The following is a 144,179-nucleotide window of genomic DNA, read 5'->3' as shown; positions in this document are numbered from 1 at the left end:
ATGAAGAGGCCGCGGATGCACAAGATATGGCAGACGGTGGTTGGCCCGGCCGGCTAGGCCGCATTGTAGCACACTGAGCTTCCCACTGCAACTTATGCTTCATGTCCATGTGCCGGTTCATGCATGAAGTACTCAAACTATGTATTTTTTGGCCTCTACTTAGCTTTTGCTGACAAATGTTACAGATAACACGAGTTGGGTCATCTTTATCGATCTGAAAAAATGCCCAGGCTATGCAAGGCTTAGCACCCATGCGACCTGAAGAGCCACCACGACTTGTGGTGAGAGGCAGAGTTGTGTTTGAGGATGCAGTTGTTGACGTGCTTCCAGTACTACGTCTCTGTCCAGGAAGGCGCAACCTGACCTCGTCGTCACTAGCATCTTCTTCCACCTCCTCTGCTGACCTCATCTCTTGGCTGACTGTGGGTTGACAGTAAGTGGGATCTCCAACCTCATCATCATCACCCTGTGCGTTATCACACCCGTCGTCCTCAGAGCCAACCTGTTCCTGCCCTGACAAAAAACTAAAGTTGTCGCTCCAATCAGGTATTTGAGTCTTATCATCGTCTTCCTCATTGTCTCCACCAACAGGAGTTACAGTTTGGGAATGAGGGTCTACATTATGGTCAGAACCTTCTGCGTCTGGTCCTGGATCCGACTCATAAAGATTCTGGGCATCAGTGCAGATCATTTCCTCGTCTGGATTCACAGAAGCGCTGGAGTCGACCTCTGATTCCCAGGCTATAGTATGAGTAAACAGCTCTGCAGACTCAACCATCTGTTCTACCTCATACTCAGACGGGCAGCTGGAGATTTGGGAGCTGTGAGGAAGCAAGTGCGATTGGGGTGACACCTTTGAGGACTGGAGTATTTGTGATGTTGAAGTTGATGTGGAGGAGAGCCCACTTAAAGGAGCACTTGATATCCGTTGAAGCACCTGCTGTTTTTGTGCCTCATCTGGAATTTGTAGCGATTGGCGTGGCCGTAAGAAAGGGATCTTATCACATTGTCCGCTAAAAGAAGTAGACATTTTAGTTTGGCTGGAAGATGGTCTTTCTTCTGCAGATGTTACTGTTGCTTTAACACCTACCCCACGGACACAACCTTTTTTCCCCTTCCCAACACGCCTATTCCCCTTTCCACCAGCAGCAGGCCTTTTTCCACTCATTTTGGTGGTTAACTAATTCACAACTCTGGAGTTGTTTGCACAAAAAAACAATGGATGGGAACCGAGCAGAGCTGAGTGGCCAAACTGTGGTATTAGGCCAAAACTATTGGCTGGGTTAGATGCAGAAAAAAATTATATTCAATTTGCAACCTGATGGAGGTCTGTATAGATGGACTAATACAACAAGTCCCACACACAGCTAGAAGCCCAATATTTTTTCAGAGGTAGATGCAGAAAAAAATATATTCAGTTTGCAACCTGATGGAGGTCTGTATAGATGGATTAATAGAACAAGTCCCACACACAGCTAGAAGCCCAATATTTTTTCAGAGGTAGATGCAGAAATAAATTATATTCAGTTTGCAACCTTATGGAGGTCAGTATAGATGGACTAAAAGAACAAGTCCCACACACAGCTAGAAGGCCAAATATTTTTTCAGAGGTAGATGCAGAAAAAAATTATATTCAGTTTGCAACCTTATGGAGGTCAGTATAGATGGACTAATAGAACAAGTCCCACACACAGCTAGAAGGCCAAATATTTTTTCAGAGGTAGATGCAGAAAAAAATTATATTCAGTTTGCAACCTTATGGAGGTCAGTATAGATGGACTAATAGAACAAATCCCACACACAGCTAGAAGGCCAAATATTTTTTCAGAGGTAGATGCAGAAAAAAATTATATTCAGTTTGCAACCTTACGGAGGTCAGTATAGATGGACTAATAGAACAAGTCCCACACACAGCTAGAAGGCCAAATATTTTTTCAGAGGTAGATGCAGAAAAAAATTATATTCAGTTTGCAACCTTATGGAGGTCAGTATAGATGGACTAATAGAACAAGTCCCACACACAGCTAGAAGGCCAAATATTTTGTCAGAGGTAGATGCAGAAAAAAATTATATTCAGTTTGCAACCTTATGGAGGTCAGTATAGATGGACTAATACAACAAGTCCCACACACAGCTAGAAGCCCAATATTTTTTCAGAGGTAGATGCAGAAAAAAATATATTCAGTTTGCAACCTGATGGAGGTCTGTATAGATGGATTAATAGAACAAGTCCCACACACAGCTAGAAGCCCAATATTTTTTCAGAGGTAGATGCAGAAAAAAATATATTCAGTTTGCAACCTGATGGAGGTCTGTATAGATGGATTAATAGAACAAGTCCCAAACACAGCTAGAAGCCCAATATTTTTTCAGAGGTAGATGAAGAAAAAAATATATGCAGTTTGCAACCTTATGGAGGTCAGTATACATGGACTAATACAACAAGTCCCACACACAGCTAGAAGCCCAATATTTTTTCAGAGGTAGATGCAGAAAAAAATATATTCAGTTTGCAACCTGATGGAGGTCTGTATAGATGGATTAATAGAACAAGTCCCACACACAGCTAGAAGCCCAATATTTTTTCAGAGGTAGATGCAGAAAAAAATATATTCAGTTTGCAACCTGATGGAGGTCTGTATAGATGGATTAATAGAACAAGTCCCAAACACAGCTAGAAGCCCAATATTTTTTCAGAGGTAGATGAAGAAAAAAATATATGCAGTTTGCAACCTGATGGAGGTCAGTATAGATGGACTAGTACAACAAGTCCCACACACAGCTAGAAGCCCAATATTTTTTCAGAGCTAGATGCAGAAAAAAATTATATTCAATTTGCAACCTGATGGAGGTCAGTATAGATGGACTAATAGAACAAGTCCCACAAACAGCTAGAAGGCCAAATATTTTTTCAGAGGTAGATGCAGAAAAAAATTATATTCAGTTTGCGACCTTATGGAGGTCAGTATAGATGGACTAATAGAACAAGTCCCACACACAGCTAGAAGGCCAAATATTTTTTCAGAGGTAGATGCAGAAAAAAATTATATTCAGTTTGCAACCTTATGGAGGTCAGTATAGATGGACTAATAGAACAAGTCCCACACACAGCTAGAAGGCCAAATATTTTTTCAGAGGTAGATGCAGAAAAAAATTATTTTCAGTTTGCAACCTTATGGAGGTCAGTATAGATGGACTAATAGAACAAGTCCCACACACAGCTAGAAGGCCAAATATTTTTTCAGAGGTAGATGCAGAAAAAAATTATATTCAGTTTGCAAACTTATGGAGGTCAGTATAGATGGACTAATAGAACAAGTCCCACACACAGCTAGAAGGCCAAATATTTTTTCAGAGGTAGATGCAGAAAAAAATTATATTCAGTTTGCAACCTTATGGAGGTCAGTATAGATGGACTAATAGAACAAGTCCCACACACAGCTAGAAGGCCAAATATTTTTTCAGAGGTAGATGCAGAAAAAAATATATTCAGTTTGCAACCTGATGGAGGTCTGTATAGATGGATTAATAGAACAAGTCCCACACACAGCTAGAAGCCCAATATTTTTTCAGAGGTAGATGAAGAAAAAAATATATGCAGTTTGCAACCTGATGGAGGTCAGTATAGATGGACTAGTACAACAAGTCCCACACACAGCTAGAAGCCCAATATTTTTTCAGAGCTAGATGCAGAAAAAAATTATATTCAATTTGCAACCTGATGGAGGTCAGTATAGATGGACTAATAGAATGATGCTATGCCCAAAATATTTTACTTCACTAGGTGCAGTAAAAAAATTGGTATTCTATACACAGGTGGTATATCTTGCAACATAGATAGGCTACTCCACTGACTAACACACTCTGCAATAGGCCAAAAAGGATTAGCTTTGCTAGATTCAGCCAATGCTGTGAAAAAAACTTGCACAGCACTGGCACAGACCTGCCTGGCAAAAACTGATAGGAACTGATGTAACCTAGTCCTGAAAAGGACTCCAATTACAATTAGTCTTTACTCCCACAATCTATCTATTTAAGAGCACAGACCTGCCTGATAAAAGTCGTAGGAAATGCTGTAACCTAGTCCTTAAACGGACTGCAATCACAACTATTACCTACTCCCAAGCTATCTGTATATTTGTGCGAAAATTGGCTTGAAATTAACAAGGTATAGCGCACACAGCAACAGCGGTGCCGTCTAACACGCAGCTGCAGCAGTGAGAAAATGGTGGCGACGGGGAAAATGGCTTGGTCTTATAGGGCAAGGACATGTGACATACACTGCCAATGACACATGCCCTTGCTTGTGTGAAAAAAAGCACTTCGCTCCGTGTGTGCGCTGCTGATAGGCTGACAGATTGCACCTCCCCACTGCAAATGCGGGAAAGAGAAAAAAAAATGGAGATCTTCATTGTTCCTGCAGAGATCCATCCGCTGCCCCTCCCCCCACCACGCTGTACACTCAAACTGCGTATTAACATTAATTTTCATCATTACTGAGAAAAAATCCAGTTATGATTTTGGTGCACGAACAGTTATCGAACATAACCTCGAACAGCCGAATTTTTCTCAAATTGTTCGTGTTCGCCGAACGGCTCGAACACCGCCCAAAACAGCTCGAATTTGAGATTGGCGAACAGTTCGAGTAGAACAACGCTCATCTCTAATAAGAACACACCTAATTCAGCCATTTCTGGCCTCCATTTAAATTTTGTTACAGTGTGTCAGTGAAGTTATTGACACCAGGTCGCTGTGAAATATAGTAACCTACACTCCAGCTATTTAAAACTGTGGTTTTCCGTCACACATATCACATATAAGTGCGCTCCAAATTCAGCCATTTCTGGCCTCCATTTAAATTTTGTTGCAGTGTGTCAGTGAAGTTATTGACACGAGGACGCTGTGAAAAATAGTAACCTACAGGCCAGCTATTTAAAACTGTAGTTTTCCTTCCGTCACACGTATCACATATAAGTGCGCTCCAAATTCAGCCATTTCTGGCCTCCATTTAAATTTTGTTGCAGTGTGTCAGTGAAGTTATTGACACGAGGTTGCTGTGAAATATAGTAACCTACAGGCCAGCTATTTAAAACTGTAGTTTTCCTTCCGTCACACGTCTCACATATAAGTGCGCTCCAAATTCAGCCATTTCTGGCCTCCATTTAAATTTTGTTGCAGTGTGTCAGTGAAGTTATTGACACGAGGTCTCTGTGAAAAATAGTAACCTGCAGGCCAGCTATTTGAAACTGTGGCTTTCCGTCACACATATCACATATAAGTGCACTCCAAATTCAGCAATTTCTGGCCTCCATTTAAATTTTGTTGCAATGTGTCAGTGAAGTTATTGACACGAGGTCTCTGTGAAAAATAGTAACCTACAGGATAGCTATTTAAAACTGTGGTTTTCCGTCACATGTATCACATATAAGTGCACTCCAAATTCAGCCATTTCTGGCCTCCATTTAAATTTTGTTGCAGTGTGTCCGTGAAGTTATTGACACGAGGTCGCTGTGAAAAATAGTAACCTACACGCCAGCTATTTAAAACTGTGGTTTTCCGTCACACATATCACATATAAGTGCGCTCTAAATTCAGCCATTTCTGGCCTCCATTTATATGTTGTTGCAGTGTGTTAGTGAAGTTATTGACATGAGGTCTCTGTGAAAAATAGTAACCTACAGGCCAGCTATTTAAAACTGTGGTTTTCCGTCACATGTATCACACATAAGTGCGCTCCAAATTCAGCCATTTCTGGCCTCCATTTAAATTATGTTGCAGTGTGTCAGTGAATTTATTGGCACAAGGTCGCTATGAAAAATAGTAACCTACAGGCCAGATATTTAAAACTGTGGTTTTCCGTCACACGTATCACATATAAGTGCGCTCCAAATTCAGCCATTTCTGGCCTCCATTTAAATTTTGTTGCAGTGTGTCAGTGAAGTTATTGACACGAGGTCGCTGTGAAAAATAGTAACCTACAGGCCAGCTATTTAAAACTGTGGTTTTCCGTCACACATATCACATATAAGTGCGCTCCAAATTCAGCCATTTCTGGCCTCCATTTAAAACTGTGGTTTTCCGTCACACATATCACACATAAGTGCACTCCAAATTCAGCCATTTCTGGCCTCCATTTAAATTTTGTTGCAGTGTGTCAGTGAATTTATTGGCACAAGGTCGCTATGAAAAATAGTAACCTACAGGCCAGATATTTAAAACTGTGGTTTTCCGTCACACGTATCACATATAAGTGCGCTCCAAATTCAGCCATTTCTGGCCTCCATTTAAATTTTGTTGCAGTGTGTCAGTGAAGTTATTGACATAAGGTCGCTGTGAAATATAGTAACCTACAGGCCAGCTATTTAAAACTGTGGTTTTCCGTCACACGTATCACATGTAAGTGTGCTCCAAATTCAGCCATTTCTGGCCTACATTTAAATTTTGTTGCAGTGTGTCAGTGAAGTTATTGACATAAGGTCGCTGTGAAATATAGTAACCTACATGCCAGCTATTTAAAACTGTGGTTTTCCGTCACACGTATCACATATAAGAACACACCAAATTCAGCCATTTCTGGCCTCCATTTAAATTTTGTTGCAGTGTGTCAGTGAACTTATTGACATAAGGTCGCTGTGAAATATAGTAACCTACACGCCAGCTATTTAAAACTGTGGTTTTCCGTCACACGTATCACATATAAGTACACACCAAATTCAGCCATTTCTGGCCTCCATTTAAATTTTGTTGCAGTGTGTCAGTGAAGTTATTGACACGAGGTCGCTGTGAAAAATAGTAACCTACACGCTAGCTATTTAAAACTGTGGTTTTCCGTCACACGTATCACATATAAGTGCACTCCAAATTCAGCCATTTCTGGCCTCGATTTAAATTTTGTTGCAGTGTGTCAGTGAAGTTATTGACACGAGGTCACTGTGAAAAATAGTAACCTACACGCCAGCTATTTAAAACTGTGGTTTTCCGTCACACGTATCACATATAAGTGCACTCCAAATTCAGCAGTTTCTGGCCTCCAATTAAATTTTGTTGCAGCGTGTCAGTGAAGTTATTGATAGTGTTGAGCCACCCCCGTAGTGTTCGAGTTCGGTTCGTCGAACACCCGTGTGTTCGCCGAACTGTTCGTCGAACTGTTCGTCGAACACCTTCGAACACCGTTAAAACCAATGGCAGGCAAACAAAAACACATAGAAACACATAGAAAACACCTTCAAAGGTGTCCAAAAGCTGACAAACTGCTCAGAAGACATAACTAACACATGGAAAAGTGACAAGTACATATAGTCATGCGAAAATAAAAGAGGTGGAGGAGTAAAAGGAGGGGGAGACACAGATATAGGCATGTCATGCCCTTCTAAAATCCAAAAAGTGAGAAGCCGACACGGCCAGTCCGCTCCTGCCCGTGCCACCTCCGTGTCGCTGGGTTTGTGCCAGAGCCGCGGTGAACCCTGACGGCCAGCCCCCCTCTCCCAATACTGGTGCCTGTCCGCTGGTGGGTTGAGCGAGCCCCCCTGTGGTGGAGGCAGCTCTAAGCTTTTTAATTTAAATTGTCTCTCTAATTTGAATGAATACACTTTAAATCCATTTACAAGGATCTATTGGAGGTCAAGTCTCATGCCAGCAGCCGCGGTAATTCCAGCTCCAGTAGCGTCCACTAAAGCTGCTGCAGTTAAAAAGCTTTTATAAGGATCGAGCTCGGCTGTCCACCGCAAGGCATCCTACTGCCAGTCCCAGCCCCTATGCCTTGGGGTGCCTCCTGATGCTCTTCACTAAGTGTCCCATGGTCCCGAAGCATTTCCTTTGAAAAAATTAAGTGTCTAAACTACAGGTGGTGTAGCTTGCTTAACAGCCGGGATAATCCGCTGACTAGCAGACACTGCTACTAGGCACAAAGTATTTCCTGGGCTAGATGCAGTTAAAAATTTGTAATTAGATACTCTCATTGGATGCTGAGAAAGCATTCCATAGAGTCTCCTGGCACGCCATATATGATTCTCTTAAAAAGCTTGGGGTAGGGGTCTAGGGGACCCTTTTATAGCCAAAATCACGGCCCTGTATCGCAATACGTCACCTAGGCTGAAGATAAATGGAACTGTAGCACCCTGAGGGCTCGGTTGCTACAGACGTATTGCACCTCACCCAGAGGTGTGATATCTCACTCTCAGTTAAGGATGGAGTGTGGATCAGGACCCGACACCTGCATGCATTACACCACATTGCCGTGGGGCAGGGCGACCAATATGCCCCTGAGATGGGCACGACAGTCCCTGTCCCTGGCTGGAGTGGGGGGAGGGAACACTGAGGAAGGGGAACCCTGTAGTGCAGGAGCAGGGAGGAAGCAGTTCCTGGGTGCATTGAGAAGGGAGTATAAAAGGTGGGCACCATCTTAGTTCAGTGCAGAGAAGTCTGAGCAGAAGTGGCAGGGAGCAGGGGCTCTGCATGAGCTCTGCTCCGGAGGCGGGCCTAGTAACAGAGGCCCAGGCCTGGAAGAGGGAGAAGGAAGGAAGAGGAGCGGAGAAGGCTCCAGGAACGAGGAATGAAGGGATCCCAGGGGTGCGGACGGGCGAGTCGCCACCGCACGCCCGAATCCACCTGCGTGGAGGGGTCAGGCCAAAGGGGGAGACCGGTCCCCGAACTACTGGAGGCAGGAAACGACCCTCAGCTAGAAACCGGAGGCTCTGACATTTTATGTGGCGCAGCCCCTCGCTACACCCGCTAGGAAGGCACCACATAGGGTCAGGGAAACTGGCACCAAGTTTACCAAGAGGAGGCCCGAGGCAGCCGGACAGAAGTGTTGGTAAGAAAGGCCAGACAAAGGACACACAAAGGGGGTCCTGTGAAGTGCTCCAAAGTTATCTGGGAGTTGTCTGAGCCCCTCACCTGGTGAGCACAGTACGACGTGGGCAGCCGTTACCTGCAGACGTGGTCTGGATAATAAGAACTGTGAGTAAAGGCCCTGGACTGCATCACTGACTCCGTGTCGTTACTGCTGCTGCCCTGCACCATCACCCCCATCCTCCGCATACACTGCCCTGAGGCTATACTCCTCCCGTGGGGAGTTATGCTACGCTCTGCTGCACCCACAACACCAGCCTCAGCGGTCTGCCCTGTAGCGGCGGTTCACTCTGACCGCAATCCACGGGTGGCGTAGTCGGACATTTAAACATCAAAACCACATAAATAGTTCCGCCACTGGTTTGACCGCCCTGAGCCACGGAACCGGGTCGCCGCCACGAAGACTACAACCACCAGCATCCACCAAAAAGGGTCCGGCTCCGGGTGTCCCAAGGCCCAGGGGGTGCGTCAGAACATTTTCATCACCTTTCACAATCACCAATGGGACAAGGCAGGGATGTCCTCTGTCCCCTCTCTTATACATCCTAGTGACGGAGCACCTGCTCTCATCAATTCGCCATAACCCCAATATTAGGTGGATTGAGGTGGGAGGCACCGAGTACAAGTGCTCTCTATTTGCTGATGATGTCCTAGTATATATCACTCAATCACATATATCCATCCCTGCTGTTATGGCTGAAATAGATCACTTTGTTACATGGTAAAATTTAAAAATCAATGCAGCGAAGTCTGAGGCCCTCGATGTCTCCCTTCCCAAATCCATATAGGATTCCATCCAGTCCAACTTTCCCTTTGCCTGGCCCTCACAGGGTATCAAATACTTAGGAATTCCTATTCATAGAGACCTCTCCCATCTATGTTATCTTAATTTTGGGCCCTTTATTGAACAATTCCATACAGACCACGGTTGGCAAGTTAGAACTGTAAGATTCACTACGTGAACCACTGGTGTTTTGTGGAAAAGCACATGTACACTGCGTTCCAAATTATTATGCAAAAAGTGTTTAGGAGTGATAAGGGAAGAATTTGTTTGTTTGTCAGTTAAACTCATTGATGGTGATGTGTGTCAGGGCTCTTTATATCACTGTAAGCAATTGCAGACACCTGTGCTAATTAGTTTGGCAGGTGTGTCCAATGAAAGGCAAGACTACTTAAGAAGGCTCTCTCACATTATTAAGCAGCCTACATTTTCTGCCAAAATGGGAAAGAAAAAGGATGTGTCGGCTGCTGAGAAGCAACAAATTGTGGAGTGTTTAGGTCAAGGCATGACTACAATCAACATTGTGCGATGATCAGGATGAAGTGTCTTGGCAATCAAGAAGTATGTAGCTGATTCACAGTACACACGTGTGCGTGCTGATAAGGGCAAATTGAGGACTCTTTCCTACAGGCAATTACGTCAGGTTAAAAGAGCAGCGGCAAGAAAGCCTTGTCATAGCAGCAGACAAGTTTTTGAAGCTGCTGGTGCCTCCAACGTCCCCCGAACAACAAGATGCAGGGTCCTTCAGAGGTTTGCAGCTGTGCATACGCCATCCTGTCGACCTCCTCTATCCAGTTCACACAAGCAGAAACGGCTCCAGTGGGCCAAACATTACATGAAGACTGATTTCAAAACTGTTTTGTTCACGGATGAGTGCCGTGCAGCGCTCGATGGTCCAGATGGATGGAGTGGAGGATGGCTGGTTGATGGACACCCCACGCAAACACGGCTACAGCGCCAACAAGGAGGAGGTGGAGTAATGTTTTGGGCTGGAATCATGGGGAGAGAGATTGTCGGCCCCTTTAGGATCCCTGAAGGCGCTAAAGATGAACTCAAACAGCACTTCCTGCCATGGTTCAAGAAGAAGAACCATGTATTTCACAGCAAGATCATTTTTCTGCATGATAATGCACCATCTCATGCTGCACATAAAACATCTGCATCTCTGGCTGATATGGGCATCAAAGAGGACAAACCTATGGTGTGACCCCCATGCTCCCCTGACCTCTACCCCATTCAGAACCTTTGGAGCATCATTAAAAGGAGTGTCTATGATGGCGGGAGGCAGTTCACATCTAAGCAACAGCTCTGGGAGGGTATTCTGTCCTCATGCAAAACAATTGAAGCAGAAACCATCCAAAACCTGACAAATTCAATGGACGAGAGAGTTCAGAAGCTCCTTTCGAACAAGGGGTCCTATGTGAAAATGTAACATCACCTACAATAAAGTTTTGAGTTGAAAACTGTTTGATTTCAGTTTCTAACAACCTGCTAATGCTTATAATTTCAAAAATGACCATTTTTTTGGTCTTTATTAAAATGAAAAGGTTGATCGAAAAGTTTGGGGGATCTAAGAGTGTGGCAACCCAGTAGTCATGATTACTTCGAATTCTGACAATATGAGGGTCATGCTGCAGGTAGTGCAGCAAGAAGGCACTTATGTGTCTTGCGCATCTCGGAGCCCCAAAATTATTTTCCGGGCTAGATGCAGCTAAAAATTATTTTTAATTTTAAATCTGGTGGAGCTTATTATAGATGGCCTAATAGGATCAGTGCTGCACACTGCTACAAAGCCCAAATTATTTTCCAGTCAAGATACAGATAAACATGATTAGTAATTTGAAAGCTTAAAACGGTTGGTAGGGTGATTTTAACCAATCATCAAGCTTTTACTCTCCCCAGGATGACACAGGGGTAGAAAAGTCGTTTCGGATCCATGATTTGTTCATCTTTATGAACGTGAGTCTGTCTACATTATCAGTGGAGAGCCGCGTGCGCTTATCTGTCAGCACACCACCAGCAGCGCTGAACACACGTTCAGACAGAACGCTGGCTGCGGGGCATGACAAGATCTCCAAGGCGTAAGTGGCTAGCTCCGGCCATTTATCCAGATTGGAAGCCCAAAAAGAGCAAGGGTCCAGTGACACAGTCGTGGCTTCAATGTTTACTTGGAGATACTCCTGTACCATCGTCTCTAGGCGTTGACTATGTGTCAGACTTCTTGTCTCCTGTGGCCTTGCAAAGGATGGGCTAAAAAAGTGGTGAAATGATTCCGCAAAATTGAGGTTACCAGCAGATACTGTGGTTCTGTTACGGTTTGAGTGCTGAACACTTGACGGTCCCACGGTTGGCAAGTTGGAACTGTGAGATTCACTACGTGCACCACTGGTATTTTGTGGAAAAGCACATGTAAGATTCTGCAACAGTCTCTGCTGATACTCCTGCATGCGTGCATCCCTTTCTATGGCAGGAATAATTTCTGCAAATTTACTTTTGTACCGGGGATCTAACAGTGTGGCAACCCTGTAGTCAGGATTATTTCTAATTCTCACAATTCGAGGGTCATGTTGCAGGTAGTGCAGCAAGAAGGCACTCATGTGTGTTGCGCATCCAGAAGCACCAAGTCCCTGTTGTGTTGGTGGCGAGGTAACAATCATGCTTCCTTCCTCTGTCCTCTCCCCCCAACCTCGCACAACAGAAATGTGATCAAGGTCTCCCTCATCTGATGAGTCTTCCATCAGTTCGTCCTCCACTTCTTCCTGGGCTCCTGCACCTTCCTCACTAGTTTGGCTGCTACCATGCGCCCTGGTAAAACCATCTCCCCCACCCTCACATGCCTGCCGCCTTGGTGCTGCCGACCGTCTGGACCTTGCAGATGTTAGCCCTTCCGCATACAACTCCTCCTCCTCTACTTCCTCCACCTCCTCTTGTGCCACCACCTGACTCCGAATTCTGTTTAACATGTGCTCCAGCATGTAAATCACCGGAATAGTCATGCTGATAATGGAATCGTCAGCACTAAACATCTTCGTCGCCATTTCAAAACTGTGCAGAAGGGTGCATAGGTCCCTGATCTGAGACCACTCCTCCAGCGTGATTTGCCCCACCTCTGAATCTCGTTGGCCCAGGCTATACGTCAGAACGTATTGCACCAGGGCTTGTCGGTGCTGCCACAGTCGCTGCAACATGTGCAGAGTTGAATTCCACCGGGTAGGCACATCGCATTTTAGCCGGTGAAGTGGCAGGCCCAACGACTTCTGTAGAGATGTAAGTCGCTGAGCTGCGGGATGCGAACGGCGGAAGTGAGCACACAGCGACCGTGCCCTCTGCAGAAGGCCATCTAGTCTGGGATAGTGGGCTAAAAATTGCTGGACAACCAGGTTCAACACGTGAGCCATACAAGGCACGTGTGTGACATTGCCCCGGCGAAGGGCCGCACCCAGGTTTGCAGCATTGTCGCACACGGCCTTCCCTGGTTTCAGGTCCAGTGGAGACAACCATTCATGAAATTGGTTCTCCAGAGCTGACCACAACTCCTCAGCTGTGTGACTCACATTTCCCAGACATTTCAAAGTAAAAACCGCCTGATGACGTTGAGCCCTACTGCCAGCATAGTAAGGAGGTGTGCAGGATCCCTTCTGCGCAGTTAGAAAGCTTGTGGCATGACCAGACAGGCTTTGGGTGCAGGTGGAAGACCGAGAGGAGGTTGAGGAGGCAGAAGCAGTGGAGGAACTTTGACATAAAGAGGATTGACGCACAACTTGTGGGGACGGCAAGACTTGGACAGCAGCCCCTTGTCCTGCTGTCACCATAGTTACCCAGTGCCCAGTCAGCGACATGTAACGCCCCTGTCCATGCCTACTCGTCCAAGTGTCTGTGGTGAAATGCACCCTGTCACACACAGAGTTTCTCAAAGAAGCGGTGATGTTGTGTGCGACATGCTGGTGGAGAACAGGCACACCTTTCTTTGAGAAGTAGTGCCGACTGGGCATCTGTTACTGGGGCACTGCGACGGACATAAGGTCTCGAAAATCCTCTGTGTCCACCAGGCGGAAAGGCAGCATTTCTGTAGCCAAGAGCTTGCAGATGGTGAAATTCAACCTCTTAGCTTTCTCATGGCTAGGAGGAAATGGTCTTTTACTTGTCCACATCTGAGGGACCGAGGGCTGGCTATTGTGCTTAGACGGGGTTGATAAGGGTGTCCCCGGCAAACTGCCGGTCTGTGAGGAAGATGCAGGCGGACATGTTAGGTTGCCTTGATCCAAAGGTGGTGCTATCGATGTCGGACAGCGCTCAACACCAGCTGGTGTTACCACCTCCAAAGAAAATGATGACCTGCCAATCACGCTGGCTGTTGCGGGTAAAGAGGTGGCAGGTCTGCGCCCCAAAACAGGTGTGACTGCTGTCCCCCCAGTCACAGAGGATGAAGAGGCCGCGGATGCACAAGATATGGCAGACGGTGGTTGGCCCGGCCGGCTAGGCTGCATTGTAGCACACTGAGCTTCCCACTGCAACTTATGCTTCATGTCCATGTGCCGGTTCATGCATGAAGTACTCAAACTATGTATTTTTTGGCCTCTACTTAGCTTTTGCTGACAAATGTTACAGATAACACGAGTTGGGTCATCTTTATCGATCTGAAAAAATGCCCAGGCTATGCAAGGCTTAGCACCCATGCGACCTGAAGAGCCACCACGACTTGTGGTGAGAGGCAGAGTTGTGTTTGAGGATGCAGTTGTTGACGTGCTTCCAGTACTACGTCTCTGTCCAGGAAGGCGCAACCTGACCTCGTCGTCACTAGCATCTTCCTCCACCTCCTCTGCTGACCTCATCTCTTGGCTGACTGTGGGTTGACAGTAAGTGGGATCTCCAACCTCATCATCATCACCCTGTGTGTTATCACACCCGTCGTCCTCAGAGCCAACCTGTTCCTGCCCTGACAAAAAACTAAAGTTGTCGCTCCAATCAGGTATTTGAGTCTTATAATCGTCTTCCTCATTGTCTCCACCAACAGGAGTTACAGTTTGGGAATGAGGGTCTACATTATGGTCAGAACCTTCTGCGTCTGGTCCTGGATCCGACTCATAAAGATTCTGGGCATCAGTGCAGATCATTTCCTCGTCTGGATTCACAGAAGCGCTGGAGTCGACCTCTGATTCCCAGGCTATAGTATGAGTAAACAGGTCTGCAGACTCAACCATCTGTTCTACCTCATACTCAGACGGGCAGCTGGAGATTTGGGAGCTGTGAGGAAGCAAGTGCGATTTGGGTGACACCTTTGAGGACTGGAGTATTTGTGATGTTGAAGTTGATGTGGAGGAGAGCCCACTTAAAGGAGCACTTCATATCCGTTGAAGCACCTGCTGTTTTTGTGCCTCATCTGGAATTTGTAGCGATTGGCGTGGCCGTAAGAAAGGGATCTTATCACATTGTCCGCTAAAAGAAGTAGACATTTTAGTTTGGCTGGAAGATGGTCTTTCTTCTGCAGATGTTACTGTTGCTTTAACACCTACCCCACGGACACAACCTTTTTTCCCCTTCCCAACACGCCTATTCCCCATTCCACCAGCAGAAGGCCTTTTTCCACTCATTTTGGTGGTTAACTAATTCACAACTCTGGAGTTGTTTGCACAAAAAAACAATGGATGGTAACCGAGCAGAGCTGAGTGGCCAAACTGTGGTATTAGGCCAAAACTATTGGCTGGGTTAGATGCAGAAAAAAATTATATTCAATTTGCAACCTGATGGAGGTCAGTATAGATGGACTAATAGAGAAAGTCCGACACACTGCTAGAAGGCCAAATATTTTTTCAGAGCTAGATGCAGAAAAAAATTATATTCAGTTTGCAACCTGATGGAGGTCAGTATAGATGGACTAATACAACAAGTCCCACACACAGCTAGAAGCCCAAATATTTTTTCAGAGGTACTGTAGATGCAGATAAAAATTATTTTGAATTTGCAACCTCATGGAGGTCAGTATAGATGGACTAATAGAGAAAGTCCGACACACTGCTAGAAGGCCAAATATTTTTTCAGAGGTACTGTAGATGCAGATAAAAATTATTTTTAATTTGCAACCTGATGGAGGTCAGTATAGATTGACTAATAGAGAAAGTCCGACACACTACTAGAAGGCCAAATATTTTTTCAGAGCTAGATGCAGAAAAAAATTATATTCAGTTTGCAACCTGATGGAGGTCAGTATAGATGGACTAATACAACAAGTCCCACACACAGCTAGAAGCCCAATATTTTTTCAGAGGTAGATGCAGAAAAAAATATATTCAGTTTGCAACCTGATGGAGGTCAGTATAGATGGACTAATACAACAAGTCCCACACACAGCTAGAAGCCCAATATTTTTTCAGAGGTAGATGCAGAAAAAAATTATATTCAGTTTGCAACCTGATAGAGGTCTGTATAGATGGATTAATAGAACAAGACCCACACACAGCTAGAAGCCCAATATTTTTTCAGAGGTAGATGCAGAAAAAAATATATTCAGTTTGCAACCTGATGGAGGTCAGTATAGATGGACTAATACAACAAGTCCCACACACAGCTAGAAGGCCAAATATTTTTTCAGAGGTACTGTAGATGCAGATAAAAATTATTTTGAATTTGCAACCTGATGGAGGTCAGTATAGATGGACTAATAGAGAAAGTCCGACACACTGCTAGAAGGCCAAATATTTTTTCAGAGGTACTGTAGATGCAGATAAAAATTATTTTTAATTTGCAACCTGATGGAGGTCAGTATAGATGGACTAATAGAGAAAGTCCGACACACTACTAGAAGGCCAAATATTTTTTCAGAGCTAGATGCAGAAAAAAATTATATTCAGTTTGCAACCTGATGGAGGTCAGTATAGATGGACTAATACAACAAGTCCCACACACAGCTAGAAGCCCAATATTTTTTCAGAGGTAGATGCAGAAAAAAATATATTCAGTTTGCAACCTGATGGAGGTCAGTATAGATGGACTAATACAACAAGTCCCACACACAGCTAGAAGCCCAATATTTTTTCAGAGGTAGATGCAGAAAAAAATATATTCAGTTTGCAACCTGATGGAGGTCAGTATAGATGGACTAATACAACAAGTCCCACACACAGCTAGAAGCCCAAATATTTTTTCAGAGGTACTGTAGATGCAGATAAAAATTATTTTGAATTTGCAACCTGATGGAGGTCAGTATAGATGGACTAATAGAGAAAGTCCGACACACTGCTAGAAGGCCAAATATTTTTTCAGAGCTAGATGCAGAAAAAAATTATATTCAGTTTGCAACCTGATGGAGGTCAGTATAGATGGACTAATAGAATGATGCTATGCCCAAAAGATTTTACTTCACTAGGTGCAGTAAAAAAATTGGTATTCTATACACAGGTGGTATATCTTGCAACATAGATAGGCTACTCCACTGACTAACACACTCTGCAATAGGCCAAAAAGGATTAGCTTTGCTAGATTCAGCCAAATGCTGTGAAAAAAACTTGCACAGCACTGGCACAGACCTGCCTGGCAAAAACTGATAAGAACTGATGTAACCTAGTCCTGAAAAGGACTCCAATTACAATTAGTCTTTACTCCCACAACCTATCTATTTAAGAGCACAGACCTGCCTGATAAAAGTCGTAGGAAATGCTGTAACCTAGTCCTTAAAAGGACTGCAATCACAACTATTCCCTACTCCCAAGCTATCTGTATATTTGTGCGAAAATTGGCTTGAAATTAACAAGGTATAGCGCACACAGCAACAGCGGTGCCATCTAACACGCAGCTGCAGCAGTGAGAAAATGGTGGCGACGGGGAAAATGGCTTGGTCTTATAGGGCAAGGACATGTGACATACACTGCCAATGACACATGCCCTTGCTTGTGTGAAAAAAAGCACTTCGCTCCGTGTGTGCGCTGCTGATAGGCTGACAGATTGCACCTCCCCACTGTAAATGCGGGAAAGAGAAAAAAAAATGGAGATCTTCATTGTTCCTGCAGAGATCCATCCCCTGCCCCTCCCCCCACCCCGCTGTACACTCAAACTGCGTATTAACATTAATTTTCATCATTACTGAGAAAAAATCCAGTTATGATTTTGGTGCACGAACAGGTATCGAACATAACCTCGAACAGCCGAATTTTTCTCAAATTGTTCGTGTTCGCCGAACGGCTCGAACACCGCCCAAAACAGCTCGAATTTGAGATTGGCGAACAGTTCGAGTAGAACAACGCTCATCTCTAGTTATTGACATGAGGTTGCTGTGAAATATAGTAACCTACAGGCCAGCTATTTAAAACTGTGGTTTTCCATCACACGTATCACATATCACTGCTGTTCAAATCCAGACATTACTAATGTCCTCCGTTTAAAATGGGCAAGGCGCGTGGCAAAGGATGGGGAAGTGGACGTGATGGTGATGGTGCATGAAGAGGATGAGGACAGGGCCGTGGGCAAGCTGAAATCGTGCCACAACAAACACCCAAATCTTGTCACTAGACCTTCCTGTCCCAATTAATAGGGGACCGCAGAACACCACTATTGAACACAGAGCAGTGTCAAAAGGTTATTGTTTGGATAGCAGATAATGCTTCCAGTCACTTAGCCACCACCACCACCACCCTGTCTTCCACGCGGTCAAGTCTCAGTAGCCATGAGTCTGGACTGCATATTTCTCACCCTGATCCTTCTTCCTCCCACCATGCCAAGTGCCCAGAGCCAACTGATCCAACACTTGGATACTCCAAAGAGCTGTTCACTTTTCCATTTATAGATTCGGGCCTCTAGCCCGGTCCACCTGAAGCGGGGCAAGAGGAGATCGCATGTAGCGATGCCCAAATATATGAGCAGCCACGGTCACACGAAGGCGACGTTGGGAAACTGTCACAAGAGGTGGATGATGATGAGACACAATTGCTAGAAAGTCAGGAGGAGGACCAGGGTGCGGAAGTGGAAGATGACCTGGTAGACGATGAAGTCACTGACCCAACCTGGCAAGGTGACATGCAGAGCAAGGTCAGCAGCACACAGGGGGATAGAGGCGTAGCACCACAACAGGCAAGAACAAGCAGTGTGGTAGCCGCAGACAGAAGGCGGGCAACTGTTCCCACAATCAACACAATGGAAGTTACCAATACAACTGTTAGGTCTTCCCGAGTTGTTTTTTAAAGACTCTGCTGATAACCACAAAAAGGCCATTTGCACCACTTGCCAGGCCAGCATCAGCAGCGGTAGCATAACTAGCAGCCTGACCACCACCAGCATGATCAGGCACATGGCAGCAAAGCACACGACTAAGTGGGCCGAACTCCAGGGTCCAGCAACAGTGTCTGCGGATGACACCACTGCCTGTTCTGCTGTTATGCGTGCACACCAATCCCCTGTCCATGGCGCATGCCAAGATGCCTCCTGCCCTGCACCTGTCGTTGAACACTCTCAACTAGCACCATCAGCAAGCACGTCCACGTCCTTGTCCAAGTGCAGCGTTCAGTTGTCCCTACCCCTGTCCTTGGAACGCAAGAGCAAATATGCAGCTAACACCCCACAGGCCACACTACTAAATTCAAACATTTCGCGAATGCTTGCGCTCGACATGTTGCCTTTTAGGCTCGTGGAGATGGAAGCTTTCCACAACCTGATGGCGGCGGCCGTCTCTAGGTATTCGGTCACCAGCCGCCACTATTTCTCTATTCACATCAGTCATAAGCTGGAAGCACTGCAGCACTGCCTCAGCCAAGTGGCAACAGGCTGTGCTGAAGCTAATATGCTTAGGTGACAAACCGCACAATGCTGAAAAGTTGTGGACAGCTCTAAAAGAGCAGGCAGATCTGTGGCTGACACCGCTGAACCTACAGCCAGGCATGGTCATGTGTGACAATGGCCAGAACCTGGTGGCGGCTCTGAGGTGAGGCGAGCTCACACACGTACCATGCCTAGCACATGTGCTTAACCTCGTGGTTCAGCGGTTTCTCAAAACCTACCCAGATCTGCTGGGTCTGCTTGTCAAAGTACGCCGCCTGTGTGCCCATTTTAAAAAGTCAGCTACAGCTTCCGCTGCCCTTGCCATGCTTCAGCAGCATTTGCAGCTTATGGCTCACCGACTGGTGTGTGATGTCCCAATGCGTTGGAACTCTACATTGCAGATGTTGGGAAGGAGGGCAGTTATTGACTACTAGCCTCAAAAAGGCCATTGGTATTCAGGTCAGACTCCACACATAAGACCTCATGAGTGCACATGGATGTCAGACATCTGAGCCATCCTCCAAAACTTTGAGGACTCCACCAAGATAGTGAGCGGCGATGACGCCATAATTAGCACCACCATTCTGCTTCTGTCTTCTGAAAGTTCTCTGCTCTAAATTAAAGAGGATGCATTGCAGGCGGAGCAGGATGAGACGAAGCAAGGAATCATACAGGATGATTACACACATTTTTGGCAGACGTTGCTTCAATGCATAGGCAAACAGTTTGGGAGACACACTTCCTAATATTGGGAGCATTTTCTGCAGGAAGCCCTCCGACATCCACATCTCTTACAAGGGGCATTGGAGTTCCTCCAAATTTTTGGCAGTCGTTGCTTCAATGCATAGGCAAACAGTATGGGAGACACACTTCCTAGTAATAGGAGCATTTTTTTGCAGGAGACCCTCCGACCTTTACGTCTCTTACAAGGGGCATTGGAGTTCCTCCACATTTTAGGCAGCCGTTGCTTTACTGCATAGGCAAACAGTATCTGAGACCCACTTCCTAATAATGGGAACATTGTTTTCAGGAGGCCCTCCGACCTCTACGTCTGTTGCAAGGGGCATTGGAGTGTCTCCAAATTTTTCACAGCCATTGCAGTCACTGCATATGCAAACAGTATGGGAGACCTGCTCCTTTCTAATGGGAATATGTTGTTACTGTGGCCCTGCTCTTTGTGTCTTAAATTGTTAGTGGGGTTTTTCCTAAATTTTGACAGCCGTTGGACTCACTGCATACCCTGTAACTGAATAGCAGACCCTCTCCTTTCTAATGGGAACATGTCGTATTCGTTACTGTGGCCCTGCTCTATGTGTCTTTAAATTGTTAGTGGGGTTTTTCCTAAATTTTGGCAGCCGTTGGACTCACTGAATACCCTACAACTGTGTAGCAGACCCTCTCCTTTCTAATGGGAACATGTCGTTACTGTGGCCCAGCTCTATGTGTCTTTAAATTGTCAGTGGGGTTTTTCCAAAATTTTGGCAGCCCTTGCAGTCACAGCATGGGCATTACCACTATAGGAGACATGCTCCTTTATAATGGGAACATTTTTTTACTGAGACCCTCATCTATGTCTCTTCAAAGGGGTATTGGGATGCGTCCAAATTTTTGGCAGCCCTTGCAGTCACTTCATACGCAATAATAGTATAGGAGACCCACTTGTTAATAATGGGAACAAGAAAGAATAGCCGGCTGATGTCTCTAACAATAGCGAGGGCCGACTGCTGACCCTTTAAAAATAGTAAGGGCCTCCTGATGACCCTATAAAAATAGGCTTTGTGACTTTCAAAGTCTCTCCATCATAAATGAAACAGGATGTGTCTGATGATGTGTCACATACCACATGGCAAGATAAGGTTGTAAAATGTTAAAATGACATTTCCCGGTGAATGCATTTGTCTTAAAAAAAAAAGTAAAAAAAATAAAAACACAGTAGGATATTTGTTTAGTATAAAAAACAGACTTGCCAATATAACCTCAATGTAATCACATTGTTCAGCTCCTGCACCTCCTCCTCCAACTCTGAAATGTCCACATCAGTCACAAGCTGACAGCACTGCAGCACTGCCTTGGCCAAGCAGCAACAGGCTGTGCTGAAGATAACATGTTTAATGCTTAGGTGACAAACCACCCAGCGCTGCAGAGTTGCTGAAAGTTGCTACACAGCAGCTTGATCTGTGGCTCTCACTGCTGAACATACAGCCAGGCATGGTCGTGTGTGACAATGGGCAGAACCTGGCGATGGAGAAATGACAGCCGTAGTAGATACGGTTTCCCTCTATGCCAGTCCTTTCACCGAGCTAAAGAATATGGCTGTGGTGAAATACAGCTCCCACTGAGAAGCAGTTTCAAACTGAAAAACATTGGGCCCACCAGAGGATTTGATTCTGAGCTGACACCTTTCTCCCCCACTCAAGAGCCCCTTAGCAGCTGCAAAGTTAGCACTATCATGAACTCTTCTCATGTAGAAGCCAGAGCACACCAGAGGATTCTCTGGTTGGACCGTCCAACTCTGCCAAGAAGCAGTCCTGGCTAAGAAAAGTGTGTGGGAATTTCCCGGAATCTCTATGGCTGCTTTTTTTTTATGTGAATTGAACGTGCTTAATTGCATGTTATTTCTGAAACCGCATTGCAGATCAGGCCATTGCCCAACTCTGTAATCATTAAATTAAAGGGCAAACAAAAATGTTTGTGTGTCGAAGCACCACCGACAAGTGCGATCTGATGTTTGACGGGCTGCTATATACCAAGTTGCATTAGAGGACTTCCTGGGAGAAATGACAGCAGGAGTAGATACGGGTTCCCAAGTCAGTCCATTCGCCAAGTTAAAAAATATGGCTGTGGTGAAATATAACTCTCGCAAAACTGGCTCCGTACCGTCCCTGGCCACATTCACTTGTCCACGTGTGTGTGGTTAGGTGGTCCTTCCCAGTAAGTGCACTGGGGAGGACATGGGTAATGTTGTAGGACTGATTTTTGTGGAAGGCGGAGACGACACCGGGAGAAATAGGGGCGGCAGGGGATCGCGTATGGACACCCGGCCCTACAGCCATAAGGTTGTGGACAGCTTCCTCCTCCACGAGCCTAAATGGCCACATTTCAAGTGCAAGCAGCTGTCAAAAATTTGGCAGTATAGTATTGCAGCCTGTGGGTGGGTGTGTGGCTGGCTGCATACTTGCACTTGCATTCCAAGAAATGGGGTAGGGAAAACTGAACGCTGTGCTGGGACAAGGACGTGGACGGTGATTGTTGCAAGTCTGCAACGACAGGTGCATGGCGGGAGGCATCTTCGCATGTGCTAAGGATCACTTATGATGGCCAGACTTTTAGACAGCGACCTGGGAGTCAGAAATGCTTCCAGAGGTTTTCCCCATGCTGTTCCCATGTCTTTTCAGCACTGTATGCATGTGTCTGATGATGTGTCACACAGCACATGGCCAGATAAGGTTGTAAAATGTTAAAATGACATTTTCCAGTGAATGGATTTGTCTTGGTTGAAAGAAATGCAAAAGTGCAATAGAGGAGCATTTTTGGTTTTGGTTATTTATTTTGCCTTATATACAAGTCATTACCCTGGAAAGGATGTTCCTTAACCTATTTCCCAGTAAAATCCATTTTGGTTTCGCTTTTGTATGTTTTATTGTGAATCCGTAAAAGTGGTGTAATACTCTGACCATGTTTCTGACAGCAGTGATCTGGGAGTCAGAAATGCTTCCAGGGGTCTTCCCCATGCTGTTCCCGTGTAATTTGAGCACTTTTGGGCAATTTTTAGGCCCTCCGCAGACTGCCGGGGGGCGCCTCCTGAAAAATGCTTGAGTTTCCCATAGACTTACATTGGGCTCGTTGCTTGGACCGAGCACTCGAGCATTCTAATTTGCTCGACTCGAACAATGAGTACCCAAGCATTTTAGTGCTCGCTCATCACTAAGAAAAACCAACTGCTATCTCCTATCTCAGTAATGGGAATGCCTGTATTCAGACAGATTTAAGCCAGGAATTTAAAATTTTAAGAAAATCAATCCAGGAGGAGAAAGAAGATTTCACTGATATCTTACAAAGTTGCATATTTTCGTGTGCACTTTCACTTCTGAAATAAAAATTATAACAGCGGTTGCTCTTTGAGTCTCATCATCACACACCACACGACTTCACACTTCGTCTTCCTTTGCCTTTCACTCGCTTCATCAAACTTCACCCACAGCAAAAGATCCTCAGAAACAAGAAGCATATATATTTTCCAGCAAACCACTGTCTCTTGACTTTGTAGTCTTCATGCCCACATGGCACTGTAGAACAAACTTGTTTTAGTTTCATTATTTTGCATTCACCTTTTTGTGACTATACAACTTGTTTCTATTAATTTAAATGTGCAGGTTTTGCCTGCTTTTTGCACTTACCTTTTCAGTCATCCACATCATCTTATACCCCAGTTTTTGTGCATTACAAGGCCTTTCACAACTGCATACAGTAGTGTTCAAAATAATAGCAGTGTGTTCAAAAACATGAGTTAAGCACAAAATCTTCATATTAGTTTTTATTTCCCTGCATTGGGAACACTGCACACAGTTTTCTAATTCAAAACATGAAGAGAAATGTATATAATTTTTAACTACTTTACAGAAAATAACAAAAAATGAACATTGGGCTATTCTAAAAAATAGCAGTGTCTGCATTTGTCTTTTGTTATGCACACGCCCGGACTGACTGGCGTGTGCGGGTGTTGTGGTTCCACTGGACCATGAACCGGAGAGTGCCTGGAGGGGCGTGACTAAGTATCTGGCCGATCCGACCAAGGTGGCACGACGGCATACGACGCCAGTGCACCAGGGAGAAACCGGGCAGAGGGACCAGGTGCTACTCCAGGTCAAACTCCGGACACGGGGGTTGACCCACACAGGGATTACTGGAACAGGCTGGTTAGGCTGGCGCACAGACTGGAGGGTATAGGCAGGCACGACTGGTATGCAGGCAGGCGGGTAAAGGCATGCGCAGCTAGAGTGCAGACAGGGAGGCACTAGCAGGTAGGAACACAGGCGGGATAGGACCCAGTACACACTGGGACTCAGGAACAATACAGGCAGAGGGGTACAGGCAAGCACAGCTAGAGTGCAGACAGGGAGGCACTAGCAGGTAGGAACACAGGCGGGATAGGACCCAGTACACACTGGGACTCAGGAACAGGCAGGTTAGGCTGGCACAGACTGGTGGATGTAAGCAAACACGGCAGGTATGCAGATGGGTGGATACAGGCGAGTATGCAGGCAGGGAGGTACTGGCCGAAAGGACGGGCTGGAGCACAGAAAGGTTAAGACCCAGTACAGACTGGGTCACAGAACCGCAGATGCGGTAGACAACCACAGCAGAGAGGGAACGCCTGAAGCGGTGGGCAAGAACAGAGCAGGACGGGGCTGCAGGAGCAGCGAGCACAAGCAGGGCAGGACAGGACTGCCGGAGCAGCGGGCAGAAGCAGGGCAGGACAGGACTGCCGGAGCAGCGGGCAGGGCAGGACAGGACTGCCGGAGCAGCGGGCAGAAGCAGGGCAGGACAGGACTGCCGGAGCAGCGGGCAGAAGCAGGGCAGGACAGGACTGCCGGAGCAGCGGGCAAGGAGTCAGAGCAGGCTAGAACCGCCGGAGCGGTAAGCAAAGGAGTCAGAGCAGGCTAGAACCGCCGGAGCGGTGAGCAAAGGAGTCAGAGCAGGCTAGAACCGCCGGAGCGGTGAGCAAAGGAGTCAGAGCAGGCTAGAACCGCCGGAGCGGTGAGCAAAGGAGTCAGAGCAGGCTAGGCTGAGTAGGGGGGACAGGGCTCTGTTCACACGGAACAGACAGGAAGGGAAAGGCAGAGCCAGACACCCACAGGGTACTAGCAGAGAAGTAGCGAGTGGACCACAAACTCACAAACGGGAGTACAGAGACAACAAGCAGGAGTTAGGTACGAGTTCAGACTCTGCAGAAAAAGGAAGGGAACGGACATAGAGGCAAAACAGGTAAAGGATAGGAGAGAGTTCAGACTGGAACTGAGTGTACGGAGGAGACCGACACTGCAGCGGAATACAGGAGCGGGTCTGGGAATACGGCCCCCAGAGAGGCAGGACGAACAGGCAAGGAGCGTGTTCAGACAGGACAGACAAGATACAGGAGCGGGTCTAGGAAATCAGCCCCTAGAAGGCGGGAGGAACAGGCTAGGAGCGTGTTCAGACAGGTCAGACAAGATACAGGAACGGGTCTAGGTAATCGGCCCCTAGAAGGCAGGAGGAACAGGCTAGGAGCGTGTTCAGACAGGCCTGGAAATACAGCCTCCAGGATAGGCAGACAAGAGAACACAGAACGGGACCTGGCACCTACAGAGTGCAAGCACACACTGAATGAAACACTATGCTCAGGCAGGAATAGATGGGAGCAGCTGAGCTATATACCAGGTGACAGACAGCAATAGGCTGAGGACGCACAAGGGGTGTGACCCACAGCAGGTACAAAAAGCAGGAAGTGATCGGGCGCCGCCCTTAAGCAGCAGAAACAGACACAAACAGACAGCATGGAGGGAAGCCAGAGAGACATTCTGGACTGGAGATCAAGTGCGCGCTCTTGCACAGTGGGAGATGGACCACCATGCAAGGACGCCGCCAGGTATGTTACATCTTTACATACTCACAATATGTACTCTTTATTTTGAGGATTTAGCATTCCTGTGAATCACTAACCTAATATTTAGTTGTATACCCACAGTTTTTTAGAACTGCTTCACATCTATGTTGCATAGAGTCAACCAACTTCTGTCAACTGTTATTCCAGCCCAGGATGCTTTAACTACTTGTACATCCCACAATTTTTGGGCATTTGTTGGCTTTGCCTCAGAAATGGAATTTTTGATGTCACCCCACAAGTATTCTATCGGATTAAGGTCCGAAGATTGGGCTGGCCACTCTATAACCTGAATTTTGTTGGACTGGAACCAAGATTTTGCTCGTTTACTGGTGTGTTTAGGCTCGTTGTCTTGTTGAAACAACCATTTCAAGGGCATATCCTCTTCAGCGTAAGGCAACATGACCTCTTCAAGTATTTTAATATATGCAAACTGGTCCATGATCTCTAATATGCGGTAAATAGATTTGGCTCCATAGTAAGAGAAACATGCCTATATCATGATGCTTGCACCACCATGCTTCACTGTCTTCAGAGTGTATTGTGGCTTGAATGCAGAGTTTGGGGGTTGTCTGACGAACTGTCTGCGGCCCTTGACCCAAAAAGAAATATTTTACTTTCATCAGTCCACAAAATGTTTCTCCATTTCTCTTTAGGCTAGTTTATGTGTTCTTTTGCAAACTGTATCCGCTTCAGTACATGTCTTTTTTTAACAGTGGGACATTGCGGGGACTTCTTGCTAAGAGATTAGCTTCACACAGGTGTCTTCTAACTGTCACAGTACTCACAGGTAACTTGAGACAGTCTTTGATCATCCTGGAGCTGATAATTGGCGGAGCCTTTGCTATTCTGGCTATTTTTCGATCCAATTGAATTGTAGTCTTCCGTTTTTTTCCACGTCTCTCTGGTTTTGCTTTCCATTTTAAAGCATTGTGTTACGGATCCAGATGGTGGAACCTCTGTGCTGCGGTGCAAGGAGGGGCCAGAGGGGCGTGACTAAGTATCAACTCAGTCTGACCAAGGTCGCACGGCGGCTCAGTCAACTCCGTGAACCAGGGAGGAACCGAGCAGAGGGACCAGGTGCCACTCTGGGACCGACCTTGTATGAGAGCAGGTGACTCCCATGGGTCAGAAGGCAGAAACTGACTGGTACAGCGGATGAGCTTTGGCTGGCAGGCTGACGGGTGGTCCGGGTAGACAAGCAGGCTGATTAGGCAGATAGTCAGGCAAGTGTTCTGGGCAGGCAAGCTGGCGGCACAACAGGTAGCTGGCAGGTGCTTCCAGGTAAGCTGGCAGGCAGGCACGGCAGGTAACAGGCAGGTGCTTCCAGGTAAGCAGGCGGGCAGAGCCCATAGACAGACTGGCGGGCTGGACTGTAGACAGACTGGTGGACTGGAGAGTAGTCAGGCTGGCGGACTGGACTGAAGATCAGACTGGCGGACAGGACTGACTTGCAGAGGACCTGGGGGCTGAAGCAAAGTAAGAATCACAAAGCAACAACCTTGCACGGGTACCTCCATATTGGAGGAGGTGCCTTTTATAGGGGAAGTCATCCGGACATTAACCGGGGACTTTTTAGGATGGCACGCGCGGCCCCTTTAAGAGGGAGGGAGCGCGCGCGCACGCGCCCTAAGCACAGAGCCAGGGAAGCTGCGTGCACAAGCAGCAGCTGCAGGGAGGCCGGAAGACACCGGAGCAGGGCCACGAGGGTAAGGGGGACGGCGTCTCTGCCGGGCAGGGGGCAGAGATGCCGATGCTACATTACCCCCTACATGCCCCCTCTTTTTCAGACCAGCAAGAAATTCTTTAAGGAGAAGAGGGGCATGAATGTTCTCCCTGGGTTCCCAAGACCTCTCTTCTGGGCCAAACCCCTTCCAATCCACCAGAAAAAAGGTTTTTCCTCTTACCCTTTTGGTGGCCAAAATGTTCTCTACCTGATAGACGTCCTCAGCGGAGACTGGAGCTGGAGTGGTACCTGAATCGTCAGAAAAAGAGTTAAGAACAACTGGTTTGAGGAGAGATACGTGGAAGGAGTTGGGAATCCATAAGATGGCCGGGAGTTTCAGCTTGTAAGCCACGGGATTGATTCGCTTGAGAACCTCAAATGGGCCGATGAACTGTGATATTTTGAGCCGAACATGTTTGGAGGAGAGCCAGACCCTGTCTCCCGGACGTAATTGCGGCGGATCTAGACGTCTCTTATCGGCATGTCTCTTCATCCGCTCAGAGGACAGAAGAAGTGTGGATCTAGTGTCTTCCCAAATAGTAGAAAATTCGCTGACCAGAGACTCCGCGGCAGGACTGCCCACAGAAGCGGAGTCGGGAAACGAAATCCGGAGGTGTTGTCCGTAGACCACGAAGAACGGGGATTTGGAAGAAGACTCATTCTCATGGTTGTTATAAGAGAACTCGGCTCATGATAGGAGCTCAACCAAGTCGTTATGGAGAGCATTGACGAAATGCCGGAGAAAGCTGGTAAGGACCTGGTTGATACGTTCCACTTGACCATTGGACTGACGATGATAAGCAGAGGAGAAATCCAGGGTGACATCCAGCAGTTTACACGTTGCTCTCCAGAAGCGCGATCAGACACAATGTGGAGGGGTAGGCCGTGGAGACGAAAGATGTGATGAATGAAGTCCTTAGCCAGCACAGATGCGGATGGGAGACCAGGCAGAGGGATGTAGTGTGCCATCTTAGAAAAGCGGTCAGTGACCACCCAAATGACAGTACAACCGGCAGAAACAGGGAGCTCCGTAATAAAGTCCATAGCAATGTGTTGCCACGGAGCGGAAGATACGGGTAGAGGCAGGAGACGGCCGGGGGAAAGATGCCTGGGAACTTTGTTATGGGCACAGGAGGAACAAGCCGTGACGAATTCCGCAACGTCCTTGCGTAGAGAAGACCACCAGTAATGCCGGGCGATGAGCAGGGAGGTCTTCCTCTGGCCTGCATGGCCGGCTAGTTTGGACGAATGACCCCAGAGAAGAACCTTCTTACGATCCGGAACAGCTACAAAAGTCTTACCAGGTGGAAGATGAGACAGGTCAAACGGGGTCACAGTCATTACCCTGGAGGGGTCGATAATATGCAGAGGCTCCTCCTCTTGGTCAGAGGACAGGAATGAGCGGGATAGAGCGTCGGCTTTAACGTTCTTGTCTGCAGGGCGGTAATGTAGAGAAAAGCAGAATTGGGCAAAAAACAGAGACCACCGGGTCTGACGTGGATTGAGTCTCTGGCCGTTTTGTAGATAGGCCAGGTTTTTGTGATCTGTGTAGATGATCACCGGGTGCAGAGCCCCCTCCAGCAGGTAGCGCCACTCCTCCAGTGCCAATTTGATGGCAAGCAGCTCATAATCTCATATGGAGTAGTTGCGCTCGGACGAGGAGAAGAGCTTGGAGAAGAAGCCGCAGGTTACCATTTTCCCGGACGGGGATTTCTGGGTGAGTACCGCTCCGGCTCCAGAGGAGGAAGCATCAACCTCCAGGAAGAACTGCTTGTTGCAATCCGGACGGTGCAGCTCAGGGGTGGAAGAGAAGGCTTGTTTTAGGGAGACGAATGCCTCCTCCGCTTCGGAAGTCCATTCCTTGGGATTTGCTCCCTTACAGGTGAGCGCGGAGATGGGAGCGGTCCGGGAGGAGAAGTGAGGAATGAAGAGGCGGTAATAATTTGCAAAGCCCAGGAATCGCTGAATCGCCTTCAACCCCTCCGGTTGGGGCCATCTTAAGATGGCAGAAACCTTCTCGGGATCCATCTGGAGACCAGTCTCAGAAATAATATATCCCAGGAACGGAAGGGAAGTCTGCTCGAAGAGACATTTTTTCGAGTTTAGCGTAGAGACGATTCTACCGGAGCCTTAGCAGAACCTGACGAACATTCCTCCGGTGTGAGGGCAGATCCGGAGAAAAGACCAAGATATCGTCCAGGTATACCACTAGGCAAGAATACAAGAGGTCACAGAAAATGTCATTAACTAGCTCCTGTAAGACGGCTGGGGCATTACAGAGTCAAAAGGGCATCACACGGTATTCATAGTGACTGTCCCAGGTGTTGAATGCCGTCTTCCACTCGTCTCCCTGGCGGATCCGGACCAAATTGTACGCCCCATGTAGATCGAGCTTGGTGAAGACCCTTGCACCTTTGAGGCGATCGAACAGCTCCGAGATGAGAGGCAGGGGGTATTTATTCTTGATGGTAATTTGGTTAAGCCCCCTGTAATCGATACACGGCCGTAGCGAGCCGTCTTTCTTTTTAACGAAGAAGAATCCTGCTCCAGCCGGGGAAGTAGATTTCTGAATGAATCCCCTAGCAAGATTCTCCTCGATGTACTCGGACATGGCCCGGGTCTCAGCTAGCGACAAGGGGTAGATATGCTCGCGGGGAGGAGAAGCACCAGGTACCAGGTCGATGGGGCAATCATACGGCCTATGAGGTGGTAGTGTCTCAGCCTCCTTCTTGTCGAAGATATCCGCATAGGACCAGTAGGGTGCCGGCAGACCAGGTAGATTAGCCGGAGTTGTCGGAGGTCGAGCCGGGTGAACCGGAACCAGGCAGGTCTCATGGAAATCCTGCCCCCAACGGAGCACCTCACCAGATCGCCAATTCAGGATGGGTTCATCTTTCTGTAGCCAGGGTAGACCTAGCAAAAGGGAGTGAGAGAGTCCGGATAGCACATAAAAGGAGATCCTCTCCAAGTGCAGCATTCCCACCTGAAAGGTCACAGGCTCTGTGACGAGCAAGATGGTCACCGGAAGGAGTCTCCCATCCACGGAAGCGACTGCCAATGGTTCATCCAGACGCTTAGTAGGAATCTGATACTTCTCCACAAGGGACTGAGAAATGAGGTTCCCAGCGGCTCCGGAATCCAGGTGGGTGGTTTCAAAGAAGCGGATCTCTCCACAGGAAATAGAAATGGAAAGAGTCAAGGACAGAGAGGATTTACTCTTGCCTAGGACGACCTCTCTGAGCGGTCCTAGACACTGGAGTTTCCCGCCTTCACCGAACAGGAACGGATCAGATGCTCCTTACTGCCACTGTAGAAACAGCTCCCTTTGGCTCGGCGCGTCTCTTGGCGAGACTTGACCATCTTGGTCTGGTCAATCTGCATGGGTTCAGGCGAGCGTGCCCGAGGAATTGCTGGTTGGGAGGCAGGTTTCTGGAAAACAGGACTGAGACGAGGAAATCTTCTCTCCCGGGAAGTCCCCTTAACTCGTTCCAAGAAACGGATGTCAGTCCAGGTAGCTAGAGACACCAGGTCGTCCAGGGTGGAAGGAATGTCCCGGCCGGCTAGCTCGTCCTTGATCCGTCCAGAAAGACCCTCCCAGAAGGTGGACACCAGGGAATTGCTGTTCCAGGCAAGCTCAGATGCGAGGGTACGGAACTGTATGGCATACTGGCCCACAGTGAGACTCCCTTGGTGGCAAAGGTGAAGAGAGGAGGCAGTAGAAGTCTTTCGTCTGGGCTCATCGAAGACCTTCCAGAAGGCGGTGAGGAAAGCCAGAAGATCAGACACCAGGGGATCCTCTCTCTCCCATAGAGGGTTTAGCCATGCCAATGCTTCCCCAGTGAGGTGAGACATGATGAATGCCATCTTGGCCCGGTCGGAGAGAAACTGATTAAGTTCAAAGTGCAGCGTGCACTGGTTTAGAAAACCCCGACATAAGACGGGGTCACCGCCAAAACGTGGGGGCGCAGAGAGCTGGGGGCCAGGGCCGGATGCCATGGCACTGGTAGGCTGAGGCGCCGCCGGAGCGGGTGCCGCTCGGCTCGAGACGGACACAGGTGGGATGGACAGCGTGTCCAGGCGGGAGTTGACAGACCGCAGGTAGGTCAGGATGGTTTCCTGTTGGGATCTCTGACGAGAAACCTCCTGGTACAGGTCAGCAAGCAAAGGAGCCTGGGGGCCACCGGGTTCCATGGCCCGTGCAAACTGTTATGGATCCGGATGGTAAAACCTATGTGCTGCTGTGCAAGGAGGGGCCAGAGGGGCGTGACTAAGTATCAACTTGGCCCGACCAAGGTCGCACGGCGGCTCAGTCGACTCCATGAACCAGGGAGGAACCGAGCAGAGGGACCAGGTGCCACTCTGGGACTGACCTTGTATGAGAGCAGGTGATTCCAACTGGTCAGAAGGCAGGAACTGACCGGTACAGCGGATGAGCTTCGGCTGGCAGGCTGACGGGTGGTCCGGGTAGACAAGCAGGCTGATTAGGCAGATAGTCAGGCGAGTGTTTCGGGTAGGCAAGCTGGCGGCACAACAGGTAGCTGGCAGGTGCTTCCAGGTAAGCGGGCCGGTAGGCATGGCAGGTAACAGGCAGGTGCTTCCAGGTAAACAGGCGGGCAGAGCCCACAGACAGACTGGCAGACTGGACTATAGACAGACTGTCGGGCTGGAGAGTAGTCAGGCTGGGGGACTGGACCGAAGATCAGACTGGCGGACAGGACTGACTTGCAGAGGACCTGGGGCTGAAGCAAAGTAAGAATCACAAAGCAACAACCTTGCACGGGCACCTCCATATTGGAGGAGGTGCCTTTTATAGGGGAAGTCATCCGGACATCGGCCGGGGACTTTTTAGAACGGAGCGCGCAGCCCCTTTAAGAGGGAGGGAGCAGCGCGCGCCCTAAGCACAGAGCCGGGGAAGCTGCGTGCACCAGCAGCAGCTGCAGGGAGGCCGGAAGACACCGGAGCAGGGCCGCTTTGGTAAGGGGGACGGCGTCTCTGCAGAGGCAGAGACGCCAATGCTACACATTGGAGATCATTTTAGCTGAGCTGCTTATTGTTGTCTGCACGTCTGTATAAGTTTTACCCTCTCCAATCAACATTTTAATCAAAGTACGCTGTTCTTCTGAACAAATATCTCGAACGACCCATCTTTCTCAGGCTTTCCAGGAGAAATGCATGTACAACATGTGCTGGCTACACCCTTAAATAAGGGCCACCTGATTCACACCTGTTTCTTCACAGAATGATTGACCTCACTAATTGAACTCTACACTGCTATTTTGAACACATCCCCTTACAATTAATTATTGAAATACACAGACTCAAAAACATGCAGATCATGAATGCTGAGTCTGTTGGTTTTCTTAGAATCTACTGCAGCAACTGGTAAATTGTTTTACATGTGGTGATATAATTTATACCAAAAACAGGGATTAATCTGGTTAGTCATATTGGACTGTTGTTATTTTGAACACTACTGTACCTGATATATGCACATCATTTATGTTTAGTCATGTCCTTATATCTCTTTTATGACAATCATATCTGCTGTAGTCTTATTAAAGAGTAACTGTTGTTTTAATTTTTATTTCATTAATCAATAGTACACAGAAAAATAAGCAACTTTTCATATAACCTACTAGATAAATTTGCTTCTTTCTCCTCCAGGACTGATGTTTCATTTTCAAAGGTGTCAATTCATGGGTAAAATCTGTACTAGGTGAAGACAGATTTTTACATTACTGAGATAGGAGATGGCAGTTGTTTTTCATAAGAGTCTATAATATTCGGTCTCCCTCTAACCAAACTTTCTTCTCTAAAATCCGTCCTGACTACGGCAGCCTGGGTAACATTTCTATCCAGCCTCTTCACCGATGCCTCCACCTTGTGCCAGTCATTGCACTGGTTGCTTATTCGCTACAGAAAACAATACAAATTTCTCTCTCACCCACACAGCTCTCCACAGTTCTGCACCACCCTCCCTCATCATAGTCTATCACCATTCTCATAGTCTCCATTCTGCAACCAATCTAATACTAATTTCCTCCATAATTCGAATCTTGCACCTCAGTCTCCAAGACTTCTCTCATGCTGAGCCAGTTTTCTGGAATGTACTACTCAAACCATCCAACTAATACATTTCCCCCATATTTTTAAGTGTGCTTTAAAAACACATCTCTTTAGACAGGCCTATCACCTAACTTAACTAGTCTAATTCTTCCCTGTTTCCGCTTTATACATTTTCCTAAGGATCTGGTCCCTCCTATTCATCTGTCTCCACATCCTATGTAGAAGGGAGAAAAGAGGAGGGAGGAGCTACATACATAGCTCCTCCCCCTTTCTACATAGAGTTTTATAAAAACCAACTGTCATCTCCTATCTTTGTAATGTAAAAATCTGTCTTCACTTAATTCATGGGTAAAATCTGTTTTGACATCTAACCTTTGAAAATGAAAAATGAGCGCTGTTGGAGAAAGAAGCAGATTTATCTGATAAGATATCTTACAAAGTTGTTTATTTTTTGTGTACTACTGATTTATGAAATAAAAATGAAAGCAACTCTTTAAGTTGCAAGGAAGTGATGAACAATGATTGTGAAAATGCCAGAAAAAGAAACAAAATGAGTATAAAATTTGTAATGGAAAAAAAAGTGATGCGCTGTGTAAGTGGAAAAAAGTAGAATAACGGAATGGGTGGGTGGATGAAGTGTGTGTGAGATCCAGAGAATGAATGTAAAAAAGAATGTAAAATGTTCCAAAAAAAAAGGGGGAAAAACCCATGACACTGCTGGAGAATAAAGTGTTAGGCTGCGTGCCTGCGGAATTTCCGCAGCAAAAACGCTTAAAAAATGCTTGGTAATACGTGCCCCATGGTCCCCAATGATAATCTGTATGTGCTGTACACATGCTGTCCATTAATTTTGTGGACACGCAGCGTAATTGCCGCCATTGACTTGCATTGAAACGCATATTATCCGTGTCAGCACATTTGCACACATGGATATTAAGCGTTTCTATGTGCGGATGGTACCCGGGTGTGGAGAAGAGGAGACTCTCCTCCAGACCCGGGTACCATAGTACCTGTAAAAAAAAGAATTTAAAATAAAAAATAAAGATTATACTTACTTTCCGATGGCCCCCGGCCTCCTCAGCGATGTGTCCGGTCTGTTGTATGGGTCGCGGTGGTGTGAGGACCTGCCATGACGTCATTGAGTCATGTGACAGGTCACACGACCGCTGACGTCTGCAGTCGCGTGACCTGTCACTTGACTCAATGACGTCACCGCAGGTCCTTCACACCACCGCGACCGATACAACAGACCAGACGGAGCGGAGAAAATACCGGGGGACATCGGAAGGTAAGTATAATCTTTATTTTTTAATTTTTTACCACTCTTATTCTTTTTTTTAATTATTACTTGGTCACACTATATAGATCCATGCCGGCTGCATGGATTTATATAGTGTGACCAAGTGGTCAAGCATTTTTCCAAGTGATGCTAAAATCGCTTGGAAAAGCGCTTGATAACCCGCATGCAGAAATGCATGCAAAAACGCTTGACAAACGCTTCTACCTGGCAGGAAAAACACATGTAAAATCCGCATGCGTTTTTTCCTGCCAGGGAGAGGCGGAAAAAATATGCAGCATTTCTGCATCGTGGACACATAGCCTTAATCAAAACTTAAAAAAAAACATAAAAACCACATTAACGTGCAATTATATTGGCCTGATGAGCAAGACTAAACATATGTTACACGCACGTCGCTAGGTTCAGATAGGGCGAGACGGGTTTCATGAATTCATTGGAATCCTGGGGGAACTGTTACTCAGGCACAGGATAGATTCAGTTCCTGATCAGACACATCTGACAAAAGTCTTTTTCAACAGTTTAACAGTGGAATTTAATCGGAAGCATGGCCAGTTCAATTCAGGGATATTACAGCATAACAGCAACAATCTACAGTACGGTCTCATAAAGCAGGCACAGTAACGTCACTCTGTTCAGTAGCCTAATTCAGCACAGATTAGATCTCTTGTCAGCACACTTCTATGCATAAACAGCAGGCTTTTCCTTCAAAAGGACTCACTAGTACACAGCATTCTTTATGTTACATGCACACCGCTAGGTTCAGATAGGGGCGAAACAGGTTACATGAATTCTTTGGAATCCTGGGGGAACCGTTACTCAGGGCGACCATAGACCATGTGCTGCAGCTTCTCTCAAGCACACAGAGGTATTGACCCTCAGGCACAGACACGTAGGTTGTTTCACTTGCTAACCAGACACACTTGACAAGAGTTCTCATAAACGGTAGAACAGTAGCATCTAATAAGAAGCCGCACAGCCAGTGCAAGTTAAGTCTTATGAGCAACAGGCTCCAGTGACAAACAGTACAATTTCCTTAGCAGCATAGTAGTTCACAGTCTTCCCAGTAGTACAGGACAGCACAGTTCTAATGCAAATGGACATTAATGAACACAGAATTCTTTACAGCACAGTGAGATGGAGGGGGGGAGGGTTTGCTAAGGGAGATGATCCCTGTGACACCATTTCTTACAGTACTTATCTTTCTGCCTGACAATACTCTGCACTGCTAGTTCAGGAACTCTACCTGACCTGTGCTTAGCTTCACTCCTGACTTGAATCTTTTTCACTTGCAGGGGCGCTTCTGTGAGATACAGAACACACACACCACCTTTCTTTTTGGCTCCAGCCAGACAGTAAACAACTTCCCCACAACCCCCCTGGGGCTCTGCTAAAACACTCCCCTTCTCCTGTGACTGTGTTAACCCCTCTAGTTGCTGGATGCTTCTGGAGCACAACACTTCCTGTGCTTGTGTTACTTCTAATAGCTGCTGAATGCTTTTAAAGCAACAGCATTACTTCTGCATGTCACACTCTGCAACATCACTACTTCTGCATGTCACATTTATTCTGCATGGAGATGGAGGAGGAGGGGGATTTTGATGAGGGAGATCCCTATGACATGATTCCTTCCAGTCCTTATCTTTCTGCCCAATAATACTCCACACTGTTAGCTCAGGGAGTCTATCTGACTAGTGTTGAGCCACCCCCGTAGTGTTCGAGTTCGGTTCGGTTCGTCGAACACCCGTGTGTTCGCCGAACTGTTCGTCGAACTGTTCATCGAACACCTTCGAACACCGTTAAAACCAATGGCAGGCAAACAAAAACACATAGAAACACATAGAAAACACCTTCAAAGGTGTCCAAAAGCTGACAAACTGCTCAGAAGACATAACTAACACATGGAAAAGTGACAAGTACATATAGTCATGCGAAAATAAAAGAGGTGGAGGAGTAAAAGGAGGGGGAGACACAGATATAGGCATGTCATGCCCTTCTAAAATCCAAAAAGTGAGAAGCCGACACGGCCAGTCCGCTCCTGCCCGTGCCACCTCCGTGTCGCCGGGTTTGTGCCAGAGCCGCGGTGAACCCTGACGGCCAGCCCCCCTCTCCCAATACTGGTGCCTGTCCGCTGGTGGGTCGAGCGAGCCCCCCTGTGGTGGAGGCAGCTCTAAGCTTTTTAATTTAAATTGTCTCTCTAATTTGAATGAATACACTTTAAATCCATTTACAAGGATCTATTGGAGGGCAAGTCTCATGCCAGCAGCCACGGTTGCAGGAGGAGGAAGAGGTGGAGCCTGCCGTGTGCTGCTGTGTTTGGTGTGTGGAGAGAGCTCCTGGGAAGGGAGGTTTTGCCTTTACCATCTGGGACTTTTTGTCTGCCCCCTTCCCAGGAAAGGAGGCTTGCTGTGGGATTGGCCTCCGGGGCTGGGCCCCCAGCTCCTGCCCCCCGGTCCAAGCCGGCGGGGGGCAGGAGGAATACCATCGTGGCTGGGATGACCAGGTCCGGAAAGTGCAAGGCGTCCGGCATGAAGACCAGAGGGACCCCCGAGGCCACGGCCGCGGCAGCTCCTCCACCCGGAGGTAGGCCGAGTACGTGCAGGGGTGCTGCAGCGGTGCCCCCTGATTGGGGCACCAAGGTGGCGAAGGAGTCCACTGTCATCTATGGCTCCCGCATCCATGCGCACCTCTGCGAGTATGAGGACGCCTCTAGGAAGCTAAAATCCCTCTGGGGGGAGTTGAGGGTAGCTCAGGAGAGGTCCGACAGGGCCTCTAGCAGCAAGAAGCCTGAGCTATCTGCCGCGGTCAGGAGGATTAAGAAGGCCATCCAGGAGGTGGAGAACCGGCGGTGTACCATCCTGGCCGGCAGCGGGCCATTCAGAGAAAAGTTGGAGAACGACGACCGGTTCAGAGCCATGGCCGGTGGATCTCTGGAGGGGTCACGGAGCTCCAGCCAGGTGGTGGCGGTGGAGGATGAGGAGGAAGAGGACTGTGAGGAGGAGGTTGCACCCTACCCGCCATCTGGTGGCCTGGTAAGTGATCTCCAGGCATCGCATAGCGGGATAGCCCCTCAGCAGATGGCTCTCCCGTCTGACTCTAGCCCTTCAGAGGGCAGCGGGAGCGAAGGGGAGGATGAGGATGGTGGTAGTACTAGTGAGGGGGGCTGCCTCGTCATGAAGCAGATCAGGCAGATTGAGTCCCCGGTACGTTTTAACCAGCTGACGTTCGGGGATGAGATCTGCGAGGACGAGGCAACCGGGAGGGGGATGAAGAGGAAAGCGAAGAGAGCTATGAAAAAGAAAACATCGGTAACACATAAATTTGTGTATGTCCCCCTCTCTGGGGCCCCCCGGTCCCGTTGTGCGGCACCCGCCACCCACCCCGGCTCGGGCCCTGATGTGGGTCTGCAGCGAGGGGGCGGGGAGACTATAGGCCATGGTACGCAGAGCGCCGCCTCTGTTTGTAGTAATGAAGGTGGTGTGTCGGATGTGTCTGACATGGAGCATGGCACGGAGGGCGGCCCGGCGGCGGGCAAAAACCATGGTGGTGCTCAGGCTGGGTCCCCTGTGAGAGAGGGGGCTGGCCTGGCACCTGGTGTGCCTGCTGGCGTGCGGGGGGCGGCGAGCGTAACTGCCGCTGCCACCTGCTCTGCTGGCGGCACACCGGCAGCCGGGGCCGCATCTCCGGCGGCGTGTGCTGGGAAAGTGTCTGGGTCCCTCACTCACGGATCCGTTAAATCTGGATCACTTTTGGGGACCCAGGCATCCGGTAAGGCATCTGGCGGGGCAAAAAGTGCGGGGCCTGCAGCTCCGGCAGAGCCGGTTCGTAAAAGTAAGGTGGTGGGGCCTGCTCCCCCGGCGGGGTCCGTGGCGAAGACGGGGCCCCCGGCGCAGGGGCCCAGTAAGGGGTCGGCGCTGAGGGCTCTGCCGCCGGTGGATGCCGAGGGGGAGTGGCCTAGCCTGGGGCCGGCCGCCGGAGTTGCTGTGGCCAAGCTCTTTGTGGCTAAGGGAGTGACGGTGGGGGGAGCTGTGCCTCCGGAAATTGATGCCGCTGGATCAGGGACCCCCGAGAGTAGACCCGGCTCCGGGCCGGTTTTAGGGGTCCCGTCGCGGCCATTTTTGGGGGGCGTGGCCTCCCTGGCGTCCCCCACCCATGTGGGAGTGGCCACGGAGGGCCGCACTGTGCTGCCGGGTGCAGGGGGTGTGGCTTCACAGGTGGGGGCCACCCATGTAGGAGTGGCCACAGTGAGCAGTACTGTGCTGCCGGGCACTGGGGGCGTGGCTTCCCGAGCCGGGTCTGCCCATGTGGGCGTGGCCACGCCCGGGGCGGGGCTTAGCGCCGGCGCCGGTGGCTGCTCCTGGAGCAACAGACACCACAGCTGCGGCCAGTGCCAGTGTGGGGGCTGGCGCTGTAGCTGATGCGGGTGCCTGTGTGCCGGGGTCCGCTGTGTCTGGGGGCTTACCTGGGGCAGGGGATCCGGCACTGCGGGTATCCAGGAAAGCTGCAGCAGGGCTGGATGGTGCAGTGGGAGGAGCTACACCTGGCTCTCTTCCTGCCAGTAAATCAGGAAGCTCCAGGTATGCTGGGAGCAGTGGTGCTGCACTGCTTAAGTCCTGCAGTGTGGTGCTTGATAGGCCAGCAGCATTAAAAGTGAACCCCCTGGCAGGGAAGATGCCACCAGCAGGCGGCAGTACTGGCAACACAAGTAATATGGACGGTGGTAGTGAAACTGTGCCCAGAAAGTGTACACAAAAAAAGAAAAACATTGACCCCGGTGCACATGGGAGTGGGAGTGGGGTGATTGTAGACACAAATGGGGATGGTGTGGGTACGAATGTGTCTGTGGCTGGGGATGCAAATGGTGGGGTGTCTGCGGTAGGGTGCGTAAATGGAGTGTCTGTTGGTAGCGGGGAGCACGGGGGGGGACTGGTCCATCTGCTCCCCCGGCCGCGAGCCCCCGGAGTTTTGCGGGGGTAGTGGCTGGGGCCTCGGGGTCCTCTCAGGGGGTTTCCTCGCCTCTGGACCTCAGGGACGGTGACTTGCGACGCCGTTTTCTGGAGGCCCTCAAGAAGGGAGAACGGACGATCACAGTAGAGGAAAGAGAGGTGGATCTGGCCTTTTGGCTGGACAGGCATGGCCAGGCTGCCTTCCAAGATAAAAGGGAGGGGGAAACAGTGTGGTCCCTCCCGACAGCCGGGCAGGGGGTGGCCAGGAGGAATGTAGTCCGTCTTCGGTGGAGGGGTAGTGAAGCGTGCCCGCCTAGAGCGAGGGTCGTGGAGCTCCTCCTGAAGATGGACTTCAGGGCAATTGACATCTTTGCCCTGATCCATCCTTTTGGTACCTCCATCTTTGACATCAGTTTTGTTCGGCCGGAGGGCTTAGAGCTTTTCTGGTCGAATTTTGAACTGGTGAAGGGGGAGCCCGGCTGGCGAGACTTTGCCGTACAGGCGGTGTCTCGCCAAAATGGCGTAAAGAGGGTGACCGTTCTAACAAATAACGAGTCACTCTCAGGGATCGATATTATGACGTGGCTTTCTCGTTATGGGGAAGTCACAGAGGTCCCAAAGAAGAACAGGGACGAGTTCGGCATTTGGTCAGGGGGCTGGACCTTCATGATGAAATTGAAGGTTTCAGGTGGTACTGTCACTCACATCCCCTCCTCGGCATTCCTGGGGAGGGACAGGATCCTGATCTTCTACCAGGGGCAGCCGAAGGTCTGCCACAGGTGCGGTGACCCCCGCCACTTCAGCGCGGGCTGCAAGGTGCAGAAATGTGCCTTGTGTGGCGGGGTAGGTCATCTGGCCGCGGCCTGTGGTGACATTAGATGTCACCTGTGTGGTGATCTAGGTCACCCGTATAGCCGCTGCCCACATTCCTTTTCCAACACCATCTCTGGTCAGGCGGAGGAGGGCCGCGGGGGGGTTCCCAGTGGTTCATCTTCTGCTGGAACTGGAGGTGGGGGCGGGAGGGGAGTTGAGGGGTCAGGGAGGAAAGGCGAGGCAAATACACCTGCCCACCAGTGGCAACAGGTGAGGCGCCGAAGGGACAGGGGGCAGGATAAGCCCCAGGCGACTGGGGTGATGACTGTCCCCTCCCCGGAGGTTGCAGCCGGAGCCTCTGAGGCCCTGGGGGAAAAGGCGGTGAGCGAGGAGATCAGGAGGATGGAGAGGGAGGAGGCGGCTGCTTCCGATAACTCCTCCCAGTATGAAAGTCTGGATGAGGAGGTGGTGGAGCAGCCAAAAAAATCAGGTGATAAAAGTACCAGTAGTCGGAGGAAAAAGAACAGGAAAAGGGTAAAAAAAACTAAAGCCCCCCCCCCCTTGACCACTACGGTGCCTACGGAAGGGCTCACCGGCTCCCCTCTGATCCCCCTCTCCAATCGGTTCCAAGCCCTCGATGACTCTGCTGTGTCGGAGGTTGGGGGTAAGGAGCCGGAGACAACATCTGGGGTGCCTTCAGGGGGCGGCGGGGTCTGTCCCCCGGGGGACTCGGCTGCCCCTGGGGGGGGGACTGCCCCGGGGTCTGGAGGCGAGGAAACCTGTGCTAGGAAGGAAGTGTCCGATGCTGGAGGGGCGGGCATGGACACCTCGGTATCCCTAAAGAGGAGGGGTGACTCGGGCTCCTCCTCAGAAGGCGAGAGGAAAAAGGGGGGTACGGGGAAAAAGAAGGCCATCTAACTCAATCACCCATGATGGCAGAACCTACCCCGTTGACTCTGGCGTCGATTAATGTCGCCAGTATAAAGTCAGATGCGGCCAGATTTACGGCCTTTGATTTTTTCACCCGAGTTGAGGCTGACATTTTATTTTTGCAGGAGACCAGACTAACGGACATGGGGGCCATTTATAAAGCAAAGAGGGAGTGGAGGTGTGGGCCCTCATACTGGTCTCTTGCGGCCGAGCCGTATAGCGGGGTAGCGGTCCTTTTTAAGGCCGCTTCGGTGGAATGCAGACGGGTGATTGAGGTAGAAATGGGGAGGTGCTTGGTTCTTGACGTCTTCATGAGGGGACAGGAGCTCCGGCTCATTAATATCTACGGCCCGCAATCTAAGTGGGACCGTAAATGTCTCTTCCTGAAGGTCAAGCCCTATCTTTTTACAAGCCGGCAGGTGGTCTTCGGTGGGGATTTTAACACTGTAACTAGATCCCGTGATAGGGGAGGCCCCGGAGACCGGCTGGCTTATGATAGCATAGCCCTGAATAGCATAGCAAGTGAAGCTCGCCTGGTGGATGTCCACATCCGGCACACCCCAGGTCACGGGGGTTTCACCTTTCATAGGGGTAGCAGTAGGTCTAGGATAGATAGGTTTTATTTAAAGGAGGAGGCCGTCTCTTCTGCAGTGTCCGCTGTGGAGGTGGAATTCTCCGATCACTGTTTCATTTTCTTTTCCTTGAATGTTACAGAGACCCCCCGGATGGGGAGAGGCCTGTGGAAGCTGAATTCGTCCCTGTTGGAAGAAGCTGATGTAAGACAATCCTTTGAGGAATTTCTTCAGAGCCAGGTACCTCTCTTGGGTCTCTGTAGTACTAAGTCTGAGTGGTGGGAGATCTTCAAAAGAAGGGTTGCAAGGTTCTTCCGTCAGCTCTCGAGCCTCAGGTGCCTGGACAGGCACCGCCTGTATCGGGATCTGGGGAGGAAACTCGAGCAGCTCGTCTCGACTGGAGGGGACCGTGAGGAAGTCTCTAGGGTGAAGGCCTTGCTCAAGGGGTGCCAGTATGATAGGCACACATCCTTGGTTTTTGAGAGGGATTTCGGGAGGTACCGCTCGCCCGACCCTTACAGGAACTGCAGGATGTCAGTGAGTTGTAAGGTGGTAACAGGACTGATCGACAGTACGGGGTCCCTGAACAGATCCAAATCAGGGATCCTGGAGGTGGTCAGATCCTTCTACTCGCACCTCTTGGGGGGGAGGGAACCTGATCGGGATGAGGTGTCGGCTTTCCTGGCTGAAACCATCCCTGAGCCAGGGGATGACCCCTCTCTTCATGTTTTGGTGGAAGCAATCAGGGAAGAGGAAGTGAGACGGGCGGTTGATGGGCTCCGGCCCAAAAAGTCGCCTGGTCCGGATGGCTTAACATCCGAGTTTTACAAGACTTTTAGGGACTCCTTGGTCCCCCTCTTGACTGAGGTGTTTAATGAGTGTCTCTCCTCGGACGCTCTGCCCAGTTCAATGAGGAAGTCAGCCCTGATTATTCTGTCAAAGGGTAAAGACTCGTCACGTATTGAGAATTGGCGTCCCATAGCGCTTCTCAATACGGACCGAAAGGTTCTGGCAAAGGTGCTTTTTAATCGGTTGGTGAAATTTGCGCCCCGGCTCCTTTCGGGGGCCCAGCACTGCTCTGTTCCAGGCCGCAGCACATTTAGTGCTGTGCTCGGTGTCCGAGAGGCAGTGGAGCAGAGCAGGTCAGGTCACTGGAAGGGGTACTTGCTGTCCTTAGACCAGGCGAAAGCCTTTGACCGGGTTAACCACGAGTACCTCTGGTCCGTCCTTCTGAGGTACGGTCTGCCCGGGAGGTTTGTTGATTGGTTGAGAGTTTTATACAATGGGGCAGAGACTTTTCCACTTGTGAACGGTTGGGTCGGACCCCCTTTTGAGGTGAAGTCTGGTGTCCGCCAGGGCTGTCCACTGAGCCCACTGTTATACGTATTTGCGATTGACCCCCTTCTAAGGAGGGTGGAGCGTGGACCGTTGGTGGGAGTCGGGATGGACCAGGTGGAGCCAGATGCCACCTTGAGGGTAGTGGCGTACGCCGATGACGTTTCCCTTTTTGTAACCTCGAGAGGGGAGGCAGATTGGGTCATGTCTGAGGTTGAGCGCTACTCGGTGGCATCCGGGTCCATGATCAACCGGGATAAGTGTGAAAGTCTCTGGCTGGGAGGGGGAGATCCTAGTTTTGATCTCCCGGACACTCTTCCAGGGCCTCAGGCCACAGCAAAAATACTAGGCATCAGTTTCGGCCCGGGGGACTACCCCCAGCAAAACTGGGAGGGCAGACTTAAGATTGCCGCCCAGAAGGTGGATCAGTGGAAGGGCTGGTCCTTGACCCTGAGGGAAAGGGTTAGCCTGGCCAAAGGGTATTTGCTTCCTTTACTAATATACCTGGGCAGTGTCTGCATCTTGCCAGAGCCTCTTTGGACACGGGTCTACAGCCTGTTCTTTCAACTATTATGGGGGAATAGGCTGAACCTAATCAGGAGGGAGGTCACGTACCGCACGAGGAGACTTGGAGGGTTGGGTATGGTCAACCCAGTGGTGTTCCTAGTAAACACCTTTAAGCCCCGGAGCATTTTTCGTTTTTGCATTTTCGTTTTTGCTCCCCTTGTTCCCAGAGCCATAGCGTTTTTATTTTTTGGTCAATATGGCCATGTGAGGGCTTATTTTTTGCGGGACGAGTTGTACTTTTCAACGCCATTACTAGTTTTATCATATCCTGTACGGGAAAACAGGAAAAAAATTCCAAGTGCGGTAAAATTGCAAAAAAAGTGCAATACCCCAGTTGTTTTTTATTTATTTTTTTTATCATGTTCACTGAATGCTAAAACTGACCTGCCCTTCTTATTCTACAGGTCATTACGAGTTCATAGACACCAAACATGTATAGGTTCTTTTATATTTAAGTGGTGAAAAAAAATTCCAAAATTTGGTAAAAAAAAAAATAAAAAAATAGCGCCATTTTCTAAGACCCGTAGCGTCTCCATTTTTCGTGATCTGGGGCTGGTTGATGGCTTATTTTTTGTGTGCCAGGCTGACGTTTATATTGATAACATTTGGGGTAGATCCGATGTTTTGATCGCCCGTTATTGCATTTTATTGCAATTTTGCGGCGACCAAAAAACGTAATTCTGGCGTTTAGAATTTTTTTCTCGCTACGCCGTTTACCGATCGGAATAATTCTTTTTTTATTTTGATAGATCGGGCGATTCTGAACACGGCGATACCAAATATGTGTATGTGGGTTTTTTTTTTATATATTTTATTTTGAATGGGGCGAAAGGGGGGTGATTTAAACTTTTATATTTTTTTATTTTTTTTTATATTTTTAAAAACTTTTTTTTTTTTTTTTTTGCATGCTTCTATAGTCTCCATAGGAGACTAGAAGCAGCAACTGTCCGATCGCCTCTGCTACATACAGGGGACCAGCAGATCCCCTGCATGCAGCAGAAATGGTCCTGTGCTATGAGCGCCGACCACTAGGTGGCGCTCATAGCGACAAGATCATGACAACCACAGGCGTCTGCTGCAGACCCTGGGTTGTCATGCACGCCCATCGGCGACCCGCGATCACGTGACGGGGTCGCCGGTGGGCGGGGCTTATGACGCGCTACCCGGAAGCGCGCGTTAAATGCTGCTGTCGGAGATTGACAGCAGCATTTAACTGGTTAACAGCCGCGGGTGGATCGCGATTCCACCCGCGGCTGTTGCGGGCACATGTCAGCTGTAAGAATCAGCTGACATGTGCTCGGTTCAGTGAGGGCTCAGCGCCGGAGCCCTCACTGAACCTGCGGTACGCAGATATGCGTACTAATACGTCCCCGGTAAGTAAGGGGTTAAGGCAAACATCGCCAACCTCTGGTTAGAGAGGGCTCCTCCGTGGGTATTCTCCTGTAGGGGGTGGTTTCGGCCTTTCTTCCAGGAATGGGAGACAGGAGGGCAGGTGAAGGACCTTCGAACGCCTCATGGGCATCTTCCGGCTTATGCTACCCCGGTTCTGAAGGTGATCCGTCGGTGGGGTCTGGGAGTGTGGGAGATCAGGACCTTGTCAAGGAGGTTACTTGACAATAGGGTCCTGTTGACCCACTTTCAGAAGCCCCTGGCGCTCAAGGATTGCCCAAGCCGGGATCTGGAGGTAGGGCTTGGGTTATTGAACTCTAAACGGATCCCCTTGAAGTTTTGGGACTTGGCTTGGCGCTGCTTCCATGGGAGACTGTATGTGAGGGACAACCTGAAGTACAGGAACTCTGATGACCGGGATTGTCCCCGCGAGGAGTGTGGCGGCATGCTTGAGAGCATGGAGCACTTCCTGCTTCGGTGTCCCTTTAATACAGAGGTCTACAGTAGGGTGGGTGCTTCCATTGGCTGGCCCAGGCTGGCAGGCCTTTCCTATGCGGAGTGGGCCTATGGGGCATTCAGGTCCCTGGGTGGCCGAGATCGGGGCACTGTTTTCTTAGTTAGCTTAGTGACTAGGTTTTACACGTGGAACGCGCGGTGCTTAGTGTCCACCCAGCAGAAAGCCCTCCCCCGGGAAGAGGTGATTAGGAACATCCTGGGTGACCTGGCAAAAGTGCGCTCGCTGGAGTATGAGAGGCTGGGTGCAGGGAGGGCTTCCCTTCTATGGAGGGGGTTCTCATTCAATGTGCCCTAGGGAGAGTTAGGTTATGCGTGTCTGTGATAGGGTGAGTTAATCTCCTTCTATACTTTATTTTTTTTTTTTTTTTTTTTTTTTTTTTTTTTGTAGGGTCAGGTCGTTGTGTAGGGTCAGGGAGGGACAGACAGGGACAGTCATCAGGGATAGGTAGTTTAGTATTAGGTTGGTAGTGAGGGTCAGTGAGGGACAGGTAGGGACAGGTAGGGAAAGATTGGTAGGGCGCTAGGGACAGGTTTTTTTTTTTTTTTTTTTTTCTTTTCTTTAATAGGGAGGGACAGGGTGTTGTGTGTTAGATTAGGGTGAGAGCCTCTGTAGTCTCCAGTTTCCTGGTGGTGGGCTGCTCCCCTCACATTGTAGTTTTTTGTTTTGCGGTATTGGAATCGGAATATAGGGCTTGCAAGCACTGAACTTGGGTCTGATTTTTGATTTATGGTTGGTTCTTTGTGGTTTGAAATTATCATGTTACTGCTAAGTGTTAAAACAGACCTTTTATGTTGTGTATTGTATGTATATGTGTATTATATGTATATATATGTGTATTGCGCGTGGGGGGATGTAGTTTTAGGTTGGGTGGGGGGTTTCGGGGGGAGGGGGAAGGGGTGTTTTTATAAAAAAAAAAAAGAAAAATGGACATCCTGCGGGATGCGGGAAAGGGACCCTTTTTGCGCGTAAATGGCCACAAACCTTCGTGGGACCTTGTTGGTGTTAAGAGGCCACAGACTTTCGTGGGACCTTGGGTGTTTAAAAATGGTGGTGGGGAAAAAAAAAAAAAAAAAAAATTCTGTGTAGAGTGTTAGTTTTGGCCAGGTGGCCCATCTCTCTTATTTTTTGCGGTGGGCCGGTTATTTAGTTTTCCTTTTTGGGGTTAGGTGTGAATGTGCAGGTATGAATGATGCAGATGTTAGGGGTCTTGTGCACTTAAGGGCGTGGCCTGGCTGGTAGGTACGGAAGGTCTTCCCTTGCTGGGGGGTCTTTTGGAAAGAACGAAGACGTTTTGTGTTTCGTGTCAAGTGTCATGTGTTAGTTTGTTGGACTCTATATAATTTTTGGATTTGGGCTATGTCTTGCTGGGGTTTTTTGTTTTTCTTGTATAATGTTTGTATTTGTGGTTTATATTTGTGTTTTGTTTTTGTGTTTTTGTACTTTTATATAAAATAAAAAAAAGAGTTCCAGCTCCAGTAGCGTCCACTAAAGCTGCTGCAGTTAAAAAGCTTTTATAAGGATCGAGCTCGGCTGTCCACCGCAAGGCATCCTACTGCCAGTCCCAGCCCCTATGCCTTGGGGTGCCTCCTGATGCTCTTCACTAAGTATCCCATGGTCCCGAAGCATTTCCTTTGAAAAAATTAAGTGTCTAAACTACAGGTGGTGTAGCTTGCTTAACAGCCGGGATAATCCGCTGACTAGCAGACACTGCTACTAGGCACAAAGTATTTCCTGGGCTAGATGCAGTTAAAAATTTGTAATTAGATACTCTCGTTGGATGCTGAGAAAGCATTCCATAGAGTCTCCTGGCACGCCATATATGATTCTCTTAAAGAGCTTGGGGTAGGGGTCTAGGGGACCCTTTTATAGCCAAAATCACGGCCCTGTATCGCAATACGTCACCTAGGCTGAAGATAAATGGAACTGTAGCACCCTGAGGGCTCGGTTGCTACAGACGTATTGCACCTCACCCAGAGGTGTGATATCTCACTCTCAGGTAAGGATGGAGTGTGGATCAGGACCCGACACCTGCATGCATTACACCACATTGCCGTGGGGCAGGGCGACCAATATGCCCCTGAGATGGGCACGACAGTCCCTGTCCCTGGCTGGAGTGGGGGGAGGGAACACTGAGGAAGGGGAACCCTGTAGTGCAGGAGCAGGGAGGAAGCAGTTCCTGGGTGCATTGAGAAGGGAGTATAAAAGGTGGGCACCATCTTAGTTCAGTGCAGAGAAGTCTGAGCAGAAGTGGCAGGGAGCAGGGGCTCTGCATGAGCTCTGCTCCGGAGGCGGGCCTAGTAACAGAGGCCCAGGCCTGCAAGAGGGAGAAGGAAGGAAGAGGAGCGGAGAAGGCTCCAGGAACGAGGAATGAAGGGATCCCAGGGGTGCGGACGGGCGAGTCGCCACCGCACGCCCGAATCCACCTGCGTGGAGGGGTCAGGCCAAAGGGGGAGACCGGTCCCCGAACTAGTGGAGGCAGGAAACGACCCTCAGCTAGAAACCGGAGGCTCTGACATTTTATGTGGCGCAGCCCCTTGCTCCACCCACTAGGAAGGCACCACATAGGGTCAGGGAAACTGGCGCCAAGTTTACCAAGAGGAGGCCCGAGGCAGCCGGACAGAAGTGTTGGTAAGAAAGGCCAGACAAAGGACACACAAAGGGGTTCCTGTGAAGCGCTCCAAAGTTATCTGGGAGTTGTCTGAGCCCCTCACCTGGTGAGCACAGTACGACGTGGGCAGCCGTTACCTGCAGACGTGGTCTGGATAATAAGAACTGTGAGTAAAGGCCCTGAACTGCATCACTGACTCCGTGTCGTTACTGCTGCTGCCCTGCACCATCACCCCCATCCTCCGCATACACTGCCCTGAGGCTATACTCCTCCCGTGGGGAGTTATGCTACGCTCTGCTGCACCCACAACACCAGCCTTAGCGGTCTGCCCTGTAGCGGCGGTTCACTCTGACCGCAATCCACGGGTGGCGTAGTTGGACATTTAAACATCAAAACCACATAAATAGTTCCGCCACTGGTTTGACCGCCCTGAGCCACGGAACCGGATCGCCGCCACGAAGACTACAACCACCAGCATCCACCAAAAAGGGTCCGGCTCCGGGTGTCCCAAGGCCCAGGGGGTGCGTCAGAACATTTTCATCACCTTTCACAATCACCAATGGGACAAGGCAGGGATGTCCTCTGTCCCCTCTCTTATACATCCTAGTGACGGAGTACCTGCTCTCATCAATTCGCCATAACCCCAATATTAGGTGGATTGAGGTGGGAGGCACCGAGTACAAGTGCTCTCTATTTGCTGATGATGTCCTAGTATATATCACTCAATCACATATATCCATCCCTGCTGTTATGGCTGAAATAGATCACTTTGTTACATGGTAAAATTTTAAAATCAATGCAGCGAAGTCTGAGGCCCTCGATGTCTCCCTCCCTAAATCCATATAGGATTCCATCCAGTCCAACTTTCCCTTTGCCTGGCCCTCACAGGGTATCAAATACTTAGGAATTCCTATTCATAGAGACCTCTCCCATCTATGTTATCTTAATTTTGGGCCCTTTATTGAACAATTCCATACAGACCACGGTTGGCAAGTTAGAACTGTAAGATTCACTACGTGAACCACTGGTATTTTGTGGAAAAGCACATGTAAGATTCTGCAACAGTCTCTGCTGATACTCCTGCATGCGTGCATCCCTTTCTATGGCAGGAATAATTTCTGCAAATTTACTTTTGTACCGGGGATCTAACAGTGTGGCAACCCAGTAGTCAGGATTATTTCTAATTCTCACAATTCGAGGGTCATGTTGCAGGTAGTGCAGCAAGAAGGCACTCATGTGTGTTGCGCATCCAGGAGCACCAAGTCCCTGTTGTGTTGGTGGCGAGGTAACAATCATGCTTCCTTCCTCTGTCCTCTCCCCCCAACCTCGCACAACAGAAATGTGATCAAGGTCTCCCTCATCTGATGAGTCTTCCATCAGTTCGTCCTCCACTTCTTCCTGGGCTCCTGCACCTTCCTCACTAGTTTGGCTGCTACCATGCGCCCTGGTAAAATCATCTCCCCCACCCTCACATGCCTGCCGCCTTGGTGCTGCCGACCGTCTGGACCTTGCAGATGTTAGCCCTTCCGCATACAACTCCTCCTCCTCTACTTCCTCCACCTCCTCTTGTGCCACCACCTGACTCCGAATTCTGTTTAACATGTGCTCCAGCATGTAAATCACCGGAATAGTCATGCTGATAATGGCATCGTCAGCACTAAACATCTTCGTCGCCATTTCAAAACTGTGCAGAAGGGTGCATAGGTCCCTGATCTGAGACCACTCCTCCAGCGTGATTTGCCCCACCTCTGAATCTCGTTGGCCCAGGCTATACGTCAGAACGTATTGCACCAGGGCTTGTCGGTGCTGCCACAGTCGCTGCAACATGTGCAGAGTTGAATTCCACCGGGTAGGCACATCGCATTTTAGCCGGTGAAGTGGTAGGCCCAACGACATCTGTAGAGATGTAAGTCGCTGAGCTGCGGGATGCGAACGGCGGAAGTGAGCACACAGCGACCGTGCCCTCTGCAGAAGGCCATCTAGTCTGGGATAGTGGGCTAAAAATTGCTGGACAACCAGGTTCAACACGTGAGCCATACAAGGCACGTGTGTGACATTGCCCCGGCGAAGGGCCGCACCCAGGTTTGCAGCATTGTCGCACACGGCCTTCCCTGGTTTCAGGTCCAGTGGAGACAACCATTCATGAAATTGGTTCTCCAGAGCTGACCACAACTCCTCAGCTGTGTGACTCACATTTCCCAGACATTTCAATGTAAAAACCGCCTGATGACGTTGAGCCCTACTGCCAGCATAGTAAGGAGGTGTGCAGGATCCCTTCTGTGCAGTTAGAAAGCTTGTGGCATGACCAGACAGGCTTTGGGTGCAGGTGGAAGACCGAGAGGAGGTTGAGGAGGCAGAAGCAGTGGAGGAACTTTGACATAAAGAGGATTGACGCACAACTCGTGGGGACGGCAAGACTTGGACAGCAGCCCCTTGTCCTGCTGTCACCATAGTTACCCAGTGCCCAGTCAGCGACATGTAACGCCCCTGTCCATGCCTACTCGTCCAAGTGTCTGTGGTGAAATGCACCCTGTCACACACAGAGTTTCTCAAAGAAGCGGTGATGTTGTGTGCGACATGCTGGTGGAGCGCAGGCACACCTTTCTTTGAGAAGTAGTGCCGACTGGGCATCTGGTACTGGGGCACTGCGACGGACATAAGGTCTCGAAAATCCTCTGTGTCCACCAGGCGGAAAGGCAGCATTTCTGTAGCCAAGAGCTTGCAGATGGTGAAATTCAACCTCTTAGCTTTCTCATGGCTAGGAGGAAATGGTCTTTTACTTGTCCACATCTGAGGGACCGAGGGCTGGCTATTGTGCTTAGACGGGGTTGATAAGGGTGTCCCCGGCAAACTGCCGGTCTGTGAGGAAGATGCAGGCGGACATGTTAGGTTGCCTTGATCCAAAGGTGGTGCTATCGATGTCGGACAGCGCTCAAGACCAGCTGGTGTTACCACCTCCAAAGAAAATGATGACCTGCCAATCACGCTGGCTGTTGCGGGTAAAGAGGTGGCAGGTCTGCGCCCCAAAACAGGTGTGACTGCTGTCCCCCCAGTCACAGAGGATGAAGAGGCCGCGGATGCACAAGATATGGCAGACGGTGGTTGGCCCGGCCGGCTAGGCCGCATTGTAGCACACTGAGCTTCCCACTGCAACTTATGCTTCATGTCCATGTGCCGGTTCATGCATGAAGTACTCAAACTATGTATTTTTTGGCCTCTACTTAGCTTTTGCTGACAAATGTTACAGATAACACGAGTTGGGTCATCTTTATCGATCTGAAAAAATGCCCAGGCTATGCAAGGCTTAGCACCCATGCGACCTGAAGAGCCACCACGACTTGTGGTGAGAGGCAGAGTTGTGTTTGAGGATGCAGTTGTTGACGTGCTTCCAGTACTACGTCTCTGTCCAGGAAGGCGCAACCTGACCTCGTCGTCACTAGCATCTTCCTCCACCTCCTCTGCTGACCTCATCTCTTGGCTGACTGTGGGTTGACAGTAAGTGGGATCTCCGACCTCATCATCATCACCCTGTGCGTTATCACACCCGTCGTCCTCAGAGCCAACCTGTTCCTGCCCTGACAAAAAACTAAAGTTGTCGCTCCAATCAGGTATTTGAGTCTTATCATCGTCTTCCTCATTGTCTCCACCAACAGGAGTTACAGTTTGGGAATGAGGGTCTACATTATGGTCAGAACCTTCTGCGTCTGGTCCTGGATCCGACTCATAAAGATTCTGGGCATCAGTGCAGATCATTTCCTCGTCTGGATTCACAGAAGCGCTGGAGTCGACCTCTGATTCCCAGGCTATAGTATGAGTAAACAGCTCTGCAGACTCAACCATCTGTTCTACCTCATACTCAGACGGGCAGCTGGAGATTTGGGAGCTGTGAGGAAGCAAGTGCGATTTGGGTGACACCTTTGAGGACTGGAGTATTTGTGATGTTGAAGTTGATGTGGAGGAGAGCCCACTTAAAGGAGCACTTGATATCCGTTGAAGCACCTGCTGTTTTTGTGCCTCATCTGGAATTTGTAGCGATTGGCGTGGCCGTAAGAAAGGGATCTTATCACATTGTCCGCTAAAAGAAGTAGACATTTTAGTTTGGCTGGAAGATGGTCTTTCTTCTGCACCTACCCCACGGACACAACCTTTTTTCCCCTTCCCAACACGCCTATTCCCCTTTCCACCAGCAGCAGGCCTTTTTCCACTCATTTTGGTGGTTAACTAATTCACAACTCTGGAGTTGTTTGCACAAAAAAACAATGGATGGTAACCGAGCAGAGCTGAGTGGCCAAACTGTGGTATTAGGCCAAAATTATTGGCTGGGTTAGATGCAGAAAAAAAATTATTTTTAATTTGCAACCTGATGGAGGTCAGTATAGATGGACTAATAGACCAAGTCCCACACACCGCTAGAAGCCCAAATATTTTTTCAGAGCTAGATGCAGAAAATTTTTTTATTCAATTTGCAACCTGATGGAGGTCAGTATAGATGGACTAATAGACCAAGTCCCACACACTGCTAGAAGCCCAAATATTTTTTCAGAGCTAGATGCAGAAAAAAATTATATTCAGTTTGCAACCTGATGGAGGTCAGTATAGATGGACTAATAGACCAAGTCCTACACACTGCTAGAAGCCCAAATATTTTTTCAGAGCTAGATGCAGAAAAAAATTATTTTTAATTTGCAACCTGATGGAGGTCAGTATAGATGGACTAATAGACCAAGTCCCACACACTGCTAGAAGCCCAAATATTTTTTCAGAGCTAGATGCAGAAAAAAATTATTTTTAATTTGCAACCTGATGGAGGTCAGTATAGATGGACTAATAGACCAAGTCCCACACACCGCTAGAAGCCCAAATATTTTTTCAGAGCTAGATGCAGAAAATTTTTTTATTCAATTTGCAACCTGATGGAGGTCAGTATAGATGGACTAATAGACCAAGTCCCACACACTGCTAGAAGCCCAAATATTTTTTCAGAGCTAGATGCAGAAAAAAATTATTTTTAATTTGCAACCTGATGGAGGTCAGTATAGATGGACTAATAGACCAAGTCCCACACACTGCTAGAAGCCCAAATATTTTTTCAGAGCTAGATGCAGAAAAAAATTATTTTTAATTTGCAACCTGATGGAGGTCAGTATAGATGGACTAATAGACCAAGTCCCACACACCGCTAGAAGCCCAAATATTTTTTCAGAGCTAGATGCAGAAAATTTTTTTATTCAATTTGCAACCTGATGGAGGTCAGTATAGATGGACTAATAGACCAAGTCCCACACACTGCTAGAAGCCCAAATATTTTTTCAGAGCTAGATGCAGAAAAAAATTATTTTTAATTTGCAACCTGATGGAGGTCAGTATAGATGGACTAATAGACCAAGTCCCACACACTGCTAGAAGCCCAAATATTTTTTCAGAGCTAGATGCAGAAAAAAATTATTTTTAATTTGCAACCTGATGGAGGTCAGTATAGATGGACTAATAGAACAAGTCCCACACGCTGCTAGAAGCCCAAATATTTTTTCAGAGATAAATGAAGAAAAAAATTATTTTTAATTTGCAACCTGATGGAGGTCAGTATAGATGGACTAATAGACCAAGTCCCACACACTGCTAGAAGCCCAAATATTTTTTCAGAGCTAGATGCAGAAAAAAATTATTTTTAATTTGCAACCTGATGGAGGTCAGTATAGATGGACTAATAGACCAAGTCCCACACACCGCTAGAAGCCCAAATATTTTTTCAGAGCTAGATGCAGAAAAAAATTATATTCAATTTGCAACCTGCTGGAGGTCAGTATAGAAGGACTAATAGAACAAGTCCCACACACTGCTAGAAGCCCAAATATTTTTTCAGAGCTAAATGAAGAAAAAAATTATTTTTAATTTGCAACCTGATGGAGGTCAGTATAGATGGACTAATAGACCAAGTCCCACACACTGCTAGAAGCCCAAATATTTTTTCAGAGCTAGATGCAGAAAAAAATTATATTCAGTTTGCAACCTGATGGAGGTCAGTATAGATGGACTAATAGAATGATGCTATGCCCAAAAGATTTTACTTCACTAGGTGCAGTAAAAAAATTGGTATTCTATACACAGGTGGTATATCTTGCAACACAGATAGGCTACTCCACTGACTAACACACTCTGCAATAGGCCAAAAAGGATTAGCTTTGCTAGATTCAGCCAAATGCTGTGAAAAAAACTTGCACAGCACTGGCACAGACCTGCCTGGCAAAAACTGATAGGAACTGATGTAACCTAGTCCTGAAAAGGACTCCAATTACAATTAGTCTTTACTCCCACAATCTATCTATTTAAGAGCACAGACCTGCTTGATAAAAGTCGTAGGAAATGCTGTAACCTAGTCCTTAAAAGGACTGCAATCACAACTATTCCCTACTCCCAAGCTATCTGTATATTTGTGCGAAAATTGGCTTGAAATTAACAAGGTATAGCGCACACAGCAACAGCGGTGCCGTCTAACACGCAGCTGCAGCAGTGAGAAAATGGTGGCGACGGGGAAAATGGCTTGGTCTTATAGGGCAAGGACATGTGACATACACTGCCAATCACACATGCCCTTGCTTGTGTGAAAAAAAGCACTTCGCTCCGTGTGTGCGCTGCTGATAGGCTGACAGATTGCACCTCCCCACTGCAAATGCGGGAAAGAGAAAAAAAAATGGAGATCTTCATTGTTCCTGCAGAGATCCATCCCCTGCCCCTCCCCCCGCCCCGCTGTACACTCAAACTGCGTATTAACATTAATTTTCATCATTACTGAGAAAAAATCCAGTTATGATTTTGGTGCACGAACAGTTATCGAACATAACCTCGAACAGCCGAATTTTTCTCAAATTGTTCGTGTTCGCTGACCGGCTCGAACACCGCCCAAAACAGCTCGAATTTGAGATTGGCGAACAGTTCGAGTAGAACAACGCTCATCTCTATATCTGACCTGTGTTTAGCTTCTCTCCTGACCTGAATTCTGTTCCCTAGTTTTCTGTGAGATACACATCACACACCATCTTTCTCTAAGGCTCCAGCCAGAACAGTAAACAACTCCCCCACAATCCCCCTGGGGCTCTGCTAACCACTCCCTGCCTCCTGTGACTGTGTTAGCTCTTATAGTTGCTGGATGCTTTTGAAGCAACAGCACCACTTCTGCATGTCACACATATATATACACCGATGAGCAAAAGGGTAACAATGTTTTGAACTTTTGACTTTCAGGCTCCATATCTCCCCATCCACTAATCATATGCTGCTAAATAGTTGCAAGTCAAATTTATGTATGAGATAGCCAAGATGATTGTCTATAAAATGATGGTAGTCTCATGTTTGAAGCAGTAATAGATGGTGTATTATTTGTTGGGTCCAAATCCACTTACTCTCACATGGATGTGGATGTGATAAATACCTCATGCACATAAAGATGCCAGACTACAACCATGAAACAATCAAATTGTCTCAGTAATGGTCTTAGGACATCCAAGTTGTCTTCTTCTATTGTGGCTGGAATGCCTTTGGCACACACGCCTTTTACATTTTCTCATGGTAAGGAGAAGTCCAGACTACACCGCTGCTCTGGGACACATGAGTCGGTGGTCCGGTTTGGCACCACGCCATACTTAACATCATAATCTCAATGGTATGTGCATCATCAAGATGCAGATTATGTTGAATAGTATGGTAGAACAAGGAGCTGCCTGCTCCCTACCACCCCATGCAGCCTGTGCATTTTGAGGATTCAACAAATACATAGCATATGCATTAAAAAGCATAATGGAACTAATAAATATAAAAAAATCATTCCTATAGTTCATGCCATGTGGGTACTTGGTGTCTAGCCTCTCTCAGTGACTGCCCGAGTATCCCTTTCTAATCCAAAAAAAAAAAAAGGAGAATTTGGAGAGATCTCCTTTATGTGCTGAAATGAAGTGTTTCACTGCTCCAGAATGGCATGAATTGTTATTTATGTTACTTATGTGCTCTGAAATTCTTTTTTCGATTTTTCTTGTAGTATAGCCTGTGTGTCACACGTTGCATGTTTTACATTATATGCAGTATGTGACATGATCAGTATCAGCAATTAATGAACGATTTTATTTGGCATGTAATGCTTCGATAAGACGAAAAGGATGTTTTTTTATTTTCAGCAAAAACGCAGACATTACAGTGTGCAGGTTTTTTTTGCCACACATCTATAGCCATTTTGAAGAATAGTACATAATGATTTCTCCTGATTAACAACTGGAAGATATTTCAAAGTAATCTGTTTTATGTTGTTGCATTGTAAGCTATAGGCTTGAAAAAGTGACCGGTGCACTGGAAATATCACTAGAACATGTATTGTCTGAATATAACAAATTGTTATGTGGTGTTTTTAGAGTATCCGTAAGCGCATATTTAACTTTATTTTTATTGTATCCTCTGTCCAATAATCTGTTAGTAATTGTGCGGCTTACACTGGCTTATATTGAAATATCCAGACGTTGCAGGAATGTCCATCAAGGAATTCTAAACAGCCTCGCACTGCCTCGAACTGTTGGCCCATGCTACCCCTAGCTGCCCACCGCACCTGAACTTGACCTTCACTATGCACTTCACTAACTGACACTGAACTCCCCCTAACCAGGAAATGCCCCACTTTTATCAACACTAGTGCCCACCCACTGGGCTAGCCCTATCCTTAACCATTTCCTTTCTTATATGCTAAACCTCTAATCCTTATTTTATATCTTACGCTATACTCACACTATACATTGACACTTTACATACTGTACATCACCATAATACATTACCGTCGGCCTATAAATTGGACAAAGGCTGTCACATCACGTTCGGAACCTACGGTCCAGAAGAGGTAGCTGTGAGGTTTCCTCCAAGTCCGTTGCGCACGTTTGTGACGCGCCCCCTGGGCCATATTCTTTAGGGGAATACCCGGAGCCGGATCAGATGGGGGTTGTAGTCTCCGAGTGGCTGTGACCCGGTCCGTGCCCAGGGTGTCAAGCTCAGAGTATGTGGCAGTCCTACAGATGTTACAAAGTTCGTTATGTCGACTACGCCACCCGTTGGATTGCGGTCACTACGGCCGCCGCTGCAGCAGGGTCCGCTGAGGCTGATGGTGTTGGTGCAGCTTTAGATAGTATAACCCCCAACGGGAGGGGTATGGCCTCAGGGGGTCAGGTGCAGAGGATGGGGGTTGTGGTGGTGCAGCGTAGATGATAATTAAAGACAGAGTCGGGTTGTGCAGTTCAGGGTGTTTACTTACTGCAGATATTCCGGTCACTCCGGCCTTGAGTGACCACCCGAGCCGTGCTGCGTCCACCAGGTCCTGGATTCAGCCAACCCCCAAGCAAGTCCGGAGCGTGTCCCTGAGCCCTCCTTCTTGTCCTTTCTTCTGGCCGTCCCCACCAGGGATCCACCTAGGTCCAGCTCCCTCGGGCCTTCTGTTGGGAGACCCTTGGCCTTGGGTTCCCTGACCCTACACGTGGTTTGCCTTCAGGGTAGATGTGGTGGGTGGCCGTGGCAGATCCTGCCCACGGCCTCCGGTCTCTGGCTGAGGTATGCTTTAGCCCCCACCAGTTTGGGATCCGGTACCCTGTTGCCAACTCTTCACCCTAGGGTTGTACTTGGGTTCTCAGAGTTCCTTCTGTTTCCCCCTCTGGGTCTTTCTTTCTTCTCCTCTCTCACTCTGGGCCTGGGGCTGCTCTGCTCCTCTGCTCTCCTTCTCTGCAAAGACTGGCTGACTGACTGACTCCTCTGCAAAAGACCCTGTCCTAAGATGGTGCCCACCTTAAATACTCCCTCTATGTGTGAGCTCAGGTGACCAGCACCCAATGAGCTCCTAACTTTACCCAGGCTGCTCCCCCTATCTGCCCCTACACTACTGGGATGTACCACCCCCCTCCCACTCCAGCCAGGAACAGACTCGGTCGTACCTGCACATTTCTAAGTGGGAGTACCGTTGGTCTGCTCCTCGGAAATGGGATGTGTGTAGTGCATGCAGCTTTCTGAGCTCAGTTCCACACTCCATCCTTACCCGGGAGTGGAATATCACACCTCTGGGTTGAGGTGCAATACCCCTGTAGCAGCCGAATCCTCAGGGTGCTACATTCCCCCCTGGTAAATCACAGCACGTCCTCGGGCTGTAAGATATAAAAACACCAAAACATCCAATTTTTGCATAAACAACATAATAAACACATATAAAACATATATATCAGCAATAAAACTTTTTTTTTTTTTTATTTCATAAATAACATTCTCGTAGACTTCTCTTGCTTCTAGCTCCTCCTCCGGACACTGTGCAACGTGTGCCCGGGAAAAGTGCAACAGTTTCTCTAGAAAAATGGTTTTCCTATAAAACCGGTAGGGGGCGCTTTAGGAAGCGCAACTATATACAAGGGGATATGGCCGCTCTCAGTCCTCGGCCAGGTATTTAGGAAAGGGATGACCGCTCTCAGTCCTCGGTCAGAGGGATTAAGGGAAATACGGGTAACAGTTCAATTCTCTGGTCCCAACGGGGACTATAATAGCAGCAACGGTTCACTGTGCCCCGACGGGCAACTATATACAGCTTCTACTCCGCTGTACTCAACGACGACGTCCTCCTGCTCTTTCTTTGTGATTAACTTTAGCTTCAGACCCGTCCGGGTCCTCTTGCTCCTCCTCACACCGCAGCTCCTCCTCCGTCAGGCGATGCACATGGAGGGCGTAGGGTCCTTTGGCACACTTGTGCCGGGTGAAGGTGACCTCGTCCCCTATATAAAGGTCACGACCTCTGTGTCCCTCCGGTAGGTGGGACTCAACGTCTCTTCTTGTCACGAAGACGTCGCCTGGGGTGCGGTGATCTCGGATGAAGCCCCACCCGTGCTGCATATTGAACTTGATCACAGTCCCGGTGGAAGGGGGACCATGAGCTGCACGGGGACTCCTCCTGGCCCGGCTCTTCTGCTCCGCGCTCTTTATTTGGGCTTGTTGTTCCCGGACCCGCCTCTCTCTCCGCTCCCTCTCAAAGACCTCGAGCTGCTGCCGGCAGCACTCTGCACGCTCCGCTGCAGCCGCCCGGGTCTCCTGAGTGAACCCCATGAGGTCTTCTCCGGTGGGGTCCCACTCAAACTGGGTCTCTTCTAGCGGGGGCGAGATCCTTTTTACGGGCTTTGGAACCGGAATCAGGGGCTCGTCTAGGGGTCTCTCTTTCCGGAGTCGGGGATGGTGAAACTCCGGTGGCCATATAAAGGGCTGCCCATCCGGGCACGTATGCTGGGCGAACAGATCTTCTCCCAGATGCGGCACTCTTGGTTTTATGGGCGCGGTGGTGGTGGCGCCCGGGTTGCCCAGGCCTTGCGGCCAGGCCTGGGGCACCTGGAAAGTGAAGGGCACCGTAAGGACGGCGGCGCCCTGGGCTACTTGGCCCTGCGACCAGGCCGGTGGCTCCGCGGAGGTAGGGGGCGCTGTTGGTATTGCGGCGCCCGGGGGTACTAGGCCTTGCGACCAGGCCGATGGTACTTCCTGCTTGGTCACGCTCGGGGTCGAGGCGTATGACGTCACAGGGGTCGCGGCCGCGGCTTCCGGTTGAGGCCTAGTCTGTGGCGGTGACGTTGCGGTTACGGGCACGGCAGGGGGTACTTCGGGCTCTGCGACGGGGAGCTGGGGCAGGTACGCGGTTTCCCGGTTAGGGGTAGAAACGTCCCCTTTACCTGCCTCCTTTCGTTCGACTCCCTTCTCGGCGCCGTCTCCGGCCTTCAGTCCTCCTGCGCCATCCTCAGAGGCGGTCTGTCTCCTCGTCTCGGGTGGCGTGCTCCGCTGACGAGTTCTTGTCTGCTGGGCCATCTCTCGGCTCCACTCCGCTAACGTCTCTCGCTGCACCCGGGCCATCCTCCGTGCGAGGCCCTCCAGCGCAGTCTGTGCACACTCCCGATCTCGGGGGAGCTGTGCCAAGACCTCCACTAAGCCCAGTGGGGTCGTTGCTTCTAGCAGGCTCCTGACCAACGGGTCGGTGCTGCTCTGCTCTCCTTCCGTTGTCTCCAGCAAGCTCCTGGCCAGCGGGCCGGTGCTGCTCTGCTCTTCTTCCATCTCCGGGTAAGCTTCTTCTGGACTTAGCTCTAGGCTTCTTGTCTCCGGGTGCGCTCTCTCCAGACTGCTCCAGGCGACACCCATCTTTGCTCTCTCCTTCTCAGTCCTCCCACTTCGAGGGCGGTCCCGGGGCCACTTGGTGATTGTCAGCTCCAGGGGCAGTTCTTTCACGCTGACAGACACCTCTAGCATCACAGTCTCTGTTGGTGGGGGCGGTTTCCACTTTTGGCGCCATTTTCGGTCCTGGCCCACGATGGGAGGTGGCCTCTTGCCACCCTCTGGCACGCCCATAATGGCGTCCGCTCTTCCAAGGCGGGAAACCTTTGGAAATGGCGGGAATCGTCTCCCAGTGGCGGGAAACTCTGCAGATGGCGGGAAAAAGCTGTTAATGGCAGACAACCGGCGGGAATCGATCTGTGACGGAGTCCGATGGCGGGGACCCTCCGGAACCGGCAGGAGACTTCTTTTTGAGGTAAACTTGTTCTTTTCTTCAGGCACGCAGTACCCGGGTGTTGCGGGCACGTTATCCTGCCGACTACGCCAAAGTTGACGCGCCCCCTGGGCCATATTCTTTAGGGGAATACCCGGAGCCGGATCAGATGGGGGTCGTAGTCTCCGAGTGGCTGTGACCCGGTCCGTGCCCAGGGTGTCAAGCTCAGAGTATGTGGCAGTCCTACAGATGTTACAAAGTTCGTTATGTCGACTACGCCACCCGTTGGATTGCGGTCACTACGGCCGCCGCTGCAGCAGGGTCCGCTGAGGCTGATGGTGTTGGTGCAGCTTTAGATAGTATAACCCCCAACGGGAGGGGTATGGCCTCAGGGGGTCAGGTGCAGAGGATGGGGGTTGTGGTGGTGCAGCGTAGATGATAATTAAAGACAGAGTCGGGTTGTGCAGTTCAGGGTGTTTACTTACTGCAGATATTCCGGTCACTCCGGCCTTGAGTGACCACCCGAGCCGTGCTGCGTCCACCAGGTCCTGGATTCAGCCAACCCCCAAGCAAGTCCGGAGCGTGTCCCTGAGCCCTCCTTCTTGTCCTTTCTTCTGGCCGTCCCCACCAGGGATCCACCTAGGTCCAGCTCCCTCGGGCCTTCTGTTGGGAGACCCTTGGCCTTGGGTTCCCTGACCCTACACGTGGTTTGCCTTCAGGGTAGATGTGGTGGGTGGCCGTGGCAGATCCTGCCCACGGCCTCCGGTCTCTGGCTGAGGTATGCTTTAGCCCCCACCAGTTTGGGATCCGGTACCCTGTTGCCAACTCTTCACCCTAGGGTTGTACTTGGGTTCTCAGAGTTCCTTCTGTTTCCCCCTCGGGGTCTTTCTTTCTTCTCCTCTCTCACTCTGGGCCTGGGGCTGCTCTGCTCCTCTGCTCTCCTTCTCTGCAAAGACTGGCTGACTGACTGACTCCTCTGCAAAAGACCCTGTCCTAAGATGGTGCCCACCTTAAATACTCCCTCTATGTGTGAGCTCAGGTGACCAGCACCCAATGAGCTCCTAACTTTACCCAGGCTGCTCCCCCTATCTGCCCCTACACTACTGGGATGTACCACCCCCCTCCCACTCCAGCCAGGAACAGACTCGGTCGTACCTGCACATTTCTAAGTGGGAGTACCGTTGGTCTGCTCCTCGGAAATGGGATGTGTGTAGTGCATGCAGCTTTCTGAGCTCAGTTCCACACTCCATCCTTACCCGGGAGTGGAATATCACACCTCTGGGTTGAGGTGCAATACCCCTGTAGCAGCCGAATCCTCAGGGTGCTACATTTGCTCATTCCCCTGCTGGATTACAGGACTGATACCCTGATAGGGTTAAGTGTCCCTCATCAAAGTACTGTGTGCAAATACTCTATGGACTGTGCCATTTTAACCATGAACTGCCCTTGTTTTTTTCCTAAACTTTCCTTACAGGGGTAATGAGTAGCACACTTATTTAAAGGGAAAGTACCCAGCAGAAAGGATGGAGGAGAATACAGTCAGGATGACCCGAGGACCGTCCCGGACTGTCAGAGCTAATGTGAGTTGGCCAGTCGGCCATTGAGTTTAAGTAAAGGGACTTTCCTGTGTCTGGTGAACCTGGAGGGGGAATTGTGGCCAACAGGCCGGCTGTGTCTCAAAACGGACACTGTTGTGGGTCCCAAGATCAAGGAGACCAGGGTCAGTCGGACCCATGTTACAGGAACTTGAACTCTATGTTCTAGGGTTCCAACCGAGTGGGACCGAGGTTACAGTTGACCACAGAGAAGAACTACTTGAAGAGTATTAATGTGTTGTGGTTTTACAGGTGTGAACTAAATGTTTTAAATATGTATTAATATTGTTTATAAGTGTTGTAATGGCCGGGGCGGACATGTTCTAGGAGGGAGGAATGTAAGGGGGTGAACGGAACGGTCATGCGCCTCTTCCTTCTTCCCTCTGTGTGCACATGATAAGGTATTATGTGATTATCTGGCAAATATGTACACGACCTACTGACGGACATGTTAGTTACAGGAACAGTGTAGTTATAAGTATAGATAGGATTTGGGCAGTGCAGAGGTGGGCACTTTAAGGTAGGAGATGGTTAGGCTAGGAAATAGTTAAAGAGTTAGAAGTTGCTTAGTGTGGGAGGAGCAGGACAGTGTAGACTGGGGAAAGTTTCTATTTTAGGGCAGTTGTTGTAGGACCAGGGGAAAAGTAGGAGCATTGTCGGTCGAGCAGCAGAGAATCGTCGGCCTGTAAATCGGCCAAAGGCTATCCCATCACGTTCGGAACCTACAGTTCAGAAGACATGGCAGTGAGGCTTCCACCAAGACCTTCAAGAAGCGGAGTACTAGACAGACAGGGATTAGCCACGAGAAGGCTGTGCGGGCCTCACAAGGCAGCAGTGACTCAGCTATCTCAAAAGTCAAAGCAGCCAGCTAAGAAAAGGGATAGCTTGAGACGGACGGACAAACGGATGATAAACTAAGAACCTGGGCTGTCTAAAGAACTGTAACCCTGACAATGCAACTGTCCTTCTGTAGAGAGATGGACAAGAGAGACTAAGTCACTGTAAGCAAACACCACCCTCTGCTGGAACAAACTGAAAATGAAAGTAAACAAAGAATTGTGCTAGCAGGAACCAAATGTTAGTAGCATGTTTGCAGGGGAAGAAACTTTGTGTGATGGACCTGATCATGTGACCCAGAGAGTTTCCTGGGTATAAAGGCCGTGTGCCATATTGCAGAGGCTTTTGGTGCCAAGAGAGCACAGGGTGCGGATGTGCACCACAGAGACGCTGCAGCCGGAGTTTTGGCACCAAGCTGCAGAGTAGAGCAGATGTGCTCCAGAGGGACAGAAGAGCCCAGCATGACAGGCCTCAGCTGGAGGGCTGCACTGCACCAGAGTTGGACATCGCCTGAGAGGCTCCACACTCCTCACAAAAGACACCCTGAGCCCCGCACATGTTGGTCAGAGTCAGGACCTGCACTCCACACTGAGTAAGTTCCCGGGATCTGACGCCGCCTGTCAATAATCGAGGTCAGGACCCCCTTCCCCCAAACGTGAGAGACTACCGTCAACGGTCAAGTCGAGAAGAGCTGAGAGAGGACAGCGACAGGAAAGACGCGCAAGTGAATAGAGCCGTCACTTACAACTCTCACCTACGGTACAGGGGACAGTTGGGATTAGGATCTCAGGTTGGGTGGGGGCCGTTTGGTGTGTGGGAGGCTAAATGTGATCTGATAGACTTTATCTGGAAGAGACTTGAGGCCTAGCGGGAAGAACCGGTGACTCCCGCTAGGGCCATATAAAGAGAAAGAGATGCAAAAAAAAGAAGCATGGACTGCACCTCCAAAAATCATACATTTGATCTAATGCCTCTCGGCAAAAATATATATAACTGAACATGAGGTTCTTAGTTTAACATTCAGATCAGACTGTAGGAAGCCGACTGCCACGTCACGGCAAACCTCGTAGTGGGTCCTAACATTTCCCACCGGAACGGGAGTGGAGCCGTGCGCCAACCACCGCCACAGCGACAATGCACCAGCAGGGCGGGCGGCCTGGTGCCTCACAGCACCCATGCTGCAAGACCGAGTCCCCATGACTCCAGGCCACGCCGCTCCACAAGCACAAAACCACAGCAACAATGGCCAACACACTGCACCAACACCACATGAAAGGAGCATTGTAGCTCACCTTCCTCAAGCTCTCAAGTGAGAGCAAAAGCAGGCTAGACCCTCTTTGCAGTCTCCTGTTAATTAAAATCGCCTGTGCCAAATGGGAGGAGTGCTGGTCCAAGAAAGGGGAAAGAATATGCAATGCAAAAAAAAGAAGCATTGACCGCACCTCCAAAAATCATACATTTGATCTAATGCCTCTCGGAAAAAATATATATAACTGAACATGAGGTTCTTAGTTTAACATTCTGATTAGACTGTATGAAGCCCACTGCCACGTCACGGCAAACCTCGTAGTGGGTCCTAACATTTCCTACCTGAACGGGAGCGGAGCCGTGCGCCAACCACCGCTACAGCAACAATGCACCAGCAGGGCGGGCGGCCTGGTGCCTCACAGCACCCATGCTGCAAGACCGAGTCCCCATGACTCCAGGCCATGCCGCCCCACAAGCACAAAACCACAGCAACAATGGCCGACACACTGCACCAACACCACATGAAAGGAGCATTGTAAGTCACCTTCCTCAAGCTCTCAAGTGAGAGCAAAAACAGGCTAGACCCTCTTTGCAGTCTCCTGCTAATTAAAATCGCCTGTGCCAAATGGGAGGAGTGCTGGTCCAAGAAAGGGGAAAGAATATGCAATGCAAAAAAAAGAAGCATGGACCGCACCTCCAAAAATCAAGAGAAAGAGAACTCACATGGTGTCTCCCACGCAGGGGCGGAACTACCGCCCGTGCAGCCGGTTCATTGAACGGGGGCCCCGAGGGAGAGGGGGCCCCTCCAGCCTCCAGCAGGGCCGCCATCAGGGCATGACTGCCCTGACTCCAGTATGGGGCCCGGCCGGTAGGGGCCCCCTCGCGGGCCCCCCTCTTGTGCGTCTCTCTCCTCATGGGGCCCCCGGCCCCATGCTATGCGCCGGGTCCGGGACTTTTCAGCGCTGAGCTGCGCTGTTGCAGCAGCGCCTTCATGATTCCCCTGACTTCCGGTCATGTGACGGTGCCGTCACATGGCCGGAAGTCAGGAGAACCTGCTGTCAGCGATTTGGACGAGCGCCAGGATTCTGCAGGGATCGCATGGGGGTAAGTATAACAAGTTTTATTTTTTTTAAAATACAATTAACTAGGAGTGGAGAGATGGGAGATGCACATGTGTGTGTGTGTGGGGGGGGAGATGCACATGTGTGTGGGGGGGGAGATGGGAGATGCACATGTGTGTGGGGGGATGGGAGATGCACATGTGTGTGGGGGGGGAGATGGGAGATGCACATGTGTGTGGGGGGGAGATGGGAGATGCACATGTGTGTGGGGGGGAGATGGGAGATGCACATGTGTGGGGGGGGGAGATGGGAGATGCACATGTGTGGGGGGGAGATGGGAGATGCACATGTGTGGGGGGGAGATGGGAGATGCACATGTGGGGGGGGGTGAGAGAGGTGCACATGTGGTGGAGGGGGATGAGAGAGGGGCACATGTGGGGGAGGGGGATGAGAGAGGGGCACATGTGGGGGAGGGGGTGAGAGATGTGCACATGGGGGGGGATGAGAGCTGCACATGGGGGGGTTTGAGAGCTGCACATGGGGGAATTGGGAGTAGGGGGATAATGAGCTGCACATAACGAATGTGGGGTGGGGGAGAGTAAATGATAAATGATGATGGGGTGGGGAGAGCACGGACATGATATAATGAATTGGGGCAGGGGGTGCATGTAAATATTGAATGCGGGGAGCAGGAAGTATAGAGTAGGGGGCGTTGCGGATGCAGGAGTGTGACTGGTAACAAATTGGCGGAAAGAGTAGAGGTTCTAATTAAATTATATATTAAGTGCCTATTTACAGTTAATGGGGGCACAGTGGTGGATTACAATTTATATTTGGAATGGTAGGTTGCATAATAACTAACCATATATTGATGGTGGATGCACGTCTGTATTCAGCTGCGTAATGTAGAAGTTGGGGAATGTGCTCTAGATAACTGTGTTATTTTATGCAGAGACGAGTCCTGGCTGGAAGACGTGATGGCGGTCTGTGCTGGATGAAGGAGAAAAGCGAAGATGAAGGACTTCACCTAGAGACGTCACCGGTGAGTCAGTCTATTACATGTACACTGTGTATAATGTCACTGGTGATCACTGTATTACCTGTACACTGACACTATATACAGAGCTCCTGTGTATAATGTCACTGATGATCACTGTATTACCTGTACACTGACACTATATACAGAGCTCCTGTGTATAATTTCACTGGTGATCACTGTATTACCTGTACACTGACACTATATACAGAGCTCCTGTGTATAATGTCACTGGTGATCCCTGTATTACCTGTACACTGACACTATATACAGAGCTCCTGTGTATAATGTCACTGATGATCACTGTATTACCTGTACACTATATACAGAGCTCCTGTGTATAATGTCACTGGTGATCACTGTATTACCTGTACACTGACACTATATACAGAGCTCCTGTGTATAATTTCACTGGTGATCACTAGATTACCTGGACACTTACGTTATACATACCATGTATAGAGCTCCCGTGTATAATGACACTTATGGTAATATTAGTAATGTGGTGGTAATATTAGTAATGTAGTGGTAATATGTGGTCTGGTCATGGTGTGGCAGTTTTTCTCCCTTCTGTGTGGTATTATTCGGTCACTATGTTGTGGTAATATGTGGTCTGGTCATGGTGTGGCGGTATTCCCTGTATGTGGTATTATTGGTCATTTAAAAAAAAAATGTATATGACACATTCCCTTAAAGAAAACTAAATAAAAATATATCTAAAAAGAGTATTGGATATTTTAAGAAAATTATAATAGGTTAGAGTAGGGCCCGCCCAGAAGAGTCTACCTTATCGTGGTGGCGGCTTTAAAAATCTTTTGGCCAAAACAAAAGCTGATGGCTATGTATGTGGCGCCGTCACATGGCCGAACGTCAGGAGAACCTGGTGGCAGCGACGTGGACGAGCGCCAGGATTCTGCAGGGATTGCATGGGGGTAAGTATAACAAGTTTTATTTTTTTTAAATACAATTAATTAACTATGAGTGGGGGGAATCAGAGATGCACGGGGGGATGAGAGATGCACATGAGGGGGGTGAGAGATGCACATGGGGGGGTGAGAGATGCACATGGGGGGGTGAGAGATGCACATGGGGGGGTGAGAGATGCACATGGGGGGATGAGAGATGCACATGGGGGGGATGAGAGATGCACATGGGGGGATGAGAGATGCACATGGGGGGGATGAGAGATGCACGGGGGGTGAGAGCTGCACATGGGTGGGATGAGAGCTGCACATGGGGGGGTGAGAGATGCACATGGGGGGTTATGTTTACATAACTTTGTTGCCTTATGAAGGGCAGGGGGGGCCCCCCAAAATTTCTTGCACAGGGGCCCACTACAGTCTGTGTCCGCCCCTGCTCCCACGACTGGGTGCACCACACTGTTGCAAAGAACTGTACTGTTATTCACTGAAATATTTCTCATTGCTATTCCAAGTTGCTGTTTATTACCCTTGCTACTAACCCCCTTTGTAGAATAGTTGTTATACATATAAAGTGGTTATATTAACCCCTGACTTTTCTTGTCTTGTGTCTCTGTGCGTTGCATTCGGGCACCTACATTACACTTCCCTGTATGTTCTGCTACGTTGAAGATGAAAGTAAAGATGTTTTTTGTAAAAAGGAGTGGAAGTCCTTTAGTGTGCAAGTGGCGGTCCCTGAAGGAAATAGATTGCAGATGGAGCAGAACTACAAGCAGAGCGTAAGTGACTTGCATCAGAATCACTACATGGGCAGATTGGGACTCTTGTCTTTGGGAGCCGGGGTGAAGGAGTACAACATTCCCTCGCCATCACAGCCACCCTTGGTCACTTACAAATTCATCATATTGTAGGGGCATAAGCCTGGGCATAATACATTGTGGTGGAGGTCACTGCAGAGGGCTCATTATTTGTGTAGGGCTTAATTGATCACAATTTTGTTCAAATTTCTGGAAATACATATGAAGTTAAACATTTTCTTGACTAGAATATTGGTAGCCTTTCAGATGAATGCTCTATATTCTAGAAGATGAGGTGACTGCAGAGACACTTACAGGTACTGTTCCAGACTTCTAGTAGTAGTCGTGCCTGGTCCTGCAGATCACTGTGGTTCATGTCCCATTCAAGTAAACTGGAAAACTGTACATATCCAATCAGGAGCCAGATACAGACAGAATATGCCCTTTACAGTTCAATAGCTCAACATAATTCCATCTGCTTTGGAGGAAAAACTGGGCCCCTAACCTCTTGAGCCCCGGTGCGGCTGCACAGGTTGCACTAATGGCATGTCTGACCCTGTACCCACTACCAAAGAAGAACCAAAAGTACAGAACCGTGCCAGGTAAACAAGGAAGCAGATGCAGTTTCTTCAGCCCCCTATTTGGCAAAGGAAAATGAGTGCATACCTCCCTCCTAATCCAAAGTATGGGAGACAGCAAGACTGCCCCAACTAAATGGTCAGCCATAGTGCCAATAATAAAAAGTCAGCAAGAGTTCAACCAGTACATTTCTAGCCATTGAGTCCCTATTAGAATCTTTAGTAACAAGTTCATAGCTTTTTGAGCACATAATGTTGTTGTCTGGGCAGCTGCTTAACAATGTCTAAGACAGATTGTAGATAGTGATGAGCGAGCATGCTCGCGACTGCTCGGTGCTCGCCCGAGCATCTCACTGCTCGAGATACTCGGCGCTCGCTGAGTATTTCCAGGGTTGCTCGGCGGGAGCTCGGGTCCCCTCCCTGCATGTTTGGCTCTCTTTACAGAGTCAATGAACATGCAGGGATTGTCTGCCACTCACTGTAATGCCGTAGCTGTAACGGGTCTGGGAGGCGGAACCTCTGGGCTACAATACAAGGGGGCGGTCCTTGTAAGGGAGCGGGTGGCGACCAGGCAGGTAGTCACAGGAGGTGACCAGGACAGTCTCTGGGTGTACGGGCAGGAGGACACGGCAAGTGATCGGGGCAGTCTCTGGATAAAGGGTAGGTACGACCTGTGATGGCTGAACCTCCAGGTAGGCAAGCAGGCAGGTAACGGAGAAGCGCTCCCAGGTGAGCGGGCAAGAGTCTCAGGAATAGCTGGTGGTCACAGCACGTGACAGCGGAGCCTCCGGGCAGGCAAGCAGGCAGGTAGCGGAGAAGCGCTCCCAGGTGAGCGGGCAAGAGTCTGGAGTAGCTGGTGGTCACAGCACGTGACAGCGGAGCCTCCGGGCTGGCAAGCAGGCAGGTAACGGAGAAGCGCTCCCAGGTGAGCGGGCAAGCTGGTCCATAGACAGACTGACCGGAGTTGTAAGGCAGACCGTCGGACCTCAGGCAAGCAGGCAGGTAGCTGAGGTGCGCTCCCAGGTGAGCGGGCAGGCTGGTCCTTAGACAGACTGACAGGAGTAGTAAGGCAGACCGTCGGACCTCAGACTAGCAGACAGGTAGCAAGTAATCAGGCAGGAATCTGACAGGTAACTGGCAGGTAACTGGCAACGGGACCTGAGGGCTGAAGCACAGGTGAGACACAGGTGCAAACAACATTGCTCGGGCACCTCCATTTTGGAGGAGGTGCCTTATATATGATGAAGTCCTCCGGCCATTGGCCGGGGACTCCTTAGGACGGCGCGCGCGGCCCCTTTAAGAGGAGGGGAGCGCGCGCGCGCCCTAAGCACAGGGGCCGGGAAGGAGCGCGCGCTGAGAGCAGAGCGGGAGGAGGACGCCGGGAAGGAGCGCGCGCTGACAGCAGAGCGGGAGAGGGACGCCGGGCACGGGGCAGAGCGGTGAGGGGAGCAGCGTCCCTGCCTAGCAGAGGGCAGGGACGCCGGCACTACAGTACCCCCCCCTTTAGGCCCCCCCTTTTTTAGGCCAGACAGAAATTTAGCTAGGATGAGAGGGGCATGGATGTTCTCCCGGGGCTCCCACGTTCTCTCCTCAGGACCAAACCCCTTCCAATCTACCAGAAAAAAGGTCTTTCCTCTTACCCTTTTGGTGGCAAGAATGTTCTCTACCTCAAACTCGTCCTCAGCAGAAACCGGAGCAGGAGGCGTACCTGTAGACTTGGAAAAAGAGTTAAGTACCACAGGTTTGAGGAGAGATACATGGAAGGAGTTAGGGATCCGTAAGTTGGCCGGGAGTTTCAATTTATAGGCCACCGGGTTGATCTGACTGGTGACCTCCAGAGGTCCGATGAACCGAGGCCCTAACTTGTAAGAGGGTATCTTGAGTCGAACATATTTAGATGAGAGCCAGACCTTATCTCCTGGACGAAATTGAGGAGGATCCAGGCGTTTTTTGTCAGCGTGTCTTTTCATCCGCTCGGACGACTGAAGGAGTGCGGATCGGGTACTCTCCCAAATGGAGGAAAATTTGCTAACGAGAGATTCCGCAGCCGGGTTGTCCACCGAGGTGGAGACAGGAAAAGGAATCCGAGGATGCTGACCAAAGACTACAAAAAACGGGGATTTGGAGGAGGATTCGCTCTCGTGATTATTGTAAGAGAACTCGGCCCATGGTAGGAGATCCACCCAGTCAGAATGGTGGGCATTAACGAAGTGCCGGAGGTAACTGGTCAGGTTCTGATTGATCCGCTCCACTTGACCATTGGACTGTGGGTGGTAAGCGGAAGAGAAGTCCAGGGTGACGTCTAGTAGTTTACAAGTGGCTCTCCAGAAGCGTGAGGTGAACTGTACCCCACGATCCGACACGATGTGGAGGGGCAGGCCATGAAGGCGGAAGATGTGACGAATAAAGTCTCTAGCTAGCTCGGGTGCAGACGGGAGGCCTGGCAGGGGAACGAAATGAGCCATCTTGGAGAAGCGGTCAGCGACCACCCAAATGACCGTACAACCGGCAGAGAGTGGGAGGTCAGTTATGAAGTCCATTGCAATATGCTGCCAGGGGGCAGCAGGTACTGGGAGCGGAAGGAGGCGACCGGCTGGCAGATGTCTCGGAACCTTGTTGCGGGCGCAGGACACACAGGCAGAAACAAAGTCTATTACATCCTTGTGCAGGGTAGGCCACCAGTAGTGCCGGGAAATAAGCTGGAGGGTCTTCTTCTGACCAGCGTGGCCAGCCAGTTTAGACGAGTGACCCCAGTGAAGGATCTTCTCCCGATCAGGTACTGATACGAACGTCTTTCCGGGAGGGAGACGATTTAGACTCACGGGAGCCACCTGCATTACTCTGGCGGGATCGATGATGTGTTTCGGATCTTCCTCGAGATCAGATACCAGAAAGGATCGAGACAAGGCGTCCGCCTTGACGTTTTTGTCAGCCGGGCGAAAATGAAGGACAAAATCAAAACGAGCAAAAAACAAGGACCACCGGGCTTGGCGCGGGTTAAGTCTCTGGGCATGCTGGAGGTAAGCCAAGTTCTTGTGGTCAGTGTAAATTATTACCGGGTGAAGAGCCCCCTCAAGCAGGTAACACCACTCCTCCAATGCCAGTTTGATGGCCAATAACTCTCGATCTCCTATGGAATAATAGCGCTCAGAGGAGGAGAAGAGTTTAGAGAAGAAGCCGCAAGTTACCATCCTCCCGGAAGAAGATTTTTGAGTAAGTACCGCTCCAGCTCCAGAGGAGGAGGCGTCCACTTCCAGGAAGAACTGCTTGTTGCCGTCCGGGCGATGCAGCACCGGGGCGGAAGAGAAGGCCTGTTTTAAGGAAAGAAAGGTTTCTTCTGCTTCGGGCGGCCACTCTTTGGGATTAGTACCCTTACGGGTGAGCGCGGAAATTGGGGCAGTCCGGGAAGAGAAGTGTGGTATGAAGAGGCGGTAGTAGTTGGCGAAGCCCAGGAACCGCTGAATGGCCTTCAACCCCTCCAGTCGGGGCCATTTCTCGATGGCAGACAGTTTCTCTGGATCCATTCGTAGGCCGGTCTGAGAAATAATGTAGCCCAAAAACGGAAGCGAGGTCTGCTCAAAGAGGCACTTCTCGTATTTAGCGAAGAGGTGATTCTGCCTGAGCCTGAGCAGGACCTGACGAACGTCCCTCCGGTGAGTCTGGAGATCCGGAGAGAAGACCAAGATGTCGTCCAGGTACACCACTACGCAGGAGTAGAGAAGGTCCCGGAAGATGTCATTGACCAACTCTTGAAAGACGGCAGGAGCGTTACAGAGACCAAAGGGCATTACCAGGTATTCATAGTGGCCGTCCCGGGTGTTGAATGCCGTCTTCCATTCATCCCCTTGACGGATACGAACCAGGTTGTACGCCCCACGGAGGTCTAGTTTGGTGAAGATTCTAGCCCCCCTCAGACGATCAAATAATTCTGGAATGAGCGGAAGGGGGTACTTATTCTTCACCGTGATCTGGTTTAGGCCTCTATAGTCTATACAGGGACGGAGAGAGCCGTCCTTCTTTTTGACGAAAAAGAAGCCTGCTCCCGCCGGGGAGGTAGATTTCCGGATGAATCCCCTGGCCAGATTCTCCTCAATATATTCGGACATCGACCGGGTCTCAGCAGCGGATAAAGGATAAATACGCCCACGGGGAGGAGTAGTACCGGGTAACAGGTCGATGGGACAGTCGTATGGTCTATGAGGGGGTAATGTCTCTGCCTCCTTTTTATTAAAGACATCAGCATAAGACCAATAAGGAATTGGAAGTCCAGGTAGATTAGCTGGGGTAGGAGAGGGACGGACGGGATGGACGGGAACCAGGCAGGTCTTATGACAGTCTTGTCCCCAGCGAAGGACTTCTCCGGTTTGCCAGTCAAGCACGGGTGCATGTTTCTGGAGCCAAGGCAGACCTAGCAAGAGGGCGTGAGAGAGTCCAGGCAGAACATGAAAGGAGATACTTTCAGAATGCAGCATTCCCACCTGCAGAGTAATGGATTCGGTGATGAGTTGGATGGGGCGTGGTAAGAGCCCCCCATCCACGGCAGCCACAGACAAGGGTACAGCCAGAGGTTTGGTGGGGATGCGGTATTTCTCTACCAGGGACTGTGAAATAAGATTCCCGGCTGCTCCAGAGTCCAGTTGGGCTAGTTCGAAATAACGGTTCTCCCCGTAGACGATTGAAACTGACAACAGCAGGGATGGAGAGGATTTATTCTTGTCTAGGTGGACCTCTCTGAGCGAACCTAGACACAGGCGTTTCCCGACCTCTCCGGGCAGGCACAGATCCGGTGCTCCTTACTGCCACAGTAGAAGCAGGTCCCCTCGGCACGGCGTAAGTCCTGACGGGTCTTGACCATCTTGGTCTGGTCGACCTGCATAGGCTCAGGAGGGTGTACCTGGTTAGAGACAGAAGGAGTGACGGGTTTCTGAAAAGTAGGAGCTAGACGTGGTAACCTCCTCTCACGGGTGACCTCTCTGGCACGCTGCTGGAACCGTAGGTCAATCCGGGTGGCAAGAGTTATTAAGTCATCGAGAGTGGTAGGAATGTCCCGACCGGCTAGTTCATCTTTAATACGGCCGGACAGACCCTCCCAGAAGACGGAAACCAGAGCGTCGTTATCCCAGGCCAGCTCCGAGGCAAGGGTACGGAACCGTATGGCATATTGGCCCACGGTGAGACTCTCCTGACGGAGGCGTAGCAACGATGATGCAGATGAGGTCTTCCGTCCGGGTTCGTCGAAGACTTTCCGGAAAGCCGTGAGAAAAGCAGGCAAGTTGGACACCAGGGGGTCTCCTCTCTCCCATAGAGGATTTAGCCAGGCCAGGGCATCCCCGGTGAGATGGGACATGATGAAGGCAATTTTGGCCCGGTCGGAGTTAAACTGGTGGGACAAAAGTTCAAAGTGCAGGGTGCACTGATTTAAGAAGCCCCGAGCCTGGACGGAGTCGCCTCCGAAGCGAGGAGGTGCAGAAAGCCGGGGTCCGGGGTAGGATACCATGGTATTAGTGGGCAGCGGAGCTGCCGGATTGCAAGATATGGCACTGGCGGAGGTTGTTGGTGGATCAGACAGAGTGTTCAGGCGAGTATTGACATTCCGCAGGTGACCCAGGATGGACTCCTGTTGGGACCTCTGACGGGACAGTTCAAGACAGAGGTCCGAGAGCGAGGGAGCTTGGGTGCCACCGGGTTCCATGGCCCGAGCAAACTGTAACGGGTCTGGGAGGCGGAACCTCTGGGCTACAATACAAGGGGGCGGTCCTTGTAAGGGAGCGGGTGGCGACCAGGCAGGTAGTCACAGGAGGTGACCAGGACAGTCTCTGGGTGTACGGGCAGGAGGACACGGCAAGTGATCGGGGCAGTCTCTGGATAAAGGGTAGGTACGACCTGTGATGGCTGAACCTCCAGGTAGGCAAGCAGGCAGGTAACGGAGAAGCGCTCCCAGGTGAGCGGGCAAGAGTCTCAGGAATAGCTGGTGGTCACAGCACGTGACAGCGGAGCCTCCGGGCAGGCAAGCAGGCAGGTAGCGGAGAAGCGCTCCCAGGTGAGCGGGCAAGAGTCTGGAGTAGCTGGTGGTCACAGCACGTGACAGCGGAGCCTCCGGGCAGGTAAGCAGGCAGGTAGCGGAGAAGCGCTCCCAGGTGAGCGGGCAAGAGTCTGGAGTAGCTGGTGGTCACAGCACGTGACAGCGGAGCCTCCGGGCTGGCAAGCAGGCAGGTAACGGAGAAGCGCTCCCAGGTGAGCGGGCAAGCTGGTCCATAGACAGACTGACCGGAGTTGTAAGGCAGACCGTCGGACCTCAGGCAAGCAGGCAGGTAGCTGAGGTGCGCTCCCAGGTGAGCGGGCAGGCTGGTCCTTAGACAGACTGACAGGAGTAGTAAGGCAGACCGTCGGACCTCAGACTAGCAGACAGGTAGCAAGTAATCAGGCAGGAATCTGACAGGTAACTGGCAGGTAACTGGCAACGGGACCTGAGGGCTGAAGCACAGGTGAGACACAGGTGCAAACAACATTGCTCGGGCACCTCCATTTTGGAGGAGGTGCCTTATATATGATGAAGTCCTCCGGCCATTGGCCGGGGACTCCTTAGGACGGCGCGCGCGGCCCCTTTAAGAGGAGGGGAGCGCGCGCGCCCTAAGCACAGGGGCCGGGAAGGAGCGCGCGCTGAGAGCAGAGCGGGAGGAGGACGCCGGGAAGGAGCGCGCGCTGACAGCAGAGCGGGAGAGGGACGCCGGGCACGGGGCAGAGCGGTGAGGGGAGCAGCGTCCCTGCCTAGCAGAGGGCAGGGACGCCGGCACTACAGTAGCCATGTTGGTTGTGGCATTACAGTGATTGGCTGGCCGCACAGCGTCATCAGGACTATATCAGACCTGGCACCGCCATGCTCGTCACAGTCACTCCGGAATCAGACAGTGTAGGGAGAGGTGCTGCTGAGCTAGGGAGAGATTTGCTTGTTTCTAGTTAGTGTAGGTATACCAAACTATATTAGAGACACATATCCATCTCAACAAACAGTCCTCCTGAGGACTAATCCATCTGCAGAGATATCAGGCGGGCAGCGTATATAGGCAGGCAGGGTATATAGCAGATTGCAGTGCATATAGCACAAGAGGTTCCATTCCAGTTTTGTCTGCTGCTGCTGCTGTTGGATATTTCTAGAAATAGGCCCAGGTCTCAGAGGCCAGGAATAATTTTTTTTTGGATCTTAATCCTAATTATTTGCTTAAAAAACAATACAGAGAACACCGTTGTTCTATGCCATTTGCTTGTTTGCACTGCAGAATACAGCCAGGTCCTTTCCATACTACAGCGCTAAAAATCCAGCTATTTAAAACTGTGGTTTGTCCGTCACACGGATCACATATAATTGCCCTGAAAATACTGCCATTTCTGGCTTCCATTTAATATTTGTTTCAGTGTGTCAGTGAGGCTATTGACACCAGTTTGCTGTTCAAAATAGTTACCTACAGGCCAGGTATTTAAAACCTCGTTTTCTCCGTCACACGGATCACATATATACGTTTTCAGAAAATACTACCATTTCTGGCCTCCATTAAACATTTGTTTCAGTGTGTCAGTGAAGCTATTGACACCAGTTTGCTGTTCACAATAGTTACCTACAGGCCATGTATTTAAAACTGTGGTTTGTCCGTCACACGGATCACATATAAGTTCGCTTCAAATACAGCCATTTGTAGTGAGCATGGAAGATATTGTCCTCCATTTAAAATGGGCAAGGCACGTGGCAAGGGAAGGGGAACTGGACGTGATGGTGATGGTGCATGCAGAGGCCGAGCTGAAATTGTGCCACAACAAACACCCACATCTTCTCGCTCAACCTTCCTGTCCCAATTAATAGGGGACCGCAGAACACCACTATTGAACACAGAGCAGTGTCAAAAGGTTATTGGTTGGATAGCAGATAATGCTTCCAGTCACTTAGCCACCACCACCACCCTGTCTTCCACACGGTCAAGTCTTAGTATCCATGAGTTTGGACCGCATATTTCTCACCCTGAACCTTCTTCCTCCCACCATGCCGAGTGCCCAGAGACAACTTATCCTACACTTAGACACTCCGAAGAGCTCTTCACCTTTCCATTTATAGATTCGGGCCTCTCGCCCAGTTTACTTGAAGCGGGGCAAGAGGAGATCGCGTGTAGCGATGCCCAAATATTTGAGCAACCACGGTCACACGAAGGCGATGGTGGGAAAGTGTCACAAGAGGTGGACGATGATGAGACACAATTGCCAGAAAGTCAGGAGGAGGACCAGGGTGCGGAAGTGGAAGATGAGGTGGTGGATGATATAGTAACTGACCCAACCTGGCAGGAAGACATGCAGAGGGAGGACAGCAGCACACAGGGGGAGGGAGGAAGAGCACCCCAACAGGCAGGAAGAAGCAGTGTGATGGCCGCAGACAGAAGGCAGGCAACCGTTCCCAGTAACACCAATACAAAGGAAGTTGCCAGTACAACTGTTAGGTCTTCCCGAGTATGGTTGTTTTTTAAAGAATCTTCCGATAACCCCAAAAAGGCCAATTGCACCACCTGCCAGACCAGCATCAGCAGGGGTGGCAAAACGACCAGCCTGGCCACCACCAGCATGATCAGGCACATGGCAGCAAAGCACCCGACTTTGTGGGCCGAAGCCCAGGGTCCAGTAACAGTGTCTGCGGGTGGCACCATTGCTTCTTCCGCTGTTGTGCATGCAAGCCAATCCCCTGTCCATGGTGCATGCGAAGATGCCTCCTGCCCTGCACCTGTCATTGCACACTCTCAAGTAGCAGCATCAGGAAGCACATCCACGTCCTTGTCCCAGTGCAGCGTTCAGTTGTCCATACCCCAGTCCTTGGAACGCAAGCACAAATATGCAGCCAATTACCTACAGGCCACGCTACTAAATTCCCACATTTCACGACTGCTTGCGCTCGAAATGATGCCTTTTAGGCTCGTGGAGACGGAAGCATTCCGCAACCTGATCGCAGCGGCCGTCCCTCGGTACCCGGTCCCCAGCTGCCACTATTTCTCCCGGTGTGCGTCCCCGCATTACACAAGCACGTGTCCCAAAACATTAGCCATGCCCTCAACAATGCAGTTACCGGGAAAGTCCACCTGACCACGGACACGTGGACAAGTGCTTGTGGGCAAGGATGGTACATCTCGCTGATGACACACTGGGTTAACATAGTGGAAGCCAGGAGGAGGAGAGCAGGGTCAGTCATCCTCTTGGTGAGGACACGGAACTCTTGCTTGTTAGCAGTCTGGCACTCATGGCTGAGTTTATGTTACGCTGCCTTCCCATGACCCTCGCACTCTCAAAATTTTGGGTGACAATCATTACTGCTTGATGACACTTCTAGACCCACCCTACAAGGAGAACTTTATATCTCTTATTCCTGAGGTGGACAGGTCTACAAAAACAGAGCAGTACCAGAAGGCCCTTGTTGCGGAACTATTAAAAAAATTCCCATCTGAAAACGCTGGCGGGAGAGGTCACAGTTCATTGGACAACCAAGGAGTACAGGCGAGAGAGACACAACTCCAATCCAGCTGAGGCAGGGGAACACTGTCAAAGTTCTGGGAGAATTTTCTCAGCCCCTCCCTTCGCACAGGCCCTGAGGCGCAGGGTACTCTCACAAGGAGTGCAAAGTTTGGGAAGATGCTGAGGGAGTACCTTGCCCACCGTACCAACGTCCTCCGTGATTCCTCTGTGCTTTATAATTATTGGGTGTCCAAGCTGGACACGTGGAATGAATTGGCTCTCTATTGCCGTGGAGATCCTGGCCTTTCCTTTGGCTGGCATTTTATCAGAGCGGGTTTTTAGTGCCGCTGGTGGAATTATAACTGATAAGCGCATCCGCCTGTCAACAGAAAATGCTGACAGGCTGACTCTTATAAAAATGAACAAGGGCTGGATTGGGCCAGACTTCTCAACACCACCGAATGATAGCAGCGTAACATAAACTCAAATCCAGTGTCTTTTTTTGGGAGGTGTATTCACATGCATCTCTTCACACCCAGACATGGGTATACGCTTCCTGATTTTGGCTATTTGCTCTTGTCCTCCTCCTTCTCCTCATCCTCCAGCACCATATCACCAGGCTGACTATTGTCCATGATGAAACACCCACATAATTTTCTTAAAGGGTGTTTATGATGCCCGTAAAGAAAAAAAATTGTACAGTATGTTCATGTATACCCCCCCAGGGGTAAATGTTTGTCAGTCCATACACTTAGTGCATGGGCAATGCAAGTATAGGAGACCCGCTCCTTTCTAATGGGAACATTTTTTATGAGGCCCTCCTCAACATCTTTTCCAAGGGGCATTGGCGTGCCTCCCAATTTTTGGCAGCCCTTTCATTCACTGCATAGGCCAACACTATTTGAGACCCACTTCCTAATAATGGGAACATTTTCATGAGGCCCTCTTCACCTCTTCCAAGGGGCATTGGAGTGTCTCCAAATTTTTGGCAACCTTTGCATTCGCTGCATAGGCAAACACAATGGGAGACCCACTTCCTAATAATGGGAACATTGTTTTCAGGAGGCCCTCCTCTAAATCTCTTTAAAGGGGTATTAGGGTGCGTCCAAATTTTCAATGTGGTATTGAGGTGCGTCCAAATTTTGGGCAGCCCTGCCACTCACTACATACGCAATAACAGTATAGGAGACCCACTCTTTAATAATGGGAACAATAAAACATAGCCGGCTGATGGCTTTCTAAGAATAGTGAGGGCCGACTGCTGGCCCTTTAAGAATAGTAAAGGTCGCCTGATGTCAGTATTAAAATAGGCTTTGTGACTTTCAGAGTCCCTCCTTCATAAATGAAACAGGATGTGTCTGATGATGTGTCACACACCACATAGCCAGATAAGGTTGTAAAATGTAAAAATGACATTTCCCTGGTGAATGCATTTGTCATGGTTGAAAGCAATGCAAAAGTAAAAAAAATGCATAAAAAATGCTAAGTGTGAACAAAGCCCAAGGTGTGGAAGAGTATTTTTGTTTTTGGTTATTTATTTTGCTTTATATACAAGTCATTACCCTGGAAAGGATGTTCCTTAACATATTTCCCAGGAAAATCCATTTTGGTTTCGTTTTTGCACGTTTTATTGTGAGTCCGTAAAAGTGGCGTAATACCTCTGACAATGTTGTTGACAGAAGTGACCTGGGAGTCATAAATGCTTCTAGGGGTCTTCCCCATGCTATTCCCATGTCATTTGAGCATTGTTCCATCGATTTGGGCAATTTTTAGGCCCTCTGCAGACCGCCGGGGGGAGCCGCCTTAAAAATGCTCGAGTTTCCCATAGACTTACATTGGGCTCATTGCTCGGGTCGAGCACCCGAGTATTCCAAGGTGCTCGACCCGAGCATCAAGCACCCGAGCATTTTAGTGCTCGCCCATCACTAATTGTAGATAGTATCTTATAATAGCTGGATGATTAGTACCATGCAAATGACGTGCCCCCTGGGCCATGGGGTACTCGGCAGTCGGGCCTCTGTGTATGCCGGTGGGGGATATCACGGTGGCTTGCCCGGTCCGTGACCCAGGGCGGTCAGTAAAAAGGGGAAATTTTATAGGGGATTTGGAAAGTTCGTGACGCCACCTGTGGAATGCGGCAAAAGGGTGCCCCCGCTGTGGAGCAGTCCTCTGGAGCTGGTGTTATGGCAGCAGGGATAGTGTGGCTCTCCACAGGTAGAGCTAGCTCCAGAGCAGTGTAGGGATAGATGGTGGATGCTGGGGAGAAACGGCAGGACAGTCCCGGAAGAAAGACGGAAACTCACACGGGGGTAAGCTTCAGTACCTTTACTGGTGATGATGCAGGCACGGTCCAGGGTACTCTGGACGAAGGGTGCACTTTTGGACTCTCCCCAGTGAGCGGGTATAGGGCCTCCTGATCCGTGGCTTTACTCGCTAGGCTTCTGGCCTGCCTGGAACTAGGCCTAGCTTGGTTACTGTCTCTCTCTCCCTTGCACCTGCTGACCTGGTGGTAGGGCCTTCTCTTGGAGATCACTCTCCCTGGTTGCTGGGGCCTCCGTGACTCCTAGCCCTGGTACTGTAGTCAGCGTTTGGTAAACCTGAGACCTGTAGTCCTCCTGGGGTTCCGGTGGTCCCTACTGGGTACAAAGGTTCCCCGTAGGCGCGGACCCGGTGTCCGGTATATATCTCGGGGTGAGCCTGGTATGCTCCTCTGCCCCCTCGCTACTTCTTCCTTCTCCTCTCACCTTTGGCCACACTCAGGGCCCTCACACGTGATGTAGGCCATGGCTCTACTAAGCACTGCAGCCAGCGTGCTGCCTCTTCGCTGCTCTCTGAGCATCAGCATGCTATCAGACTCTCTCTCAGTCTGTCTCTAAACTCTCACTGAGCTGCCTCGCTCTACCCTCCCTATATATATCCCTAACGGGCTCCCTCTGCTGGTCTGAGGTGGTAGGGTGGAGGTGTGTGAATGTGTGAGGGCCTCTTGTGGAGAAGTCCATCCATGCACCCTTCTGGGTTCTGTGGCACCAATGCGCAGCAGAGCGCCACACAAAGACCAGAAAAAAATAGTGCATACTGTGGCAATATAAAGTATGCACTAGAATTGCGTCAAAATGCAGCTTTTTTGTTGTTGTTCACTTCTGTACGAATTCACCAAGATGGCGCATACTGAGTGCCATTTTTCTGAAATGTAAAAGGCAATAAAAATGTTGAAAAATAAATCCTTATTCTCACCTCACTGCTCACCTTTTTGGTCTCTCCACTCCTCAACGCCACCTGCCCGGTCCTCGTAACATCTTTGGATCACCATCTGCCAGCATAAATTCCCAGGCTTCTTACACTAGGCCAGGGCTTCAAGGTTTGATAGACTGGGAGGGTACCACTCCATCACCCACAAACGCCATGACATCAGGACATAATAAGGGGCATAAAATTTGTGAAGAATAACATCTGCGCAAATCAAATTCCCCAGGAAAATCTGTCCGAACAGGCGAATTTGAATTTTCCCTGATCCGCTCACTTCTAGCATGCACAAAGAAGAACATACAACGTCCTGATAATATAATCCAATACCCTAGAAGATAGTGCGGACAACCCTAGGGGTTGTGATATTATAAATAATATATATACTGTATATTATATATATATATATATATATATACACACACAGTACAGACCAAAAGTTTAGACACACCTTCTCATTTAAAGATTTTCTGTATTTCCATGACTATGAAAATTGTACATTCACACTGAAGGCATCAAAACTATGAATTAACACATGTGGAATTATAAAGTTAAGAAAAAAGTGTGAAACAACTGAAAATATGTCTTATATTCTAAGTTCTTCAAAGTAGCCACCTTTTGCTTTGAAAACTGCTTTGCACACTCTTGGCATTCTCTTGATGAGCTTCAAGAGGTAGTCACCGGAAATGGTTTTCACTTCACAGGTGTGCCCTGTCAGGTTTAATAAGTGGGATTTCTTGCCTTATAAATGGGGTTGGGACCATCAGTTGTGTTGTGCAGAAGTCTTGTGGATACACAGCTGAAAGTCCTACTGAATAGACTGTTAGAATTTGTATTATGTGTCAGACTTTAGTCTGTGTCCATCACCTTAAGTGTCCATTGCTGAAGTGTGAGAAACATGAATTAATCCTGAATAATATGATGCATGCAGACTGTACCTTACCTGCCACCACTGCACTCTAATCAGCATCTCTGTTTATCCATTCCTCTTACAGGTATGTGACCCAACTTTCCCATCCTGACTTCCATGCAGACTTCTCTAAACCTCTCTGCTCCTATTTACTAATGGTACGTGACCCAACTTTCTCATCCTGACTTCCATGCAGACTTCTCTATACCTCTCTGCTCCTATTTACTAATGGTACGTGACCCAACTTTCCCATCCTGACTAACATGCAGACTTCTCTATACCTCTCTGCTCCTATTTACTAATGGTACGTGACCCAACTTTCCCATCCTGACTTCCATGCATACTTTTCTATACCTCTCTGCTCCTATTTACTAATGGTATGTTCTTCAAGTTACACCAGCTACCCCCCTACTTTCATTTATGACCTTATTTACTTAGCCTTTGAGTATCCAGCATCTGGTTCAGCCTTAATTAGCTGATCAAGATGAGCACAGACCACTCCCCTCTGGTTCACAGCTGAATGCATTCTGTTACAAATATATTGTGAGCCAGGAGTCTGTGTCAGACTTTAGTCTGTGTCCATCACCTTAAGTGTCCATTGCTGAAGTGTGAGAAACATGAATTAATCCTGAATTGAACCTGAAGGGAACTCAAGGTAACTGGATACTAAGACACAGTAAACAATGTTTGTGTTTGTTTTAACTCTCACCCCCTTAATCCTTCACCTTTTCCAACCACCCCTAATCCTTACACCTAGTAAGGAACTCTTTATCTCTCCCTCCATTCTCCCCACCCATCTCACCTCCTCCTCAGAGCTATTCCTCAATGTACAATCCTTTGTCTCCAAACACAGACAGCCACCTCATGCCCTCTCCTGCTCCCACCTACTAACTCTTTCTCTGCTCCTCCTCAATGCCGGCGACATCCCAGCCCTCCTCACCACATCCCTACGATCACTTCCACCTCCTATCCACAATCTATCCCAAACTCTCGTAACCCTTCTAACCTTATACCCATCCACCCAGCCCCCGCTTCCCCAGTCCCTCTAACAGGAGCTCTATGGAATGCTTGCTCCGTCTGCAACAAACTTTCCTACATTCACGACCTCTTCATCACTAACAAGCTTTACTTCCTCGGCATCACTGAAACCTGGCTCACCCCCTCCGACACGGCCTGTCCTGCTGCTCTTTCGTATGGTGGATTCCACCTCTCCCATACCCCCGCCCCACCGGCAAGCACGGTGGAGGAATAGGTTTCCTCCTCTCAGATAACTGCTCCTTCACCCATATCCCACTGCCACCCTCAATTACTCTCCCCTCTTTTGTAGTGCACTGCGTGCGCATCTACTCCCCCTCCAACCTCCAACTGGCTGTCATCTACCGTCCCCCAGGATCAACCACCACTTTCTTTGACCACTTCACCACTTGGCTACTTCATTTCCTCTCCGTTGACATCCCCACTATCCTCATGGGTGACTTTAACATCCCCATTGACACTTCCCTCTCAGCGGCCTCTAAGCTTCTATCCCTCACTTCATCCTTTGGTCTTACCCAGTGGTCTTGCACACCCACCCACAAAGACGCCACACACTGGACCTCATCTTCACCTGCCTCTGTACCCTATCTAAGCTCTCTAACTCACCTCTCCCTCTCTCTGACCACAACCTACTCACATTCTCTACCCTCTCCCCTCCAGGGCAACAATCCTCACTCCACAAACTTGCATACCCTTGCAGAAATCTCAAAAACCTTGACCTACACTCACTCTCTGAATCCCTCCTCCCTCTTACAGACATTAGTTCCTTACATGATGCAGATGTTGCTGCCACTTTATACAACACCACAACAGCTGCAGCTCTCGATTCGGTCGCCCCCCTCACTCATTCCAAGGCTCGCACAATCAACAGACAACCCTGGCACACCAGCCTAACTAAAGAACTGCAATGGGCCTCCAGGGTTGCTGAGCGTAGATGGAAAAGGTCCCACTCCAATGAGCACTTCGTCGCATTCAAACAGCCCCTCACTACCTTCAAGTCCACACTCACTGCAGCAAAACAAACATTCGCATCTCTCATATCCTCCCTGTCTCTTATTTTTCAACACGACAATGACCCCAAACACACCTCCAGGCTGTGTAAGGGCTATTTGACCAAGAAGGAGAGTGATGGGGTGCTACGCCAGATGGCCTGGCCTCCACAGTCACCTGACCTGAACCCAATCAAGATGGTTTGGGGTGAGCTGGACTGCAGAGTGAAGGCAAAAGGGCCAACAAGTGCTAAGCATCTCTGGGAACTCCTTCAAGATTGTTGGAAGACCATTTCCCGTGACTACCTCTTGAAGCTCATCAAGAGAATGCCAAGAGTGTGCAAAGCAGTCATCAAAGCAAAAGGTGGCTACTTTGAAGAACCTAGAATATAAGACATATTTTCAGTTGTTTCACACTTTTTTGTTAAGTATATAATTCCACATGTGTTAATTCATAGTTTTGATGCCTTCAGTGTGAATGTACAATTTTCATAGTCATGAAAATACAGAAAAATCTTTAAATGAGAAGGTGTGTCCAAACTTTTGGTCTGTACTGTATATATATATATATATATATATATATATATATATATATATATATATATGTATGTATATATATATATATATATATATATATATATATATATATATATATATATATATATATATATAAGTGTATCAGCACAACAATCCATTGCTGGAGCTTAGACAGGTTTTAAGTAATCTGCTAACTCACTAAGAAAAAATAAGTTGTGCAGTTCCCTAGATTGCCAAGAATACTGTCAAAAACCCCTTTAATGTCGGAAACTACCAGGCGTGTTGTCATTAAATCCTTCACTTAGGTAAACCACCGAAGACCCTGACATTAACCCCTCTACTAATTTGGTTTAACCCAAGGCACTTCAGACAGTATGGTGGATTGGTAGGGGCCCAGTCCTTGTATACTGTAAATCCAAAGAACTAGGCACTCAGATATGAGATAGGAAATTTATTTGTAATCCAAGTGAGTGTTGGATTGCAAATAATTCTCCTATCTCAAATCTGAAAGCTTATTACTTTGGATTTACATTAACCCCTTTACTGACTTAGAGCTCAGTCAATGCTGCCATTACTTCCTCATAACTGCTGCTATTAAATCCTTTGCAACTCCAGAAAACCATAGTATTCTAGTAGTGATGAGCGAGCACTAAAATGCTCGGGTACTCGTTGCTCGGGTCGAACACATTGGAATACTTGGGTGCTCTACCCGAGCAATGAGCCCAATGTAAGTCTATGGGAAACTCGAGCATTTTTCAGGCGGCTCCCCCCGGCGGTCTGCATAGGGCCTAAACATTGCCCAAATCGATGGGAACAGTGCTCAAATGACATGGGAATTGCATGGGGAAGACCCCTGGAAGCATCTCTGACTCCCAGATCACTGCTGTCAACAACGTTGTCAGAGTATTATGCCACTTTTACGAACTCACAATAAAACATACAAAAACGAAACCAAAATGGATTTTCCTGGGAAATATGTTAAGGAACATCCTTTCCAGGGTAATGACTTCTATATAAGGCAAAATAAATAACCAAAAACAAAAATACTCCTCCACACCTTGGGCTATGTTCACACGTAGCGTTTTTGATGCGTTTTTGCACTTTTGCATTGCTTTCAATCAAGACAAATGCATTCACTGGGAAATGTCATTTTAACATTTTACAACCTTCTCTGGCCATGTGGTGTGTGACACATCATCAGACACATGCATACAGTGCTGAAAACACATTGGAACAGCATGGGGAAGACCTCTGGAAGCATCTCTGACTCCCAGGTCACTGCCTAAAAGTGTGCCCATCATAAGCGATCCTTGGCGCATGCGAAGATGCCTCCAGCCATGCACCTGTCATTGCAGACTTGCAACAATCACCATCCACGTCCTTGTCCCAGTGCAGCGTTCAGTTGTCCCTACCCCATTCCTTGGAATGCAAGCGCAAGTATGTAGCCAGCCACCCACCGACCCACAGGCTGCAATACTATACTGCCAAATTTTTGACAGCTGCTTGCACTTGAAATGTGACCTTTTAGGTTAGTGGAGGCAGAAGCTTTTCATAACCTCATGCCGGCGGCGGCCAGGTGTCCATACTCGGTCCCCAGCCGCCACTGTTTTGTGGTGTGTGACACATCATCAGACACATCCTGTTTCATTGATGAGGGAGGGACTCTGAAAGACACATAGAGCAGGGCCACAGCAACGAGTACGACATGTTCGCATTAGAAAGGAGAGAGTCTGCTATAGAGTTATAGGGTATGCAGTGAGTCTAACGGCTGACCAAATTTAGGAAAAACCCCACTAAGAAATTAAAGACACATAGAGCAGGGCCACAGTTATGACAAATTCCCATTAGAAAGGAGAGAGTCTGCTATACAGTTATAGGGTATGCAGTGAGTCCAACGGCTGACCAAATTTAGGAAAAACCCCACTAAGAAATTAAAGACACATAGAGCAAGGCCACAGTAATGACAGATTCCCATTGGAAAGGAGAGAGTCTGCTGTACAGTTATAGGGTATTCAGTGAGTCTAACGGCTGACCAAATTTAGGAAAAACCCCACAAACAATTTAAAGAGACATAGAGCAGGGCCACAATAACAAGTACGACATGTTCCCATTAGAAAGGAGAGGGTCTGCTATACAGTTATAGGGTATGTGACGCGCCCCCTGGGCCTGTGCTGTGCAGGGGATACCCGGAGCCGGATCGCTGGGGGTTGTAGTCTCAGTGTGGCGGTGACCCGGTCCGTGCCCAGGGCGGTCAAACCAGTGGCAGTCTTAAGTAATAACAATGTCCGACTACACCACCCGTGGATTGCGGTCAGTGGGGACCGCCGCTGCGCTGCCGACCGCTGAGGCTGATGTTGTTTGCGCAGCCGAGTATGGGATAACTCCTCACGGGAGAAGTATTGCCTCAGGGCAGCTAGCGTGGATGATGGGAGTGATGGTGTGAGCGTCCCAGTAGTAATGGTGCTGGTGCGGCGATGAAACACAGAGACGTGTGGTGCAGTTCAGGGTCTTTACTGATGGTATAAAGCAGACCCTCTCGGGAGTACTGGTTAGCAGTAGGGGCCTGGTCAGTCTGTGAGCAAGCAGGATCTCCCCTGGCCAGGTGGAGTTGTAGGCCTCCCCGACTATCTGCACTCTTTCCTGGCTACCTTGCTCTATGCGGGTAGAAGTAGCCCACGTCCCTGAGTATACCGTGTGGTGCTCACCCGTATGGCCGGTGACTTGGGGCCTTCCGTTAGCCTCCGCTTCACGATGGCGGTGCTGGTCCCTTGCTTGTGACCGTGCCTCCGGGCTTCTAAGGCCAGAGGACATGGAATCCCCTGCCGGTTGGATTCTGCTGCTGGACCTGGATGTCCCCACAGCCTCGGACTCCGTGTCCGGGTTTAGTGTCTTCAGCCAAGGCGAGCTTTCTAGCTTCCAGCCTCTGGCACTCGCTCCTGCTCCTACAGAGCTCCTGTTGTAACTTTCCCTGTGTCTGCTGTCCTCCAGACCTGACCGCGTCTCTGTCTGGTACTTCACTCTAGGCTCTGACTGCTCTGCTTGTTCTGCAGGCTCTGTCTCACCTAATCCCACCCCAGACCGAGTTTATAAGGGCAGATTCCTTCCCTCCCAGGTCTGGGCGGGCAGTGTTGCATGCTTAGGGCTCCTGACCAGAGAAACCTCCCACTTGCTCTCAGACATAATATTTCTATTACTGTGGCAACCAGACCCCTGGGGTGCCACATGTGCAGTGAGTCTAACGGCTGATCAAATTTAGGAAAAACCCCACTAACAATTTAAAGAGACATAGAACAGGGCCACAGTAATGACAAATTCCCATTAGAGTCTCCCATAGTGTTGGCCTATGCAGTGAATGCAAGGGCTGCCAAAAATTGGGAGGCACTTCAATGCCCCTTGGAAGAGACATGGAGGAGGGCCTCATAAAAAAAATGTTCCCATTAGAAAGGAGCGGGCCTCCTATACATGTAATGCCCATGCACTAATTGTATGGGCTGACAAACATTTACCCCTGGGGGGCATATATGAACATGCTGTATAACATTTTTTTTACTGGCATCATAACCACCCTTTAAAAGAATTATGTGGGTGTTGCATCATGGACCACGGTCACCCTGGTGATATAGCCTAAATCAGGAAGAGTATACCCATGTGTGGGTGTGTAAAGGTGCATGGGAATACACCTCCCAAGAAAAGACACTGGATTTGAGTTTATGTTACGCTGCTTTCATTCGGTGGTGTTGAGAAGTCTGGCCCAATCCAACCCTTGTTCATTTTTATAAGAGTCAGCCTGTCAGCATTTTCAGTTGACAGGCGGATGCGCTTATCAGTTATAATTCCACCAGCGGCACTAAAAACCCGCTCTGATAAAACGCTGGCGGCAGGGCAGGCCAGGACCTCCAAGGCATAGAGAGCCAGTTCATTCCACGTATCCAGCTTGGATACCCAATAATTATAAGGCACAGGGGAATCACGGAGGACGTTGGTACGGTCGGCAAGGTACTCCCTCAACATCTTCCAAAACTTTGCACTCCTTGTGAGAGTACCCCGCTCCTCAGGGCCTGTGCGATGGGAGGGTCTGAGAAAACTCTCCCAGAACTTTGACAGTGTTCCCCTGCCTCTGCTGGATTGAAGCTGTGTTTCTCTCGCCTTTACTTCCTGGTTGTCCAACGAATTGTGCCCTCTGCCGCCAGCGTTTTCAGATGGGAATTTTTTTAATAGTTCCGCAACAAGGGCCTTCTGGTACAGCCCCATCTTTGTAGACCTGTCCGCCTCAGGAATAAGAGATATAAAGTTCTCCTTGTAGCATGGGTCTAGAAGTGTCACCAATCAGTAATGACTGTCACCCAAAATTTTGAGAACGCGAGGGTCATGGGAAGTGGCCTAGCCAGTCTCCAGATCTAAATCCTATGGAAAAACTTTGGAGGGAGCTGAAAGTCCGTGTTGCCCAGCGACAGCCACAAAACATCACTGCTCTAGAGGAGATCTTCATGGAGGAATGGGCCCACATACCAGCAACAGTGTGTGCCAACCTAGTGAAGACTTACAGAAAACGTTTGACCTCTGTCATTGCCAACAAAGGATATATAACAAAGTATTGAGATGAACTTTTGTAGGTGTCCAAATACTTATTTTCCACCAAAATTTGAAAAAAATTCTTTCCAAATCAGACAATGTGATTTTCAGGATTTGTTTTCTCATTTTGTCTCTCATAGTTGAGATCTAACTATGATGTCAATTACAGGCCTCTCTCATCTTTTTAAGCGAGATGTACTCACTGGATCATAAGTGTTTATAATTGGCAAGAAGAATATTCGAAAATAGAAACCTACACTTAGACAGTTTTCCACTAAGTCCAAAAATAGTACGGAAAATATGATGTACGTGTCGCTGTTAATTTAAAGACTTATTAAGAGAACTGAGTTTAGAGTAAATAAAATTTCTTGCTACATTTTTGCTGAATTGCCTAAATTCTAATGTGGAGGTGTAATTTGGAGTTCCTGGACTCCTCAGCTATACGGTTAACAGCCGTAGGTGGAGCCTTGATCCAACTGCAGCTGTTAAAAGCACATGACAGCAGATTAAATCAGCTGTTATGTGCGGGGAAGGTGCAGGCTCAGCGCCTGAGCCCACATCAAACTCATGGGCATGACATATGACGTAAACGGATTAAATAGATTCTTAATATGCGCTCCTCAGTATCCCACTTTCCTGTTGCTGAAATCTCACACTGCTCAGTACAAGCTGCAGCTGTCAGTCAGGATAGGTAGGCAGAGACTGAATACACATGGTCTCACGAGTTCACCAATTCTACCATGTGTCATAAAATGCTCAATTTAATATCCAGATTATTCCGCTATTCTAAAATGGATTTTCAAAGCAAATTCACCTTACACATTGGGTCTAAGAGATATATTTAATAATGTACAGTATAAAGTTTGTATTGTAAAATTTTTTGTTGACAGATCCCCTGTAACATATGAAATGCTTCCAATCCAGTTTGATGCAAACAAGCCACAATTTTAGCTTTAGAGGTAAATTTTGTAGCGGAATGCAAAGTAATTTTATTATTTTATACCTACCTTTTTTTAGTCCATGTGACGTGTGATATGGGCTTAAAGCATCAGTGAATCAATCCTGAGCCTGTAAACAGAACACTGAACAAACCACAGTCGCGATGGTGTAGAAAGAAGCTCATCTGTGTTTCTTTGCTGTGAAGCAGCAAACAATGGGTATATACGTTGCAGCACAGTTCAGACGCGTAATGTGCAGTGATCTGCTGTAAAATTAATAAAATACTCCTTATTCATATTTTATTGCTGCTAATGCACTCAGATACAAAATATATTTTAATCATCAGTTCCAAACCTGAGAAAATAAACCTTCAAGTGAATGTCCTTTGTGCAGTGTACACATAGACAGGCCCGGCGTCAGCACCCGGTGTACCTGGTCAACTGCCGGGGCCCTGAGCAGGCGGGGGGTGCCCATTCGCCATCGGGCATCCTGGCGCGCTATGGGGCCCATGAGCGGAGGAGCCGGGTGCCAGCGCTCGCAACTGACCCCCCTTCCCGGCTTGCTGAGGACCCCGGCACTATACTTACCTTTCCCCGTGCCTCCGCAGCAGGTCCTGTCGCTTCCGCGTCTCCTGACTGTGACTCCTCAGGTCAGAGGGTGCGATGACGTCTTTCCACCGCGCAAGAGGTGAGGTGAGTATTTGATTTTTTTATTTTTTTATGTATGGATGCATAGGGCATTATATGGGGGCCATACAGGATGGGGCATTATATGAGGGCCATACAGCATGGGGCATTATATTGGGGCCATACAGCATAGGGCATTATATGGGGGCCATACAGCATGGGGCATTATATGGGGCCATACAGCATGGGGCATTATATGGGGGCCAGTATTCTGGATGGAGCATTATGTGGGGCCCATCCTGCATGGAGCATTATATAGGGTCCATTATTCTGTATGGAGCATTATATGAGGTCCATTATTCTGTATGGAGCATTATATAGGGTCCATTATTCTGTATAGAGCATTATATGGGGTCCATTATTCTGTATGGAGCATTATATGGGGTCCTTTATTCTGTATGGAGCATTATATGAGGGCCAGTTTTCTGCTTGGGGCATTATATGGGATCCAGTATCCTGTATGGAGCATTATGTGGTGTCCATTATTCTGTATGGAGCATTATATGAGGTCCATTATTCTGTATGAAACATCATATGGAGTCCATTATTTTATATGGAGCATTATATGGGGTCCATAATACTGTATGGAGCATTATATGGGGCCCATAATACTGTATGGAGGACTATACTGTCCGGTCTGCAATGTGCGCTGTGAGGATTCGCCGGTTTCTGAGCTATTGTGGAATTTACAATAGATATCACTCATGTAATGTAAGAAGTAAAATCTTTTGCATTGTACTATATATATATTTCTCTGCCGTATCCGTGCATCATGAATCATGGTATGTATTAAAAGGGCCCACTGAGACAAGAAAACCTGGAGCCGGCCCTGCAAATACATAAATATATTCAGAGAGAGAAAATTGAGATTAAAGGGGCTGTCAAGATTAAAAATGTGTTCCTTATCAAAAGCATACAGAACTTATTGATGTACTTGTATGACACATCAGTGTCTTCCTTGTTCCCAATAACTTCATCTCTGGCTTCAACAGATCATTAGTGTTGTGTGTTAAGGGACCTGGCTGTTTTGCTCATTTTAATAGCTAATCCAGTCCCCTTCTTTGTCCACACATTGGCCATGAAAACAAAAGCGACAGCACTGATGACGTGCCAATATAGGTGATACGTTACATTGTGGAGCATAAGCCAGAAGTGGAGCTGCCAGAACCTGGACCACACTGATATCAGGTACAGGTGACGAGCCCCCTGGGCCGTGGGGTACTCGGCAGCCGGGCCTCTGGTTGCTGGGGGATATCACGGTAGCTGGCCCGGTCCGTGACCCAGGGCGATCAGTAAAAAGGGGAATATTTCTAAGGGATTTAGAGATTTCGTGACGCTACCTGTGGAATGCGGCTAAGGGGTGCCGCCGCTGCGGAGCAGTCCTCTGGAGCTGGTGTTACGGCAGCAGGGATGGTGTGGCTCTCCACAGGTAGAGCTAGCTCCAAGGCAGTGTGGGGTGTAATGGATGGTGGTGCAGGGGAGAGATGGCAGGACGGTCCCGGAGGAAAGACGGACACTCACACGGGGGTAAGCTTCAGTACCTTTACTGGTTATGGTGCAGGCACGGTCCAGGGTACTCCGGACGAAGGGAGCACTTTTGGACTCTCCCCAGTGAGTGGGTAGAGGGCCTCCTGATCCGTGGCTTTACTCGCTAAGCTTCTGACCTGCCTGGAGCTAGGCCTAGCTTGGTTACTGTCTCTCTTTGCACCTGCTGACCTGGTGGTAGGGCCTTCTCTTGGAGATCACTCTCCCTGGACGCTGGGGCCTCCGTGACTCCTAGCCCTGGTACTGTAATCAGCGTTTGGTGAACCTGGGACCTGTAGTCCTCCAGGGGTTCCGGTGAATCCTACTGGGTGTAAAGGGTCCCTGTAGGCGCGGACCCGGTGTCCGGTATATGTATCGGGGTGAGCCTGGTGTGCTCATCTGCCTCCTTGCTACTTCTTCCTTCTCCTCTCGCCTTCGGCCACTCAGGGTCCTCACAAGGCCTTCACATGTGCTGTAGGCCTTGGCTCGCCTAAGCATAGCAGCCAGCTTGCTGCCTCTTCGCTGCTCTCTGAGCGTCAGCACATCCTTAGCTCACCTCTGAGCTCTGTCTGAACTAAACTCACTTCAGACTAACTCTCTCACAAACTGAGCTGCCTGCCTCCACCCTCCCTATATATATCCCTATCAGAGCTCCCTCAGCTGGTCTGAGGTGGTAGGGTGGAGGTGTGTGAATGTAGTGAGGGCCTCTTGTGGAGAAGTCCATCCATGCACCCTTCTGGGTTCTGTGGCACCAGTGCACAGCAGGGTTCCACACAGGCACCTTTCAAATTCTTTAGTAAATTATATATTTTTTTATTGGGAACTTTTTTAATTTAATCACCCCCTTTGATTAACCATGCAGATGTATTACTTTTCCCATATACATAATTTCTATTTGTTATCTTTTAGAACTATTAATATATGATTGAATATTTAAAAACATATATAAAATATACAAAAGTTGGTAAACATTATAAAATTGTCAACATTTGTAAGAGAATCCTACCAAAAAAACGGAAAACTTTAAAAAACCTTACTGAAACAAAAAATGACAGCACAAGATAAAATCAAAGGCTCTAAAGTGGTGCAGTGAGAAACACAACATGCAGCATGGCCGTCCGTAAATGTAACAGAACACCAGAAATACAGTTTACCATCTATGAAATGTCATATTATTTTATTGCTAAATGCAAGCATATGGAACTTATAAGTCTAAATAGGGTTTAAACATGGTTTCATGAAAGTAGATGCATGTGATGATTTTCTGATCAAACCAAATCGTCTAAAGTGCATAATGCTAAATTTGGACATGTTCACATGCAAAATATCAGAAAAACACATTTTTTTTCTAAGTAGCTATAGAATAATTGGGGACAGCTGAAGCAGTACTCCTGTTAAAGTAAAAATGGTGCCACCTAGTGGTCTAGGTTTTAATATAAACAGGTAACTACACGGATGACAAATTCTCCCTTCATTTTAAACCTATCACAAAATATATAGCATGGACCTAGAAGCATATAGAAGATGGTACATTTAGTATGCAAGTGTAGTATATGGGAGAAAACGACAGAAATACTATGTGATTAATAATATTATAGTAAACTCCAAAGAAGCCATAAAGTGCTTAGTGCATTATAAATCATTCAGTGAATTAATCCCATATATTTCACAATGCACCACATTAAGCCCATACATAAAGACTACTATACATAATGGTTACCGGTGCTCAGAAGTAATAACGAGCTGCACACAGGATTCCCCTGACGCGCGTGAGCTTCTTAACATTTGTAATAGCTAGTGATTAGTGATGAGCTAACCCGTGGAAATTCAGGTTCGGCCGAACTTGAGTTAAAATTTCAATTTGGGTCCAAACTTGACCCTGAATCCGAGCCCAATAAAAATCAATGGGGACCCAAACTTTGGTGCTGTAAAATGGCTGTAAAATGGTCGTAGGAAGGGCTAGTGGGCTGTAAAAGTAAGCAAAATGTGGGCAAGAGCAGGACAATTGCTCTGCAAACAAATGTGGATAGAACAATTACTTAAATTCCTTAAAGGGGTTTTCCCATGAACTAAAGTTCATTTTAAAAATTGTCTGTGTCTGACAGTGTATGGAACATACCACATCTCTTGGGCAGAGGAGGAAGCAAAAGACAATACAGATATTACAGCCGGGGATCACAGAGGATTCATTTTGTGAAGCAAAATATTTCACTGCCCGCTGTTAAACAATATTTTACCTCACAAAATGAATCCTCTGCAATCCCCTGCTGTAATATCTGTATACTCTTTTGCTTGCTCCCCGGCCCAGGAGCTGTGGTATGATCAGGCGGTGTTCCGTACATGGTCACAGACAATTTTATTTTTAAAATGGACTTTTGTTTGTGGGAAAACCCCTTTAAATTAGCCAGCAAACATTGAGTTAATTAGTTTACCTAACAGGATGGATAGAATCAATAGAACGGTGTGAGGGTAGACAACACACAGTCCAAAATCAATGTAAGTCAATGTAGACTGTAACGGGTCTGGGAGGCGGAACCTCTGAGCAACTATACAAGGGGGCGGTCCAGGGAAGCAGGTGGCTCCCAGGGAAGACGGGCAGGTAGTCACGGCAAGTGACAGGGACAGTCTCTGGGTAGAAGGGCAGGTAGTCACGGCAAGTGACAGGGACAGTCTCTGGGTAGACTAGCAGACAGGTAGCAGGTGGACGCTCCCAGGTGAGCGGGCAAGAGTCTCTGGACTGGCAGGTGGTCACGGCAAGTGACGGCAGAGCCTCCAGGTAGGCTAGCAGGCAGGTAGCAGGTGAGCGCTCCCAGGTGAGCGGGCAAGAGTCTCTGGACAGGCAGGTGGTCACGGCAAGTGAAGGCTGAGCCTCCAGGTAGGCTAGCAGGCAGGTAGCAGGTGAGCGCTCCCAGGTGAGCGGGCAAGAGTCTCTGGACAGGCAGGTGGTCGCGGCAAGTGACGGCTGAGCCTCCAGGTAGGCTAACAGGCAGGTAGCAGGTGAGCGCTCCCAGGTGAGCGGGCAAGAGTCTCTGGACAGGCAGGTGGTCACGACAAGTGACGGTTGAGCCTCCAGGTAGGCTAGCAGGCAGGTAGCAGGTGAGCGCTCCCAGGTGAGCGGGCAGGCTGGTCCATAGACAGACTGACAGGTGTCGGAAGGCAGACAGTCGGACCGCAGGCTTGCAAGCAGGTAAGCGGATATCAGGCAGGTATCAAGCAGGAATCTGGCAGGAGACTGGCAGGTAACAGGCAGGAATCTGGCAGGTGACTGGCAGGTAACTGGTTACGGGACCTGAGGGCTGAAGCAGAGTGAAGGCTTTGCAACAACATTGCTCGGGCACCTCCATTTTGGAGGAGGTGCCTTATATACGGTGAGGTCCTCCGGCCATTGGCCGGGGACTCCTTAGGACGGCGCGCGCGGCCCCTTTAAGAGAGGGGGAGCGCGCGCGCGCGCCCTAAGCACAGTGGCCGGGAAGCAGCGCGCGCTGCCAGCAGAGCGGGAGGAGGACGCCGGGCACGGAACGGAGAGGTGAGGGGAACAGCGTCCCTGCCTAGCAGGAGGCAGGGACGCCGACGCTACAGTACCCCCCCCTTTAGGCCCCCCCCTTTTTAGGCCAGACAGAAATTTATCAAGGATGAGAGGGGCATGGATGTTCTCCCGGGGCTCCCACGTTCTCTCCTCAGGACCAAACCCCTTCCAATCTACCAGAAAAAAGGTTTTTCCTCTTACCCTTTTGGTGGCCAGAATGTTCTCTACCTCAAACTCGTTTTCAGCGGAAACCGGAGCAGGAGGCGTACCTGTAGACTTGGAAAAAGAGTTAAGTACCACGGGTTTGAGGAGAGATACATGGAAGGAGTTAGGGATCCGCAAGTTGGCCGGGAGTTTCAATTTATAGGCCACTGGGTTGATTTGTTTGATAATTTCCAGTGGGCCGATGAACCGAGGCCCTAACTTGTAGGAAGGAATCTTGAGCCGGACATACTTGGACGAGAGCCAGACTTTATCTCCAGGACGGAAATGTGGAGGATCCAGGCGTTTTTTGTCAGCGTGTTTTTTCATCCGCTCGGACGACTGAAGGAGTGCGGATCGGGTACTCTCCCAAATGGAGGAAAATTTGCTAACGAGAGATTCCGCCGCCGGATTGTCCACCGAGGTGGAGACGGGAAATGGGATCCGAGGATGCTGACCGAAGACTACAAAAAATGGGGATTTGGAGGAAGATTCGCTCTCGTGATTATTATAAGAGAATTCGGCCCATGGCAGGAGATCCACCCAGTCTGAATGGTGGGCATTAACGAAGTGCCAGAGGTAACTGGTCAGGATCTGATTGATCTGCTCCACTTGACCATTGGACTGTGGGTGGTATGCGGAGGAGAAGTCCAGGGTGACGTCTAGCAGCTTACATGTGGCTCTCCAGAAGCGTGAGGTGAACTGAACCCCACGATCCGACACGATGTGGAGGGGCAGGCCATGGAGACGGAAGATGTGGCGGATAAAGTCTTTAGCCAGCTCGGGTGCAGACGGGAGTCCTGGCAGGGGAATGAAATGAGCCATTTTGGAAAAGCGGTCAGCGACCACCCAAATGACCGTACAACCGGCAGAGACAGGGAGATCTGTTATGAAGTCCATAGCTATATGCTGCCAGGGGGCAGCAGGTACTGGAAGAGGAAGGAGGCGACCAGCTGGCAGGTGTCTCGGAACCTTGTTGCGGGCGCAGGACACACAGGCAGAAACAAAGTCTATTACGTCCTTGTGCAGGGTAGGCCACGAGTAGTGCCGGGTGATAAGCTGGAGGGTCTTTTTCTGACCGGCGTGGCCAGCAAGCTTAGACGAGTGACCCCAGTGTAGGATCTTCTTCCGATCAGGTACCGTTACCAACGTCTTACCGGGAGGGAGACGATCTAGACTCACGGGGGCCACCTGCATTACTCTGGCGGGATCGATGATGTGTTTAGGTTCCTCCTCAAGATCAGACACCAGGAAGGATCGGGACAAGGCGTCAGCTTTGATGTTTTTGTCAGCCGGGCGAAAATGAAGAACAAAATCAAAGCGAGCAAAAAACAAGGACCACCGGGCTTGGCGCGGGTTAAGTCTCTGGGCACTCTGGAGGTAAGCCAAGTTCTTGTGGTCCGTGTAAATTATTACCGGGTGAAGAGCCCCCTCGAGCAGGTAACGCCACTCCTCCAATGCCAGCTTAATGGCCAATAACTCTCGGTCTCCTATAGAATAGTTGCGCTCGGAAGAGGAGAAGAGTTTGGAGAAGAAGCCGCAAGTTACCATTCTCCCGGAAGACGATTTTTGGGTAAGTACCGCTCCGGCTCCAGAGAAGGAGGCGTCAACTTCCAGGAAGAATTGCTTGTTGCCGTCCGGGCGATGCAGCACCGGGGCGGAAGAGAAAGCCTGCTTTAAGGAAAGAAAGGCTTCCTCTGCTTCGGGCGGCCATTCTCTGGGATTAATGCCCTTACGGGTGAGCGCAGAGATTGGGGCAGTCCGGGAAGAGAAGTGCGGTATGAAGAGGCGGTAGTAGTTGGCGAAGCCCAGGAACCGCTGAATAGCCTTCAACCCCTCTGGTCAAGGCCACTTCTCAATGGCAGACAGTTTCTCAGGATCCATTCGTAGGCCGGTCTGAGAAATTATGTAGCCCAAAAACGGAAGTGAGGTCTGCTCAAAGAGGCACTTCTCATATTTAGCGTAGAGGTGGTTCTGCCTGAGCCTGAGCAGAACCTGACGAACATCCCTCCGGTGTGTGGGGAGATCCGGAGAGAAGACCAAGATGTCGTCCAGGTACACCACTACGCAGGAGTAGAGAAGGTCCCGGAAGATGTCATTGACCAACTCTTGAAAGACGGCGGGAGCGTTACAGAGACCGAAGGGCATTACCAGGTATTCATAGTGGCCGTCCCGGGTGTTGAATGCCGTCTTCCATTCATCCCCCTGACGGATACGGACCAGGTTATACGCCCCATGGAGGTCCAGCTTGGTGAATATTCTAGCCCCCCTCAGACGGTCAAATAATTCCGAAATGAGCGGAAGGGGGTATTTATTCTTCACCGTGATCTGGTTAAGGCCTCTATAGTCTATACGGGGACGGAGTGAGCCGTCCTTCTTTTTGACGAAGAAAAAGCCTGCTCCCGCCGGGGAAGTAGATTTCCGGATGAATCCCCGGGCCAGATTCTCCTCAATATATTCTGACATGGATCGGGTCTCAGCAGCGGACAAAGGGTAAATGCGCCCACGGGAAGGAGTAGTGCCGGGCATCAGGTCGATTGGGCAGTCGTATGGTCTATGAGGGGGTAATGTCTCTGCCTCCTTTTTATTAAAGACGTCCGCATACGACCAATAAGGAGCCGGAAGACCAGGTAGATTGACTGGAGTAGGAGAAGGACGGACAGGATGGACGGGAACTAAACAAGTCTTATGGCAGTCCTGTCCCCAGCGAAGGACTTCTCCGGTCTGCCAATCAAGCACGGGTGCATGTCTCTGAAGCCAAGGTAGGCCTAGTAAAAGGGCGTGAGAGAGTCCAGGCAGAACATGAAAGGAGATGCTCTCAGAGTGCAGCATTCCCACCTGCAGGGTTATGGATTCGGTGATGAGTTGGATGGGATGTGGTAAGAGGCCCCCATCCACGGCAGCGACAGATAAGGGTACAGCTAGAGGTTTGGTGGGAATGCGGTATTTCTCTACCAGAGACTGAGAAATGAGATTTCCGGCAGCTCCAGAGTCAAGTTGGGCTAATTCAAAATAACGGTTCTCCCCGCAGATGATAGAGACCGACAGCAACAGAGATGGAGAGGGTTTACTCTTGTCTAGGACGACCTCTCTGAGCGATCCTAGACACAGGCGTTTCCCGACCTCTCCAGGCAGGAACGGATCCGGTGCTCCTTACTGCCACAGTAGAAGCAGCTCCCCTCGGCACGGCGTAACTCTTGACGGGTTTTGACCATCTTGGTCTGGTCGACCTGCATAGGCTCGGGTGAGTGCGCCTGGGGAGTAGCGGGAGAAGTGACAGGTTTCTGAAAGGTAGGGGCTAGACGTGGAAACCTCCTCTCACGGGTGACCTCTTTGGCGCGTTCCTGGAACCGGATGTCAATCCGGGTGGCAAGAGTTATTAAGTCGTCGAGAGTGGTAGGTATGTCCCGACCGGCGAGTTCATCTTTAATAGGGCCGGACAGACCCTCCCAAAAGACAGACACCAGGGCGTCGTTATCCCAGGCCAGCTCTGAAGCAAGGGTACGGAACCGTACGGCATATTGGCCCACGGTGAGATTTCCTTGATGGAGGCGTAGCAGAGATGATGCGGATGAGGTCTTCCGTCCGGGTTCGTCGAAGACTTTCCGGAAAGCCGTGAGAAAGGCTGGCAGGTTGGACACCAGGGGGTCTCCTCTCTCCCATAGAGGATTTAGCCAAGCCAGTGCCTCCCCCGTGAGATGGGACATGATGAAGGCTACTTTGGCCCGGTCGGAGATAAACTGGTGGGACAGGAGTTCAAAGTGCAGGGTGCACTGGTTTATGAAGCCCCGAGCTTGAGCGGGGTCGCCTCCGAAGCGAGGAGGTGCAGAAAGCCGGGGTCCAGGGCAAGATGCCATGGCATTGGTGGGCAGCGGCGCTGCCGGGCTGCGGGTCAAGACACTAGCGGTGGTTGCTGGTGGAGCAGTCAGAGGGTCCAGGCGAGAGTTGACATTCCGCAGATGACTCAGGATGGACTCCTGTTGGGACCTCTGACGGGACAGTTCATGACATAGGTCCGAGAGCGAGGGAGCTTGGGTGCCACCGGGTTCCATGGCCCGAGCAAACTGTAACGGGTCTGGTAGGCGGAACCTCTGAGCAACTATACAAGGGGACGGTCCTTGTAAGGAAGCGGGTGGCTCCCAGGGAAGACGGGCAGGTAGTCACGGCAAGTGACAGGGACAGTCTCTGGGTAGAAGGGCAGGTAGTCACGGCAAGTGACAGGGACAGTCTCTGGGTAGACTAGCAGACAGGTAGCAGGTGGACACTCCCAGGTGAGCGGGCAAGAGTCTCTGGACTGGCAGGTGGTCACGGCAAGTGACGGCAGAGCCTCCAGGTAGGCTAGCAGGCAGGTAGCAGGTGAGCGCTCCCAGGTGAGCGGGCAAGAGTCTCTGGACAGGCAGGTGGTCACGACAAGTGACGGCTGAGCCTCCAGGTAGGCTAGCAGGCAGGTAGCAGGTGAGCGCTCCCAGGTGAGCGGGCAAGAGTCTCTGGACAGGCAGGTGGTCGCGGCAAGTGACGGCTGAGCCACCAGGTAGGCTAGCAGGCAGGTAGCAGGTGAGCGCTCCCAGGTGAGCGGGCAAGAGTCTCTGGACAGGCAGGTGGTCACGGCAAGTGACGGCTGAGCCTCCAGGTAGGCTAGCAGGCAGGTAGCAGGTGAGCGCTCCCAGGTGAGCGGGCAGGCTGGTCCATAGACAGACTGACAGGTGTCGGAAGGCAGACCGTCGAACCGCAGGCTTGCAAACAGGTAAGCGGATATCAGGCAGGTATCAAGCAGGAATCTGGCAGGAGACTGGCAGGTAACAGGCAGGAATCTAGCAGGTGACTGGCAGGTAACTGGTTACGGGACCTGAGGGCTGAAGCAGAGTGAAGGCTTTGCAACAACATTGCTCGGGCACCTCCATTTTGGAGGAGGTGCCTTATATATGGTGAGGTCCTCCGGCCATTGGCCGGGGACTCCTTAGGACGGCGCGCGCGGCCCCTTTAAGAGAGGGGGAGCGCGCGCGCCCTAAGCACAGTGGCCGGGAAGCAGCACGCGCTGCCAGCAGAGCGGGAGGAGGACGCCGGGCACGGAGCGGAGAGGTGAGGGGAACAGCGTCCCTGCCTAGCAGGAGGCAGGGACGCAGACGCTACATAGACTTTTCTTATTAATGTCATGTGTACTATACCTCCATTCATTGAAACCCACCCAGAGTTAAATCACATTAATAAGAAAAGCAGACAGCTGTGAGCTGGTGTTATTATCCTTGGAAGGGGCCAATATCAATAAAGATTTCCAGCCTATTAATATCATCTCACAGCTGTCTGTTTAGCCTTTAATGGTTATTGAAAATGGGGGGACTCTCCAAAGAATGATGGGCGTCCCCCCTATTTTTAAGAACCAACTGAGGGAAAGCAGACAGCTGGTGTTATTATTCTGGGAAGGGGCCAATATCCATAAAGGTTCCCAGCCTATCAATATCAGCTCACAGCTGTCCGTTTACCGTTTACTGGTTATTAAAAAGGGGAGACCCCCCAAAAGAATGACGTGGAGTCACCCCTATTTTTTATAACCAGCAAAGGCTAAACACACAGCTGCTGACTGATCTTATTAGGCTGGAAAGAGGCCATGGATATTGACCCCCTCCCAGAATAATAACACCAGCCCTCAGCCACCCCAGAAATGGCGTCCATTAGATGCTCCATTTCTGCTGCTTAGTCTCGACTTTTCCCCCTTGCCCTGGTGTGTTGGCAAGTGGGGTAAAAGTTTATGGGGTTGCTGTCAGCTTTGCAATGTCAGCTGACATCAAACCCATAGGTTAGTAATTGAGAGGTGTCTAACAGACTCCCTCATTACTAACTCAGTAAGTTAAAATAAAAAAATACACACATAGGAAAAAACATTTTATTTGAATAAAGACTCCCCCACACATTCCCAGGTTTACCCCTCAGATCCGACGACATGCAACTAGGTCCCACGTCATACACTACTTTTTTTCACGCGCGATCACATCAGTAACGTCATCGCCCGTGAGCCATGACCACTAGAACAGGACTGCAGAGGTTATTCAAGGACATTTCTCAAGGGCAATGACGTTACGCCAGTGAGAAATGACCACGAGTAACTGCAGGTTTCACGGTAGCTCGAGTGCCGGACTTTTGAGTGCCAGAGTGCCGAGTGGCAGACTCATCAGTCCAGCCCTGGTGCTGCACAGAGTGAGAACTAGCTGCTACGAATTCAGGTGACCTTTCAGTAAGTTCATAGGCCTTTTCACACAGAGCTTACCATGAGAACTGCCGCCTGTGAACTGCGGTAACCTTAGTTACGTCACTGCTCGTCACTGCAGCCACGTTCTCACGCTAAGCTCAGTGTGTTCCAGCTGGTGTGGTCAACGGTCACATTAGTGATGTCACCGCTCACCACATCATCTGGATGTAGCAGAGTCGGGGATTGTCGTGGGGCATTATCATTATGGATTAACAGAGGACAGGTGAGGATTACATTGTTTTGTTTATTTTTAAGTTAATAAATGGGTAAAGGAGGGTAATTGTCGGGGAATGATGCGTACAATTAAAGGAATTTTCTCTGTGTGTGTCTTTATTACTTTTGACTATGGCGTTAGTAATGGGGGTGTCTGATAGACACCTCTTCATTACTAACTTCTGGGCTTGATGTCAGCGGGCATTACACAACTAACATCAACCCCATAAACTATTGCCAACACACCCGGGCAAGCAGGAAGAGCCGAGATTAAGGCTATGTGCCCACGATGCAGAAATGCTGCATATTTTTTTCGCATCTCCCTGGCAGGAAAAACGCATGCGGATTTTACATGCGTTTTTCCTGCCAGGTAGAAGCGTTTGTTAAGCGTCTTTGCATGCATTTCTGCATGCGGGTTATCAAGTTCTTTTCCAAGCGATTTTAGCATTACTTGGAAAAGTGCTTGATAACTTGGTCACACTACATAAATCCATGAAACCGGCATGGATTTATATAGTGTGACCAAGTTAATAGTTGAAAAAAAGAATAAAAATGGTAAAAAATAAAAAAAAAACATTATACTCACCTTTCAATGGCCCCCAGTCTTTTTTCCGCTGCGTCCGGTCTCTTGTACGGCTCGCGGTGGTGTGAAAGGACCTTTCATGATGTCATTTAGTCATGTGACAGGTCACACGACCGCCGACGTCAGCGGTCGCGTGACCTGTCACATGACTAGATGACGTCATGGAAGGTCCTTTTAGACCATCGCAAGCCGTACAAGAGATCGGACGCATCGCTGAGGAGACCGGGGGCCATCGAAAGGTAAGCATAATCTTTATTTTTTATTTTAAATTCTTTTTTTAACAGGTACTATGGTACCCGGGTCTGGAGGAGAGTCTCCTCTTCTCCAGACCCGGGTACCATCCGCACATTGAATCACTTAATATTCGCATGTGCACATGTAGTCATGCGGATATTAAGCGATTCAATGCAAGTCAATGGCGGCAATTACGCTGCGTGTCCGCAAAATTAATGGACATGCTGTGTATTTTTCCGCAATGATAATAAGCAGCGGAAATTTCCGCAGCATGTGCACAGATTATCTTTGGGGACCATGGGCACGTATTACCAAGCGTTTTTTAAGCGTTTTCGCTGCGGAAATTCCTCGGCAAAAACGCTTGAAAAACACATAGTCCTGGAGGGGGCCAATATATATGGCCCCTTACCTGCCTATTAATATTAGCCTGCAGCTGTCTGCTTTGCCTTAGATGGTTATGAAAAATAAGGGGGATCCCACGTCATTTTGTTTTAGGGTCCACCCTATTTTTAATAACCAGCTAAGGCAAATCAAACAGCTGCGGGCTGATATTATTAGGCTGGGCAGCTCCATGGATATTGGCCTTTTCCCAGTCTAAAAATATCAGCCTCCAGCTGTCTGTTTTCCCTTGGTTGGTTTTAAAAAGGAAGGGGACCGCACGTAATTTTTTTTTTTTTAATTATTTATTTCTTTATTTATTTTAACTGTCCGACCAATCACAGCCATGCCATTACTTTACATGGCTGTGATGGAGCCGGAAGTGCCCACAACTACAGCCTTAAAGCTTGTTGATTGGCTGCGCTGCAGTTTTTCAATAAGCTTTGTTAGACTTCCGAACCCGAACAGGAAACCGGACATACAGTAAGAAGTCTAGGTTCGGGGTCCAGTACTGGACACTAGAAGTCAGGTATGAACGCCGAACTTTCCATTTTGGGTTCACTCATCCCTACTAGTGAGCATATTTAGAAATATTAGTATAAGCCTAAAATCTAATGGATATTCCCAATATGTGACTTCAGAAGCTCTCTAGTCTTTTCACTTTCTTGTTGCTGGGGGTGGGGCAGGCATAACTCCTTGAGAGACAGGTCTGGTTAGTATCCTTCTGCTGTGCTTATCCTGCCAATGTGATACACTTAGATTTGTCAGTAGCTTGTTCTGAAGGCTACACTGTTATCACTGTATTTGCATATATGTGTATAAAAGTAGAAGCAATACTGACAATCTTAAAGTGAAAATCCAAGTGTGACATCAACTAGGTCTACAGTAGATAATATTCAAGAAACACAGTGCTATGAATATTATATTTGCATATAGAGATAACTGTGTCTTAAAACAAGCACATGACTCAGGAAAGTTAGAGCAGTGATTAAGAGAACTGCTCTGGAAGCATGAATAGGTGGGGTCTTGGGATTTGTAATTTTTCAGTACTAATATAAACAGGTCTAGGTCATAGACTGGCAGAAGGGCAGGTGGGCAGGTAATTGCTGTGCAGAAATTAATGGGCTGGAGAGAAGAGGCTGGGATCTCAGGAGATAACTCTTCAGCTGGGAATGTAACTAATGCACATACTCAAATTGACATTCTGCGGCACGTAAACACAGGCCACGGGTGAGTTTACGTATTGTCAAATAGAAGCACAGTGGACATGGGATTTTTATAAATCCCATCCACTGTGCTTCTAATGTAGAATGCAGCATTTTGGACGCAGCACAGGTGAGCTGCGTCCAAAACGCTGCTATTCCTGACCATGGTCGCATACCCTAAAAGCTAAAAACAGATAATTATGGAATATAAAACATACTGTGCCACATCATTAATGACCTGTTATATTGGTGCCAATCAATGTTTAATTATACAGCCACACAAGACTCTATTATTTTACAAATACACTTCTTTTGCTATAGAGACTCATTGGGCTCCTAAAATTCCGAATTGGAAGAATGATGCAGATCATTCGATGAGCGAGCAAAACGCTTGTTCACCAGGTGAAATGATCATTTATGCAGCACAAACGAGCCTAGTTCTTGAAGATGCATTGTCCTGTGTAAACAGGACTCGCACTGCCGAGAGCAATGGCAGCCTATACGCATTGAGCGATCTACTATAGATCGCTCAGTGTGCATAATTTACTTTGGTCTGCCTGTGTGTTAACATTTAAGCAACAAAGCTTTCCAACAACTGACGATCTGTAAACTTTTACCGATCGGCAGTTGTATCTTACCACCAGTCGATCTGTGTAAACAGATCCTCAGTTATCTCCCTTTGGTGTTAGGGAGTGGCCTGCAGGAGAAACATAATGCACTGATACACAATATGAAGTTTCTCTCTGGAAGGGGGAAAATGTTGGCCCCCTTTATTATAGTACCAGTAGGTAGTAGAAAACAGTCAAATGGATTTTAATAAAGCAAAAAACATAAACCAATCAAATACATATTTCATAACATATGCATATTTGATTATGGTGATTGGCATGTCATTTATTGTTAATGCAATAAGCGATAACAATAAAGCTTTTTGGATACACTTAGTTGGGTCGATTTTCCAAGTCTACTGGTGTAATGCTGTGGTTTTATTTGTTCCAAAATGCAGAAGTAGAGCACAAATTACAACTAAAGTAGCAGAAATGGATATCAATCAGAGACACAGACAGAGCTAGATATATGCATCTAGATAATATAGCAGCAGATAACATGGCGTTTTGGTATAACTCTGCTACAAGAACGATTATGTTCACATATGGATATTGATTTCTCTTAGGGTATGTGCACACACGTTGTGTTTTGCTGCGTATTTGCTGCAGATTTGTATGTAAATTTTCAGCTGCGTCTGGAAGTACCAGCAAAGTCTATGAGAAACCAGAATTCACTGTTCCCACATGTTGCTTTTTGTTTGCTGCGTATTTTCAGTGATTAGAAAAACGCTGAAAGAAGTGACATGTCATTTCTTTCAGCGTTTTTCCACCCATAGGAAGTAATGGGGGGATGAAAAAACGCTACAAATACGCAGCAAAAACGCACCAAAAAATACACCTGCGTATTTTGCTGCGTATTTGCAGCGTTTTTGATGGCAAAATAGAATGAGAGTCTTTTTTTTTCACAAAACTTTATGTGCATTACTAAATAGAGACAGAAGGACAGTGAAAAAAACGCTGCAAAAACACAACAAAAAAACACAGCTAAACCTGCGTTTTTGACGCAGCTAATCTCCTGCCAGAGAAAAGTTATCAGCAGATTTCATGCAGATTTTGGTGCAGAAAACATGCAGAAAAAAACACAACGTGTGTGGACATACCCTTACACTCCTCATATTCATCTTAAAGAAGCACTCCTCTCATCAAAGTTTTTATTCTCTCAATATATTTATAGCATCATATTATATAGCACTGTGTACTTACAATTGCTCATTTTGCCTTTTTACCCATATGATTCTTCTCTTTGGGTTCAGCTCCATTGTTGGTAGAAGCCAGCCCTCTTCTTCCTTTGGTTAAATAAAAAATAGGCAAAAGTCACATTCACTTGTTGAAAAATTGCTTCTTTTTTATTGTAATTCCATTAGAAAGGGCATAAGAACATTGACAATTGGCAGTCGACTGACGCGTTTCTGAAGCGCACAGCGCCCTTAGTCGTAGTCTAATCAAGAACTTCCATTCTTATGTGAGCGTAGTTTAACCCCTTAATTCACAGAACAAAGATATACACAAACAATAGTAAATCATTATATAAATAAAATATACTATACATTAAAGAATGCCAAATAGGGAACCATGTGATTATACTAGCCCCAATCTCAATAATTAATGGACAAATCATGTCTAAAGTTCATACTGTTGGAAGATCTTGAATTCAGATGCATTAACTATGGGGCTTCATGGAGTAGCAGCTGCCTTCCCCAATCTTCACCTCTCTGTCAACTCCACAAAATCTTAAATTCATTGTATCCCCATTATTAATTTGTAGCAAATGTTTGGTTACTCCCTTATTTATATATGATAAATGTTCCAAAATTCTCTTTTTAAGCTTTCTGATAGAACAACCTTTATAGTTCACATTACAAGGCAAACATATCACGCAGTAAATCACATGTATCATCATTGATAAAACAACCTAAATTGCGTCACGCACCATACAGCATCTGTATCTCCAGTTTTTATACCTACAAATGTTACATCTGTAACCTCCACATTTAGGGACCCCTTTTAGACTTAACCATGATTTTCTTGGGATTTTATCCACAAATAAAATAGAAGATAAAATATCTCCAAGTGATTTCCCTCTTTTAGATACAGCCTGTAAGTGTTGTCTGTTTGCAGCCACCTAAAAAAATATAATATTTTGGTATATGCTGCTATATGTGTTTGCGGCCGCTTTTACATCGGTAAGATTATAAGTCCCATGTTTCAGAGATTTAAAGAATATGTTAAATCTTTGGAAACTGTGAAGGGTTCACATATGCATGTCATGGTAACAATTCACACTGTGTAATGTTGCGTGAGGCAGTAGCCATGGGCAAAGTACTCACCTTTCATGCCCTGGCACGCTACATTAAAATGGGGGTCTGGGCTGGGTGTGTGGACTTGCAGGCCACATGATGCCAGGACCAGATGTTGTCAATTTCAATGAGGGAGACCCCCAATCAACAATAAACTGTCTTTCACTGGACAACAACGTAGGGAGGGATATGTGTAATGGATAGCGGGTGCAAATCTTCATGGACCTTTCTCTTAACACCCAGAATATCTTCATACTCATTCTCTCTCTCCTTCCTAACCTCACTCAGTTCTTCTTCAGTTGGTCCTTCTACCTTCAGCACAACCCAGCACAGTGCCACGGGAGCTTCCCTTGTCCCCAACAACAGCACTACAGTCCAGTAAGTTAGAATCCTGAATTTCAACCCAAGGTTCTGCGTCCTTTTCCCCTTAGAGAAGCTACTTATGCCACTATGGCCATTACTTAGCTTCTCTGCTTGCCAACGCCTTGGAACTACTGTCAGGAGAACTGTCTTCATCTCGCGTTTCTCTTCTCTGATGCATCCTGTTACCTCTTTTGCTTGCAAACTCGGGACCATCCTGCTAGGCCTCCTGCCCCGGACCCTGTCTTCGGTAAATCACCTATTACGTCTATCACTTTTCCTCGTCTCTATTCTGGATCTCGCTATCCATTGTCTCGGTCTCCTCCCATTTCAGGGACACCCACTTCATGCTGATCTGCTTACTAGTCAATCCCTAGGTTTGCTTCTACTGCACGCTGGGCCCTATATAACTTTCTGACAGGAAACTGTCTTTGTCCCTTCACTGTAGCCCCTCCCTATTTGGGCTAGTCCCAACTATTAACCCTAACTGTCCCTATTAACTCCCTGCTGCTGGACAGAACACAACTAATAACACACATTAATAAATATGGTAGAAAAACTGTAGGGGAACAAAAGTGCACAAGACCATCGAGTGATACCCTTTTGGGTGCAAAGAAAAGTAAAGGAAGGTGCTCACCTGAGCAGGTTGTGTGCAGGCACAACTCCTATGAACACCTGAACATGTGAGTTGCTGTTGCCTCATGGCTGCTGGATGATCTCCTAGAGGATAGTTGACCAATTTGGACGATAATACAATATCCGACTGTGCTGCTGTAATGAAGAATCTTTAGGATCTGGATGAGTTGAATGGTTTTTATTCCCACAATGCATTTCAATGTTGGACTGGCGTCTTTTTCAAGTTAAAAAAATAAATAAATTGCATAGCTATGGAAGAAAATATGATTTTTGTAGGGGTTGATTATTAGCCCCTACTGTAATAATAGCAGCCCCTTCAAACATCATATGGGTCTACAGAGGTCAAATTAGCCATTACATAAGTCACCTGCATGGACGGATGTAATATCAGCCTCTCATGTCAGGTTCTGATATGATTTTTGTAGGGGGTTAATTTAAAGGGGGAATCCAGGCTAAATGTAATGTTGCCCAGGGGCTTGGATTTGCAACAATCAAAGATGCACACCTGTTGTCACAGCCTGGATTTAGCCAGCACTAGATATGACACCATCACCATTTACCAACCACAAGACCACTGCAGCATGTGATTGGATGCAGCGGTCAGGTGGTTTGAACAGCGCATCATCGATAAAACATCTGATGGTGCAATATTCAGTTCAACCGACAGCTTCAGATGATTGCTTGTTTTTTGTTTTTTTTAATTAGTTATTTCAATTTTACCTTAAGGCAGCAGAAAAGCTTGAATCGGCCCTGGCTGGTGCATAAAGTTTGCATTTGCAGCACAACACATTTTCAAACAGTGAATGGAAGTGTAATCCATTACTAAATCCAGTAACAATGCTTCTAAACCAGCAGAGAAACTGAAGAGAATGCGGAGAATAAAGCGGAGCATGACACCACAAAACGCACCCAATGGGCTATTACTGATCACCCTGTGCTCATGGGAAGTGCAGACTGCTTGTGAAAATCAGCCATCAGTTTCTATTTTGCTGATTGGTGATCGTTTAATGCCAACGGTCGGCTAATCTAAATGAAGTCTAAGGCTTCGATTCATTATTGCATATTTTTTTGTACAGTTCTTTGCTACTTTCTGCCACATATTCATTTGCACCTAATTCTTCTTGTAGTTTGGGCCTTTATTAAAGTCTATTTTAAATGTGTTTGCCTGTTTTTTTATGTTTGCCATTGTGGGCCAAATATGGCATTTCCAAATGTTATCACCTGATTCATCAATTGAGATTTTTTAAAAACTCGCAAAAATTGGAACAAATGTGCTCCTTATCCCGTAATTTCAAGTATGCCAGTTATATTCGCACTATTTTTGCGACATTTTGTGAAACGTGCAACTTTTTGCAGTAAGAAGTCACTGTGAAAAGAGGATGGAGAACAATTTTTTTTCCATTCTGTGAGTCCGTGGAAATCGGATTGGACTTAGATGTCATCCGAGTGCAGTCCAATGTTTTCCACGCAACCATAGACTTCAATGAGTAAGTGACGAATTCTGCCAGTGAAAAAAAATGTGCATCAGCACTGCCCTATTGAATAACATTGGTCCTAGTGATATCTGATAAAAAATCGGATAGCACTCCTCCGATGTATACGTTCGTGTGAGCCATCACTAAGAGGGACTAAAATAAAGAGTAAAAAAAGGTTTAAATATATATATATATTTAAAAATTATAAATTTTGCTAAAAAAACAAGTTATTCCTTATCCTTTATTTAGAGGATACCTTGGTGATCTAGGGGGGTTAAAACACGGGGAACCCTAGCGATCCAGAGATTGACGAGGGGGAGAGTCAGGGAGCTTCACGATGAATCCAACACTGAGGGAGACATGCTTCAACGGAGGGGGTGCTGGTCCTGCCGGTGAGCGTAGCAAATAGAAAAGATTGGAAAGGAGGGATGGTTGGCACTCCAATGGTTAAAATCAAAAAGCTTTATTGGATCTTCTTGAAAGGTTTTAAAAATACAATCTGATGCATTTCTGGCACTAGTACTGCGCCCTTAGTCATAGACTACAGTATAGGGCTTTCTCTTATTATAACTCTTCCATGTGGCCACTAGATGTCCTCAGTTAGCTAACGCCCAGTAACTAGATCAGGTATGGTATTTGGTCACTAGGTGTCGCTGTAATTATTCTGTAAGTGGATTTGTCATTTGATGAACTGATCGGGCGGTGCTGAGATAGAAGCGGGATTTAATTGTGTAGAAAAATAATCAGGACCCGCTCCATCACAGAATGGCTTCTGGATTTCTCATTGAGGCCTTATTGATGTATGGTTAGGAGTTCATGCAGCCAAAATGTCTCATGGCTTTTTTTTTAGGATATTGAATCTACAATTGTATTTTCATGAAAATGATCTTTGTTTAGGAGGGTTTGGGGGTTTTGATCTTGGAAACACTTTTGGGAGTGGATTCTTATATTTGATCGATGCCCATTTAGTCAACGATATATCATCTGTATAGTTCCCCCAACGGATGAGAGATTGCGGGAGCACTCAGCAACGTATATATTCTATTTTAATGTCATATATTAAATGCTATTTTCACCCTGAAATATTCCGCTGAAGCTCTCAGGCTTTGCCTCCTTTTTGGAGGGTGTTTGGGACATGATGTGGCCAGCTATGTGCTAAAATATTTGTTAAGGGTTGGAACGTGTGAAATGTTACTCCTTGGTTTTTAGGGCTGAAGCAAAAATTGGAATGGTGCCCTCCACCTCCTCCTACCCCGACAAAAAAAAAAGACAAGCTGAGCCTACTACTACATTTACAGATTATTTTATTATTATTATTATTATTGTAGTAATATTATTATTTGATTTTTTAATTTTTAAACCAACAAGACAGCGAGCCATCTAGATACCTACTGGAGGACCAGCCACTAACCCCCTGGATTGGTAGCCTGCTCCGCAGCTTGTCAGCGCCCTGTGTGTGCAGAACAGGCTGTCAATCAGAGTGCCGGGGAGTGATTACAGCACATTCACTTTATAGAGAGCAAAGATTGTAACAGCCCCCTACACCATCCCAATGAATTGATGCAGGCAGCTACAGAGAGAATATACCTTCATAGTCTCCCTGTAGCCACCACAAACGATTTAAATGCAATTTACCTGCACATTAACCCTATAAATGCAGGTAAATAGTGTTAATGCATGCTCTCTTTAAAGTGAATCTGTCAACAAGTTTTTGCTACCCCATCTAAGAGCAGCATAATGTAGGGACAGAGACCCTGATTCCTGCAATATGTCACTTACTGGGCTGCTTGCTGTCATTTTGATAAAATCACAGTTTTATTTGCTGCAGATCTACCAGTTCTCTGAATGCTAAGCTCTGTATAACCCCGCCCACACCACTGATTAACAGCTTTCTGTGTACACTATGCATAAGCAGAAAGCTGCCAATCAGTGATGGGGGCGGGGTTACACAGAGCTCATGACTTGACTATGCTTGACTACCTGGCAGCAGGTCTACAAGTCCTCTTATGATAAAACAGTGATTTTATCAAAACTGCACTAAGCAGCCCAGGAAGTGACACATCACTGGAATCAGGGTCTCAGCCCCAGCATCATGCTGCTCTCAGATTTCATAGCAAAAACCTACTGACAGATTCCCTTTAAGTCGCCAAACAGATCACCATCAGGGGATACTGTTACAGTGTGGAGGCACAAAGAGGCAGTGAAATATGTGGCAGAAAGAAGTCTTCATGGTGGTCTGGCCTGGATGGAGAAGAAAATGGAAAGTGAACCACTATAATTAGAAAACTTGTTACTTGTGAGTCACTGGATTTATTTAATTATATGGTTTGCAGATTGCCTATGTAATACTGCCATCTACCACTATGTGATCACTGAATAGTGGTAATATAAGTCTTAGTACTGTGGGGTTTTTTGTGTTCATTTTCAGTATGGTGGTATTATTCCCTATGTGGCTACAATATGATGGGACTTACATCCTCAAAGTATCATTCTGTAATGACAAATGACAAACACTTTTGTAACACCTTAAATTAAAATTTTGCCCAGCGTGATATTCTTGCTGCTTTTACTGATCATGCCATCACTGTCTACAATAACTACCCAAATGAATGCAGCATTGCCTTATTTCTATTTTATCTTCTTTTGCATTATGTTATTACCAGGCTTATGAGCCGCTACCTGTGAGTGTTGTGCTATACTATATGCTCTAGCTGGTATTATCACAGGGTGATGCTCCCTGTTATTCATTGACAAGATCCATCCAGGAATAGCTGTGACATGGACAGTTTGGCGATCTAAGGTCAGGGTTTCCTATATATGCTTGTATAGTGTTTTTCCATATAGAAGGTATCTGTATAATAAAATCTGTGTAGTATTCAATATCTGTGCAGATTCCACATGCAGAAATACTGACACCTTGATGAAAGTTAGAAGAATCTATAATTCAGAGGAGTCTACCATGAGTTTTGGTGTTCGCGGTATGATGGATATGGCATTGTCTAAAAGTGAATCTGTCACCAGGTTTTTGTTACCTAATCTGAGAGCAGCATAATGTACAGATAGAGAACCTGATTCCAGTGATGTGTCACTTACTGGGCTGCTTGCTGTAGTTTTGTTAAAATCACTGTTTTATCAGCAGGGGATTATCACTGGAGGACTAGTAAACCTGCTGCCAGGTAGTTCTCCATATTCATGAAGCTCTGTATAACCCCACCCACTACCACTGACTGGCAGCTTTCTGCCTATGCACAGTGTATAGAGAAAGATGCCAATCAGTGTTGTGTGCGGAGTTATACATTGCATTCCAAATTATTGTGCAAATGTTATTTTTCTATGAGTTTCCTAATTGGTCCATGCAAATGACTCATTATCATATCCAAATTTACCAACCGTTAGAGGATAAGTCACATTTTATTGGACAAACCTCCTAATGATAACAGTATTTTATTCAAAGCTAAAAAAAAACTCAAAATGCACCAAATTATTCTACATAACAGAGTTTCCAAATATTTTAGTTTGTAAAGAACTAAAATGGTCAATTGTTGAATCTGAAGCATTAAGAGGTTGCGTTTACTGATATCAAAAGCTTTTTCAGTCAAAAACATCTTAACAGGCCAAGTTACATATTAACATCGGACGCCTTTTCTGATATCACCTTCACAATTCTTGCATCCATTGAACTTGTGAGTTTTTAGATAGTTTCTGCTTGAATTTCTTTGCAGGGTGTCAGAATCCCAGAGCTGCTGTCGGATGTGAACGGCCTCCCACCCTCATAAATCTTTTGCTTGAGGATACTCCAAAGGATCTCAATAGGGTTGAGGTCAGGGGAGGATGGTGGCCACAACATGAGTTTGCCTCCTTTTATGTCCACAGCAGCCAATGACTCAGAGGTTTCTTTGCAATATGAGATGGTGCATTGTCAGCAGGAAGAAGATTTTTCTATGTATGGCACAGTTCTTTTTTTATTGTACCATGGAAGAAAGGGGTCAGTCAGAAACTCTACATACTTTGCCAAGTTCATTTTCATACCTTCAGGAACTCTATAAGGGGTCTACCAGCTCTCCCCAAGATTTTGGTCCAAATCATGACTCCTCCACCTCCTTACTGAAGTTCCAGCCTTGTTGGGCATGGTGGCCATTCACTAACCATCTTCTACTCCATCCATCTGGAAAATCCATGGTTGCACGGCACTTATCAGTAAACAAGACTGTTTTAAAAGTAGTCTACATGTATGCCTGGGTCCACTGTAAACATTTCTGCTTGTGAGCACTGTTTAGGGGGTGGTTGAATAGTAGGTTTATACACCACTGCAAGCCTCTGGAAGATCCTACACCTTGAGGTTTGTGAGACTTCAGAGGCACCAACAGCTTCAAATACCTGTTTGCTGCTTTGTAATGGTATTTTAGCAGATGCTCTCTTAATCCGATGAATTTGTCTGACAGAAATCTTCCTCATTATGCCTTTATCTGCACTAATCCATCTGTGCCCTATATCAGCCACAAATTTCTATACAGAATGATGATCTCCTTTGAGTTTTCGTGAAATATCTAATGTTTTCATAACTTGTCCAAGGAATTACACTATTTAACTCTTTTCGGCATCAGATGGATCCTGGGAAAAATACTTAATTTTCTGAAACAAGTTCTAGGGTGCCAACACTTTCAACCATGACTGTATAACTGTGCAGTCTCTCTACAAGTTTGTGAATCCCTTGAAGACCAAAACATTCACATGATATATTTATCCCATGAATTAGTATGATTTCAAAGATACAAAATTGTTGTAGTCTTATTTATGTTTTACTACATTCAATCCCTTTTCAACATCCAAAAATGCGCTCAGGAGCTGAGCCCGCTCCATCAGAAATGGGTATCAGCTGTAAATTACAACTGAAAATCTGTTGCAATGAAGCAATCAGTTCTACCACCCATCATAGCCATTTAATCCTCTAGATGGTTTGGTCAATAGCAAACGCAGGATCTAATTGTTTGACATTAAGAGGGTGCTCAATTTTTAACCTCATCGGCAGACACACAACGCGATCGCGGGATGCCTAGGGTTGTTATGGTAACCCAAGGCCAACTAATGGCCTCTGGGTTTTCCAGCGATGCAACCCCTTTACAAGAGCCCAGCTGCTTTGTAATTGTCCCACATGGCAGGCTAAAGGCCCCGTCACACTTAGAGACACTGCAACGATCCCGACAACGATACGACCTGTCAGGGATCGTTGCTGCGTCGCTATGTGGTCGCTGGTGAGCTGTCAAACAGGCAGGCTCACCAATGATCAGGGGAGCAGCGACATCGTGGAAAGAATCTTTCCACGATGTCCTGCTCTGGTTACCAGCCTGCTGCTGAAGCAGGAGCAGGCTGGTAACCATGGTAAACATCGGGTTACTAGGGGCACACGCGCACCTAGTAACCCGTTGTTTATCATGGTTACCACTCTGCTACAGTGAGCGGGAGGTTACCGCTCACTTTAGCAGGCTCATAACCATGATAAACAACGGGTTACTAGGTGCGCGTGTGCCCCTAGTAACCCGATGTTTACCATGGTTGCCAGCCTGCTAAAGTGAGTGGTAACCTCCCGCTCACTGCAGCAGAATGGTAACCATGATAAACAACGGGTTACTAGGTGCGCGTGTGCCCCTAGTAACCCGATGTTTACCATGGTTACCAGCCTGATCGCTGCTCCCGCTGGTCACACACAGCGATGTGTGCTGACCAGCGGGAGGGCAACGACCAAAAAATGGTCCAGGACACTTTGCAGCGATCAGCGACCTCACAGCAGGGGCCTGATCGCTGCAAAGTGTCACACATAGCGACATCGCTGGTGAGGTTGCTGTTGCGTCACCAAAACCGTGACACAGCAGCGATCTCGCTAGCGAGATCGCTATGTGAGACGGAGGCTTAATCCTCCCTATTTCGTCTGATGAGCATCTCCAGACCGTGTTCGGAACCTTCTTTGTCCCATCCTCCATGTCCGCCATGTCAAAGAAGGCAGGAGGATGAAGCCGATTAGCATATGGTACGGAACAATTATAAAAAGTATTTTCTTATGTATGCTGGGCAGCCAGACTCTTATGAACAGGTTGCAGCAACGCCGTTAAAGATATAACAGTGGTGGATATAGTTTATATAAGGAAAACCTTTTTGAAATCACATGTGGACTAGAATCTCAGACATTTCTCTTAGTAAAACATTGAGAGAAGTTTAAAGTGACCGAGAGATGTTGTCATGACCGAGCTGCTGTCCCGTTATGCTTTTGGTACTCTACAGAAAATTGTGGGTCCTGGCTTGCTGTTAGTGTAGTGATGGTGCCCGTGCATGCCACCCGTAGCCGATGGAATTGGCTGGCCAGGACCACAAGTTCTACAGATTAATACAGGAGACTTATGTTCAAACATGGGGTCTTTACTGAACTTGATATGGATTATGTACAAGAGGTAGTGAGTAGTGTTGAGCATTCCGATACTGAAATATCGGGTATCGGCCGATATTCGCGGTATCGGAATTCCGATACTTAATTCCGATACTTTTACAATATCGAATACCGGAATCGGAAGTTCCCATAATGCCTGCGCTCTGCAGTGTCTCTGAAGGATGACAAGCTGGATGGCAGCGCTCAGCTGAGATCCAGCCTGTCATCAGAATGCCATCCCAGCGTGGGAGAATTCTCCTGATTGTTTAAAAGCCGGCGGGCGGTAAAAAGCCGCCGGCTTTTAAACAATCACACAGCCCCATACTGCTTCCCCGCAGCCTCCCACCCCGATCCTCCGCTCCCCTCGCCACCTCCCATCCCGATCGTAAGTTAGGACCGGGCGGGGAGCGCAGCTCCAAGGAGCGGGGAGCGAAGGACCCGGGCGGGGAAGCCGGCAGTGAAAAGACTTCACCGCCGGCTTTCCCGTTCTGTGCTGCGCTTTCCCGCCGGTTATTTCAAATGAACAGCTGAGGTATCAGCTGATGCCGATCAGCTGTTCATTTGAAGTCGCCGCGGTGCCCTCAGAGGGTTCATGTGAGTTCATGCTTGACTGCATGAACTCACATGAACTTTCCCACGGCGGCACAGGTCAGCCTCACCTCCAAGACCATCAGACCGGTCATGATTAGTGTGTATGCGAGTGTATGCGGGGTGTGTGTGCGATGTCTGCGTGTGTGTGCGCGGTGTCTGTGTGATGTTTGTGGGTGTGTGCGGGTGTGCGCGGTGTCTGTGCGTGCAGGCAGACATAGGCCGATGTGACACTACTACTCCCATCGGCCTATGTCTGTCCCCCGTCCACTCGTGCCAGCAGGATCAGCTCGATGGGAGCAGTAGTTCCCATCAGCCTGATCCTATTTAAATTGCCCTACTGTGTCCCCAAAAAATGTTAAATACATGTCATTGGTGGCCAGTGGTTACCTACAATAAATTAGTTCATACATTACCTGTCCCCTCCGATCGCCACCTAAAATAAAGTAAAAAATAAAAAAATACACCTATACTCACCTAGACACCTAATTCCCCGAAGCCATCGATCTCCTGTAATAAAATATAAAATAATAAACCACAACCTTATCCTTACCCCTCCGTAGTAGTCCACGAGTGTCCCACGAAGATCTCCAGTTCAGAGCAGCCACATAGAATGTGACCGCTCTGAACCGCTGCCGCCGCTAGAATGACGGGGCCGTAAGGGTTCACCGGAGTTCAGGCAGCGCTGCTCCGGTTAGCTCCTTTACGGCCCTGCTGTATCGTGAGAAATTCCCACGGTACAGCAGTGCCGTAAAGGAGGTCTCCGGAGCAGCACTGACTGAATGCACTCCGGTGACCTCAGTAAGTGGCTCCCGCTGCCGGGAGCGGACGTGTTCCCGGCAGCGTGAGCTTACAGCAGCCATGCACAGCTGTCACCATCTCCAGATGTGACAGCTGTGCATGGGAGATCAGCGCAGGAACGAGGACAGGTAACTATTTTTTTTCTTTAGTAAACTAAGAATTAAATAAAATGGTGTGTTTTATTTCAAATAAATTATTTTTTTCTGGGTGTAGTGTGTTTTTTCTTTTTAACACTTTGTAGGTTAGTAATGGGGGTGTCTTATAGACGCCCATCATTACTAACCTGGGCTTCATGGCAGCTGGCGCTGCCATGAACCCCACCACTATTACACCCTGCCACCGCACCAGGGCAGCGTGGAAGAGCGAGGCTAAGTGCCAGAATTGGCGCATCATATGGATGCGCCATATCTGGGGCGGCTGATGGCTGGTGTTTCTAGCCTGGGAGGGGGCCATTATTCATGGCACCCTTCCTGGGCTATTAATATCAGCCCCCAGCTGTCTGCCTAGCCTTTGCTAGCTATTAAAATAGGGGGGACCCCACGTCATTTTTTTGGGGGGGTCCCCCATTTTAATAGCTAGTAAAGGCTAGGTATTCAGCTGGCGGCTGATATTAGTAGCCTGGGAAGCTCCGTGGGTTTTACCCCCTTCCCAGGCTTCAAACATCTGCCCCAGCCGTCTGCTTAACCTCCGCTGGAGACTAAAATTATGGGGGATCCCACGTCATTTTTTTTTAAATAAATCCTTTATTTTAACACTAAATGACATTTGAGGAGTTAATAAAGATGCAGTCCCTAAATTATTATTTATTTTTTAATTAATTTTTCACAAAACTTTTGACGTGGGCTTCGCCATATTTTTGTATGCCAGCCAGGTACAGCATCCAGCTTCTATGAACGCGCCATTTTCCGGGGCGGCTGCGGACTGCAATTTTCAGCGGGGGGGGGGGGGGGCACAAAGCTTGGGCCTCCCTGCGCTGCAGATTCCATCCCCCAGCTGCCTAGTTGTACCTGGCTGGACACAAAAATAGGGAGAAGCTCCACGTATTTTTTTTTTATTATTATTTCATGAAATTCATGGAATAATTAAGAAAAAAATGGGCTTCCCTATATTGTTGTGTCCAACCAGGTATAAATAGGCAGCTGGTGTTTGGGGGCAGCCCGTTCCTGCCTGCTGTACCTGGCTGGACACAAATATAGTGCGAAGCCCCACGTCAATTTTTTTTTAATTATTTCAGGAAATTCATGAAATAATTAAAAAAAATGTATGTGGGGCTTCGCCCTATATTTGTGTCCAGTCAGGTACAGCAGGCAGGAACGGGCTGCCCCCAACCACCAGCTGCCTATTTGTACCTAGCCGGACACAACAATATAGGGAAGCCCTTTTTTTCTTAATTATTCCATGAATTTCATGAAATAATTTAAAAAAAAAATACGTGGGGCTTCGCCCTATTTTTGTGTCCAGCCAGGTACAACTAGGCAGCTGGGGGCTGGATTCTGCAGCGCAGGGAGGCCCAAGCTTTCTGGGCCCCACCCGCTGCAAATTGCAGTCCGCAGCCGCCCCGGAAAATGGCGCGTTCATAGAAGCGCCATCTTCTGGCGCTGTACCCAACTCATCCAGGGCCCTGGTGCGGTGGCTCACTGGGTAATAAAGGGGTTAAGGCCAGCTTGGCATTATCAGCTGGCCCTAAGCCCGAAATTCATGGGGTCACGCCAATATTAGACATGACCACCATGAATTTCTAGTAAAGTATTTTAAAAAAACACAAACACCCAGAAAAAAGTCCTTTAATTGAAATAAACACACAATTCTTTATTGTTCTAAATTAAACCATACTTACAGTCACGCCCATTCCAGCTGAAGCCAACGATCTCCTGCAATAAAAGTAAAATAATAAAGCAACATCATCCTTACCTTTCCATGGTTCCCACGACAGCTTCAGCTCTGCTACATCGAGATGACAGGCTGGACCGCAGCAGAAAGCTGCCATCCAGCCTGTCATCCCGCGGACACTGAGAAGCGCAGGCATGCTTGCGCTCCTCAGTGTCAGGCTGTGACGGCATAAAGATGAGCCGAGGTCATGTCCAATGAACTCAGCTCACCTCATGCACGTCACTGACAGCGTGGGAAAATTCTCCTGCACTCAGCGCTTCAGCGTGAGAATTCTCCCACGCTGTCACTGACGTACATGAGGTCAGCTAAGTTCAATGGACATGAATGAGCTCACCTCATGCACGTCACTGACAGCGTGGGAAAATTCTCCTGCACTCAGCGCTTCAGCGTGAGAATTCTCCCACGCTGTCAGTGACATACATGAGGTGAGGTCATGTCCAATGAACTCAGCTCACCTCATGCACGTCACTGACAGCGTGGGAAAATTCTCCTGCACTCAGCGCTTCAGCGTGAGAATTTTCCCACGCTGTCAGTGACGTGCATGAGGCGAGTTGAGTTCATTGGACATGACCTCACCTCATGTATGTCACTGACAGCGTGGGAGAATTCTCACGCTGTAGCGCTGAGTGCAGGAGAATTTTCCCACGCTGTCAGTGACGTGCATGAGGTGAGCTGAGTTCATTGTCGGCTCATCTGGATGCCGTCACAGCCAGACACTGAGGAGCGCAAGCATGCCTACGCTTCTCAGTGTCCGCGGGATGACAGGCTGGATGGCAGCTTTCTGCTGCGGTCCAGCCTGTCATCTCGATGTAGCAGAGCTGAAGCTGTCATGGGAACCATGGAAAGGTAAGGATGATGTTGGTTTATTATTTTTCATTTATTGCAGGAGATCGTTGGCTTCAGCTGGAATGGGCGTGGTTGTAAGTATGGTTTAATTTAGAACAATAAAGAATTGTGTGTTTATTTCAATTAAAGGACTTTATTCTGGGTGTTTGTGTTTTTTTTTTAACTTTGACTATGGGGTTAGTAATGGGGGTGTCTTATAGACGCCTCTCCATTACTAACCTGGGCTTGATGTCAGCTGGCATTATAGGCTGACATCAACCCCAACCCTATTACCCCACTGCCACCGCTACAGGGCAGTGGGAAGAGCGAGGCTAAGTGCCAGAATTGGCGCATCCTATGGATGCGCCATTTCTGGGGCGGCTGACGGCTGGTGTTTCTAGCCTGGGAGGGGGCCAATATTCATGGCACCCTTCCTGGGCTATTAAAATCAGCCCCCAGCTTTCTGCCTAGCCTTTGCTAGCTATTAAATTAGGGGGGACCCCACGTTATTTTTTTGGTGGGGTTCCCCCATTTTAATAGCTAGTAATGGCTAGGTATTCAGCTGGGGGCTGATATTAGTAGCCTGGGAAGCTCCGTAGGTATTACCCCCTTCCCAGGCTTCAAACATCTGCCCCAGCTGTCTGCTTAACCTCCGCTAGAGCCTAAAATTAAGGGGAACCCCACGCCAATTTTTTTTTAAATAAATCCTTTATTTTAACACTAAATGACAAGTACAGTAATCAACACTATCACTGTACTTCTTATATATGTGACTGACATGTTTCTATCTATCTAATCTATGTATGATTTTCTATTCTGTCTGTTATAAATTGTCGGGTACCGCTGCTGAATTGCCGGTCGGCTTTTATAAAGAGACAGTGCATGAAAACACTATTATTTTTTTTAAATAAATCCTTTACACTAAATGACAAGTACAGTAATCAACACTGTCACTGTACTTCATATATATGTGACTGACATGTTTCTATCTATCTAATCTATGTATGATTCTCTATTCCTTCTATTCTAAATTGTCGGGTACAGATGCTGAATTGCCGGCCGACTTTTTTAAAGAGACGGTGCATGAAAACACTATTATTTTTTTAAATAAATCCTTTACACTAAATGACAAGTACAGTAACCAACACTGTCACTGTACTTCATATATATGTGACTGACATGTTTCTATCTATCTAATCTATGTGTGAAGCTCTATTCTTTCTGTTGTAAATTGTCGGGTACCGGTGTATGCCGCTGATGAATTGCCGGCTTTTCATGTCATTTTACATTATTCTTAGTTGTTTTACTTCATGTAGAATTAACCTACAAGGAAAGAAAGGGTTTATTTTCATTCCGATATTTGTGTCCCATTGACTTGCATTGGTTTCCGGTATCGGAATCGGCGATATCTGATACTTTTTGGGTATCGGCCCGATCCAATCCGATACGATATTTCCTGATATCGGAAGGTATCGCTCAACACTAGTAGTGAGTACAAAGTTTTATGGATGTTTATTTCACAGTGTTATGCAGTATTCTTCCACTGTAGTCTATTCCAGGGCCAGTGAAGCACACTGTTTTGCCCTACTTTATCATAGCCTAGCTTGTCCTGATCAGCAGGTCTCTCTATCTGCTCAGTGGTTCCATGTCCTATCACTATGATCTACCACCTGGAACCACCCACTTATCCCATGAACTCAGTCCTGTTTAGGTCTGATACCTTCGGAGTTTTGCAAGGCTAGAGTTTCCTGTGATACGTCGCCCTGTCTGAGGATCCCTTTAAATTGGAAGGCCACCCTGTCTCTTCTGTCAGCTCCAGTTCATGCTACTTCCTTGTCCCTTTGTTTACTTTACTGTAGTTCACCCAAACGGCAGCTCTTTTCACACACACATACTACAGCTACTTGAACTTGCCCCTCTCTGACTAACTATCAGGAAGCAGTCATTTTCCCTAACACTGAGCCCTCCCCTCTGTGGACTAGTCCCAACATTAACTCTTTCTGACGCTGCAGTCTTTTGCTGGGCAGACGTAACATTTCACCTACATTCTATGCAAACACTACAACATCTCTCTCTATCATGCATTACATTACTGCATTATCACATCCTACATTATACATATTAACATTACCTATAACACTGCTACACACTATGGATTACATTATACTATCAATACTTATCATCACACTTTATATATATATATATAAAATGTATACTATATCACAATATATGTAAAAGACACATAACAGTTATTCACATAATGCGATTGATGTCTTCAGGGATAGCAACGCAACAGTCATTATCCACATCTCATACAGAAACAAATGAGAACCTAGTCAGCACGTGACTGCAACTATGCAAACTGCATACTCGTATTCACGTGACCGCTTGCACTAGGAACAAAGTAGAATCATGTCATTGTAGGAATCATTGGTTTCATGGGAAAACCCCTTTAAAGGGGTTGTCCGGTCAAAAGTGATAAGTCTACAGTTACTCTGTGTGACTGCAGACTTATGAATCCCCCCAGCGCACGCACGGTGTGCTGCGGGGATTCGCCGGTTTCAGACCCAGTACTGGAGGATATGTATGAGTTATACATCCCCCCGGCCAGTGGGTGTGGCCTCGCTCTCCATACACTTGTATTGAGCGAGGCCACGCCCCGTCTAGAGACTTGGACGGCCAGTGTCCTACTAGAAGGCGTTGCCTCGCTCAATACAAGTGTATGGAGCAAGGCTGCACCCACTGGCCGAGGTTATGTATAACGCATACATACCCTCCGTTACTGGGTCTGAAACCGGCGCAGTGCGTGCGCTGGGGCGATTCATACATCTGCAGTCACACAGAGTGACTGCAGACTTATCACTTTTGACCCGGACAACCCCTTTAAGCTTGGATATGGAAGCATACCTATGTAGTAGGCTTGGCTCTTTTACTGCTTCTATGTAGTTAGCTTGATTCTAGTACCGTATCTGTGTAGTGAGTGTCAGATCTTTGGTGAAGTGTTTCTATATAGACTGATGTGTTGAGTCTGCTCGATGGTGAATTTTAATATAATTTAATATTAATTGTGCCACCTAGCAATGGGTGACCCAAGAGGGACGTGTCTGGAGAGGCCACCAACTCACAGACACCCTGGGGAACAAATTTCACTGGTGTTTACGGTTGCAATATAGCACCTTGGCCAATGCGACCCTTGGGCCGAATTCAGACAACTGTGTATCTTGGTTCGAATATGGACCTTGATGCACGGACTGGCGGTGGATCTCCTAACCCCAACTTAACAACCTCATCTATGCAGATAAGAATGTGGGTAGGAGACCCACAGCCACTCCGTAAATCTTGGTCTTCACTTATGATATACGGACATCTGAATTCCGCCTTAAATTGAGATTAAACATCCTTTATATCCAGAATAAGAAATGGATGATTTCAACGAAAGCATGTTTGGAATGCTGTTTACCAGTCCTACGGCATCATGCCGTTAGATTACACACTAGAAATCTGGTGACAGGTTAGCTTTGGACGGTATTACTGAATATTTTGGAAAGGAAGCTTACAGGACGCATACTGTCTAGTCTTAAAATAAAGAACATGTTGCAGTAGTTTTCCTAGATTGCAAAGCTTGTCATCTGCTTATAACGTCACATAATAAAAGATTTCCATGGAAAACAAACCTACAACAGCTGAAGACTATAAAAATACTTTCCACGTTTGACAAATTGAAAGTTTCTTCTATAAGATAAAATCTTGCTCTTTACCCAGCACGTACATGATCAAATAATGAATTATTTCTATTGGTAAATAAATGGAACCTGTCACATTCTCAACTGCTATTTACCTGCAGATATAGGGGTAATCTGTAGGTAAATAGTGTTTAAATCATGTCTAACAAACTTACTAGAGCAGAGGCTACAAGGAGAAAATGTAGTTAAATTCTCCCTGCAGCCGCTCGCAGCCAACTCTGCAGTGTGTGGGTGCAGGGTTTGTGCATAGCAGGCTGTCAATCAATGTGCCAGGGAGGGATTACAACATGCTCACTGTAGCGAGCAGTGATTATAACAGCTCCCTGTGCTGCTCCCATGACTGGAAGCGAGCAGCTGCAGGGAGAATAAAACGTAATTTTCTCCCTGCAGCCGCTACTCCGGTTAGATTAAAAACATGATTTAAACCCTGTTTACCTGCAGATCACCCGTTTATCTGCAGGTAATAGTGTTTTTAGAGCTGACCGTGTCCCTTTAAAAAAGTAATCACATCAGTACGGATTTCTTTTTCTTTTTTTAGCATTCTTTTTATTAGCTTTGAATGTCAAATAGTAAATGATCACATATCATATCTGTGATATTGTACACTTCACTAACACATAAATACAGCAAAATTTGGTGTGTACAAAATGTCTATATACTTCAACTGTATTATGAATAAACCTAATATCACATAAAAGGAAAATGAGCAAAGTAAGGGTCAGGATTAATTTTGGGTTTGATTTCAGTGTAATGCAACTGCATGTGAAGAGTGTTTCCAAAATTCTTTGGCTCTGTCAAATAGTAACCATTTATTGTATGTTGAATCAGAGGCGTAGCAAGGAGTTCAGCTCAGGGGGGCTGAAACATTCGAGTGGGCCCATAATCAGTAACCCTGATTACACCTATGGTGCACACTGATATTACTATCATATGGTGACATATAGTGGTAGATACCAGTCCTGCAGAACATACAAGTGATTACACTACAGCTATATATAGTAATTTACAGGTGACGTTCTTTCTGATGGAGTTGTTAATTTTTCCCGTTTTTTCCATTTAGCCCAGAGCAACATGACAACTTCTTCCAGCCACCACTCGTCTGCAAAGATTACAACAAAAACACATTTGACTTCTCGCATTTACAGCACCGGCCCCATCTATTCCCAATCTGAACAAACCCCTCATCCTGCTGATATCCCAATGCTGAACTGCTGCTGCCGTATGTGTCCCTATTAGTGCACCTGCTGTGTGGTACAAAAACAGAGCTCCTCTTAGTGCCCCACATGATAGTACCCTCTACTGTGCCCCTTACATAGCCATTATGCCTTCATTGTGCCCTCTAGATGTTAAAATTACCCTCTAGAAAATATTCATGCCCTGTGCCAATGCCCTAGAAAACAATGTCCACATTTTGCCCCTTTGACGGCAACAATACTCTGAGTACCCATGTAACAATAATGCTTTCTAAGTGCCCAATTAACATTTAATAATGTCCACTGAGTCCCCCAATGTACAGCTCCTCTATACAAAGTATGATATAATGGCCCCCACACTGTATAATGGCCTCCACGGTAGTACCCACTCTAGCCATCAAACTGTATAATGGCCCCCGCATTAGCTCCCACACTGTATAATGACCCCCACATTAGCTCCCACACTGTATAATGGCCCCCAAATTAGCTCCCACATTGTATAATGGCCCCCACATTAGCTCCCACACTGTATAACAGCCCCCGCATTAGCACCCAAACTGTATAATGCCCCCTATATTAGCTTTCACGCTGTATAATGGCCCCCACATTAGCTTCCACACTGTATAATGGTCCAAACATTAGCCCCCAAACTGTATACTGGGCCCCACATGCCGATACAGTGAAGGGTAGCGTTGCTCCAGGTGGGCCCCTCTGAGTACAGGGGACCGGGGCAACCGCACCATCTACATCACCGGTAGCTACGCTACTCTGTTGGGTCGATGTGATCATAGATTTGTATGTATAATTTGAGTTCATTTTTGCTGTTATCTCTGACACTTACGAACAGCCAAGGAGGTCTAATATAGGGCGTACAGGCAATATGACAAGGCAGAGGGTGGGAGTGATAAAGGGTTGAGAAGGGGGTCAGTGTTAAATACATTGTTTGGTGGTGGACGTGCTAGGGATTTTATTGGTTATTTATTGGGGATGGGAGGTTTGTGTTATAGGGACCAATCTAAAGTGAGGGGTTAGCAAGTATCTCCTCTTGGATCCAGCAAGAATTGATACCAAGCAGCAGCAGACGGGGCAGCCGGAAAAATTACCAACATCATAGGCCTGTTGGAGATGGTGAGGGCAGTATCTGCAGTCTATGGCCACGCCTCCAGGAGTGGTGATGGTGGCTTCCACCCTCCCACCAGGAGCGCTATTCACCGAAGGGTAGTCGAGGAGCCCAGCAGCGATCCAGGAGACCCTTCTGGGAGTCTCTGGGGCTGGGGGAGCGAAGCACACATCCTGCTTTTCCTCCAGTCCCCATGAGTAATCCACACCAACGTCGTGGCTTTCCGAAAATGGGCGTTACCAAGTTACAGCCTACTTACGGTCTGCAGCCTTATGGGTCCCGGACCTGTCCTGTGGTGTCTTCTGCTGATGTGTTTGCCAGGGGTTAAATCCAGTGTCATGATGGAGAAGAGTGGCCCTCCCGCAGTTGGCAAGAGGGGTTGAGGTCAGCAGACATGCCATTTGAAGGCGTAGCATCCCAGGTGGCAGCAGGCCCAGTTGGGGCCTGTGGGCTCCCTCTACTGGTGGGTCCTCCTGATGTGCTGCAGGATCAAGGAAGAGGACTGCGGAGGTTGAGGTTCAGGGTCCGGTGAGCAGGGAGGTTGACCATAGATGATGTTGGTCTCTTCTGAGGTATCTCCTTGGCCTGTCTGAGATGCCAGTGGAGAAGACGGCAAGATGTCCCCAGGAACTTTGGTAGATGAGGAAACACCAGTGGACAATGTTACGGCTGATCCGAGGACACCTCTGAGGCAACCTGGTGAGCAGAATGCAAGTGTCTTTGATTTTGCTAGTGGCAGCGAGCTTAGAAATATGGGGGTAGTGTTATGGAATAGTCAGGGCCCTAATGCTGGGACTTCAGATTTGTGGAGTCAGTTATTGGGTGTATTGCATGGTTTGTTGGCAGAACGGTTATGGTCTGGTAATTTGTAATCTCCTGTAGGAGCTTGGGTACCCCCAATGCATGCAGGATTGGTGGTCGAGCAGGCCGTGGTTGCTGTCCAGGAAGCCCCTAGTGCAGACCAGCAAGGGGGGGACTTCAGGGGTGGTTTAGGAAATGAGTTCTAATGAAAAGGAGAAGGAAGATGAGGTGGTGCACTTTGATGAACGGGCTAGGTGTGAGGTTTATGTTTGTTTTGAAGACCCTATAGGAGCGCTTTTGAAGCAGGATGTCAAAGATAAGATTTGGAAACAGGAGTATGTTGAAATATTTTCACTACTTCCTTTGGAGAAGTTTAATTTGGATAAAGTGAAGCCTAGCGATTCTGAGAAAGAGAAGGAGGAGGAAAAATGGCAGTATCGGTTAATTCCGAGGACGTTTTTCAACTGGTTGCAGGCATTTGCAATTCTGGCAAGTGTTACAGGGGAGAAAGAGTCTGAGCATTGTTCTGCCCTGTATGGTTATATGGATGCACAGAGTGTACAGTGGCATAGCCTGGCTTAGGTATGATGAATAATTCAGACAGCGCAAAGCTATGAGGTCAGGCATGAGGTAGAACCATAAGGACATATCTTTGTGGATGCGCCTGATGACAGCTCCCGCTTCACAGCCATTTTAGGGGGTGCCAGGGTTTCTAGCCCAGTAGGCGGATCCTCGGCATCCCAAAAGAAAGGTTTTTGTTGACAGTATAATGAGGGACAATGCAAATTTGGGGCTTCATGTAAGTTCAAACATGATTGTTCCAGTTGTAGGAGGAGTCACAGCATGTTAAAGTGTTTTAAACGGGCAAAAAAAGTCAAGTGAGGGTGTTGGACTCCAGTGAAGGTTGCGTCGACCCTCCCCTTTTTAAGTGGGTGTCCTAATTTAGAAGCATTGCTTCTAATTCTGTTTTTTTGGAGGGTTTTAGGATTCCGTTCGATCCTCAGGCTCCAGTTTTCAGGCCAGAAAAATTTGAAATCAACAAGGGACTATTCAGAGTGCAAAAATAGCCAAGGAAGTGGAACTTGGGTGTGTGGCGGATCCTTTTCCAGACCCCCCATGGACAAATTTGAGGGTGTTTCCGTTGCGCATGGTTCTAAAACATGAACCTAATAAGTTTGGGCTTGTTCATCATTTGTATTACCCTGCTGATGCGTCAGTTAACGACAGCATTGATCCGGAATTGTTTTCTGTATCATATGTGTCATTTGATAAAGCAGTGGATTTAGTGAGATCAAATGGGAGTGTGGATTTGATGGCAAAGTCAGACATCAAAGAGGCTTTTTGTTTGCTTCCAGTGCACCCTGACAGTTTTCACTTGTTGGGTTGCATGTGGGATCGTGAGTTGTATATAGATTGTTGTTTACCGAAGGATTGTTCTATCTCTTGTTCCTATTTCAAGGCCTTTAATTCATTTGCTGAATGAGTGGTGCAGGACAGATGTTATCTGCGTGACAGCTTGGCAAATCAGGGATGTTCGTGGGCGTAGCCGATTTTTTTCTGCGAACAAGCCGGAACCCTGAACACGAACCCAAATTTGAAATGCCGAACAAATTCGGTCAACACTACTCCTTAGTAGAGATGAGCGTTGTTCTACTCGAACTGTTCGCCAATCTCAAATTCGAGCTGTTTTGGGCGGTGTTCGAGCCGTTCGGCGAACACGAACAATTTGAGAAAAATTCGGCTGTTCGAGGTTATGTTCGATAACTGTTCGTGCACCAAAATCATAACTGGATTTTTTCTCAGTAATGATGAAAATTAATGTTAATACGCAGTTTGAGTGTACAGCGGGGTGGGGGGAGGGGCAGGGGATGGATCTCTGCAGGAACAATGAAGATCTCCATTTTTTTTTCTCTTTCCCGCATTTACAGTGGGGAGGTGCAATCTGTCAGCCTATCAGCAGCGCACACACGGAGCGAAGTGCTTTTTTTCACACAAGCAAGGGCATGTGTCTTTGGCAGTGTATGTCACATGTCCTTGCGCTATAAGACCAAGCCATTTTCCCCGTCGCCACCATTTTCTCACTGCTGCAGCTGCGTGTTAGACGGCACCGCTGTTGCTGTGTGCGCTATACCTTGTTAATTTCAAGCCAATTTTCGCACAAATATACAGATAGCTTGGGAGTAGGGAATAGTTGTGATTGCAGTCCTTTTAAGGACTAGGTTACAGCATTTCCTACGACTTTTATCAGGGAGGTTTGTGCTCTTAAATAGATAGGTTGTGGGAGTAAAGACTAATTGTAATTGGAGTCCTTTTCAGGACTAGGTTACATGAGTTCCTATCAGTTTTTGCCAGGCAGGTCTGTGCCAGTGCTGTGCAAGTTTTTTTCACAGCATTTGGCTGAATCTAGCAAAGCTAATCCTTTTTGGCCTATTGCAGAGTGTGTTAGTTAGTGGAGTAGCCTATCTGTGTTGCAAGATATACCACCTGTGTATAGAATACCAATTTTTTTACTGCACCTAGTGAAGTAAAATCTTTTGGGCATAGCATCATTCTATTAGTCCATCTATACTGACCTCCATCAGGTTGCAAATTAAAACTAATTTTTATCTGCATCGACAGTACCTCTGAAAAAATATTTGGGCTTCTAGCAGTGTGTGGGACTTGTTCTATTAGTCCATCTATACTGACCTCCATCAGGTTGCAAACTGAATATATTTTTTTCTGCATCTACCTCTGAAAAAATATTGGGCTTCTAGCTGTGTGTGGGTCTTGTTCTATTAATCCATCTATACTGACCTCCATCAGTTTGCAAACTGAATATAATTTTTTTCTGCATCTAGCTCTGAAAAAATATTTGGCCTTCTAGTAGTGTGTCGGACTTTCTCTATTAGTCCATCTATACTGACCTCCATCAGGTTGCAAATTAAAAATAATTTTTATCTGCATCTACAGTACCTCTGAAAAAATATTTGGGCTTCTAGCTGTGTGCGGGACTTGTTGTATTAGTCCATCTATACTGACCTCCATCAGGTTGCAAACTGAATATATTTTTTTCAGCATCTACCTCTGAAAAAATATTTGGCCTTCTAGTAGTGTGTCGGACTTTCTCTATTAGTCCATCTATACTGACCTCCATCAGGTTGCAAATTAAAACTAATTTTTATCTGCATCTACAGTACCTCTGAAAAAATATTTGGGCTTCTAGCAGTGTGTGGGACTTGTTCTATTAGTCCATCTATACTGACCTCCATCAGGTTGCAAACTGAATATAGTTTTTTCTGCATCTACCTCTGAAAAAATATTGGGCTTCTAGCTGTGTGTGGGTCTTGTTCTATTAATCCATCTATACTGACCTCCATCAGGTTGCAAACTGAATATATTTTTTTCTGCATCTACCTCTGAAAAAATATTTGGCCTTCTAGTAGTGTGTCGGACTTTCTCTATTAGTCCATCTATACTGACCTCCATCAGGTTGCAAACTGAATATAATTTTTTTCTGCATCTAGCTCTGAAAAAATATTTGGCCTTCTAGTAGTGTGTCGGACTTTCTCTATTAGTCCATCTATACTGACCTCCATCAGGTTGCAAATTAAAACTAATTTTTATCTGCATCTACAGTACCTCTGAAAAAATATTTGGGCTTCTAGCAGTGTGTGGGACTTGTTCTATTAGTCCATCTATACTGACCTCCATCAGGTTGCAAACTGAATATATTTTTTTCTGCATCTACCTCTGAAAAAATATTGGGCTTCTAGGTGTGTGTGGGTCTTGTTCTATTAATCCATCTATACTGACCTCCATCAGGTTGCAAACTGAATATAATTTTTTTCTGCATCTAGCTCTGAAAAAATATTTGGCCTTCTAGTAGTGTGTCGGACTTTCTCTATTAGTCCATCTATACTGACCTCCATCAGGTTGCAAATTAAAAATAATTTTTATCTGCATCTACAGTACCTCTGAAAAAATATTTGGGCTTCTAGCTGTGTGTGGGACTTGTTGTATTAGTCCATCTATACTGACCTCCATCAGGTTGCAAACTGAATATATTTTTTTCTGCATCTACCTCTGAAAAAATATTTGGCCTTCTAGTAGTGTGTCGGACTTTCTCTATTAGTCCATCTATACTGACCTCCATCAGGTTGCAAATTAAAAATAATTTTTATCTGCATCTACAGTACCTCTGAAAAAATATTTGGGCTTCTAGCTGTGTGCGGGACTTGTTGTATTAGTCCATCTATACTGACCTCCATCAGGTTGCAAACTGAATATATTTTTTTCTGCATCTACCTCTGAAAAAATATTTGGCCTTCTAGTAGTGTGTCGGACTTTCTCTATTAGTCCATCTATACTGACCTCCATCAGGTTGCAAATTAAAACTAATTTTTATCTGCATCTACAGTACCTCTGAAAAAATATTTGGGCTTCTAGCAGTGTGTGGGACTTGTTCTATTAGTCCATCTATACTGACCTCCATCAGGTTGCAAACTGAATATATTTTTTTCTGCATCTACCTCTGAAAAAATGTTTGGCCTTCTAGTAGTGTGTCGGACTTTCTCTATTAGTCCATCTATACTGACCTCCATCAGGTTGCAAATTAAAACTAATATTTATCTGCATCTACAGTACGTCTGAAAAAATATTTGGGCTTCTAGCAGTGTGTGGGACTTGTTCTATTAGTCCATCTATACTGACCTCCATCAAGTTGCAAACTGAATATATTTTTTTCTGCATCTACCTCTGAAAAAATATTGGGCTTCTAGCTGTGTGTGGGTCTTGTTCTATTAATCCATCTATACTGACCTCCATCAGGTTGCAAACTGAATATATTTTTTTCTGCATCTACCTCTGAAAAAATATTTGGCCTTCTAGTAGTGTGTCGGACTTTCTCTATTAGTCCATCTATACTGACCTCCATCAGGTTGCAAATTAAAAATAATTTTTATCTGCATCTACAGTACCTCTGAAAAAATATTTGGGCTTCTAGCAGTGTGTGGGACTTGTTCTATTAGTCCATCTATACTGACCTCCATCAGGTTGCAAACTGAATATAGTTTTTTCTGCATCTACCTCTGAAAAAATATTGGGCTTCTAGCTGTGTGTGGGTCTTGTTCTATTAATCCATCTATACTGACCTCCATCAGGTTGCAAACTGAATATATTTTTTTCTGCATCTACCTCTGAAAAAATATTTGGCCTTCTAGTAGTGTGTCGGACTTTCTCTATTAGTCCATCTATACTGACCTCCATCAGGTTGCAAATTAAAAATAATTTTTATCTGCATCTACAGTACCTCTGAAAAAATATTTGGGCTTCTAGCTGTGTGCGGGACTTGTTGTATTAGTCCATCTATACTGACCTCCATCAGGTTGCAAACTGAATATATTTTTTTCTGCATCTACCTCTGAAAAAATATTTGGCCTTCTAGTAGTGTGTCGGACTTTCTCTATTAGTCCATCTATACTGACCTCCATCAGGTTGCAAATTAAAACTAATTTTTATCTGCATCTACAGTACCTCTGAAAAAATATTTGGGCTTCTAGCAGTGTGTGGGACTTGTTCTATTAGTCCATCTATACTGACCTCCATCAGGTTGCAAACTGAATATAGTTTTTTCTGCATCTACCTCTGAAAAAATATTGGGCTTCTAGCTGTGTGTGGGTCTTGTTCTATTAATCCATCTATACTGACCTCCATCAGGTTGCAAACTGAATATATTTTTTTCTGCATCTACCTCTGAAAAAATATTTGGCCTTCTAGTAGTGTGTCGGACTTTCTCTATTAGTCCATCTATACTGACCTCCATCAGGTTGCAAACTGAATATAATTTTTTTCTGCATCTAGCTCTGAAAAAATATTTGGCCTTCTTGTAGTGTGTCGGACTTTCTCTATTAGTCCATCTATACTGACCTCCATCAGGTTGCAAATTAAAACTAATTTTTATCTGCATCTACAGTACCTCTGAAAAAATATTTGGGCTTCTAGCAGTGTGTGGGACTTGTTCTATTAGTCCATCTATACTGACCTCCATCAGGTTGCAAACTGAATATATTTTTTTCTGCATCTACCTCTGAAAAAATATTGGGCTTCTAGCTGTGTGTGGGTCTTGTTCTATTAATCCATCTATACTGACCTCCATCAGGTTGCAAACTGAATATAATTTTTTTCTGCATCTAGCTCTGAAAAAATATTTGGCCTTCTAGTAGTGTGTCGGACTTTCTCTATTAGTCCATCTATACTGACCTCCATCAGGTTGCAAATTAAAAATAATTTTTATCTGCATCTACAGTACCTCTGAAAAAATATTTGGGCTTCTAGCTGTGTGTGGGACTTGTTGTATTAGTCCATCTATACTGACCTCCATCAGGTTGCAAACTGAATATATTTTTTTCTGCATCTACCTCTGAAAAAATATTTGGCCTTCTAGTAGTGTGTCGGACTTTCTCTATTAGTCCATCTATACTGACCTCCATCAGGTTGCAAATTAAAACTAATTTTTATCTGCATCTACAGTACCTCTGAAAAAATATTTGGGCTTCTAGCAGTGTGTGGGACTTGTTCTATTAGTCCATCTATACTGACCTCCATCAGGTTGCAAACTGAATATATTTTTTTCTGCATCTACCTCTGAAAAAATATTTGGCCTTCTAGTAGTGTGTCGGACTTTCTCTATTAGTCCATCTATACTGACCTCCATCAGGTTGCAAATTAAAACTAATTTTTATCTGCATCTACAGTACCTCTGAAAAAATATTTGGGCTTCTAGCAGTGTGTGGGACTTGTTCTATTAGTCCATCTATACTGACCTCCATCAAGTTGCAAACTGAATATATTTTTTTCTGCATCTACCTCTGAAAAAATATTGGGCTTCTAGCTGTGTGTGGGTCTTGTTCTATTAATCCATCTATACTGACCTCCATCAGGTTGCAAACTGAAAATATTTTTTTCTGCATCTACCTCTGAAAAAATATTTGGCCTTCTAGTAGTGTGTCGGACTTTCTCTATTAGTCCATCTATACTGACCTCCATCAGGTTGCAAACTGAATATAATTTTTTTCTGCATCTAGCTCTGAAAAAATATTTGGCCTTCTAGTAGTGTGTCGGACTTTCTCTATTAGTCCATCTATACTGACCTCCATCAGGTTGCAAATTAAAACTAATTTTTATCTGCATCTACAGTACCTCTGAAAAAATATTTGGGCTTCTAGCAGTGTGTGGGACTTGTTCTATTAGTCCATCTATACTGACCTCCATCAGGTTGCAAACTGAATATAGTTTTTTCTGCATCTACCTCTGAAAAAATATTTGGGCTTCTAGCAGTGTGTGGGTCTTGTTCTATTAATCCATCTATACTGACCTCCATCAGGTTGCAAACTGAATATATTTTTTTCTGCATCTACCTCTGAAAAAATATTTGGCCTTCTAGTAGTGTGTCGGACTTTCTCTATTAGTCCATCTATACTGACCTCCATCAGGTTGCAAACTGAATATAATTTTTTTCTGCATCTAGCTCTGAAAAAATATTTGGCCTTCTAGTAGTGTGTCGGACTTTCTCTATTAGTCCATCTATACTGACCTCCATCAGGTTGCAAATTAAAACTAATTTTTATCTGCATCTACAGTACCTCTGAAAAAATATTTGGGCTTCTAGCAGTGTGTGGGACTTGTTCTATTAGTCCATCTATACTGACCTCCATCAGGTTGCAAACTGAATATAGTTTTTTCTGCATCTACCTCTGAAAAAATATTGGGCTTCTAGCTGTGTGTGGGTCTTGTTCTATTAATCCATCTATACTGACCTCCATCAGGTTGCAAACTGAATATATTTTTTTCTGCATCTACCTCTGAAAAAATATTTGGCCTTCTAGTAGTGTGTCGGACTTTCTCTATTAGTCCATCTATACTGACCTCCATCAGGTTGCAAGCTGAATATAATTTTTTTCTGTATCTAGCTCTGAAAAAATATTTGGCCTTCTAGTAGTGTGTCGGACTTTCTCTATTAGTCCATCTATACTAACCTCCATCAGGTTGCAAATTAAAACTAATTTTTATCTGCATCTACAGTACCTCTGAAAAAATATTTGGGCTTCTAGCAGTGTGTGGGACTTGTTCTATTAGTCCATCTATACTGACCTCCATCAGGTTGCAAACTGAATATAGTTTTTTCTGCATCTACCTCTGAAAAAATATTGGGCTTCTAGCTGTGTGTGGGTCTTGTTCTATTAATCCATCTATACTGACCTCCATCAGGTTGCAAACTGAATATATTTTTTTCTGCATCTACCTCTGAAAAAATATTTGGCCTTCTAGTAGTGTGTCGGACTTTCTCTATTAGTCCATCTATACTGACCTCCATCAGGTTGCAAACTGAATATAATTTTTTTCTGCATCTAGCTCTGAAAAAATATTTGGCCTTCTAGTAGTGTGTCGGACTTTCTCTATTAGTCCATCTATACTGACCTCCATCAGGTTGCAAATTAAAACTAATTTTTATCTGCATCTACAGTACCTCTGAAAAAATATTTGGGCTTCTAGCAGTGTGTGGGACTTGTTCTATTAGTCCATCTATACTGACCTCCATCAGGTTGCAAACTGAATATAGTTTTTTCTGCATCTACCTCTGAAAAAATATTGGGCTTCTAGCTGTGTGTGGGTCTTGTTCTATTAATCCATCTATACTGACCTCCATCAGGTTGCAAACTGAATATATTTTTTTCTGCATCTACCTCTGAAAAAATATTTGGCCTTCTAGTAGTGTGTCGGACTTTCTCTATTAGTCCATCTATACTGACCTCCATCAGGTTGCAAACTGAATATAATTTTTTTCTGCATCTAGCTCTGAAAAAATATTTGGCCTTCTAGTAGTGTGTCGGACTTTCTCTATTAGTCCATCTATACTGACCTCCATCAGGTTGCAAATTAAAACTAATTTTTATCTGCATCTACAGTACCTCTGAAAAAATATTTGGGCTTCTAGCAGTGTGTGGGACTTGTTCTATTAGTCCATCTATACTGACCTCCATCAGGTTGCAAACTGAATATATTTTTTTCTGCATCTACCTCTGAAAAAATATTGGGCTTCTAGCTGTGTGTGGGTCTTGTTCTATTAATCCATCTATACTGACCTCCATCAGGTTGCAAACTGAATATAATTTTTTTCTGCATCTAGCTCTGAAAAAATATTTGGCCTTCTAGTAGTGTGCCGGACTTTCTCTATTAGTCCATCTATACTGACCTCCATCAGGTTGCAAATTCAAAATAATTTTTTTCTGCATCTAACCCAGCCAATAGTTTTGGCCTAATACCACAGTTTGGCCACTCAGCTCTGCTCGGTTACCATCCATTGTTTTTTTGTGCAAACAACTCCAGAGTTGTGAATTAGTTAACCACCAAAATGAGTGGAAAAAGGCCTGCTGCTGGTGGAAAGGGGAATAGGCGTGTTGGGAAGGGGAAAAAAGGTTGTGTCCGTGGGGTAGGTGTTAAAGCAACAGTAACATCTGCAGAAGAAAGACCATCTTCCAGCCAAACTAAAATGTCTACTTCTTTTAGCGGACAATGTGATAAGATCCCTTTCTTACGGCCACGCCAATCGCTACAAATTCCAGATGAGGCACAAAAACAGCAGGTGCTTCAACGGATATCAAGTGCTCCTTTAAGTGGGCTCTCCTCCACATCAACTTCAACATCACAAATACTCCAGTCCTCAAAGGTGTCACCCAAATCGCACTTGCTTCCTCACAGCTCCCAAATCTCCAGCTGCCCGTCTGAGTATGAGGTAGAACAGATTGTTGAGTCTGCAGAGCTGTTTACTCATACTATAGCCTGAGAATCAGAGGTCGACTCCAGCGCTTCTGTGAATCCAGACGAGGAAATGATCTGCACTGATGCCCAGAATCTTTATGAGTCGGATCCAGGACCAGACGCAGAAGGTTCTGACCATAATGTAGACCCTCATTCCCAAACTGTAACTCCTGTTGGTGGAGACAATGAGGAAGACGATGATAAGACTCAAATACCTGATTGGAGCGACAACTTTAGTTTTTTGTCAGGGCAGGAACAGGTTGGCTCTGAGGACGACGGGTGTGATAACGCACAGGGTGATGATGATGAGGTTGGAGATCCCACTTACTGTCAACCCACAGTCAGCCAAGAGATGAGGTCAGCAGAGGAGGTGGAGGAAGATGCTAGTGACGACGAGGTCAGGTTGCGCCTTCCTGGACAGAGACGTAGTACTGGAAGCACGTCAACAACTGCATCCTCAAACACAACTCTGCCTCTCACCACAAGTCGTGGTGGCTCTTCAGGTCGCATGGGTGCTAAGCCTTGCATAGCCTGGGCATTTTTTCAGATCGATAAAGATGACCCAACTCGTGTTATCTGTAACATTTGTCAGCAAAAGCTAAGTAGAGGCCAAAAAATACATAGTTTGAGTACTTCATGCATGAACCGGCACATGGACATGAAGCATAAGTTGCAGTGGGAAGCTCAGTGTGCTACAATGCGGCCTAGCCGGCCGGGCCAACCACTATCTGCCATATCTTGTGCATCCGCGGCCTCTTCATCCTCTGTGACTGGGGGGACAGCAGTCACACCTGTTTTGGGGCGCAGACCTGCCACCTCTTTACCCGCAACAGCCAGCGTGATTGGCAGGTCATCATTTTCTTTGGAGGTGGTAACACCAGCTGGTCTTGAGCGCTGTCCGACATCGATAGCACCACCTTTGGATGAAGGCAACCTAACATGTCCGCCTGCATCTTCCTCACAGACCGGCAGTTTGCCGGGGACACCCTTATCAACCCCGTCTAAGCACAATAGCCAGCCCTCGGTCCCTCAGATGTGGACAAGTAAAAGACCATTTCCTCCTAGCCATGAGAAAGCTTAGAGGTTGAATTTCACCATCTGCAAGCTCTTGGCTACAGAAATGCTGCCTTTCCGCCTGGTGGACACAGAGGATTTTCGAGACCTTATGTTCGTCGCAGTGCCCCAGTACCAGATGCCCAGTCGGCACTACTTCTCAAAGAAAGGTGTGCCTGCGCTCCACCAGCATGTCGCACACAACATCACCGCTTCTTTGAGAAACTCTGTGTGTGACAGGGTGCATTTCACCACAGACACTTGGACGAGTAGGCATGGACAGGGGCGTTACATGTCGCTGACTGGGCACTGGGTAACTATGGTGACAGCAGGACAAGGGGCTGCTGTCCAAGTCTTGCCGTCCCCACGAGTTGTGCGTCAATCCTCTTTATGTCAAAGTTTCTCCACTGCTTCTGCCTCCTCAACCTCCTCTCGGTCTTCCACCTGCACCCAAAGCCTGTCTGGTCATGCCACAAGCTTTCTAACTGCGCAGAAGGGATCCTGCACACCTCCTTACTATGCTGGCAGTAGGGCTCAACGTCATCAGGCGGTTTTTACATTGAAATGTCTGGGAAATGTGAGTCACACAGCTGAGGAGTTGTGGTCAGCTCTGGAGAACCAATTTCATGAATGGTTGTCTCCACTGGACCTGAAACCAGGGAAGGCCGTGTGCGACAATGCTGCAAACCTGGGTGCGGCCCTTCGCCGGGGCAATGTCACACACGTGCCTTGTATGGCTCACGTGTTGAACCTGGTTGTCCAGCAATTTTTAGCCCACTATCCCAGACTAGATGGCCTTCTGCAGAGGGCACGGTCGCTGTGTGCTCACTTCCGCCGTTCGCATCCCGCAGCTCAGCGACTTACATCTCTACAGAAGTCGTTGGGCCTGCCACTTCACCGGCTAAAATGCGATGTGCCTACCCGGTGGAATTAAACTCTGCACATGTTGCAGCGACTGTGGCAGCACCGACAAGCCCTGGTGCAATACGTTCTGACGTATAGCCTGGGCCAACGAGATTCAGAGGTGGGGCAAATCACGCTGGAGGAGTGGTCTCAGATCAGGGACCTATGCACCCTTCTGCACAGTTTTGAAATGGCGACGAAGATGTTTAGTGCTGACGATGCCATTATCAGCATGACTATTCCGGTGATTTACATGCTGGAGCACATGTTAAACAGAATTCGGAGTCAGGTGGTGGCACAAGAGGAGGTGGAGGAAGTAGAGGAGGAGGAGTTGTATGCGGAAGGGCTAACATCTGCAAGGTCCAGAAGGTCGGCAGCACCAAGGCGGCAGGCATGTGAGGGTGGGGGAGATGGTTTTACCAGGGCGCATGGTAGCAGCCAAACTAGTGAGGAAGGTGCAGGAGCCCAGGAAGAAGTGGAGGACGAACTGATGGAAGACTCATCAGATGAGGGAGACCTTGATCACATTTCTGTTGTGCGAGGTTGGGGGGAGAGGACAGAAGAAGGAAGCATGATTGTTACCTCGCCACCAACACAACAGGGACTTGGTGCTCCTGGATGCGCAACACACATGAGTGCCTTCTTGCTGCACTACCTGCAACATGACCCTCGAATTGTGAGAATTAGAAATAATCCTGACTACTGGGTTGCCACACTGTTAGATCCCCGGTACAAAAGTAAATTTGCAGAAATTATTCCTGCCATAGAAAGGGATGCACGCATGCAGGAGTATCAGCAGAGACTGTTGCAGAATCTTACATGTGCTTTTCCACAAAATACCAGTGGTGCACGTAGTGAATCTCACAGTTCCAACTTGCCAACCGTGGGACCGTCAAGTGTTCAGCACTCAAACCGTAACAGAACCACAGTATCTGCTGGTAACATCAATTTTGCGGAATCATTTCACCACTTTTTTAGCCCATCCTTTGCAAGGCCTCAGGAGACAAGAAGTCTGACACATAGTCAACGCCTAGAGACGATGGTACAGGGGTATCTCCAAGTAAACATTGAAGCCACGACTGTGTCACTGGACCCTTGCTCTTTTTGGGCTTCCAATCTGGATAAATGGCCGGAGCTAGCCACTTACGCCTTGGAGATCTTGTCATGCCCCGCAGCCAGCGTTCTGTCTGAACGTGTGTTCAGCGCTGCTGGTGGTGTGCTGACAGATAAGCGCACGCGGCTCTCCACTGATAATGTAGACAGACTCACGTTCATAAAGATGAACAAATCATGGATCCGAAACAACTTTTCTACCCCTGTGTCATCCTGGGGAGAGTAAAAGCTTGATGATTGGTTAAAATCACCCTACCAAACGTTTTAAGCTTTCAAATTACTAATCATGTTTATCTGTATCTTGACTGGAAAATAATTTGGGCTTTGTAGCAGTGTGCAGCACTGATCCTATTAGGCCATCTATAATAAGCTCCACCAGATTTAAAATTAAAAATAATTTTTAGCTGCATCTAGCCCGGAAAATAATTTTGGGGCTCCGAGATGCACAAGACACATAAGTGCCTTCTTGCTGCACTACCTGCAGCATGACCCTCATATTGTCAGAATTCGAAGTAATCATGACTACTGGGTTGCCACACTCTTAGATCCCCCAAACTTTTCGATCAACCTTTTCATTTTAATAAAGACCAAAAAAATGGTCATTTTTGAAATTATAAGCATTAGCAGGTTGTTAGAAACTGAAATCAAACAGTTTTCAACTCAAAACTTTATTCTAGGTGATGTTACATTTTCACATAGGACCCCTTGTTCGAAAGGAGCTTCTGAACTCTCTCGTCCATTGAATTTGTCAGGTTTTGGATGGTTTCTGCTTCAATTGTTTTGCATGAGGACAGAATACCCTCCTAGAGCTGTTGCTTAGATGTGAACTGCCTCCCGCCATCATAGACACTCCTTTTAATGATGCTCCAAAGGTTCTGAATGGGGTAGAGGTCAGGGGAGCATGGGGGTCACACCATAAGTTTGTCCCCTTTTATGCCCATATCAGCCAGAGATGCAGATGTTTTATGTGCAGCATGAGATGGTGCATTGTTATGCAGAAAAATGATCTTGCTGTGAAATACACGGTTCTTCTTCTTGAACCATGGCAGGAAGTGCTGTTTGACAAAATCCACATACATTATGGAGTTCATCTTTAGCGCCTTCAGGGATCCTAAAGGGGCCGACAATCTCTCTCCCCATGATTCCAGCCCAAAACATTACTCCACCTCCTCCTTGTTGGCGCTGTAGCCGTGTTTGCGTGGGGTGTCCATCAACCAGCCATCCTCCACTCCATCCATCTGGACCATCGAGCGCTGCACGGCACTCATCCGTGAACAAAACAGTTTTGAAATCAGTCTTCATGTAATGTTTGGCCCACTGGAGCCGTTTCTGCTTGTGTGAAGTGGATAGAGGAGGTCGACAGGATGGCGTATGCACAGCTGCAAACCTCTGAAGGACCCTGCATCTTGTTGTTCGGGGGACGTTGGAGGCACAAGCAGCTTCAAAAACTTGTCTGCTGCTATGACAAGGCTTTTTTGCCGCTGCTCTTTCAACCTGACGTAATTGCCTGTAGGAAAGAGTCCTCAATTTGCCCTTATCAGCACGCACACGTGTGTACTGTGAATCAGCTACATACTTCTTAATTGCCAAGACACTTCATCCTGATCATCGCACAATGTTGGTTGTAGTCATGCCTTGACCTAAACACTCCACAATTTGTTGCTTCTCAGCAGCCGACACATCCTTTTTCTTTCCCATTTTGGCAGAAAATGTAGGCTGCTTAATAATGTGAGAGAGCCTTCTTAAGTAGTCTTGCCTTTCATTGGACACACCTGCCAAACTAATTAGCACAGGTGTCTGCAATTGCTTACAGTGATATAAAGAGCCCTGACACACATCACCATCAATGAGTTTAACTGACAAACAAACAAATTCTTCCCTTATCACTCCTAAACACTTTTTGCATAATAATTTGGAACGCGGTGTACATGTGCTTTTCCACAAAACACCAGCGGTTCACGTAGTGAATCTTACAGTTCTAACTTGCCAACCGTGGTCTGTATGGAATTGTTCAATAAAGGGCCCAAAATTAAGATAACATAGATGGGAGAGGTCTCTATGAATAGGAATTCCTAAGTATTTGATACCCTGTGAGGGCCAGGCAAAGGGAAAGTTGGACTGGATGGAATCCTATATGGATTTGGGGAGGAAGACATCGAGGGCCTCAGACTTCGCTGCATTGATTTTAAAATTTTACCATGTAACAAAGTGATCTATTTCAGCCATAACAGCATGGATGGATATATGTGATTGAGTGATATATACTAGGACATCATCAGCAAATAGAGAGCACTTGTACTCGGTGCCTCCCACCTCAATCCACCTAATATTGGGGTTATGGCGAATTGATGAGAGCAGGTGCTCCGTCACTAGGATGTATAAGAGAGGGGACAGAGGACATCCCTGCCTTGTCCCATTGGTGATTGTGAAAGGTGATGAAAATGTTCTGACGCACCCCCTGGGCCTTGGGACACCCGGAGCCGGACCCTTTTTGGTGGATGCTGGTGGTTGTAGTCTTCGTGGCGGCGACCCGGTTCCGTGGCTCAGGGCGGTCAAACCAGTGGCGGAACTATTTATGTGGTTTTGATGTTTAAATGTCCGACTACGCCACCCGTGGATTGCGGTCAGAGTGAACCGCCGCTACAGGGCAGACCGCTGAGGCTGGTGTTGTGGGTGCAGCAGAGC

The sequence above is a fragment of the Phyllobates terribilis genome, unplaced genomic scaffold (genome assembly GCF_046119375.1).
Source record: "Phyllobates terribilis strain yellow unplaced genomic scaffold, ASM4611937v1 Scaffold_12__6_contigs__length_324123572, whole genome shotgun sequence".
Lineage (NCBI taxonomy): Eukaryota > Metazoa > Chordata > Amphibia > Anura > Dendrobatidae > Phyllobates > Phyllobates terribilis.
Note: the sequence above shows the minus strand (reverse complement) of the source record.